The sequence below is a fragment of the Brassica napus genome, chromosome A1 (genome assembly GCF_020379485.1).
Source record: "Brassica napus cultivar Da-Ae chromosome A1, Da-Ae, whole genome shotgun sequence".
Lineage (NCBI taxonomy): Eukaryota > Viridiplantae > Streptophyta > Magnoliopsida > Brassicales > Brassicaceae > Brassica > Brassica napus.
The window spans coordinates 13,279,908-13,412,439 of NC_063434.1; the positions used below are offsets into that span (position 1 = coordinate 13,279,908).

The following is a 132,532-nucleotide window of genomic DNA, read 5'->3' on the forward strand; positions in this document are numbered from 1 at the left end:
TTTGATGACCCTAATTATTATTTTCGAAAATTTACAAAATAATTGATTCGATGTTAATGTGAAAAACAATATCAAGTGATATAGAAACTTGCACATATTTTCAAAGTTCGTATTATCTGTCTAATTACACACTATGTATTAATTATGTTGGGTTTTTGCTATTTTTATTTATAGAATTATTAATTTAAAGAAAAATTTGTTTAAAATTTTGTATATTTAAAATTATGTGTTATAAAAATAAAAAAATGATTATTTTTGTTAACTTATACATTAATTATATTTTATAGATTCAGTTTTCATTTTGTTTTTGTTATATAGAAAATATATGTATGATTTCCTCAAATTTATTAAGAACAATTATATCAATGATGATTGATTTAGGATCCTCATTGTATATGGAAACATTCTCTTTAAATGTATACTTCTGTAAGCTCTACGTCTATGCCATGTGTATAAGGTACCTCTGTACATCTTCTTCATATATTAATATATAAACTTTTATATGGTATCAAGAACCTTACAATTCAAGCTCTAAAAACCATATTTTTCTTATCCCTTTTGTCTAACTCATATCGAAATGGGTTCTGAAAACAATAACCCCACCAATGTTGTCGAAACCATCAACACAAACAACCAACCACTTCTCACGATAAACATGTCTAATGTCACCAAACTCAATGCAAGAAACTAACTTATGTGGAGCCTCTAAATCCATGCCTTGCTTGATGGATATGACCTTGCGGGCTATGTTGATGGTTCCAAGCCAGTTCCTCCAGCCACCACAACGACCGATAATCAGATCTCCACAAACCCAACACACACCTTGTGGAAACGCCAAGACAAGTTGATCTATAGTGTTCTTATTGGTGTGATCTCCCCCCTCCTTGCAGTCGCTGGTCTCTCGCGTATACACCTCCCTTGAAGCTTGGACCACACTTGCATCTACCTATGCAAAACCAAGTCGTGGCCATATCAAACAACTCAAGACGCAACTCAAGAACTAGAAAAAGGAGTTCAAAACAATTGATGTATACCTTCAAGGTATCACAACCCGTCTTGATCAACTTGCTATCCTAGGCAAAGCAGTTGACCATGAAGATCAGATCGATCTCATCCTTGAAGGTCTCTCCGAGGATTACAAACCAGTCGTGGATCAAGTTGAAGGCATGGATGCCCCTACATCAATCACAGAACTTCACGAGCATCTCCTCAATCATGAAGCTAAGCTTCTTATGGCTGGTGACACCATTCACTCTCATGCCCCTGTTACGGTTAATGTTGCACAACACCGCAATCACAACAATAACTACATAAACAAGAACAAGCAGAGAAACACCAACCAGTGGGTGCAACAATCATATCAGCACCAGTGGAGTCCTGCTCAACAAACTAATCTAATGGAGACAAAAGGACTGAGACCATACCTCGGGCGTTGTCAGATCTGCGGTGTCCAAGGACATAGTGCCAAGAGGTGTTCCCAGCTTCAATCCTTTCAAGCTACAACTCCTCAACAGCAGAACATCTTCACGCCATGGAACCCACGAGCAAAATTCACTACTGCAGCGCCCTACACTGCAACCAATTGGATCATGGACAGTGGTGCAACCCATCATATCACCTTCGATCTAGCCAATCTTTCTATGCATCAACCATATCAAAGTGGAAATGATGTTATGATTGCTGATGGTTCCATGATTCCCATTCAACAAACTGGTTTCTCTACTCTCTCCACTCCTATACGCTCCTTAGACTTACAAAATGTCCTATATGTTACTAATATAAACAAGGATCTTATTTCTGTTTATAGACTATGTAATTCTAATAAAGTCTCAGTGAATTTTTTTCCTACATCTTTTCAGGTGAAAGATCTGAAAATGGAGGTTCACTTGGTGCGCGGCAAAGCTAGAGATGAGCTTTATGAGTGGCCTTTGAAAGCTCCACAAAACAACGAAGCTGCTGCATATCCGAGTTCAAAGACAACTCTTTCTTCGTGGCACTCTCGCTTGGGACATCCCTCTTCTTCAATTTTAAATACTGTCATTTCAAGTTTTTCTCTTCTTGTTTCTTCAGCTTCTCAAAAATTATTTTCCTGCAATGATTGCTTCATTAATAAAACACATAAACTCCCATTTTCTCAATCTTCAATCACCTCGCAAAGACCATTACAATATCTATTCTCAGATGTTTGGAGCTCTCCTATTATATTCACAGAAAACTTTAAATACTATCTTGTGATTATTGATCATTTCACTAGATATACATTGATGTTCCCACTTAAACAAAAGTCCCAAGTGAAAGAGACCGTCATTATATTCAAGAATCTGGTCGAAAATTATTTCAAAGGAAAGATTGGTACCTTTTATTCAGATAATGGGGGTGAATTCATTGCCTTACGAAGCTTCTTTCAGACGTGTGGAATATCTCACTTTACATCTCCTCTGCACATGCCTGAGCACAACGGCATCTCCGAACATAAGCACCATCATATTGTAGAAACGGGATTAGCCATGCTCTCTAAAGCCTCGGTCCCAAAACAATATTGGCCTTATGATTTTGCGGTAGCTGTTTACCTCATCAACTGCTTGCCTACACCAGTACTAGCGATGCAGTCACCATTTTGTAACCTATTTGGCAATCAACCTAATTATCAGAAGCTACAAATATTCAGATGTGCATGTTATCCCTGGCTCAAGCCATACACTGCTCACAATCTCGAGGATCGATCCAAATTTTAGTGTCTTCTTCGGATATTCTGCAACCAAGAGAGCTTATCTCTGCTATGATCTCTCCAATGGTCGAATGTATGTGTCTCGTCATGTTCAACTCGCCGAGAACAATTTTCCATTTGAGATAAAGAATGCTGCGACAACATCGGACAGATCGACAGAAGAAACTATGACATCTCAATCATTCTTCCAGATGCCACAAGCAATATATGTGCCGCATCAACCCTCGTCTTCTGATCCTCACCAGTTATCTACTCCGACAACTACGTGAAACTCGTCGTCGTCATCTTCAAATCAGATATAGTCTTCTCACCCTAACTCTCCTTATCTTTCTTCCTCCTCTGAGCCTACTGTTCCAAATCAAAATGGGCCGCAATCCACGGTCCAGACAAACCAAACTCCTCCCATATAACAATCCCAAACCCAGCCAGCTACACATATCCAAAATACACAAGCCCAAACACAAACAAATACTGACACCCAGACCATAGTCCAACAATATAATATCCATAATCAAAATCACTCAACAACGTCGTCAACAACGTCTTCCTCTCTTCCCGAATAGCCACAACAAGAACCACAAAACATTCAACAAAACGTTCATCCCATGTCCACTCGTAGCAAAGCTGGAATCAGCAAGCCAAACACCAAATACCTCTACGCAACCCGTCTTTCCCAAAACACTGAACCCAGAACTATAAATCAAGCCTTTCTCAATGAACATTGGCGTCAAGCAGCAACAAAAGAAATCAATGCTCAAATAGCCAATCACTGTTGGGATCTTGTTCAACCCTCTTCTCTGAACGTCACAATTGTTGGATGTCGTTGGCTCTTCGTAACGAAATACAACCCCAACGGTACCGTTCGTTTCCCCAAAGGATGGCCTATTGCTAAAGGTTACAATCAGCGTCCTGGTCTCGATTATGTTGAAACCTTTAGTCGGGTCATCAAGTCTACAACAATCCGAATTGTTCTTGGAGTCGCCGTGAATCTCAACTGGCCAATTCGACAACTCGACGTTAACAATGCTTTCCTTTAGAGTTCTTTAAGAGATAAGGTATATATGACACAACCACCTGGGTTTGTAGACAAGGATTGACCTCATTTTGTATGTCGTCTTTGAAAAGCAATATATGGCCTTAAACAAGCCCCTAGGGCCTGGTACGTTGAACTTCAAAACCTTCCTTATCAACTCTGGTTTTGAAAACTCAGTTTCAGATACATCTTTGTTCATCCTTAAGCGCGCATGATTCGTTGTCTACATCCTTTTTTATGTCGATGACATTTTGGTCGTTGGCAACGATAACACTCTCATTAAGCAGACTCTAGATGTCATTGCTACTCAGTTTTCAGTCAAAGAACACGAGGAACTTCATTACTTCTTGGGTATTGAAGTAAAACGTGGCAGTGATGGTCTGCATTTGAGCCATCAACGATACATTCTTGATCTCTTGGAAAGGACAAAGATGATTGGCGCAAAACCTGTTGCAACTCCAATGGCAACGGCACCAAAACTGTCACTGCACTCAGGCGTTCGTTTATCTGATCTGACATAATATAGACAAGTCGTAGGAAGTCTCCAGTACATGGCCTTCATGCATCCTGACATCTTCTACACAGTCAACAAGCTATCACAATTTATGCATGCTCCAACTACGAAACACTGGAATAGAGTTAAGAGAGCATTGTGTTATCTAGCAGAAACAGTCAGTCATGGAATACTCTTACGTCGCGGTAACTCAATGACTCTTCACGCTTTCTCCGATGCAGACTGGACTGGCGATCCTGACGATTATGTCTCCATAAATGGCTATGTTCTCTACATTGGCAATCACTCTGTCTCATGGTCATCCAAGAAACATAACACAATAGCTAGATCTTCAACGAAGGCAGAATATCGGTCCATTGCTAATGCCTCCTCTGAGATCAAATGGATCGCATCCCTGCTCCATGAACTCAAAATTCGTCTCTCCCAAGCTCCAATTATATATTGTGACAATGTCGGTGCTATGTATCGCTGCGCAAACCCTGTTTTCCACTCCCGTATGAAACATGTGGCATTGGACTATCATTTCATCCGCCAACAAGTTAAGTCAGGTACACTAAGAGTGATTCATGTCTCTAAAAAGGACATGCTTGCTCATGTCATGACTAAACCACTATCACGACAAGTTTTCACCTCATTTACTAGCAAGATTGACGTGGCAAAACCACCCTTCATCTTGAGGGGGCGTATTAAGGACATCATATTAATGATGATAGATTTAGGATCTTCATTGTATATGGAAACAATATATTCTCATTAAAGATATACCTATGTAAACCTTACGTCTCTGTCATGTATATAAGGCACTTTTGTACATCTTCTTCATATATCAATATATAAACCTTTACAAAATTATCCCTAATGATCTACTCTGCAAATTCAGAGGTGTAGTCATAGTATGTATGGATTGGATTCAGAGAGGCTCTACATTGTGAATCTAAAGAGAATGGTGGTCTTGGATTTAGAGATATTGAAGATTTCAAACAAGCTTTACTTGTGAAACAAGCTTGGAGACTCTTAAATGATCCGACCAACCTGGTGGCGAGGGTTTTTAAAGGGAGATAATACGCTAGGACCTCCTTTCTAGAGGCAGGCAAAGGCTACAGACCCTCATATGCTTGGCGGAGCATACTCTTCGGAAGGGAACTACTCTCACAGAGTCTTGTGAAATCAATAGGAAAAGGTTCTTCTACACGTGTGTGGCAGGATAAGTGGATCTTTGATGAAGTCCCAAGACATCCAATATATAAACAGCTGCAAATAAATTATAATCTGAAGGTAGCAGAGCTCTTTGATCAATATGGGCATTGGAACTTGGAGTTACTGATGGAGCTATTCTCTGAGAACGAAGTGAAGAGAATCTTGACTCTTAGTGTTGGAGGAACGGAAGACAAATTCATCTGTTCTCACACTATACATGGCTCGTATACGGTAAAAAGTGGATATTGGCTTATAGCGAATAAAGAAGCAAACAGAAGGTTGGATAGTTCCATTTTGGAACAGCAGAGAAGGGCCCTTATGAAAAGAGTCTGGAAGGCTGCAACCCTACCGAAGATAAAGATGTTTCTATGGAGGGCATTATATGGAGCTATTGCAGTAGCAGATCACCTTAATTCTAGAGGTCTGCAAGTACCTCCTACATGTCAATTATGCAAAGCGGATCCTGAGAACATCAACCATGTCCTCTTCCTCTGTGATGTTGCTTTAAATCTATGGATGATTTACGATATTCCTATTCCTACAACTGGTTTCTCAGTTTCTTTGGAGGAAAACTTTGAGTATATGTTCAACATGTTGGATAAGGTTTTAACGGCCACATCTCGAGTTAAAGTTATTCCATGGATGCTTTGGAGCATATGAAAGAACCGTAACGCCATACTCTACGCTGCTACGCAGGAATCACCAATGAGACTGGTGCAATTGGCTCTTGAAGAGACACATTTATGGGTTAAGGTTAATAAAAGAAGAGATGATCTCGAATGGCGAAGACTAGCAAGGAGCCAAGCTGAAAGATGGTCTCCTCCTGTTAATGGCTCCATCAAATGCAATGTGCACGCTAATTGGAGAAATTCGATGCTTCATTGCGGTGCAGCCTGGATTGCAAGGGACAGTAGTAGCTTGGTGAAATTCCATGCGCGAGAAGCATTTACGTGCTCGGCAAGTAAACTGATAGCTGAACTTAGATGTATCATTTGGGTTCTACATAGCGTCAGAGATCTACATTTTGATCAGATTTGCATAGCATCGGATCATAAAGACACTATTGCTGCTATTTCGTCTCCCAATCAATGGCCAAGGTATAGATTCTTGCTTGAGGAAATAAATCACTTAAGCCAATCTTTCTCTATGGTTAGCTTTAAGGAGGAGAATATAAGCGCAAATTTGATCGTAAGGGATATTGCTAAAAGTGTGTTGCGAGATGGACGGTTTCAATCCTACTTGGCTATGGGTGGACCGGCTTGGCTGCCTGAGAGATTACATCGAGAGGCAACGTATAACTCCTAAGTAGAAATAGTCTTATGTGCTCTGATTGCCAGGGCTTGGCCGTTTGGATCGCAAAGAGTTTGCAGTAGTGGATGTTGAGCGCAACGAAGATAGTCTTTCCCTTAAGATTTTGTTGGGTTGTATCTCTTTCTTTTTAGTCTTCTTTTCCAGGTTCTAATACCTATACTTTTGTACTCATTTCATACGATAAAAAAAAGAATAGGGTATTCTTCGTTGAGTAGAGCAAAAGAAGATTGGTAGATGATGGTGGAAAGTATTTTCATAAACATGTCGAATGAAGAAGAAACGGTATAATGTATATTCTAGGTTTTCAAGAATAATGTAGAAGTGGTAGTAATTGTTTTCTACCAAATAGTAGATCAATAGATAAGTCGTGTAATTTACATTCTTCGAATGGTAGAAATAATCAAAAATTCAGAATATACATTCTGGAAATAGTAGATCAATGTTTTAAAGTTTTTTTAAATTTGCTTTTTTCAAAATAATAATTTCTAACCAATCATACAGTCAATAAAATCACGTTTTATTTTTTTCACTTAAAAAAAATTAAAAAACAATTTTTTATATATATTTTTTCTTTAAGTTAAGGGTATTTTAGAGAAAAATAGGATAAAAGAGAGAAATGTGTATTGGGACAATATATCTGATTTTTTGGGTATTATGCCAAATCTCCCAAGATTTTTTTCATATAAAAGCTCTATATTTGTTTTTGAAATAGTTGAATCTCAAGGGAATTAATCTAAAAACTCCATACTTCAGATTGAATTGAGAACGATTTCCGCTCTCTTTTTAATATTCTAGTAGGAGCAATTGAGACAAGATAACTCTTTATATTACTTTGTTGATAATAACAGAGTAAAATAGATTAGCTTTTCGTAAAATTTCATGATACATTCCGTAGTAACCATAGTTTGCAACAAAAACTCTATCATCATCAAATGAAGAACCATCAATGACTGAAGCCAGTAAGATGCATCGCCATCATCCACAAAAGATCTGTCAATTACTTTTTCTAAAATGTTCAGTTGAACCGTCTGTTCAAATCCATTGGAAAAACAAACTGAAAAACAATCAAATTTTTTGCCAAACTTAAAATAAATTGCCAAGCAAACAAACCAAATGACCGGAAATACAACAAATCAAAGAAAAAGAAGCAAAACGAATCAAACAAACCGACGTTAGAGCTATAGAAGCTTCTGACCATTGGCTTGAAACTATAAAAAATCTATCTTTTTCTCTTGACGGCTAGGGTGTTAGTGCAAAGATGACACAATAATAAGGTAATGTAGAAGATAAATCAAAAGACAAAATAGATACAAGCAACCAACTATTGCTTTATTAGAAATCACCTAAACAATCTATTACAAGACTTGCTTATCAGCTTTACACAGCCTGTTAATACCCTAACAGCTGCTTCTGAAAGATTTCTAAGCTACCCGTTTGTGTCTCTGTCGTCAGTACTTCATCATCTGCTTCAGCACGACCCAAGACCACCCCTAAGAGATTTTCACCCTTCCTCTATAATAATAGCCAGTGTCTTATGGAATACAGACGATTCCATAGCTCTTTTATAGTGATCTCCACGTTCCTGAAACCCTAGTCTCCAAGGCAACATGAATATGGACAATTTCCATATCAATAAGTACACTTTCCTTTTCTTGAAATGTACTTATTCCTCAAGGCATTTATCTCTTGCCTTTTCTCCACGGTATAAACTTGCTCCTCAAGTTTATCCCACGCCAACTCAGCATCTTGCGTCTACATGGTCTCTGCCACTCTGCATGCCTCCTAGTTCACTCTCTGACGCACACTGCCTTAGCAACTACTTCAATGACTACGTCAAGACATAAGCCCTCAGTTTATCTTTCTCCATCTCAGCATATCTTGCATCCATATGGTAACCCACCACTTCGCATGCCTTGTCAGTTGCGTGTTGCAATATTATATTCATGCATCCAAATTTCATATTCTTTTTAAATTGTTATTTAAGCTATTCAATTTTGCATAGATCATTTTTAGTTTTCACAAAGGCTATTTCTGTTAGTGTTATATTATAATACTGTGACAATATACTAGCTTTGCCATAGATTGTTGATGTAACCGAGAAACAGATAAATCTTATTGAAGTTACTACGATACCAAACATAAAGGATAAAAGATAGCGTCGAAAAGAAAAGATAGAAAACAGTTTTCCTAAATTATTATAGTAAAATACTCCAAGGTTGCATCAATCATCTTACACCATTTTGCGGACATAACAACTTGCACTTAATCCCGAACTCAGCTTTAAGGTGGACAGTTTTTGTGGCAGACCAAATGAATCCTGAAAAACAAAAAACACATTGCATTAAACTCATCATATCTCAAACAAAGTTAATAATCTGTACGAATGAAGATATTCTAAAGTACCCTCTCTTTGTATCCATTAACGTTTTCGAAAGCTTGATCAGCTTCTTTGGTACTATCGAAAACAACAACTGCACAGTAGTTACCTCCTTGTGTTTTTCCTGGCTGTCAAAGAAAGCAGAAAAGAATCTAGTGTCAAGGATCTTAACAAAATAAAACAGATTCATATGACTTTAGATTTCAACCTTAACATCAAGTTTAAACTTTGTGGAATGAAATTCTCCAGCGAGAACAATGTTCAGTTTTTCAGATGGCACATAGGAAGGGATTCTATGAATAAAGAGTCTTGATTTCTCGGCCTCCAGCATCTACAGAATATTAAAAGAATAAAAATAAAGCCATCAAAAATTATAAACTATAAATCAATAGATCTATTATATAAACCTCCTTTGATGGGGTAACTGTTGTGTCAAATGGTTTCTTTATAAAAGCAAGTGCAATATTCATTGAAGCTGCAGCGTCGTGTACACAATCATGAGAAACACCTTCCTTTCGGACTTCCTTACCACAAATCGCCTGTAAAAAAATCAGAAGTACGAGAATGTTTTTTCTAGTAAATTAATTCAATAGTAGTAACAAAACCACTATAGCGTTACCTTGTGAAGGTCATTAAGTGAAGGTTTTCTTGAATTTCTTGCATTTGAAAATTTGAACACAAGTGCTGTATCAATTACTTTAGGATGATCTATCTTCAACACTGGAACCAAAATATCAACAAATTAAAACAACAATTAAAAAAACCATTCTAGGGTGCCCTTTTTACTTACCTCTCATGTCTTTATTCAGACTGTGACCAACCAAAATAGAACCATCAGAAAGATATTGCTGAAGTTCTCTCTGCACGAATCACACAATTAAATTCTGTAGGAATTGTCATGAAATTAATGAAGTATCATTATATATACAACAAGGTATATACCTGAATATCTGCCACAGATAGAGTAGCATTTTCGATGTCTAGTGAAGTTACTCCGGTAATGGCTGTCCTATAGTCAACAATAGGTTTGCCCGGTTTCACATATTTGTCAAGAATCACCTGAAGAAGTAAACATTTAATCAAAAGAGCCAAGACTACAAAAAAAACACACACAAGAAACCAACTAATTTAACTATAAGATAAACCTTTAAATGACGGTCGACAGCGCCGACTCTGACCAAACCCTCAGTCCCATCATCACAAAGAACCATCTCACAATCAACAGCTATCATGTCAGTTGATTTCATCACAGTCGACGACTTCATTCCAATATCGGATACAAACCAGTCCTGCTTTTAGCAATTCTTTAGAAACAGTCTAAACAAGAAACTTCAACAAGTTATTAAACATAAAGAGACAATGATCCAAGAAAGGAAACAAACATTGGAGAGTGAGGGGAAAGAATAGTCTGACGAGAATTCTGGATGCTTCATGGTCAATCGAATAAGCATCTGTACAGTCCAAAAGATCAATTCAAACACATTACTACAAAAAAATTGTATATATGCATCGGAAAAACATGTTTACTTTGTTTGATATCAAACACTCACCTTCTCAGGAGTGTAATTTTCAGGAGTCTCCTGCTTCAACTTTTCAACTAGAAGACTATTAGCACGACATTGCAGGGCCTAAAGGAAAAAAATGAATTGGTTTAGAACCAACACTAGTAATTAGCAAGCATTTGGTAGTTATAACTACAAAAAACAAAACCTTCAAATCTTCTTTCTTCTTGAAGGTTGTGAGAAAAGCGACCAACAAGTCACGGGAAACCATGGAAAGGTTAGATGGTGTTGAAGCTTTTTGGTTGCAAACAGCTAAAAAATCAATCCATCCTCCGTGTTCTCCTCGTAGACCTCGAAGCTGCACTAGCTTCACCAATTCTTCCAACACCTAGTCGAAAAATGTTATCGAGCATGTAACGTAAGATACATAGAATGTAACTTTACCTAACAACGGAAGAAATCTTGAAACCAACAAAACATATTCAAAGAAAAAGAAAATATTTACATTCTTCTCGGCGGTGGCTAGATTATGATCCATATGTGCCGTCGATAAGTTGTGAAACGTAGTGATTTTGGCCTAGGACTGTTGGGGTTTTTAAAGAGCATTAAGAAACTTTTTTTTTTTGGAAAATGTACCCAATTTTTTTTTGAGTAAAACGTTTAAACTTCCAACAACTACATAATCTCGAAAACTTTCCAAAATGCTTCGTAAGTGATGTTTTAAGAGTTATTTAATTTTGGAGTTAAGAAAACGTTCCAATTTCCAGTTTCTCTACTTTTCCAATTAAAGTTAAGGATTTTTAGTGATTTAAACCCCAGACTATTTTTAAACAGAAGAAAAATTCCCAATGGAAAATATTACTCCTGGTGAGAGAGACGTCACGCGGAGGAGAGGTAAGGAAAGGTCTGGACGGGGGAGGACGGTTCTTAACCAGACCGATTACTCCTGGTGATGATTAAACCGGTTTCATCGTTTTGGTTAAGCTCGATTTCTCTTGTCTGTGTCTTCTTGATTTGAAATCAAATGGACTAAAAAGCATCAAATAAATAAAGATGTGGACGAAAACATTGATTCTTCATTAGTCCTCAGTGGCGAATGACTAAATGTAAATGTAAGGGATCCGGGTTCAAGGCAAGGTAATCTCTTTTCTTTTATGTTATTAAACGACGTCAGTTTACAACTGAATGTTGTTTTTGGAAAAAATACGGGTTACATGTCGTTTTTTTTTATTTAATGAAACTCAGCATTTCAAGTTAATGTTTTCGATCCATTTTAAACGGAACTGTTAACAGAGAAGTTAATACACTAACATAATCTTCGTTGAGGATTTTAAATCATAAAATTTAGTTAGGAGTTTTTTTCAATCTAAAAATAGTTTGGGGTTTAAATCATTAAAAACCCTAAAGTTAAATGATGTGTTCTAATTTCACAATTTTTTTAGGAATCGTAAAACTCCGAATAAATCTTATTCTTTTTTATCAACAAAATCTTCCTTTTCTTTTCAATAATTTTGTTTCATAAGTTTGTCGCATATTAATAGGCAAATCTAAAGATCATTTTTTAGTGATCATAAGCTTAAAGCATGAAAAAAATAGAAAATGAATTGTAAAGATCAAATCAAAAAAAATAAAACAAGGAAATAATACCGAAAGTGGGGTTTTGTTTTCATATAGAAACGAGCTAAACAAATATTGTAATTATCTCTATTTCGATATGATTATCCAAAAAATATTGGAACAACTTGTTGAGCAAACAACAAAAACACATGAAAATACTACTCTTCTGATGAAGTTGCAATTTATCGAATATAATAAGAGAGATTACTGAATATTTATTCATCGGCAATCTTTTGGTTTTGGAGTTGGCAATGTCTTTTACATGTCTACTCAAAATCAGCATTGTCTGATGCTGAAAAAGCTTCCATGATCGATGGAGACAAAGCCATTCAACTCGATTTCTCGCCTTTCTGACAGTACCGCAAAATAAAACTATAGTAGCCACATTGACTGGACTAACTCAGTTGTTAAATTCTATTCGACAAAAGCAACTGAGCTTGAAATTTCAGGTTATACTACCACAGTTAACAGACACGTTGATCATATCATACATTTCACAGTGCAGATTAAAAGCTTCGAGGAATAAGTGAAAAAAAGGATATGATTGGTAATACTAATTAATAATAATAACATACATGATCACATGAAATATTGATAATGAATTGTTAAGATCATACAAATAAACAAGAAACAATACAGAAGCGGGATCTTGTTTTCCCTTTTTTGAAAAAAAGACGTAGTCATCAAGTAGAAGAACTAGTAGCTTCACTTTGCAACCATCTCCTTAGTGTGAAAGCCACAAAGTTCTTACTTGCAAGTAACTTCGTCTTCAACATAGCTAACCTACCACCACCACCTTCAACCTCTGCATCCCCACCGCCATCAGCAACCGGCGTCAGCACCTCCTCAACCACCGTCTCCAGACCTCTCCCACCATCCTCACTTACCATGACCGTACCTTTGGTCTCATCTCCATCCATACTCACCACCAACGTCCTCCGCCGTTCACGCAGCCAGTCCCTGACATCCCCTGTAACAACTATACACTTCTTCACCTTCAGTTTCACCAGATTAGGACAGCCCAAAGCTAGCGCCTTGATCCCAACATCCGTAATCGGACACCCCTTGATGCAGAACTTCCTCAGCGCCACACACTTCTCCGCGATGCAAGCCATCTCTACATCTCCAATCGCACCACTCCCACAAAGAGCCAACCGCTCCAGCTTCTTACAGTTGGAAGCAATAGCGGACAAGCTCGCATGCGTCGCATCAACACCGATAAGCACAAGCTCTTGCAGTAACAAGCAGTGTTTAGCTAAAGCCATCAGACCTTCATCACCGATCCTCTTAGTCCTCCACCCATCAATGTGAAGCTTCCTAAGCAATCTACATCTCTCGACAACACAAACCAGACCTGAATTGGAGCATTCGGGTGTCTTCACAATGTGCAAAGTCTCCAACTTTCGACATTTAGATATGGCAGAGAGCCCAAAGTCACTAACTTGGAGCCTCTCCAAGTGAATCTCAGTCAAAGAAGTGTTACCATCACCATTATTAACTTGAAGAACTTTATCCCAATTACCTAAACAACGAATGATTCTCAGCTTCTTTAACGTTGTTGACGCAACTAAAGACTCGAACACCTGACCGTTAACAAGCTCCTTCAAGCAGATAGATCTCAGCGAAGACGATGAGTGGAGCTTAACAGGCTCCGCCGTTTCGTGAATCCCTCTTATCCTCTTCACAGACAACTCCTCGAGAACCTTGCAATGCTCCAGCACAGCGTTCAACCCTCTCGCTCCGAAATCGCAAGAGCCGCACGAGAGCTTCTTCAGGCTCTTGCAGTTTCTCGCGAACGACTCCATCCCTAGATCCGTGATCTCGCGGCAGCCGCGGAGCTTGACACGCGTCAGATTCGAGCACCGAACCGAGACCATGGCGAAAGCTTCGTCGCTCAAGCTGAAGGAGTTCCGATCGCATCGGAGAGCCAGCTTCGTCACGGAATCGAATCGGCTGAAGATGGACGGCAAGAAAGGGAGGATCTCCGCCTTGGCGGCCAGCGATAATCGGTGGCGGTTTTGACCGTCGACGAGTAGCCACCGTTTGGAAACTAGAGAGCAGCGTTTCCGATCTCCGGCGGTGAGGAATTGGAAGATGTGAGCGAGGCAGTCGTCGGGGAGATCTGCCGTGAAATCGCAATCTACGAACTCCGGAGGCCAGAGCCATAGAGCGGAGTCTCGTGTAGTTGAATCCGCCGGAGAAGACGGAGCTTGACCCATTTTGTGTGGTGCATGCGAGCGCCACCCAGTGGAGAGGATAAAAGGGCTGAGTCACGAGTCACGAGTTGCTTTTTCGAGATTTTCTTCAAGTAGTCACCCACCAACTAACCCTCTCTCTCTCTCTCTCTCTCTCTTTTTCAAGGCCTATTTATTTCCTTATCTCTCAAAGTTCGGCCCACTGGGCTTTCTTTTGCTAAACTATATTATCACAACTGTCAAACTTTTTTGCACCTCATACATTGATTCATCTTAGGGCTCTTTTAACTTAAAATTAGGCATGTTCAATATGGTAATACCAAACCGAACCTATATATACAATATAAACCGAATGGATATGATTTTATAAAAACTGTAGGATTTGGATATGGTTAGGCTTATAACCGACCAAACCGAATAAACTGAACAAAACTGATCAAAATCAAACATATCAATATATACATTATAACGATACATGATAATTGATTTGTTATATAATGACTTATATAACAAATTAACTTATAATAATTCATGGACTCTAGTAGAAGGTAATTCATATTTTAGTTTGCAAGCATTATATTATTATATTTACAAGTATTGGAGTTATTTATATTTTTTCTCATCTATAAACGAACAAAATTTCACGTTCGGTCGGAGAAGGCATGACTTTGACGGACAATGTCACCGACTATGGGAGAGTGGAAAAAACTTTTTATTTCATGCTTATGTTTTGTTTTTCATTATTTTATTTTCACACTTTTGAACTTTGGTTTTGGTTTTAGATTGATTATTTTACTTGATGGTAGATATATTTCTATTTATTTTGTTATTCTTTGACATTCTAATTGTTTATGAACATCTGGATTTTTTCTAATAAATGATAGCTTTGACAACATGACTCTTTAAACATAATTTCATAAAAGGAAGAAGAAATTTATGAGTATATGTGGCCAGACTTGCCCAAAGAAAAAAAAAGAAAAAAAAATGTGGCCAGACATGTGTGAAATCTTTTTGGAAGTTGGGTGACTGACGTTAACGACATTATAAAATTGAAGGTTTCCTTTTCTCGAATTTTTACTTGAGAGGTTGTTTTACGATCTATCTTTAGTTGATGGTTTTATTACTAAAAACTCAAGTATTAATCACAAAAAAATATCCAGAGATCTTTCCTTTATTTTTGGTTGAGTTAATGTTTTTATACATGAGATCGAACTAGGGGTGAGACAGATCCATATATCCGGGAATTTTAAGGTTTCTGGATCAGGATCTGTCGGATCCGTGATTTTAATATTTGTATCTGAATCCGTGGCTCCAGATGAGGAGGCATTACTTTTGATGGACAATGTCACCAACAATGGGAGAGTTAAAAAAAAATTATTTCATGTGCTTGTGTTTTGTTTTTCATTATTTTATTTTCACACCTTGGAACTTTGGTTTGGTTTTAGATTGATTTTTTTATTTGATGGTAGATATTTTTCTATTTATTTTGTTATTCTTTGACATTATATTTTTAATGAATATTTGGAATTTTTATAATAAATGATAACTTTGACAACATGACTCTTTAAAATTCATATATTATGAAACCAAACCAAACAATAATGTTTTTTGGAATAAAACCGACTAAACAAAAAAAAACAGTAATATAAAAACCGAACCAAACAAAACTACATATGGTTTTGGCTCCGTTAGCACCACCGCCGTTCTAGTTAGCTTCGTCTCCTCAGTTCTTTGTAGATCTGCTAGTTAGGTGTTGTGTTTGGATGCAAATCTGGGTCTGCGTTTGGACGGCGCGGAAATCTCTAGTCTCTGTGAGGTCTCGTCGGGACTTAGCGGTGGTGGGGTGGAGACAGTCCGTGTGGTTGGTTTGTGCAGAGGTTTCTTCTGGGCTTAGGCTTCAGATTCTTGTTCGCGTGTCCCGGGTTGGAATATCATATGGATCGGATAGGGTATTAGTTTTGGCGGTGGCTTAGGGCTAGTGAGTTTAGTCTGTAGCTGGTGAAGCCATTCAGTCTCTATTGGTCCTGTTGTTCTCATGTTTGTGGTTCTTTCTCAGGTTTTAGTGTCCCGTAAGTTTAGAGTTTGGTCTAGGGTATTGTTGGGTTGGTCTTTGTTCTGTGCTGGGTGTCTCTTTATTTGGAGTTCTACACTTAATTAAGCAGACTTTATTCTAGGGTGTTGGGTTCAGTGATTGACTGTTGTCTGTTTCTTCTTCTTAGAGAGTGTTAGAGGAGGTTTGATTGGCAAGGCTTCGTTTCCTTGTGGTGTTTGGTTGGAGCTTCTATTGAGGGGTATATGGACGTTATGAGTGCGTTATATCTATATCCGAAGGTGGTGGACCAAGTAATGGTCACGCTTGTCAGGTTATAAAGTCTCAGATTCTTGGTTCTTTGGACGTTATCGATTGGCGGACTAAGAAGCAGCGATAAGTCGTGGTATGGGTGTAAGAAGTGGAGGTTATCGTGTGGCGAGCTATGTGCAGTAGCGGTATTTTCCTGATCATTGGTCTTTACTTGGTTTTAAAGTCTGCTTAGTTTTTGTTGTATAATGCTCATGTGTAAGCGCTTAGCTTGTCTTGGGTTTAGTTTTTATGTTTTGTTTCAGTAAGTTGCCCCGCTGTGAGTTTTAGTTACCGCCTTCATGTGGGTTCTTGGTTCTGGGGCTTTCTCGTTATGCCGCCAGCTTGTGTATCAAAACTTTTGTTTCACTTTGAATGAATTTCTATTAGATGGAAAAAAAAATTATCCATGCTTCAGCTGCCTGTCATGGAGTTATAGTTTTATTAATTTTTATGTTATATATAATTTCGTATAGATTATAATCTATGATATAAAGACATGGCCCCATCACCAGCCTGTTTTTTTGTTACTTTTTACCATTTGGTTGTTCTTTTTAATTCTTCTAAAAAGGGAAAGAAATGTCTTAATGTGTAGAAAAGTAAGAAATCACATGTTTCAGTTTTTAAGATATGTGTTTTTGTATTCTTTTGTTTTTACATATATTTATGAAATGATTCAAGAACTGCAATATTTTGTTGATAAGCTTAATACATTACAAAAACAATACAGTTTTTTATTTGGTTGCCTCCTTTTTTCCAGCAGAAAATAACAATTATAGCAAGAACAGTGACGAGGTCTATAAACGGCTTAACTTTTCAGGTTTCACAACTAGTCAAATAGTATTTGTTTTATCTTCGTACTTGGTCTATAATTATGAACTGGTACTAGAAATTAAGTTGGTGGTAATGATGTGAGATTATGTAATAATGAGAATGTACCAATAATGATGGAAAATCATGAATATATGGACATTTTGTACCAAATTTATGTGGATTGGAGCAAAAAGAATTATTATGTTACCTAACAATCTAGCATCTTATAATTGCTTACTAGCAAAATAGCAATACAATAGAACAGTGATTTTTGAAACAATAATCTACTTTAAATGAACCAAAATTGACTTTGTTTTCTGTAACACTTTTTATTTATTTTGGAACCCTGGTTGACTAAATAAACCAAAATTGACTAAAATGTAAATTGTTATAGAAAAGATATTTGTTATCTGTATTTCTTTGTCAGCAATACTTGTATTCTATATATAGAACATACAAGTTTTTTTTTCTTCGATAGTTTAATGAGAAAAGAGATTTCTTTTAACTTAAAAGAAGAGAATTTGCGGTTGATGTACATAAAATGGTAGAAAATTAAGCACTTTGTCAAAAAAAAAAATGGTAGAAAATTAAATATATGGAACGCCTACTGTTTGACTACTGCATATTCTTATACAACTGCCGTAGACCTGAATCATACCTGCATATACTCTTTTTAGGATTCATATCTCTCTCTAATATCTTTCTTTTTCTAAACAGACTATTATTCTTATGAGTTTTATTTTTTTTTTGACAAATTTTAGTTTCATTTTCACTCATGTTTTCAGTTATTTTTTTCGCCAAATTTCAAATCCATCTCATAAGAATTATTTAAAAAAATATTAATTCAATTTTTTAAAAAATTATAAATTTTTAATCGTAAAAATCATTAGTTTCTTATATATCTAAATTTCTTATAAATACTGTTTAATTTTAATGTTTGATAATTATAGAAATTTTATATCATTTTTTATTAATTTTATACAAGTTGATATAATATATTTGATGACAAAAAAAGATTTAATATATTTAACCAAAAACTAGATAAAAACCTATCTAAGATTATAATTTTAAATATATAAATATATATACTCTTAAATGTAATTTAAAATAAAAAAAATTATTTTTATCTTAATTATATGTGTAATTATATAAAATTTATATTAAAATATTGGTAAGAAAATAATAAAATCTAAAATATTAATATAATTTTATTTTAAAATAAAATTTAAATTTGAAAGATCTCTTGCTGCCATGGTGGAGGAAAATACCTGTATATGTGAAAAGTGAAACTACAAAAACAAAATTTACTAGTGTGAAACAGAGTAAGTATAAATTAGTAACAAAATAATGATTTAGGGAAATTATTACTACTATGTGAACACGTATTATTAGCAACAATATAAAGGGGATTAATTAGACTAGGAAGATGGAGGTAAAAAGTAAAATTTAAATTTAAAAGATCTCTTACTGCATGTGGTGGAGGAAAATATTTAGTATATTTGAAAAGTGAAACTACAAAAAAAAAATTTACCAGTTTGAAACAAAATAAGTATAAATTAGTAACAAAATAATGATTTAGAGAAATTATTACTACTATATGTGTACACCAGTGTTTTTAAACCCGGACCAAACCGGCGGTCGGACCGGATTGAACCATAAACCGAAAATAATCCGTGTTGGGTTACTGCTAAAACCCAACTAAATCCGTATTTCAAAATATAACTTTTACCTAATGTGCATATAATTTTTTTTTAAAGGTGATGAAGATTTAGACTCATAAGATCTGCGAATAAAGTTTAAATGTGTTTTTCATATTGATTTTAGATTTTAATTATTATTTTTAAGTTTTTCTACACATGGCTATTTAAACATTTTGTTTGATATGATTTGTTTAAAAAAATATGCAAATTATTTATAAAATATCATTAAATTTAGTTTAATCTAAGTAAATATGATCGGATACGGTTCAGATCCGGTCGAACCGCAATGACCCATAACTTAAAAAAATTTGGTTAGCTAGCTGGTTCGGTTTTAAAAACAGTGGTGTATACGTATTATTAGCAACAATATAAAAGGGGATTAGACTAGGAAGATGGAGGTAGAAAGTTAGCATACGGCGTTAAATTCTGGCAGACAAGACGCCATTATTAATTATGACCCAAAAGTTTCCTTTGATCTAATCAACGGAAACACAGCACAACACACACACATTCTCTTAGGTTCCGAATGGTAACTGCGGTTTGAGCGGTGCGGGACAAGCGGCTTAACTGCAGTGCGGTTTTAACAGTTATAGAAACGTATAGATATATGGTATATGTAGAGATTTTTGTTACTGTTAACCGCGGTGCGGAGCAGAGCAGTTCGTAACATTCAAGCCTTAATCTAACTTGTTTTGCTTCTTGCTAGTGGAGTATAATTTTTTTCCTAGTATCATTTTTATTAGTAAAATTGTGGGACCATTATTATTATAACCTTCTATCACAACCTGTTTTCCTTCTTTTTAAATTTATACTCCTTTTACTTATTTTTTTAAAAAAGCATGTTCAAAATTTTAAGAGTTTTTTCTTCATGAAATATGCCATTGATACTTTCAACACAAAATTGAGAATGAAACGAATTATTAACTATCACTATATACACTAGAGTACAAAATAAAAATATAAGGTGTTACTTAATAAATATACGTTTTAAAAAAAAGCATGAAAATGTACCAAAATTTTATATACGTAACAAAAGCATAATAAATACACAACTAGATTGTTGATGTGTTTTAAAGTATGCACACAAGATTAACATATACGGAATTACAAAACATAAATGGAAATGATATATAAATGACTCTTCAATTGCTTATACTTAAGGTTTAACTGGTAACTAGATTTTGATCCGCGCTTTCAAAGCGCGGGATTATTTTCGAAACATTCCAAATTTATTTGATATAAATTTGTATTTTAATTGTATCTACACTTAGATATTACAAATGAAAAATTATATTCAATATTTTGAAATTCGACCCGACCCGCAATTAAATTGCCAAATTCGGTGGTTCATATGTAATCCATTTTAGTTTTCAAAAAAAAAACTCTTATTTAAAATTTTTATAAAACCCGTAACAACCGCTAAAACCCGAGATCTGGTTATCGGTTGAACTGATAGCTGACCCAATATGTAATCTGGTTTGATTTATTATTATATTTAGAGTATTGTAATATATATTCATGAACGTTCAGATGAATAGTGAATATATTATGAAATTGATATTCCAATTTTAATACAATTTTAGTCCAACTAAAATTCCATCTTGTTAATGATTTACGTTTGCAAAAAAAATATAATTGTTTATTTAGTTAGTTTACTTTTGTTATTCACATATTATTAGATACTTTTTGATGTTTTGTTTATGGCTTATTTTAAATTTAAAAGTTAATTTCATTATTCGCATTAGAAATGTGAATCTTTATTATTTTAATTTTGATATATATTTTTATTATATTTTGTTCTTAATTTTTATAATTTATGTATATAATTATATTTTTAAACAATTAAAATATTGACTCTTACTCTCTAGCTTCGATTTATGTTAATGTAATATTTTATGATATATTTGTGTTAATATATTTGTTCAATTGGTTTATATTTGATATATATATTACATGTCTGTTTGAGTAATCCGTAAAAAATATATTCATTAAACTATCAATAGTAACATGTTTCATCATATAATTACTATTAATATTTATTTTATAATATATATTTATATATATATATATATATTAATACTCTAACTATAAGAATTATATTTTTATGTATTTGGTGAGGGTTTTGAACAATTTTTTTTTTTTTGCATTTGGATTAATATATAGTTGTATATATACGAATGAATAGATATATATATATATATATATATATATATATATATATATATATATATTATTTATTACATTAATAACTAAAATATAATTGATTAGTTATTTGAATTTTGAATTAATATAAATTAAATTCATTAATTTAAAAAACAATAGATTAGTTAGTTAGTTTCTTAATTTTAGGTATGATGTATATTTAATAATTAAATTAGATATGAGTAGAAATAATAGAAAATATAATTAAATATAATGGTCCAACCTAGACTATTTGTAAGTAGATAAAAATTGCTTCTGTTTTAATAGTATTGATCATTATATGAACTAGGTCCTTGTCCGCGCTACGCGCGGATAGTATTTTGTTTTTTTTCTTCATATTTTTGTACTATTATGTCAATTGTTTAGTTTTATAAAATGTTATGTTTTTATTGTAAATTTGGAATTAAAAATCTAGTTTTTCCTTACTGTAAAGTAAGTTAATTTTTTTGAATCTTACCACAATACATTATACATAAATAGAATATAGTTGGTCTTTATATTCTTATTTGGTGTAATATTGAAAATTTTGATGGTTTTTTTAAATTATATATATTAGGATTGATTTTCGTGACTATATTCTATAATTGTCTAAAAAAATTGTTTGTCCTATATAGACATCCACATAAATATGGACTTCTGATAAATTTGTTCATTGAGATATTTAGTTTCACTTTTAACTTTATTCTCTTTTTTGACATCCTCATGCTAGCTTGTGGGGCTAGCCAACTTGGTGCAAAAGGGTTTACAAAAGCTGATTGAGATGCGCGTGATCGGACACCTTTTGCTAGGCTATTCATACGTAATTTTAAAGCTCTAGGAATATAAGCAATAGAAAGTTCAGAAAATTCTTTAGATACAGCATGTATTTCGTTGAGCTCCGAGTCCAACACAGGCCAATCTTTCTCCTTTTGAATAAGCATAACCAGTTGTTCACAGTCGATTGAAAGACCATCTCTCTGTGTCTAAACTTCAGTATCACTTGCATTGCCCATAGCAAACCTTCAGCTTCCGCTTACAGTGGTGATTTGGTGCGTGTATATCGGTCCTTACTCCAAACAGCATTGGAAAGTCACCATCCATTAACACAAAGTCAAGTCAAGATATGTCTCTTTCATTTATCCAGGATGTCTAGCAGGAGCGTTTCTTTGCGAAAGAACAGTTGTGTCTGTTACCTCAACTCCCATGTCAATCTCCATAATCCTGTCTACACGTTGAGTTATCCTCCAACACTATGCTTCAATTTTATTCGCTAATGGGAAAAACATAATTACTACGACACTATTAATGATTGTTTTTTTTGTTAGACCGATACGGCAAACTTATGTTTTATTTAACAAAACTCTTATTTTAATTTTGTATTAAAGAATCAATTATATTTTATATTATCCATAATTTTAGTAAATTTACTTATTTGTCATGTTTTTATTAGATTTTCGCTAAATCATTGATTTATTATTTATTTTTAGCTAAGTCACTAATTTATTAATTTAAAAATACCCTTAATTAATATTATATATATATATATATTAAAATGAATTTTTTATTAGTAATATTAAATTTCTATTTTATATTAAAATTTAGTTAGTTTTTCTTATTTGTCATATTTTATTAGGTTTTAGACTTTTAGATAGGTTATTGATTTATTATTAATTTCTAACTGATTCGCTAATGTGTTAATTAAAAGAATACCCTTAATGAATTTTATATATAATTAAAAACGAATTTTATTTTAATCATATAAAATTTATATGTTATATTAATATTAAATAAATGATTTTAAAATAATATAATAAAATTATCAAAAAAATTTAAAATAAGATAATTCTTATTTATATTTTATAGCTATCTGAAAACAATAATTTTATTATAAAAGTTAAAAAGATACAAAAAATTATAATTAAATATTATTCAAGAAAAAAATATTTATATAAAGATATTTTCTAAACTATTTCTAAGATATGAGTGTTTTAAAAAATTTAACACGGGATGTTTAGAACACGGGATTATGCTTATGAGAGAGTGGCTCGGGAATGGGCTTCGAGATGGGTCGTCATGAGAGAAAGGTAAATGGGGGAGACGGCGATTAGGTTATTCAGAGGATGAGAAAGCTGTGTGCGCTTTGGCTTGAGTCTCAACAATACGTAGATTAGGGTTAATGGGCTGGGCTGGGATAAAGTGAATTATCAGATTGATGGGATTAATGGGCTGGGCTGGGTGAAAGTGAATTATCTGAGTTTGGCTTCACTTCGGCTGATGGCGCAAAACAAAAATACGGAGTCGGAGAATGAGTTAGCGCACAGGAAGCCCGATCGTGATTTTAATTTGAAGCCTAATCTGGCAGTGACGTGGCAATTTGATTGGCCCTGATTATTTTGAGCATGTGGCTAGCTTTAGGAAGCTTAAAAATAGTCCCTTTTATATAGTGGGATATTAAGAATGAGTAGAAAAAAAACGCAGAGGAATAAAAGTAAATGAATGAAAAGAAAGAATATTCCTTATCAATTTTAGTGAGGAACAAATTTATTGTATATTCCTCTAAAATTAAAAGAATGAAAAAAAACTATTCTTTATAAATAAATAAAAAAATTAGGAATAGTAAATAATGCATTATTCCTTTTAATTCTTTAGTCACTAGTTAGACTCTTATATTGAAAAGTTCATGTCAATTTCTGATTACATAATTAATAAAACAGCATAATTTTATCTCAATTATTATAGTTTAAATAGAAAAATTGTAAATCGATATTTAGTATGGTTTGAGACTGGTAAAAATTACAGATACCAATTGTAGAACTACTCTGCAGTTACAAGAATTATCAACCAATATTATGGTAAAATCAATAGAATTGTTCTTATAAAGGATACAATGAACATAATGTTTCTTGTTTTTTTTCTTCTGAAAGGGAGATATGAAATGTGGTAGTGAGAAGTCACTATTAAACTTTATACAAATCTCAGACTCACGCTTGTTACCAATGGCTTCGCTTCCTCTCGTGATTTACTTTTTCCCCATTCCCCTTATTTATTTGTCTTTTGCTTTTTCATTTTTAAATCTTTTTTTTTTTGAAAAATTCATTTTTAAATCTTTCACCACACATTGCTTTCTTTCACTGTCTATCGATAAAGATCATGAATATATTATATATATGTTAAAAAGTAAAAAAAAACTCTTGCTTTGTTAACCGCGACTAGAAAGGTAGGTAGTAAGTGACACTTGTTATTACTTTTTAGTTTTTACTCTTGTTACAAAAATATTAAACATGTAAATATTACCATCCACGATAGAAAACTTTTGTTGATATTTTTTTCAATTTACTATTTATTGTTAAATATTTAAATGTACCGAATCTTAATTTATTGTATAGTTGTTTTGTACTAACTAATAACTATACTACTTGTTCCACAATTATTATAAATTGACTCAGTTATATGATATTCCTTACTATATGAGTTGCATTTATGTATCTCGAGCGTTAAAGTTTGGTATAACTTTTTCAATATTACAACGAATACAGTTACGTTTTAATTTTCTCCACATGCCTTTAGTATTAGCCCCTGTTCGAAAACGCGGCCAAATCGGACGATTACGCGCCGCCGAGGCGCTTGGCGGTGGTGGGCCGTGGCGATTCCGCCATAGTCGGTAAGAAAATCGGAGCCTGCAATTTTTTTTTTCTTTTTGAATGATCAAAATCGTGTGTTTAGTGGTAGATTTATGTAATTGGGACATAAACAATACGAAATCACATAAAACTTTGATGATGTAGGGGAAAATGAACATGGGCGGCCATGAAAATTGCTTGAGATGTCCAAAACCCTAAAAAAAATTGGGAAAAAAAGATGAGTTATTTACATTTATGTCACTCATTAAAAAAAATAAAATAAAAAACAACAAAATGAGGCGAGCGCTACTCGAACCTGGGTGATGAGGATGATGTCTAGAACTTTTACCACTAGACTACTATAACATACCTGTACATTTCTCACAAACTAGAAAATATAACACTATATACCCGATAATTGTAAAAAAATACATAAAACTAGGCCCCGCGTACTCCCCGTGTACTCCCCGATTTTTTGATAACTCGCTAGGCCTACACCGACCGCCCGACTAGCGCCTAGCGTAGTCTTGAACAGATTAGCATATAAAGCAGCGCGAATTAAACTTGAAATGTTCATCAAGATCAAGCTATTATATTTAGAAAAAACTTTATGGGATAAACAAAATATGATAAACTAATTTAATAAAAAACAATATAAAAGCTCGAGCGTTTTAATAGAACGAGGTCTTCTTAAAATAAATACATAATATATACATAGTATTGTTTTTTTCGTTACGGTTATTGTTTATGTTTTTGCTTTTACAAATGTGCATGTCAGCTCGTTGACCATATAAAGCTTCTCATTCGTCCACGTAGATTTTAATCTGACAATATGTGACCCCACGAGTGATTTTATATGATTGTTATATCTATTTGAATCATCCTTTCCGTATATCATATTTAAATGACGGGGAAACACATTACTTTTATTTTATGTTTCAGACAATTTTTACTTGATGTAACACCTAATATAATGATCCAAGTCTTGCTTTTAAATGAAATAGACAATGATTTCACATAATGTAATTTTCAAAGTTTGCATAATTTTTAAGAACTCACACCGGTGAAATAATTAAAATACCTTTTTTATAATACATTATACCAAATTATTAGTGAAAAGAATATTTACTTGTATTATTTACTTGTAATCATCGACGCTCAAAACCGAAAGGTGACAGAAATAATTAATGGTCAACGATTTACCCACCACTAAGAACTCCAACACTACCTCAAGATCATCGCGTAAATTGCACACTCCAAAAGAAATCATCTAATATACATACGATGAGTGCGTGAGTACAGCGCATTACGTATCACCAGCCAAGTAGCTACCTCTTAATTAATTTATAAATTATCTTAAAATAACACTTTTTAGATTTACTGATCTAGTGATTATAAAATTTTAATATTTAGAAAGTGAAAGATGAAAAATTCTCAAAATAATATTAACTAAAATTTTAAAACTTTTTATGTTATAATTTTAATATTTAGGAAGTGGCGTAAGAGTTTAGTGTTTTTACAAAATGAATTATTGCTATTTATTTTGTCATAATTTTCGGCGCAGTAGAAATATTTATCCACTAATTTATCTCAATTTACTTCAATTTATGCATTAATTTTGATAAAAATAATTAAAAGAGAATTGTTTTTTCCATTTTTGGAAATAAAAACAAAGAAGTAGGGTTTCATCAATTTAATCGCGCGCCAAACATCCGAATAATAATAGACAAACAAAAAAAAAGGAGACAGGAAAAATTAATTAAAAAATAAAAAGAAAATAAAAATAAATAAAAAAAGAGGACAAGCGTGAGATTAAAACCCTTCACTTTCTTGGCATTTGTCTTCACTACTTTTCTTTCTCTGCAGTAGCATCCATAGGGGGGAGAGAGAGAGAGCTCTATAATGGCAGAATGACCAAAGTACTTTCACAATCTCTTCTCCTCCCAAGAGGAAGATAGATAGATGGCTTTAGAAGAAGAGGGAGAGGTTCAAAACGCACCGTTTTGTATGCTTTTCTGTGAGGAAGAGAGGAGTCATGAGTTAGAGGGAGATGAGAGCGTTGTAAAGTTTCCGTTTTTCCATCTGGGTTTTCTCGATCATGACATGTTATGGGATGACGATGAGTTGTCGAGTTTGATTTCGAAAGAAAACGAGTTAAGGCCGTGTCTTTCCGACACAGTCTTAGATGAGTTTCTCGTTCTGTGTCGTGAGAAGGCTCTTGATTGGATCTTTAGAGTGAAAACGTATTATGGGTTTAATGCGTTGACGGCTCTACTCGCTGTTAACTACTTCGATAGGTTTCTTACGAGCAGGAAGTTTCAGACAGACAAGCCATGGATGTCTCAGCTTACAGCTGTGGCTTGTCTGTCTTTAGCTGCTAAAGTTGAAGAGATCCGTGTTCCGCTGCTCTTAGATCTTCAAGTGAGTTTCACTCCTTTCTCAGATTCAGTTTATGTAATGTCGCGTGACTGTTCGTTGAAATGCCTCTCTTTTTGTGTGTGTTTGGTAAGGTGGGAGATGCGAGATATGTCTTTGAGGCTAAGACTATACAGAGAATGGAGCTTTTGATTCTCTCTACTCTTCAGTGGAGGATGCACCCCGTGACTCCTATCTCATATTTCGATCACATTTTCCGTCGATGCAGCTCTAAATCTCACCACGACTTGGAGTTCTTGAGTCGATGTGAATCTCTGTTGCTCTCCATTGTTCCTGGTAATGCGTAGACCTCTTGACTTCACATGATTTTCATTGGATCTCTTCGATGCTAAATTGTGTTTTCAGATTCGAGGTTTCTAAGCTACAGCCCTTCGGTGTTGGCCACTGCAATAATGGTCTCTGTCGTTGGAGATTTCACGACGTGTGACGAAGCTGAATATGAATCTCAGCTCATGACTCTGCTCAAAGTCGATCCGGTATGTGGTTTTAGTAATATGCTTTTGGATCAGTAAATGGCAATGTAGTTAGTGTTAAGATCAAGAACTGATTCCATATTAATATTGACTGAACAGGAGAAAGTAAATAAATGCTATGAGTTAGTGTTAGATCACATTCCGAGCAAGAAAAGGATGCAACCCGCTAGTCCAACTGGTGTATTTGATGCATCATTCAACTCTGATAGCTCGAACGAGTCATGGGTTGCTTCTGCTTCTGCTTCAATGTCTGCATCACAGTCTCATGAGCCTCTATTCAAGAGGAGAAGAGTGCAAGAGCAGCAAATGAAGCTGTCTTCAATAAACAGAATGTTTCTCGATGTGTTCACAAGTAGTCCTCGCTAATAATTTAGAAACATATAAGATATGTTTTCCCCTGTTTTACATATTATCGGCTATATGGTAAGGCAGAAACATTATGTGTTTCACTTGGTTCTTTTGTTAATGGACGGATTCAAATGGTGTACTCTTCAGTATTTGATAATTTTAAAGATCTTTTACTTGTTTCATGGGTTGCATGATGATCAAATTTCACCTTAAATCTTTGCAATTGTCACAATCTTTCTTGAACACCAATGTTATCATTATGCTACTTGTCCTTTTCTGGAAAAATCACATGACATTATTTGTTATTTATTTAGTACAGATTTGAGAAATTTGTCAATTGAATTAAAGAGACAACTAAAGAGTTGGTTGGACAAATAGAACCAAATAACGCTCTTCTTCAAATCATTTATTCATGGTTCCCTTCATAAACACCGTCGTTATCATTGTTCTGAAAAATCACATGACATTATTGGTTATTTACTTGGTACAGATTTGAGAAAAATTTCCATTGAATTAAAGAGACAAGTAAAGAGTTGGTTGGCCTTCTTAAGCATTGTTGGCTTCCACAAAACATTTATTAATGGTTCCCATTTCTAGAGGTTTTGATTTGAAAGGATATGAAGTGAGACCAAACAATTGGGTTGATTTGAGTACTTGTTTCCTTTCTGTAGTGGTGAAAAGCAAAATGGTGTGGGTAAGATATGCACATAACATACGTACACATATCTCATTATTTTGTTATATTTGCAGTTGCTATGTCATGTCAAAACATTAAATAAAAATACCTTCCATGAAGAGTCTTGTTGTTACACAGAACCAAATAGCATTGAAGAGATTCAAACAAATAATAATAAATAAAAGGAAAATTGAAGATTTTGGTTGGAAAGGAATGAATGTACCAGTCCAAAACCAAACCACTCAGAAGGACTATTTGTTCTCTGATCTCTGAGATCTTGGAAGTAGTACTAGACATTTTAATATTAGAAGAAGAGAAACACTAAATTCTAAAGCAATAAATAATAAAAGGTTGGGAATTAATCTTTCCCTTAGGATGTTAGGAGTTTCATAAAGTTTCAAAGATTAATCAGTGTGTCAATTAGGCAGTAGAAACGCTGAGAAAATTACTCTCAAAGACACATTTTAACTTTACAATATCACAATAAGTCACATTCTACTTGCAACACACATTTTCTTTGCATAATATCCATAATACCTCTTAATTGGGTTTACCTGGCAAAACTGAAAATCGTTTTTTTTGTTTTGACGGGAAAACTCAATTTTCGGTTTTGGTGGGGAAACTCAATTTTTGGTTTTGGCGGAAAAACTCGTTTTTCGATTTTGGCGCGAAAACTCGTTTTTCGGTTTTGGTGGGAAAACTCGTTTTTCGGTTTTGGCGGGAAAACTCAATTTTTGGTTTTGGTGGAAAAACTCGATTTTCTGAAATGGGAAGAAAATATTATTTTGGCATTTTAAAGTTTTGACGGGAAAACTCTATCGAACAAATTTAAAATTTTAATATTTATCTAAATATTGTATAATAATTATATGACTCAAAATAAATGGGTTAAAATTTAAACCATGTACATTGCAGGGCTAACCCTTTTTAAGCTCTATTTCAAAAGTGAAGATTAGGGCAGGATTAGGGCTGACCCTGTGACTTTAAGCCCGTATTAACATTCCTACTTTTGGACAACCTCGACCAGCTCCATAAGCTTCACTCTGTCCCTTTCCTATTGTTGCTCCACAGCCAGCGATGTCAGATTCCTCATGTTGAAGTCGTTCCAACAATTGATCTACTCCAGCTTTCTGAGACAACATATATCCGGAATTGAACTCCTCTGATACCATTTATTACGTTAAATTTAATGATTCTGGCCAAAAGCAAAGCATTTCAAGAAAATAGGATGATATTCATAGATTCAAAACTGTGTACATGGTTTCAGAGATATTAATGTCTTCATGAGTATCATCCTAATCAATCAATTTGCAGTTAAAAGACATTTATCATTGCCGCCGGAAGCACCTTTGCACTATGAGCAACATCGAAATGGCTAGAAACGAGACAGTTCAATTTATATAAAGTAACGACCTTTGTAAACTTTGTGACAAAACTAAAAGTTTAATGAGAAGACTCGAATTTTATTAAGAAGACATGTTTGGTAATGAGCGTTATAACAAAAGATGGACCAAACATGAGGGATGTCTTAATCTTTTCTCCAGCCAGAAAGCGTCTATAGAAGTCCAATGCTTCACGAGGTTTGGCTTCTGGAACGGAATGTCCTGCACCCTGCAAAGCAAAACACTCACACATCAAAAACGTATAACAAATACATCAAAGAATATACAGAAGATGTATGTTTCTTACTTTGATTTTTAGAAATGTGAGATTGTTGGCATACCCGTGTGTATACCTGCGATACCAAATTGTAGAAATTAAAAGGGAAGTTTGAGAAGCAAAATCGATAAAAAAATGAGAGAGTTATAGAAAGAAGAAAAAACCCGGCAACTTGGTCATTTGACATCCATTGCCTCCATTCATCAACCACTTTGTATCCCATTGAGTTAGTCCATGCTTCAGAGCCAGTATATGGTACAATTCTATCATGATATCCACTGCACAAATTCACATTTTTAGTATATACTTTTTACATCTTTTCGTTGGTTTTAATTTTATCGTAAACTTATTTGTACCTAAAAATGAGAGCGCGATAGCCGCCGAGAGTGAGATTTCTATGGAATTCGATATGCTTCCAGCGTCAGTCTGGTATTTGCTTGCATTTGCACACAATTCCCATCTTCCAATCTTGCTTTTCTATCAACGGTTTGGACATAAATAAAGGATGACAAATATTGTTTATCAACTTAATCAAGAGAAAACTATAGAATTAAGAGACCTCTTTCGTATGAACCGCTTTCCTCACGGCTGGATAGTTCAGCCAGGTCGTTGCAACTATATTATCCTGCATCCTTGCCAAATATTCAAACACATGAGAAGCAATTTATCACAATTCACAACGAATATTACATTTTTAATATTTTTCTATTAAATCTAGGAGATATTTGTTTCTTTTCATAAAGCATTATATTTTAATGATAATCATAATAGCTTTGGTTTATATTTCTAATGATTATATTATATCAAAGTTCCTAATACAGATTGACCCAAATGTATTTAAATACTTAGTATTTTTGATAAGTAGTTTTTAAAAAATTAATCTAAGAGTATCATGGATCGATAGAAGGGCCATACTAATCTTCCAAGAGTAGGTACATCTCACAGATAGATCATCTCTCTGAATATTCAATTGATATCCAAAGCATGGTCTCATATTCGCTTACCCATACATGTTTAGTGTCGTGGGTTGATTCGAACATGGGTCGCCTAGCTTCCAAGAATCCACCTACCACTAGATTATCTTTGTGTGGTTAAGTAGGTTTTTTTCAAGTAGTCATCTTAATATAGCTAGCTGAAAATGTAATTTTAAAATTGTGTTCTCAGTATGTTCTTGAACAATTATCTTTCTTTGAAGGGATACCTTATTTGGTATACAAGCACTTATGTTCTAAGGCATGAAAGGAGCAAACTGTCATTTTATTTACCTATTCAGTGATGTGAGAGAAAGATTCATGATGAGGTAAATGGAGCACTCACAAGACAAGGAATATCGGACGTGGAGATGAATTCAAACCAACTAGGGAGTATGCCTAGTGGCCACTCGCGTCTAAACATTTTCCTTCTCACTGGCAGAGATCCGATGGCAATGTGGGACATAGATGATCTTTGGACGTCGCATGGTTCTAGAATGTTAGATGGGTCTATTAACCCCAGAGCATCTATCACTTTTCCAACCTTGTGACTGCATTCATCACTCATATATGTTCCGTTATCATCATAGTACTTTCCTTTGCATGCCGCTTCAGTCTCCTGCCATTTCTTGTTTACACATTAGCCAAAACAATATATTGAGGAATAATACAAGAATGTTAAAAAATAAATGGCCAACAGATAGAAACCTCAAAGAGTTCATCTGAGATGAGCCCCATCCCATGCACGGATGGGACCATACCGTTACCATCGAACACAGGATCAGTAACTCCATTTCCCACCAAATATCCCTATAATAAGTCAATATTACGATTCAAGATCCAACCAAAACGATAAGGAACTTTGAATCTGAAACATATCTTTAGCTATTATATTTCATTAGTCGTACCTTAAGGTTGATTATTGGCTGTCTTAACTTTCATACTTGTTTTGTTTCTGATATTTTATTTTCATTATATTCTCATTCCTAAAACGTAATGAGAAGATGAGTAAGAAAATTAGAACATATTTTTTAGTTTTTATAGCAGATAAATATCATGTACAGATTGTTTATATTTCTGATATTTATTAGATAAAACAATAATGACCTTTGACAATTTGGGAAGCAGTTGCCACAAAGACACCAGCAAGAGCACTATTATTGTTTGGTACCTAAACAAGAGTATCTAGCAAATAAAATATTAATAATTTGAATATAGTTCAATTAAGCATTACATTTTAAAAAAAAAAGTAAATTAAACCAGTGATATAGAAACATGGAAAATCACATTATAAACTTTGAAAATGTCACATTTTCGCACTTTAAATACTAAAGTTTTTTACTACCACTTTAAACCATGTTTATTAGTTCTTCAAGTCAAGTAGACGACTGGTACTGTTCATTTCGTGATGAATTGTTGGTTTCTTTTTTTTCAAAAAATAAAATAAATAATAAAATACATAAAAATACAAAAATATAAACATTTCAAAATTTCAAAATTAAAATTAAAATAAAATAATTTTAAAAATATGTAAACTTTACATAAAATAATTTTTATCATTTTTTCTTTTCTATATTTTTAAAAACATTTTTTCAATTTTTAAGTTTGAAATTTTAATTTTTAAACTTATTTGATATTTTAGATTTTTGTTATTAACTCAGAAACATTTTTTTATGCTTAAAGGATTAAACTCAAAAACATTATTGAATATCAAATTAAACCAATTGTAAACCAATAAATATATATTTAATATAATAACTTGAATGGTGATTCTAGAGTTTTATTAGTAATTTATTTAATTTTAAAGTTATTTACTGATGACAAAAAAAAATATTTACTATTTTTAAGAATTTCACTTATAAGTTGATTTCTTTAAAAAAAATTTAAATTACTAAAATAAATATCATTTTAATAAATAATACCAATAGATCTCTTAACAAATATGTAAACTTTACATAAAATAATTTTTATCATTTTTTATTTTTTTATTTTTTTTAATATTTATTTTATTTTCAATTTTTTGAAATTTTAATTTTTATATTTTTTTGAATTTTTATTATTTTTTCCAATTTTTATGATTTTGTTTTCTAATTTTTTGTATTTTTTTTTTTTTAAATCAACACGTCATCATAAATGAAAAGTACCGGTCATCTACTTGACTTGAAGAACAAGTAAGCCTCGTTGGAGGTTTGCTATGATAAAAATGTCATTTTCAAAATTTGAAGTGCTTGTAAAAAAATTTTAGTGTTTAAAGTGCGAGAATATGATACTCTGACGGTTTAAAATGCAATTTTCTCTATAGAAACATATAGAAGAATCGCTTCTTTAAGTAGAATCGTTTTTCCTTTTCTCTCCCATTTTTTCAATTATTCTTATTTTTTAATCCGTAAAAACCATGCAAGGTAATTGCCTTGCGGGTGCTCTGAGAGTCTCCTGAGAGGAAGAACAGATTTAATTGGAACTCCGGAAAATTTCTTGAACAACTGTTTTGAAACATTGGATCTAAATCTAATAGTTAGTGTTGTGAATCACACACACAACGCAAAGAAAGTTGTTTTCAAATATAATCTACTTACACTCTTATTTCACCTCGATAAGGAAATTGTGAGAATCAGAAGCGGTTTTTGTATCACTAGTTTGATCATAATCAGACTTGTTTTTCGAATAAGAGAATCCCACACCAATAGGCGAATCAAGGTATATGATATTGGAAACCTGGCCACAACACATTAAAACTGGCGCAGTTTTTGTTTTCTAAAAGTCCAGAAATAAATACATTAAAATAAATCTAAAAGTCCAACGAAAACAAAACCTGGCCACAACACATTAAAATATATACATAAAACAAAAATACATATGGAAACAAATACTAGGATATCCAACGAAAAGTTGTATAAGTTAATTAACATTTAGTACATAACCAATTTGGATAAAATGAAGACAAACACTACATTTTCTAACATTCCTTGAAAATTTTATAGAAATAAGTTTTCCTTTTCATTCTTCCTCATTTTTTTGTTTGTAGAGAATTATAGAACAACCTTATTAAATTTGATAAGTAATCATCATTCCTCACCATTTATAAAATTTTATTCCTATTCATTCTTTTTATGTCCGTTCCTAGTGTTCTTATGATGGTTACTAGTCACACCCTAAGACTCCGAATGGTGACTGCGGTTTGAGCGGTGCGGGACAAGCGGTTCAACTGCAGTGCGGTTCTAACAGTTATAAAAATGTATAGATATATAACATATGTAGAGATTTTTGTTACTGTTAACTGCAGGACGGGGCGGGACGATGGTCACCATTCGAAGCCTAAGTAAAAACAACTCAAAATCTATATCTATTTATTAATAATAAGAATCTCATTTAATGTTAAGAGTTGTGTCTTTTCATAAAACAAGTTAAGAGTGTGACTAGTAATCATCATAGAAACACTAGAAATGGATAGGTTGTGAATGGTATAACCAAGGGAATAAAGTGAAACACTACATTCCTTAACGTTTCTTAAACAATTACAATTCATGAGGAATAGTTTTTCCTCTTCATTTCTTCTCATTTCTGTTTCTTGTAAAAAATTATAATGTAAATTTGTTCCTTGTTAATTTAAATAAAGAATCATTCTTTATCATTTCCAAAATTTTAGTCCTACTCATTCTTTTCTTATAGGTTAGTTTTGTTTTACGAACATGCAACTATTAGATTTTTTAAAGTAGTTATATTCTTTATATACTAAAGCACAAGTCACATGTCCAATCAAAATTTGCGACATAATTAATGTTTACAATTTTTTTTTAATAATTAAATCAAAACCAGATAAAGCGTAGAAAAAATATAACTACCCACTATTCATCCACGATCTCTTATTCCTATTCTCCTTCCATTTAAAATCCCTAATTGAAGATTAGCATAAATCATTTACTCTAATATTTTGAGTTTTTTTGCTCATCCAAAACCATCTTGATTTCAGTCACGAAAAACCGTTCTTCATCTTTTCTACGTCTCCAAAGCTTCTCTTGTGTCAGTTTTCTTTTATTTATGTGATTCATGGATTCTAAGTAACTGCAGTTGTAGAGTTTAGACACGTCTTTTTTTTTCATTTCAATCCAATTTTCTATACATATATTCACCTATATATGTGACCCTTTTTGCAGGAAACAAATCAAAGATGTCACTAGGTTTATAAGAATCGAGGGAGAAAAGCTTGAACGTTGTCCTATCGGTTTCAGGTGAGTTATGAAATTAAGTTTAGATTGTATGTTTTGTTGATCATATTTTGATGGCTTGGTTAGATTTATTTGGATACACTATATGCATGGATCTCAAACTATGTTCTAACAAGTAAAATTCATTTTGAGTAGGAAAATACTTTACACCGCTTCATACTTGATCATTCATTCTTTGTCTACTTCACCCTTGTGAAAAATAGAGCTTTAATTATGTTTTTTTTTAATATAAAGCCACGTTATAACCTCACATGAAGTCATTGTCAAATCCATTTCTGCCATTGCTTTTAGCTAAATAAAAACTGTATTTAATTTTTGTATCTTATAGGATAATGTTCGTATTTATTAGGGTGCCCTGTTCTAACTTAAAATCTGAAAAGTACATAGTTGTATTGTATGTCTAATATTTAGGTGTGGTTTGTCATATTATGATGGCTAGCCTAATGAGGGTTCCATCGGGAAGACTTGAGGAGCAATAGAGGAACAAGATTCGTACGCCCGGACATCTCTTTACAATTTTTTTAAGCCATTCTTGGATCTTGCTATATGTTTTGGTTTTTGCTTAATTCTCATGAGTCATGTCATTAAATTACAGTGTGTTGATGTTCATGTTGTGTTTGAGATAGATTTTTTTCTCTGTTATGCAAGTGTATGTGTTCATATGGTTCATCTTCAGTCAAGCTGGAAAGATAATATACCATGAGAAAGTAATGTCTCAAAGGCCATAACGTTCAAAAGGGGATATCTATTAGGGAGATTTTTTTCATACTTTTCTAACATATTTTTCAGGCACTAGGATAGCAGATGATCTTTTAAAGAATCATGTCGCTCTTCTAACATGGAGCTGCAAAACAACCTATGAATGGAGTCTCTAATATCCTAGATCGGATTTCTTTAGTCAATGTAAGTGTCAATTAATAGTATGCCTTGATGTGTCAACTAAGAACAGATTTCTTTCTCATGTCATTCAATTTTTAATCGATGTTTGATGTCTTAGTCATGTCTGGTGTATAATTTATCATTTGTGTCATGTTTTTTTCATAGGGCTTTCATATTAAATAGAAAAAGTACAAAGCCTAAAAGAGTTACAAAGATGCACTAGAGAAGCAGAATACAACATTGCAGTGGGAACGTAAAAAAGGAAAGGAGGAAGAAAAGCACTGTATAGTGAATACGAGAGCAGCAACCAAGGATAGGGATCCTTAACTCACAAGACCCAAAACTCCGACAAAAAAGTTCCCAAAGATAAACCAATGTTTTTAAGGAAGATGACTTATCTCTCACAACTTTTAAGATGGTTTGGGCAGTTAAATGACTTATTTATGTCCTTTAGATTTATATAGCAAGATCACAATATTCTCAAACTAATGTGTAAAGTACTTTAAATTTACGCAAAAAGATAATTAGTTTAAATTATGTGTTACATGCTGTTTTTTTTTACTATTTTATTGTTTCAATTGGATTTGTACAATTGTTTTTCCAATTAACCTTTGATTTATAAAATGTTTACAGATGGAAATGTTGCACTAGCTTGAATTACTAGAAATCAGAAGAAAAGTACTTAAATTGCTCAGTGACATGTTAGGAATTAGAAAAATACAAAAAATGGCAGAGCAAGACAAAATGAAGTATACGAAAGCTTCAAACTGATATTTGTCTTAAACAAAGTAATTTATATCAACATTAAAAACTGATCTAAGTAATTTGTATGTTTATTTTTATTTTGTTCGGTTATGTTTTTTATATGTGAATTATGCGTGTAATATATAACTTTTTGAGCACTTTATATATATAATAACTAAGTAGTTTGTTTTTCTGCAAGAAAAAATATTTCCGTGCATAGCACGGGGTAAACACTAGTTATTTTAATAAGTATCTTTCTACAATTAGTAATTTCAAGAGTTCTTATCATAAGAGTTTTGTCTTTTTATAAAAAAAACTAAGATTAATTTTGTTTTCCTAACCTGTAACTATTGGAAGAGCTTAAAATGTATGTATCTTGCTTCTTTATAAAAGTTTAGTGATTATAGTTAATTATTAATAATATTGAGGACTAAAATGTAATATGTAAACAAATGTTTTAAAGAGTACCATTGGAGAACTATCTCTTTATCCCTTTGTTTTATGTGGGTCTCTCCTTTAAAATAAAGAGGCCGGTTAGATATGCTCTCAATATAAGTTTTCAACTGTTGAAACAAAAATCAACACTTTCATTGTATATGGTTTTACTAGTTGTCACATCCCAAATTTGTAGCATTAGAACGTTGTGAACCTTTTCAGCAAAAAAAGAAGATAAACTAAAGTTCAAAAGTAGAAGAGTTGCAATTTTAGCCATTCCGTTGTTTGAAAAAAAAATATTATTTGGTAATTAGTAAATTTAAAAAAACTTAAATCGCAATTTTGTTTGGTTGCTTTTTTCCGGTAATCTAGTAGTATTTCCTGCTCCAGTATGTATCAAAAGTTCAAAACTGTGACTAGTTTAACTCTTGTTCTCAAACGTAACCAGCGCGACCGTTTTTTGCCGAGTATAAATGCTAGACTATGAAACGTTCCAATTTGGTCAAAATCGGTTTCAAATTGGAATTTGTGAAAAACTTACTCTTACTATTTATAGTTTTAGAAATCGAGTTATACTTAGTAGATTTATCAATTTTGAGTTTAAATACAAAGAAAAACATAAGAAAAATATGAAGATCGAGAAAAGAAGTGATGGCCACCATTTTTAAGATTATGGACATGTACGATGAAAATGAAGTGAAATTACTATTATGGCAATTGGGTCCAACCTGCCTATTAAGGCTAATCTATCTATTATGTCGACTCAGGCATCTCTTCTTTTCTAGCATCAGATTAATGTATCGGCTTTCCCTAGAATTTTATGTAACATGACTCTTGCCACTTTTTTTAATATCAATGTACCAAATTTTAGCAAAAAAGAAAGAAAAAAGGTGTAAAAGTATAAAAATTGCCACTTAGGGTTTGAATCCATGTTTAAGAGCATGTTTAAAGCACTGAAACCACTGCACCAGCTATCTTTTTTGTGTACTTGCCTAAAATGAACTCCTGAATAATCCCTGAATAACTGATTCAGCGCTATAGGCTTCTATCTAATCGCATGCGTTGTTACAGTGTAGTTTTGAATAGAGGTTTAAACTTCAAAATCCAAAACGTAATTTCGAAATTAAAAGAAAAGTAAAAAGAAAAATTAAAAGAAAAGTATGTTGGTATCCAGGTTGGCTTGGCCAGTCAAAAGTCAGAAATGCATTAAAAACTGTCTTTACCCAAACGGCCAAACCTTAACCGTTATCATCTTTACTGGCGGATATTCGAATTTAATTTATTTCAAAAATTAAAACAACTTTCTAAACTTCCACCGAATAGTATCAGAGCTTTCTTTGTAAATTTCCGTGATTATGTATATTTAACCCACTCGTTACTGACGCGCGTGACCTCACTCCTCTCATTCGCTTTTAACACCATCGACACTATCACACGCCCGATCGCGTAACGAAAATAACGACACGTTTTCGCCAACAGCTGTAACCCAAAAACTTTCATAACCGCTTGCATGGAAGAAGCGGGTACCCATGGGGGCCATGACTTTCTCCACCGTCTCAACCGGTTACCAGTTATATTTCCCCTTCCTCTATATAAATGACCTTCCCTTCTTTCTCGTCTCTACGATCCTGCTTGATTCAATGGCGGATCGGGTAAAAGGTCCGTGGAGCCAAGAAGAAGACGAGCAGCTAAGGAGGATGGTAGAGCATTACGGACCGAGAAACTGGTCGGAGGTTAGCAAATCTGTTCCAGGTCGATCCGGTAAATCTTGTCGGCTACGGTGGTGCAATCAGTTATCTCCGGACGTTGAGCATCGACCGTTCTCGTCTGACGAAGACAAGACAATTGTCTCTGCCCGCGCTACGTTCGGTAATAAATGGGCCACGATCGCTCGTCTTCTCAACGGCCGTACGGATAACGCCGTGAAAAACCACTGGAACTCGACGCTCAAGAGGAAATGCTTAGGCGGCGGTGGAGATGGTAATCTCATTGTGATGAGGACGGAGGAGGATCGGCGGAAGAAGAGGAGATCGGTGAGCTCTGAGTCTGCTACTCCGGTGGACACTGGGTTGTACATGAGCCCGGAGAGTCCCACCGGAATCCCATCTCCGCCGTCTCCGGTTGATGCTCAGCTTTTAAAACCAATGGCGATGCCGTCACCGGTGGAAATGTCTTCGGTGGAGGAGGATCCGACAGCGTCATTGAGCCTGTCACTGTCACTTCCTGGTCCTGATGTCAGACAGGAGTTGAAGAACGCGGGTTCGAGACACAACTCGTTGCTGTTTCCCCGGTTTGGGAGTCAAATGAAAATTAATGTTGAGGAGAGAGGAGAAGCACGTGTTGGACATAAAGCTGAGTTTTTGACGGTGGTGCAAGAGATGATTAAGGTGGAAGTGAGGAGTTATATGGCGGAGATGCAAAAAAATAGCGGTGGTGGCGGTGGTGAATTCATCGTCAGTGGTTTTTATGATGCCGGCAACGGCGGTTTCAGGGATAGTGGGATGATAATACCGAAGGTCGAGTAGTTTTGTCATGTGAGCCAGTTAGTAGATCGAATCGATTTGGGAATTCAAGATAAATTCATTTTTTTTGGGTTTTGGTGAGATGAAAAATTGTACGGAGGGATAGAATTGGACGATATAAGAGCATCTTTAAGTCCATTCTATTTTTTAAATATAGAGTAACTTATTTATTTTTTTGTCTATCACTTTATTTTTTACTATAAAATAGAATATCATTAGAGTATAATTAAACTTTATTATAGATAGAAAATAAAATAAATCATGGGAGATGGTCTAAGTCTCAATAACGAGTAGCTCAAATGAAAATGTTTTTAGTGAGACCTTGTTACTTAGCCTGCGACATATAATATGACAGTCCAAATGGATTAAAAAAAATTATGATTGTTAAGAACTTAAATTAGATACCCTATACATTTTTTTAGAAATTATTTTTTATATTTGTGTGTTTTAAATAATATTTATATTTTTGTATAATATCTAATCGATTAAAATATAGTCATATTTTTTATCTACTATTTACAAGTTCTCATTTATTTTTAGACTTCTTTTAGAGTAGCACATGTTTGGACATGGAGATGTGTTTGGTTCCTTGGATATATCATAGAAATACACATTACTTCGGTTTCTCTATATTTAATACCAACTTCCATACCAAGCGACAATAGAGAAGTTATAACTTCATACTCAACTTAGACAAAACCAACGTTAATAATTTATTTTAATTTGGTTACCACACTCTGCACCTGCAATAGTACACATTCCAGTTTTTACCTACACTTTCATCGTTCCTTAAAATTGCATGACCTATTTGCTGAATTATGTACAATAAACCATTCTATGCAGTTATATATCAATATGATTGAAGAATTTCGTATTCAAATAAATTCTACTGCATTGTTTTTTTCAAATTAAAAAATATAGAGACCGTTCGATTATTTGTGAATTTAATTTTGGTTTCAGATTAATTAGTTTAGCACTCAGTTTGATTGGGATAGAAATATTAAAAACTCGATAAAGTTTTGAGTTTAATTTGGTGCTGATTCGGTATCCATTTTTTGGATAATACGGTTAAAAATCACATTTTTGTATTTTTAGGACAAAATCGGCTAAATTTAAATATTTAACATATAATATTCTTGTGATTTTGTTGTATTGAGAAATCCGCATCTTACATAGTAATATTTCTTATCTTTTATAAATCTATTTATATTGAAGTTGATTTTAATAATGAAAATAAATTATATTTATAACTCTTACAATATATAACAACTTCCGTAAAACTATCAAGATTCTTATTTTAAAATTAACATTTATAATACAAAATAAGAACCATTTTAAAATTAATTCATAAAATAACCATTTTTAATAAGAACAAAATTATCCATGTTTATGTTAACGAATATAAAAAAGTAAAAACTGAGCTTTAAAGCCTATAGGATCAAAAATTACATGAAGGGTTACTGATAAATTGGACTTACAAATCAACGACCAACTATTGTTTTCTATAACCCAACCCAAACACAGGTTTAAGTATCCTCAAACCGACAAAAGAGAATGCTTAGGTTTTAGGAGAAACTTGGGAATCTTCTCTTTATTATCGAATATCTCTATTTTTTTAAGATTAGTATTCAGAAAATTCAGTTATCATGTCAAACAGAATATATTCTCTGCGTGTTCATCAAGTTAATTTAGTTAAATCGGAAAATCTTGTTTCTATTATATATTATCTTTTTAATTTATTGTATGTAGCAATTACGAAAATGGATGTTATAGAGAATATTCTTGTAATTTATTTGATTTGAATCCAAAAATATATGAGTTTCTATTTATTACGTTTTATATTTATATTTATATACCAAATTTGGTAAATATAAATATTTAATTATTTAAATATTATTGGTTGTTTAAAAGTTCAATAACATTGAAAACCAATGATTTCGAAATATGCTAATCCTATACTATAATAGTATAATTTATATTATTGAAAGATAATATTTAATATATTTAGGCAACTTCATATAAGAAAATTTTAAATAAGACATAGACATTATAATAAACTCCAATTGATTTGGTATAGTTTTTTGGAAAATGGGTTTTTGATGGTGTTAATAGGGTTCAAACGAATATGGATGGGTTAGTAAACATACACAAAATAGGCTTAAAAACTATGGATAAATTGTTTAAATTATTGGGATGTTCTGTTTAGTTGGACAGAAACATGCTACTTTCTAATTTGTTGGGCTTTTAATTTCCGAAAACCTTTAAAAATAATTGAAACAAGTAATGAAATTTTTTGTAATTAATTGGAAAAGTCAAGGACATGATCATAAGAAGGATTTTGCTTTAATAGTATAGATCAACATTAAATTTGTTCCAATTATAAAAATTAAAAATGTAAAATAACTGGATTTTGCATATGTATAAACATTCAGTTTAGTTTGTTTTACTAAATTTTTTTTTTAATTTTAGTTTCAATTGGTAAAAACTTATGTAGCCAAAAACATAATTCAAAGACATATTTTATGAATAAAATAATAACTTAAATCAAAATAATAAAAATATATTACATTTATTGTCACTTAATTTTTCACTCCATATAATTATTATACTAAATAAAAAACTTTTTCTGTTTCACTTAATTTAACCAATCACATAGAAATAGTCATTTTTATTAGTTTATAAAATAAATTAGGCATTAACGTTGGCTATCCATTTAGGTAGCGTTGTTCTTTTTGGGTATTGTTTTTTTTTTTTAAATTAGGCTCCGCTTGAATATTATAAATTTATATGTGAGTTTTAAATTAGGTCCTTCTGTGTCTGGATGAGTTTTGTTATGATGTATAAGAACCTAAAAAATATCTAAGTAACAAATTTATCTGAACGGATTCAGATATTTGTATTAAAAATAACCATATTTTCTGATTCGGTCCATGTTTTTTTTAATACAATTAGTTATATTACGATCCATCTAAAATATATAACAATAATTATGAAAAACAAATATCAATGTATAAAAATATAAGAACCAATATTTGTGTAGATGTACGGGTCAATCTCTAGTTTTGATTATAGCCGAATTAACCCTTTTATTAAAGTAAAATGCTCAAACATATATAATCTAAAAGTAAAACGCCACTTGGGACAAACAAGATAAATTTTCAGAACAGGGATGGTGATGATGATGATGATGAAAGCGATGAATCTCCGCAGAAGCTTATCAGCTATATGCAAAATGTGAAGTTTTGATATGGACGATAGAATGCATGAAGACCTTTGATTATTCAGATGTAATTTTTGCATCAAAATATTTTTGATTGGTGAAGAATGATGTCTTCACCTGAATAATGACCAGCTTTTACTACATATTTGGAAGAGTTTCGACATAATAAGACTTTTTTTCCTACTTCTAAGATTCGATATATACCAAGAACAACTAATTTAGAGGCGGTAAACTTGCACGAAGTGCTTAGAATTCCTTTTCATATGTGGTTTATGTTGATTCCTGTCTTTTACTCGAAGGGTCATGACATATATCATAGTTTAGTTGTGAAAAAAAAATAGAACGTAAAAAAAAAAGAAATTTTTACATTCTAAGACACTTTTTGTCTTTCATATTACACAATCAGACACAATATCCATGTAACACACTTTATCTAGCTGCAATGTCACATATACCCTCTAAACTAACCCAACTACAGTTTGCCTTTAACCAACCGTGGATAACAACAATTTGAAAAAAAAAAATAACAAAAGCAAAACTGTAGATCTAAATTTCCCCAAATCAGAAAACCTAATTTCTCTCATCATCTTGGTTTCTTCCTCTCCACCTCATAGGCTCATACTCTCCGTCTCTAATTGTAAGCCGTCAACACTCCCTCTCTTCGACTCCGCCGTGAACCATAAGGAAACCAAAGTCAAAGAAGAAGGTCCATATAGAGAATGAGGAAACGCCACCACAATACGAAGTCAGAGGTATTTCACTCTTCCCGGTGCTCTCGTTTTCTTCCAAAATTTCAGAATCTGATTGATTTTATATATGTAGGTCCATCTTCACCGGACCTCCGTCCACCTCCAAGACTTTCCGCGACGGACCGGTTCCCCACCAGGCGTCTTAACATCTATTCCTCCCCGGATCTTGTTGTTCCTTGATGGTTTTGTTCATTGTTTGGCTGCTGTAATCACTTTTGAGTTTTGAAACAAAGTGTGTAAAATAACTTAATTTATTGAGAAAATAATTTGAATGTTATATGGACAAAAAATCAAAATGGAAAAACACAAAAAACGCATTCAAGTTGTTCGACGAAATGCTCTATAAAAATATGCATGTCCATAAAATGGTGTCCACACAATCCTATATGATATATAGAAATATGTATATCCACAAAATAGTGTCCACAAAACCTCGTTCACAAGAACTCGTTCACATAGACATCAAAATTTATTATAAATTTACAAAAAAATATATACATTATGGATATCAAAATGTAGAAGAGAAAAAGTTATAACTTATTTTATACATTAATATAGATTTTATACATTATAATTTGTAATAATGACCAAAAAAATATGTTGGGAATGTACATAAACACTACACGGTATGCATAAAGCACTTGTCCACAGATACTAAGAAATTATGTAAGATGATTAGGAATATAAGAACTTGTCCAAGAAAATACATCCATGAAACCTCATCCACGAAAATTTTAAAGAGATTTTCTACATTTTTTATCCATCCATGTCCACATCTTTTTATGTTCACGTATTTTTCTTATATGTTCACAATTTTGCATCCACACTTTTTATGTCCATACAATTTTTTATATAATTGTTGAAATATATAATGAAAATGGATGTTAAAATATAGAGAAAAACAAATTACAATTTATTGTAATAATTATACTTTCTTCAAATGTCTTAAACTCTGAGAAGAAAAACAAATAAAAACATAAGAACTTTGCAAAAAAACAAAGAAAAAGTTGAGAAAAAAAATATTCCCTAGAAAACAAACTTAATAACGAAATGCAGAGCTGTTATAATAAAAAAAAACCAAACTTAATACGGTCACTTTCCAGTTGGCGAAAAATAATAAAAAAACACTGACTCAACCTTGGTCTCAGTTAAGGAAGCGAAGGGCACAATGGTCCGAAACCAGCTCAGAATCAAGATAAAGTGTCCCTCCAGCAAGTTGTGTCTGAGTGTGTCAAAAAAATAAAAAAGTGTCCCAAACCGTTATTGACTCAAAAAAAAAAAGACATTAGCTAAAAAAAACTAGGTCGTTTGTGGTTTACATATGGCGTGGCGTGGTTGCTGGTTTTGTATTCAAAGGAAAAGTAGCTTTCGTTCCGGTAGATCTGACGTTTGACTCGCAGCTTCACTCACTCCTTCATCGGCGATTAGATATGGCGCTGGCGTCAATCGGCGCGACACTCTCCCTCCTAATAATCTATCTATCTCTTCCAATCTATGCACACGCGGCCGGTGAAAACACCCTCCTCCAACTCCAATCTCCTCCCATGGTCTTCCCTCTCTTTCTCTCTCCCACCTCTTCTTCCAGATCCGTCTCTGTTCACCATCGAAAGCTCCACAAATCACTCCCTCACTCTCGCATGCGACTCTACGACGACCTTCTCCTCAACGGGTAAATCAATCCCTTCCCTTCAACGCCGATCACCGATCTGATTGTATCATCAAAATTCGCAGGTATTACACGACGCGGCTATGGATCGGTACGCCTCCGCAGATGTTTGCTTTGATTGTTGATTCCGGGAGCACTGTTACCTACGTCCCTTGCTCCGACTGCGAACAGTGTGGCAAACACCAGGTTAATAATGACATATTCCAACTATAAAAGTTAATAGAGTCCCACATCGTTTAGCTTTTGGGTGTGAGTTAGGTCCATCACTAATAAAAGTCTCAATCTTGTCTCGTTGTGTGCTTTACTTATCTTATTATTCATCAGGATCCAAAGTTTCAGCCGGAGATGTCCTCCACCTACCAACCTGTGAAATGCAACATGGACTGTAACTGTGACGACGACAAAGAGCAATGTGTGTACGAGCGTGAGTACGCTGAGCACAGCAGTAGCAAAGGTGTGCTCGGTGAAGACCTTATCTCGTTTGGTAATGAAAGCCAGCTTACACCTCAGCGAGCTGTGTTCGGTTGTGAGACTGTGGAGACTGGTGATCTCTACAGTCAACGCGCTGATGGCATTATCGGGTTAGGACAAGGGGATCTCAGTCTTGTGGATCAGTTGGTGGATAAAGGCTTGATAAGCAACTCTTTTGCCTTGTGTTATGGAGGCATGGATCTCGGTGGAGGTTCCATGGTTCTTGGAGGCTTTGCTTACCCGTCTGATATGATATTCACGGACTCGGACCCTGATCGTAGGTAATGAATGTTCTAAAGGATTTGCCTTTTGGGTCCTGATTGGCGAATGTATTAATCCTGACAGATACGGTTTAATACCTTTCCACACATTTGACTCTAGTTTCGGGATGGCGACAGTCCATATTACAATATAGATTTGACGGGGATACGTGTCGCTGGGAAGCAGTTGTCGCTTAGCTCTGGAGTCTTTGATGGTGAACATGGAGCGGTTTTGGACAGTGGGACAACCTATGCTTATCTCCCTGACGCAGCCTTTGCAGCATTTGAGGAAGCTGTATGACTCTCAAATCTCTGTTTAACACTTGGTTCACTTCAGCTGTAACACTTTTGTTTTTTGTTTTTACACTGTCTTTTTGTGTTGTGAAGGTGATGCGGGAAGTTTCTCCATTGAAGCAGATTGATGGCCCTGATCCAAATTTTAAAGATACTTGTTTCCATGTCGCTCCAAGGTATGATGTCTTTGCAAGCTTGTTATCAAACCTTTAAATCAAGGGAAGATACTGACAGTTAAATTGCGTTATGCTCAAGTAACGATGCCTCTGGACTTTCGAAGATATTCCCATCAGTCGAGATGGTATTTAAGAGTGGACAGTCGTGGCTTTTGTCTCCTGAAAACTACTTGTTCCGTGTAAGTAACTTAGTCCTTAAAACGCTTTTGAAGTTTCATTTTCTCTCTATAGCCTAATGTTGTAGCAGATGATGTGATTATCTTTTTATTCGATAAAAAGCATTCGAAGGTGCATGGCGCGTACTGTCTCGGTGTGTTCCCAAACGGGAAAGATCATACGACTCTTTTAGGAGGTAAGTAGATATCATTTACTCTGCTTCTTTTCATTTTGGCTACCTTCACTGCTAACGCAATATCTTGTGTTTTATCAGGAATTGTAGTTCGCAACACGCTTGTTGTGTATGATCGTGAGAATTCTAAGGTTGGATTCTGGAGAACTAATTGTTCAGAGTTATCGGATAGGCTTCCTATCGATGGTGCACTACCACCACCACCACCTGCAAAATTGCCTTTGAATGATTCAAATCCATCTCTCAATACTTCAAGCAATCTCCCAAGTTAGTGATTTCATCTGAAACGCTTTTGTCCTGGAAAAGATGCAACTAAACAAGAATCTATTGTCATGTCACTTGATGTTTTCTACGTATTTCCTCAGGGGAGAAGACACAAATTGGTCAAATAAACCTTGATATACAACTAACAGTCAATTCATCATATCTGAAACCTCGCCTTGAAGAGCTCTCCAAGGTATTCTCCAAGGAGCTCGATATCAAACCTACACAGGTAAGCCTTATTGATAAACACACTATTGCTTGTAAGCCTTTCAACACTGTTTTTTATATTGCTAATATCTGAGTCATCCGTCACAGGTCTATTTATCAAATCTCACCTCCAATGGAAACGACTCTCTAATCAGAGTAGTTGTTGTTCCTACCGAATCTTCTAGTTTATTCTCCAATGTCACAGCAACGGTACCTGATGTTTTTACAATAAACTTCTCCTTTTTCATTGCTTGACTTTCATCATCTTACTTGACCTTTCCATCATTCTTACTTGTAGAGCATAGTTTCTCGGTTTAGCAATCATCAGATCAAGCTTCCTGATATCTTCGGAGACTACCAGCTCCTTACTTACAAACTCGAGCCTCCAAGAAAAGGGTACCACATTCAATCTTAAATCTTAGCCGAAGAATAGATTACCACTCCAATTGTCTCAAAGAAAAGTCTTGTTCTTTTCGTGTTTTAGGACAAGGTGGCAGATGAAAAACACCATTGTCGTGATCGCAATTGTGATGGTCTCTGTAGTTGTTAGTTTATTAGCTTATGGAGTTTGGCTGATGTGGAAACGCAAGCAAACATCAAATCTATATAAACCTGTCGATGAAGCCATAGTCGCTGAACAAGAACTGCAACCTTTATAAATAACCTCCGAGTACTTTACTTTTATCTTACAAACTGTTCGGTCTTTATTCAAACAACAGCATACCAATTGTCTTGATGATGTTTATTGCTTAGTAAATAATGCCAACTTTTTGTTTTTAATTACGAGTGTTTTATATCCTTTTCAATGGTATTTTGATTTCTATGTTTTTTTCTGTCTCATTTGTCAGTTATTTGTAAAAGATTGTATGGAAACTGCATTCTATCGATTTTTACTTTGTTCTGAATTCTGATTATTTATTTAAGTGAAACATAAGAAACAAACCAAGTTATTTTTTGTCAAGACATGTTTATATTAATATTATTATCATAAGAAACTAAAACGAGTTATTTGCAATGCACATGTATGCCAGAAATGAGAAATCACATTTCTTTTCTTTTTTTTTGTTTTTTTTTTGAATGAATTAAAATTTATTCAAGCAAAAAAAACTTTTTACATCAAGTGCATCTGTTTTTGATTATATACTCCTATCCAAAACCAATGAAAAAAAATAATTCTATCTCCTTCTTCTTTATGGTGGGTCTGAAACAAGTCTTGTACCAAACCAAGCTCTCAGTCCCTTCTCCAAATATTCCTGGCCTTGTGCTTTAACTGTCAAAAGTTAAAGCCTAATGGTTTTATCAACCAGTTTACTTAACAGTCTCGCATCTTTCGGTTCTTCTCCATGCCTTCTTGCATTTCTCTCCCACCATATGTTATGAAGAGCAGCTTGAAAAGAGTATCTTAAGAGGAACATCTCCGTAGCTGGATAGGCCGAACCAGATATTATCTCCACTATATCATCCCACGCTGCAGTGAATTTCTCCTTTAGAATTCCTCTGACTAAACATTCCCACACAGCCAAAGAATATGGGCAGCTGAAAAAGAGATGTTGACAGGTCTCTTGAACTTCATGACAAAGAACACACTCCGTGTTTATCAATGCATTCCAAGCTTGCATTTTATTGGATTTCATAGTCAGAGGTGAAATTCTTGGATTTATGAGAAATCACATTTCTACTAGTAACACAAACCAAAACCGAGTTATTGTCTGGAAAATGCATATTTATATAACATTTTCTAAAAAATTTTTAAAAACTGCAATTTTGTTGTTAATTTATACTCTTTCCGTTCCCGATGGATTTTATATATGTTTAAGGTATTTTTTATACTTTTAAGAAACATTAAATAAAAATATTTGAATTGATTAAATTTCATTGCTGAAAAATTATTGGAAAATGTATAATAAAAAAATTAAGTTATAAACATTTATTGAATTCTTAATAAGCATGAACACTTTAGAAAATTTTACTTGAAACATATGGAGTATATATTAATTGATGCATTTAGTGTAAAACAAGTAAACTTGAAATATAAATATTGTTTAAAAATGTATAAAACCAAATTGGCACATTTAAATTTACATTACGATCGTCTTTTACCTTCGCATTGAAACCGTCAAATTTTACCTCTTTTGACCGCTTAAATGCCCTATAATCGCTTTCCTCTTTTAGTCTTGAATTCTTGATTGATAGAGATTTTAGAGAGCATTAAGTTTTCATTAGTGAATCATTAATTGCTGGTAAACCATTTAAAGAATCATTTAGAAACTGAATAGATCTTTTAGATGCTTATTCTTCTATGCTTTCATATAAATATTTAATAGAACATTCACCTTTAAAAATATTTAAAATAATTATCAAGTCTAACAATATCAAAAACATGTTTAAATTAAAAATAAAATATATATTATTGAAACTAAACTTGCAAATAATAAATTTTATTATTTCAAAATGATTTTAAATAAAAATATAACTTAGTGAATATAATATGATTTCAAAATGATTCTTAACAAAAATATAAAAATATTATACACAATACATGATAAATATCTTCTATATTAATTTTATAATTAATGTTATATTTTAATTTATCAATGTTATAGCAATCAGCTAAAAATACATTATGTTGTTCATCAGTTCTGTCGGTTGAGGTTTAGACTATGGTAGAAAACTAATTGTGGGCAACATTTATTAGAAATGACAATTCAAACATAAATAGAACACACAGACAAAAACTCAGTTTTTAACTTATCACTAGGTGATTTTTCCGTTCTTATGCACGGATATAAATATTTACAAAATATTACTTTAATTAGCCATATGATTTTTGATATGTCATATCTAGTCGGTTTTGTTGTTTTTTTAGAGTCGATTTAGTATAATTTGGGTATATAGATTGCAAATAATTTTCTGAATTCAACTATAATATTTTTTATCTTAAATATATTAAAATTATGATTAATTTTTTTTTTTTCATTTACGTTGGTTATTGGCTTAGATATGTAAACAAATTTGAAGAAGATTATGTATAACTTAAGATATATTGGTCTTAGAATGAAATATAAAATAAATTAAAGTGTCTGATTTCAAATTATGTAAATTAATATAACGATAATATTCTATAGTCTCATCATGTATATATATAAATTTTACAAAAGAACTAAATTATAACAGTTGGTTAATATTTCGTTTTCATTTGTTAATATGTATTGAGTCAACTTGTAATTTACATTTATAAAATAAATTGTTATTATAAAATTGTATATTCTTATTGTAGTTAAATATATGATTTTAGATATAAGTTGGATTATTCGAGTCACCCATTTTGTGAGTATATTGAGTTATATCTATTTTTTCAAATTCAAATTGAAGTATAATTGTTTTTATTATAATTAAGTAAAATAAAATTAATTTTATTTATTGTTTAAATGTGAATGTATTTTCATAATATTTATCAAATTATATGTTGATATAAAATTAATATTTTCTTTCTATCACTAATTATGTTTATCTTTTGCTTGATTTTGAATGATCACGTTTGATGTTTTTTCTTATTTTTGAATCGATTTTACTTATGTTTTGGCTATTAAAATATATACAAACCATGTATTTTAAATTCGAAGAACCGGTTTCATTTATGTTTTAGTGACAAAATAGGTACAAATCAGGTATTTTAAAACCAAAGAAGCGATTGGGACCCAAACCCGAAAGTACAATGGGTTATACCGGTTCTTTAAAGATTTACTAACCCCGACCTGAACCCAATAGAACTCGAACCGATCCTGAACCAAACTTTTATATAATCCGAATGGGGATGATTTTGATAAACCCGAAAAACCAAAACCCGAATGGATAAACCGAAACCCGATTGGAACCCCGAATGTCCATGCCTAGTTGGGGGGATTTATCATTAAAATGAAACTCTTCATTTGTGTGTAAACATCATCCATCCATAAATAACAGAACAATAGACGGAGGGTAACAAAATCTAACGGAATAGAACTTGAGGGGTTAAATTACAAGGTAACAAGTTGGGGGGGATTTTTTACGAAAAATCTTTAGTTGAGGGGATTTATCACTAAAAACTCTTAATGAAATCAAATTATATATACATATATTTTGTTTTTAAATTTGTTTTTCTTAACTTTATAAATGTTATTTTTTTTATTATATATGTTATTTGAATTTTTTTAAAGAGGAAATTAAATAAAAAAATCAATAATAGTATTTAAATGTAATATTTTTAATTTATTAAAGGTATCAGCGTAATCAACCATCGTAAAAGTTAATGTGAGCGCGACTTGTCAAATAATATTATAGAGATGTGACAAAAGATTGTTATATTAATTAATAAATATAATTATGGTAAAACTTACTAATTTCCAAAAATAACAATTCATTTTTAACTGTAAAATATGATTTTAAATATTAATTGATGCAGTTATGGCAAAAGATTGAATAGAAACAGGAAACAAACCAAAATTGCTTTATTGATAATTTCCATATTTGTTTGTGATAATATTCACTAGAAAAATAAAGATCTCTATTGGAGAATAAATTGCTTGATAAACAAATAAAAATAAAAATATTTTGCAACAGCATTGCGATATTAATTTGGGGGATTAAAACTCTTTCAACTTCTTTTGGATTCTTCTGCAAGCGAGCGATTAGAGAACAGAGCCCAGTCAATTTCTCGAATTATTTGGGTGAATAATCTCTCTCTCTCTCTCTCCTCTCTGTTTCTTACTTTCTTGACTCTTTCTCTGTTAGGGTTTAGGGTTTTAAGAATCTCCAAGAACTCTGGATTTACGCTAACAGATTCCGATTCATCGAAATCGCTTCCGGGCATGCGTGATATCCTCTAAGATCACCGAATCACTCAATTTCGATAAATCCTCTCCGTAAAAATCGTTCCTTTTTGGTATATGATTGGACCCATTTAGCCTTTGGAATTTGTAAGATCAAAGTTGAAACCTTTTGTCTATTTTGAGTGTAATCTTATTGTCTGGTCTTGTTTTTCGATTATAGCAGAACAAAGTTGAATGCTTTTGTCTAAACTCATTGTCTCACTCGAGTTTTGTATTCGATTGTAGCTGAAGGGCTTTATGGGTACCTCAGATGGTTCTGAAAATCAACAACAAGAAGACGTTAAAGTTGATGTCTTGGAGTGTGGGAATCTGACTGATGAGTCTCAAGAGGGAGAAGATGGGTTGTGCCAATCCTCTTCGAGCTCTTTTGGTGATTCATTGTGTGCTCGTGACGACGATGACGGTGATGATGATAATGATTTTGAAGCCGAGTCTATGTTAAACAAAGATTATCCATTACCTGAGACATTTGGTGATGGGACTGAGTTGTTGGGTTTGAAGAAGAAGAAGGTGACGGATGAGTGGAGGAAGTTTTGTCAGCCGTTGATGTGGAGGTGTAAGTGGTTAGAGCTCAAGGCTAAGGAGATTGAGTGTCAAGCAAGAGGGTATGACAGACAAGTTACAAGTTACTACCAGAGTAAACAGTTTGATTTGGACAAGTCGAAATTGGAAGGCTTTGATGGGAAGTCGAAATCTTTTGGTGATCAAACTCAGAGGATGAGTGTTTACAAGAGAGGAAGAAGGAGACGAGTTGAAGAGACTACAGATGTTGCTGCTTATATCTCCAACCATAACGTTTTCTCTTATTCAGATAAGCGGAAGCCAACAACTCTCAAAGCTCAGTGTCCTGTTCCTGGTGAGATCTTATACACATTGTTCCAGTTTTTCTCGGAGTTAGATGGTTGTTTTTAGGACTAAATCTTTGATTCTGGTACAGGCCGTAAAGCTACAGGGAAGGAAGAAGAGGTTGAAGAAGATGATTGTTTTGTTTCTGGGTCAGATTGTTCTGATGATATACTAGGAATGATTCTGTGTCAGATTGATGAGGCTCAGGATAAAGCAAAAAGATTGAAGAAGCGTGTTGATCAGCTCTTGTGTTGTGAGTCTCAGGATGGTCATACATCATTGATGCCTCAACCATCTCGGAGAGACTTTAATGTACAGAATGTCAAGCAACTTGCTCTTGTGGAAGAAGAACCGTCGCTGCCTCATATTCAGAGAGAAGGGACTGTGCAAATTGGAAGGCAACGAATCTCTGCTGATCATACTGAAGATCTGTTGATACCTCAAGCTCCTCCTCCTTTTGAAAGCGATGGGCAGTTTCTGTATAACATCTCTCCACTTCCATATGAGAGATTAGGCTTTCCCACAATCGATGATGTAAGCATCTTTTTTTTTTAAGTTTTCATATCATAGTGTTTGGTTGGAGTTGAGAAAAAAGCTTTGGAAATGGTTGTTTGTGTTCAGCTGCTGATGGATGGATCAGAGATGAATGATTATGAAGGAGAACGGGACCTTGATAATTGTTTCATGAAGCTAATGAATGAGTTTGGAAAATACACTATGTCAGATGATGATGAAGAAGAAGAAGATCCTACACCGGCCACTAAGAGGCATAAAACCTCTCACTGAAAGCTCTCTCTCTCTCTCTCTCTCTCTCTCTGTGTACAGAGCCTTATCCTCCTGCTTGATCAGCATAAAAGCTCCCTGAAAGTAGTAGTTATATTGGTATATTCTGTTCATTCCCCTCTCTCTCTCTCACTCACTCTAGTAACTCTTTGCATTTGGCTTTTTAAGAACTATGAGACCACAATAGGTTTCAGAGTTTGTGCATAGTTAAATGACTTAGAATCTTATCATATGATATTTTCTTTGTTCTTCTATATCATGAAACCCTTTTATGATTCATAAATTCAAAAGTTTTTAAGAGCTTTTCTTGTGTGGAGAGTTCAAGTGATTGTGCACGATAATCAAAACACATAAGCATGCGGATTAATCGAGTGTGATTAAACTTCAAACCCTTAACTTTTGATAAATAGTTAAATATTGAGTTTCTCTGACAGATACACATGTCAAGTTGAGAACTTAGTCTGAACTCTAAAAAGTGTTTCTTTCTTCTAGAAAAGGGGCTTTCTTGATTTGCAAATCTTGAAAAGAAATTATTATTAACATGGAAGATGAGTCAGGTTAGTGATAATTAAATTACCTGTAAAGACCAGATATAAGGATGATTAATTTACATGTAAAGACCAGGGATTAGTGGTGTGATGTGATTAATTGAGTTTTAAAGAGTGGCTTTTTAGGTAGCCGCATTTTCTTGAGACCCAAACAAGAGATTTTGATATTTGTTGTTAAGACCAAAGGACAGAGCTTTTTCGTAAGGGACATTTCATTCACTCTCATTGGCTTTCTCCTTGAGGGGGACCGCAAATCCAACTTCACTTGTCTTTCTTTATTTTTTTATATCCATGCTAGTCTTACACATTTGAAGTCTTGAGTATTGGTTACATAAAATGTAGTGTCGTACTCAGGACTTAAATTTGATAGATATACTTAAACTTTACGTTCTTATCTTGAAAAATCTCAAACATCTAAAAGCATTAACTTTGGTTGCCATCCAAAATAAAAGTTTGGGAGTTTCATAACTAGTACCATAGTTTCACTAGAATGAAATTGTGTTTACTAATAATTGGGGAAGTTTTATGAAACATCGACCAGCAGTTGTTTGTTACCAATAACAATTGTGAAAGCTTTATGTAACATGTATCAATATCTTTATTACTTAAGTGTCTGTTATAGCGATGTCAAAAAAAAAAAGTGTCTGTTATAGAACTCCGTGAACTAAAACTTAGAAGATTAAAAAAAACTAGAGAGGAACATATATCAATTTTAAACCTCGTATATATATTCTTAACTACCATAATTAGTGTTTCCAAATATGTGATGGTAAACTTTTATTGGTGCACCGGGATCTAGATCAGTTGAAAAACAATAGTTGTTATTATACTTAAGCTGAAGATAAAACTATACAGTAGTACTTTACGTTGATCTTGGAAACTTTTTAGAACTTGAACTTGTGTGCGTTGAGTCGAAATGATCACATGTGAATCTCATAATATATCTTAGATCATCTATATGAAAAAAGTCTTAGTCGTAATCGTTCTGGTGGACATGAATGAATCATTCAATTTTTGGACTTTAGATAACGACATCAAGATGTCAAAACCACCAAAGTTTTATCTACATCATCACATATCTAGAGTTTGTGTGAACACGAATCTTTTGGTTCTCATTTTTCACCTAATTTTGGTTAAAGAAGACGAAACCTTGATGTATACTACTATTATATGTCGTACTAACATATTATTAACAAATAATGTTGGAACTTGAAGTGGAAAGGTAAAGGCTAAAAAGAGGAGGTAGCCGCCATAAAACTTTTCCACGCGAGCTAATTATTTACTATTATTAAGTCGACCAAAAGAGAAGAATTACGTGGTCTTTTAGCATAAAAGCATAAGTGATTGATTAGTTAAGTCTCTTCTTCTCTTTCAAGATCAAAAAAAAAAAAACAAGAAGGCAGAGATCAAAGAAGATGCTCAAATTCGACGAACCACAATGCACAAACCCATCTTGTTTCTTCTGCAGCATGAAAGAGCCAAACCCTTTCCGTAGAAGATCAAAACTCGCCGCTATTTTCAAAGAGATTCCTCGTACGGAGTCAAAAGACCATGTCTTGGTCCTGAGCGGTCTGTGGAACATAGCCATGTCCGAGCCTGACGATCCTGAGTTCCCATCTCTCGGTTTGTTCGAGTGTATGTCGGAACTCATACAGAAAGCAATCAAGAACACAGCTTGGCTTCTCAAAGACCAAAACATTTTCATTCCTTACTACGCAGCTCACATCATCGGATCATACGCTATGAACAAGGAAGATTTGGCTTCATTAGCGGTTGAGTCAAAGGTCTCTGTGGTTCCTGCTTTGTTGGAGCTTTTGAGAGAGAGAATCAGTTGGGTTGAGCAGAGAGCCGCGGCTCGAGCACTTGGTCATTTAGCTAGCCATGAGAAGAGCTTTGGAGCCGTTTCTGTGTTCGAAGAAGAGATTGTGAAGCTTTCGAAGGAGATAGCTAGGACTTGTTTGAAGAATGTTTACAAAAGCTTTCTTGGGGTTGAAGATAGCTTGAGGCTCAAGTATCAGAGCGATTTGTTGACTAGAGGGCTTGGTGGGTTAGAAACAGAGAATCAAAAGGCAGAGGAATGGGGGATTCAGCTACAATGCTGGTCTTTAGATCTATTGAATTGCTTCGCCTCGCGAGGTAGGTCTCTTGATAGAATCTGCGAGGTAGGTTTCTTGAAGAAAGTGAGTGTAATGTGGGGCGGTTTAGTAAACCGGAAGTCACCAGGAGGCATTGGATTGATAAAGACTCTGTGCAAAACAGAGTTTGGAAGAAGCAGAGTAAGTGAGGTTAGAGAAGTGATTGAGAGACTTTGCGATCTTTCGAGATCCTCTGATGATTGGAAAGAGATGGCTTTAGATACCCTTTTGCTGCTTCTTAAAGACTCCAACGTTAGGTATCGAGTTATCGATGTTTTAGGGCATTGTTTAGTGGATTTAGCAGAAGATGTAGTTGCTGGAGACAGAGTAGCTCAAGTAGTTTTACAAGACTATCACAAGATTAAGTATAGCGGCTTGAAGATGAGTAGCGAGGAAGCTCAGAGAAGTATAGAGAGTCTTTGGGAGGTTAAAGTAGAGAGGAAGAAGAAGGAGAAGCTTATGAGTGAAGCAGAGCTTGAAGAGAGAAGAAAGATGGTGAAGTCGTTGAAGAAACAGGGGAAGAAGAAGTTTTTAATGGGTTTTGTTGAAGAGGCGATGGAGATTTATACAGTAGGGATCGATTTGTGTCCGTTGGATATGATAAGAGATAGGGTTGTGTTGTATAGCAACAGAGCTCAGTGTTGCTTGTTGCTGAAGAAAGCTGAGTCCGCCATTAGTGATGCTACGAGAGCTTTGTGTTTATCTGGTGTGGATGATCCTCATGGTAAGAGTTTGTGGAGGAGATCTCAAGCGTACGATTTGAAAGGGTCGGCGAGAGAGAGCTTGATGGATTGTTTGGCGTTCGTAGATCAACGGATCCAGCACTCGAGTACGGAGAGAGTACCGTACTACGCGGCACAGATGATTAGAAAGCAGATGAAAGACACGTGGGCTTTCTCAGGGTTTGACTCAAAGACCGGAGAATCGGACGGTTGGAAGAGGAAGGAAGGAAAATAGTAACCAGAGCATAACTACACGATGCCGTTTTGCCGCACAGACAAATTTTTTTGGTTTTGAAGTAACCTGTGTTACAGAAATGATAAATCTGCTATAAACTTTTAACTTTTAAGTAATAAGAAACCCTTGGCATATGTTTGAAAATTTTGAAACTTCTTAGTTCTTACATATATCTGAAATCCGTTATATGATATTTTTACAGGAATTAGTCAAAACCCAAAATTTTGTGTATGACAAATTTTTTAAGGGTAATTAAACTTCTTATCGTCTATATTTTGAATCTAATTGGCATAGAAAGATTGAGATGACTTCAGGGTGAAAGGGAGATCAAAACTAATCAGGCGTGATTGTAAGAGTAAACTAATTTTAGTGAGTTGGAGACAAACAAAATGGAAGATTCGTACCACTGCGACTTGTTCTAAAAGAGCATTTGGCATACGATCCATATGCACGATGTAGGTGCTTCTTCTAGCAGAAATATAAGAGAAATACATACACAGTATGTAGGAAAATATATTGACTGCGAAGAATAAGAGAGAATGGAAAAAGAGAGTGATGAGTTTAGATAGCCTAATTTTAAAGGGACATTTGCTAAAACTAACCCAAATATTCAAGTCAAATGTAAAAGTATACCCCACTTTCAGTCAAATGCAAAACCAACCTAAAGGAGTAATGAAAGTACTATTTAACCCTTATGACCAAACAAAAAACAGAAATGTATTTTACGTTTCTATCCTTTGCAAGTCTACATGTAATAAAAGAAGTCTACATATATATAGACTTCCTACGAAGTCTACACATTTATAGACTTGTTTTGTAGTCTACACTCTAATTTGATCTAATAATTTAATTTTGAAAATGTATAAAAATAATTATTGTGATATTTTTAACTAATCATCAATATAATGGATAATATGAAGTAAATAAATTAAAATTTCATATAATCGAACAATTTTGAAGAATATATACTAATTTAGTTATCATGTGTTAGACTATGTTCATAGTTTAGAAACAAAAGGTTCTAACATGTTATGTCTTTTAGTAGTTGATTTCATAGGGTTAGATTTTAGATTTTGTTTTTTTTTTGTTTTATTAACTTAAATCTGCATACTAATTTTTAGTAGTTTATATTTTGTATAAATGAGACTTTTGATTATCAAGCAAAACATTTAGGGTTTGAGATTTGTGGTTTAGGGTTTCGTAGACCTACAATAAAGTCTATTTATCTGAAGACGTCTTTTTCAGTCTATATTTTTCAATTTGTTTTACAAAAAATTATTATATTTAAACTAAGTTAAGTTCCTTACGAATAAAAAAGTGAAATCATATACTATAACTATTAAAAAATAAAGAAATAAATTTAATAAATCATATATTAAAATTACTAAAATAATAAAGAATAAATAACAATAATTAAATTATTATAGTAGACTTCCAAAAAGGACTACTATGTTATAGTAAGATCTACTCCAAAATTTTAATTTTAGTAGACTTCAAACGAAGTCTACAGTATCGTAAATTTTAACCTAGTTACATTTGTGTCTCCCTATATAAACAAAATTTATACAATCTCTCTCTAAAGTGGCTGCACAAGTTTTTAAAACTCTCTCCCTTCTCTCTAAAACTTTCTCTCTTCTCTCTAAAATTCTCTCAATTGTTTCCAAATCTCTCTCATTATCTTCTTTCTCTCTAAAATTTTCTCAAGTCTTTCTCACAATATTATCTTGTCATTTTAGATATTATGATTCATGGTTTTCATCTTCTCCTTTAAAAAATGTAAGTTTTAGATCTATAGATTTTAAATGTGTATTTTTATGTTTATTTCTCACAATATTATCTTTTTTTGGTAGGTATTATCACTCATGGATTTCATCATCTCCTCTAAAAATGTAAGTTTTAGATTAATAGATTTTAAATATGTATTTATATGTTTATATTCAAATAAATTTATAGATCAAGCTCTCTACATTAATTTGCTACTAGTTTACCTTATAAATTCTATTATGAAAAGTATTTTCAGATTTAAAATTATTTTCACATTTCAAAATATATAGATTTTTTCAGATCTGAAAATTATCAGACAGTGTAGACTTCTAAAGAAGTTTACTAAAGCTTGCAGACTTCATATGAAGTTTACTAAACCACAAAGTTTAAGCATACTTCATTGGAAGTCTACAAAAATATGACTTTAATTTTTTTTCTATGTTTTTTAATATTTTTATCTTATTTTGCAGGTATTTTCTTCCATAGTTGTTCTCTTCTCCTCCTAGAAATGTAAGGTTTACATCTATAGATTTAAAATATGTGTTCTAGTATTTATATTCAAATAAAGTTACATATTAAAATTCATATTAATATGTCTTTAATTTATAACTATTTTGTCTACTAAATAATATTTTTAAAAGTTTTTTAGATTTAAACTTATTTCATATTTTTAGTGTATTTATTTTTCAGATCTATTTTTTTTTATAGAGTAGACTTCATTTGAAATCTACTTAAAACTTACGGCTGGTAGACTTCAAACGAAGTCTACTAGCCTTGACTTTTAAGCATATTTCATTAGAAGTTACTCAAATATGATTTTAATTTTTATCTTATTTTTCATAATTTTATTTTATTTTGCAGGTATTCTCTTCCAATGTTTTCAAATCATCTTCCCAAAAATGTAAGCTTTCCATATATTCATTATAAGATATTTTGTGTTTATAATGAACTAAATTTATAGATTCATACATTATCTTTTTGCTTTGTTACAAGGATGACAAAAAACTATTTTTGAAATATTTTCCAGAACAAAGTATTTTCAAATTTTCTAAATGCACACTTTTAGATATGAAAATTTTCCATTAGTGTAGACTTCAACTAAAGTCTACTAAACAATAACTTTACGTAGACTTAATAAAAGGTCTACTAAAATATGATTTCAGTTTTTATCTTATGTTTTTCTCATAACTCTATCTTATTTTGCAGGTACTTTTTCCAAGACTTTATTTGAAGCATCAAGATTATGAAAATTCAAACATACTCAATAATACTTTTTAATATATTGCTTTGTAATAACTTTCATAATAAAATATTAATTTTTAAATAATTTTTTAATGCATAATCTATAAACATTGTATTCATTTTTAGTTGTTTTCACTTGTATGATATTATTAATTTTTTGTTAGATATCAATTTTTCACAAGATCTAACCAACCAAACAAGTAAAACCACCATAAGCTAAAATAAAAACTAACATACATGTGAGAAGAAGAAAATCTATACAAAATTTTCCCAAAATTTTTCAAGAATAACACTAATCAAAACAATTTGCAATAAGTATCAAGTGTATAATTATAACACATTAAATTGTGAAATTCATCCAAGACCATTAAAATTTTACTAACATACACTGTAAAATAATTAAATCATGAAAAAATATGATGAATAATACACAAATACACTTTTAATAGAATTTACGACGTAGACTTCAACTGCAGTCTACATTTGTAGATTTACAAAAACGTCTACACTTATTATCTAAAATATAGTCAATCCAAAAAAATTTAGTGTATTTGGCGCAGGCTTGATACACAAAGGCGTACAAAGTGTGTCTTAGATAACTCGATCAAGTTCCGTACTTGTCGATTATTCGTGACTGGCATAAGAGGAGTATTTTCCTATTCAGAGTCATTTGTTTTAAATGATGTTTGGTAAGGAATAGGTTAGCACAATCTTCTCAATTTTGTTGTCCAGATCATAATCTTCTTGTGTCATTTCAAGAAGTTTACCATGTGTACAGCCATCATGCACAAGGAACATTCTTCAACCTTTCCGATTCTTCATCCTTTTCGAATATTTTGTCACCCAAAATATCTTTGACCCATGCTTCACACTCGCTCTAAGTTTCCAACCACATCCTTGAACACGATACTTAGCCACATACAGAGTTTTCGTTGTCTTATATGCTGAGAATGTAAATTTATATTCCACAGTCACCGACTTCAGCTTTAAAACAAGTTCAACCTTATTAGCAAAACTATAAACGAAGACTTACAAATACGTCTACAATTATTAGCTAACAACATTGTCAAATTAAATGAATTATACCTTCATAATTATTAAAAAAATTCTTTTCAAAATCACTCAAACCCATTAGGATTAACTAACACACACTGTCAAACAAAAAAACTAGAAAAATTTAATGAATAATACACAAATTCACATTTTTATAGATTTTTCTATGCAGACTTAATATTCAGTCTCTGAAGATGTAGACGTTCTTTTCAGTTTACAGACGTAGACTGTCAAATAGGTCTACTCTTTGGGTTGGTTTTTGCAATTGACCATTTTACGGGTTGCTTTCTATAGTTGAATAAAAGTTGTGATTTTGTACATGTAGACTTTCATTTCAGTCTACAATTTAAAAAGGTTACTTTTTGCAATTGACCAGAATTCATCCAAGATTTGACTTTCAGAACTAGACTTCATATGCAGTCTACATGTTTGAATTTTTTTTGAAAGAGGTTAGTTTTGCAATTGACCAAGTTTGACTTCAAATCAGTAGATTGAAATGAACGTCTACGGGTGTGTAGACTTCTTGTGAAGTCTACTCTCAAATCCGACAGGTTGGTTTTGCATTTGACCAAAATAAAAAAGTAGACTTTATACGCAGTCTACATTTTTTTTTTAAGATAAGAAGACTGCATATGAAGTCTACAATTTAATAAATTTTTTATTGCTTTTTAAACTTTTTGGTCAAACACAAAACTAACATATTCCACGAAGTCAAAGTTTTGGTCAAATGCAAAACTGACCTTTTATAGACTTCGGTGGCAGTCTACATTTTGTAGACTTCCGTTGAAGTCTATTTTGAAAAGTCAAAAGTTCGGTCAAATGAAAAACTAACCTCTTTTAGGTAGACGTCTTAGTAAGTCTACCGAAAATTTTATTTTTGTTGTCAAAGGTAAAGACGGAGACTACTGGGGAAGTCTGCGTTAGAAAAAAAAATTGTCTGGTCAATTGCAAAACTAACCCGTGCGTTGACAAATAGACTGCATCGTAAGTCTCTACGGAGGCGTAGACATACAAAACAGTCTACCGTCGCGACACAGATCTGAAAAAGAACGAAAACCATGTAAATAGTTACCTTTTTCATGTGTAAAGCTCGTTTCCAACCTTTTCAACCGTCCAAACTCCAAATATGAGCAAAAAAAAGCATCTTTAACGATTCACTAATGAAGAAACTCGAAAATATGAAGTTTATGATTATGAAAATGATAGTTATGAGAGTTTTTTAGATGGAAATGTAGAAGAGATGAGAAGAAATGTAGTTTTTTGGGTTAGAATGAGAAAAAAAGTGGTTGAAAATTGAATTCTAGAGTTTTAGAGCTCAAAAATGGTGGTTCATGGTGGTTGAAAAAATTGATGATGATGGCATTTTTGTAAATAAGAAGAAATTGTTAGGGTGTATTTGGTTTTTTGTTAATTTCAAAATTAATAAAAAAAATAAATAAAATGGCAATTTTGTGAATAATTCAAAAATATAAGGATAATATGGAAATTTTATTGATGAATAGTATGGACAAAAAAAAAAGGGTTGGTTTTGGATTTGACTTGAAAATATGGGTTGGTTTTGAAAAACACCCAATTTTAAATACAATTTAATATATTTATATTTAATTTAGCTAATTTTAAACATGATAACATATGTTCTTAGATATAATTATATAACCTTTTATATATAATTTTAAACGGTATCTTTTTGATTCGTCGAACATTTAGATTATGGTGTGTTTGGTACGAAAAAAATCTCTAAATGCAGTAATTATGTGTTTGTTATGGGTTTGATAGCTAAATGTAATAATTTAGTAATGCAAAATTATACAAAATCTGTCAATAATGAGTAAAAAGTAATCAATCATGTTTCAACTTTACACAGACAAAAAAAAACTTAGGCGGTCAACGCGGGAATTAGACGATCTTACGCGGATCAACACAGATCAACGCGGGTCAACATCTTGCTACACCAATTTGGGCATATTCGCCGCGGTCAACCTCTGAACAGTGTCTAAGCGGCCGTTTAGGCGGCCGCATTTTCGAACAGAGAAATAAACTAGGTTAAGATCTGCGCCTTGCTTGAGATAAATATTATTTTACGTATTATATGTTCTTTATATATTATAAAATAATATATATTGGATAATTAAAAAGTTAGTAATTATTATATATATAATTAAATTAGTGTGAATACATAAATAAATTTTATTAATCCAAACATCACTTTTTCTATTTTATATTGTATATAATTAAGTTTACATAATATATACATAGATATATAGTATATTTTTAATATTGATATATGTTAAATGATGCATTCTACTCATTTGGTTTTTGATGATTTGTATATTTTTATATAAAAAAATAAAATCACTAATAACAAAATTTTCATTGTGTGATGTTTAAAAGTTTTAGTAATTTATAATGTTTATAAAAATTCAATGCAAGTTTCAAATTTAAATATTAAGTTTCAATTTTTGTTCAGAGATTTTATCAAAAAAAATTTGTTCAAAGCAAATTTGAAAACTAAAATATTTATATATTTTATTTGGTACACAGTTTAGTTTAAAAGATATTAATATATATGAGACTTCCTACTTACATGATTTTTTAGTAATTTGTATTAGGCCTGAGCGTTCCTTGGACCGTTCGGTTTCGGTTCGGGTGATTCGGATTTTCGGATTTTCGGTGTTATGCTCATAAGTACCATTCGGGTTTTACTAATTATCAGATCGGGTTCGGTTCGGTTCCTTCCGGGTTCGGTTCGGATCGGATGTAACCAATGTTTAAAATCGTCCAAAAATCTATTTTTTAAACCTCAAAAATTGACAATTTTTTTCTTCAAAATATATAAATTGTTTACAAATCTAATTAAAAGTTAATAAAACTATCTAAATTAACTAAAAAGTATTCAAAATAACAGTTAAAATAAACTAAAAAAATATTTTGAATACTCTAAAATATCTAAATCATCTTAAAATAATAAAAAATATTAACATATTTAACTAATTTCGGATATCTTCGGATCCTAATTCGGATTTCGGTTCAGTTCGGATTATAACCAAACACCAAAGTACTAAGCTCATAAGTCCCATTCAGATATTTTTGTATAACAGTTCGGATTCGGTTTCAGTTTTTCCGGTTCGGGTTTAGGTAGGTACTTCGGATTGAGGTAAAAACGCCCAGGCCTAATTTGTACCCTGTCATAAAAAAAACTAAATCATGGATCATATAAATTTCAATGTGAGCCTTTTAAAAATTTAAAATATAACATATACGAAAAGTTCTAAATTTTTATTATATGGTTACTGTGTGTTGTTTAATTTGTTTTAGTAACTTAAAGTTAAACAAAAATGATAGAGAATACATGAATTTCTATCAAATTTTTATCATTCAAAATCATTAATTTTCATATATAATTTAGCCACATTAGCCAATTCTGTAATTTTTATTTAAGAAAAGAATTGAGAATATTAATAATTAATTTATGGTCAGTTTAATAGAAAAACTTATTATATATTTAGATGAACTAATCTATTTCTCTAAATATTTTAAGAATCATTGTGGTGATTGAACATGACTACTAGCAAATACCGTATTGTAATGTTTCTATTTTAATATATCACGGATACACCTTAGTTAGATTCGAGTTCACTCAAAATTAAAATCAGTATATACATCCTACTAGCAAATACAGTAGTTATAAATGGTTACAAGTATTTAACCATATGTTAATTATGAGATAAATGAGTGGATATGCATGACCACTACTGAGAGTTTAAAAACAAATTGACTAAGAGAGTTATTGACTATTTCACATTTTCTAGAACAGTTGCTTTGCTTTTTTCAGTTCAACACAATATCAAATGTAATTTATTGTATTTAACTATTAGTTTCTTACAGTTCTTTATAATTTGTACTCCTGTATTTTGTGTGTTTATAATAGTTCAATAAAAATAAACATTACTTGAACTACCATAATTTGCCTACGATTTTTCGAAAATAGATTCAATCAAAATTAATATCTTAACATTTGAGTTTAGGATTTAGTAGTTATTGTTTAGATTTTAGTATTTAAAATTGTGTTTGAATCTGTAAACTTCTACAAATGTTTTATAAATTACTTTTTAAGAGGTTTAATTTAATCTTTTTCATCACAAACTTAAAGTATTTATGAATACATTAAAGGTAAATCTGAATAATGTTATCAAATTTGTGGTAATTTGAAATTCCCCACAATAAAATCACAAGTTTTCTTATAAACAAACATTTTATAGGAAACTTATTTTTAGTACAACTATACATAAAATAAAGAGTAACTAATTTTGTTTGTTGTTTACTTTCTCAAATTTTGAACTTATATTTTAGTTTTTTTTATACTTATATTTTAATTATGTTTTTTTTATATTTTTATTTTTTGGTTCATTTTTTAAATCTCTATTTGAAATTTAAAGTTAGTTGTTCATGCTATTAAAAAAATATCAATTCAAATTTCTTAGGATGGATATTTTGTAATGTTGTGATTAGTTCTTCCCAAAAAACCTAAAGTTTCATGCAAGGAACTTGCTCAAATTGGTAAAACAACGTATTTGCCATTTTTTGTGAATGGGAACTTTTAACTCTTTTTTGAAAGAAGGTTCATCGAACTTTTAATTCACAGTGTGGTAGAGTGGAAAATTTTTACGTCATCTTTAACTAAAGAGTCGAGCATCTCCAACCTCAACTAAACTATTTTTCTGCATTACAAAGTATGACAAAGCTTTAGTTTTAGGTGCCAACAACATATTTGGATGGCAGCAAAATATTTTAAATTTGCCGATGGAACGTCTCTACCGTGTCATGGAATTATATTATTTTTAAAATATTCAAAATATTATGATGCAAAATATTTTTTGGATAACATAATAATATAGACTCTCTTTAATGATGATTATCAAATTCATGATTTTTTTTATTTATGGGTAAATTATATATAACAATTCTAATCTAATTATTTATTAAGAGTAATAAAGACTTTAAACATTTCAATTTTTCCGGCAAGAGCGAAAAATCATTTCGCAAATAATATTATAGTTATTTTTGAATTTTTTGCCAATATTTTTTTAGAAATTATCACAATAAGTGATTTTGATTGTTCTAAGAAATTTATCTTAAAAGACGTATAATTCATTATATCTTATGTGATATATTAAAACATAGTCGGTTTAATATTACTAACCAAATATTATATAAACACATATATAATATATTTTAATATTAATAAAGTAAATATAATATAAATTAACTATGATATTTTCATTAGAATTTTTAATTATTCTGAGATGATGATAAATAATAAGCTAAGTCACTAAAATTATTATTTTTAAATTAATAATTAAACATAAGATATTACCAACCCTGAAATTATAGAAAACATAACAAATCAGCAAATTCACTTTTTAAATAATAATATATATGTCAAACTATGTAATCCTTTTCATGTATTTTTATTTGGTGATTTTAAGTGACATCTAAAAAGTTCAAAATGAAATCATATAAAATCATCGACTTGTTAAGTTTTATAATTGAGTCAATTATATTGACTTGATAAATATTTTAAATCCAATAAAATTCTACAAGTTTGAAAATATATGAAAACACTCGGCATATCAGATGAACTTTTAGAATTGCACATAACATAACTTCTTTAAAGAAAACAATAGCCTTACGGGAGACAAATACACCACTTTCACATACTCAGAGAACGTCTCTACTGAGTTCTCGTTCTGCTGCTTTCTGCTGCCCTGACTTGCGCGAAATAAGGGTGAGCCTGTCAATTCACAAAAGTATCAAAACACCCAGCTTATCAATCTCATTCTCATGATCATATCCATGTAAACACACGAGGCTCAGATCATAAACAGACTAAGAAAAATCACTGGCTGAGTAATGTTATGATACGTACCATTGCTTCTTTTGCAGTTAACCTGTCTTGATGATCATACCGCAGTAGCTTGTCGAGGTAATCAATCGCCTACAAGTAAAGAAAACAAGTTACAGCTTAGGGGAGAAACTGTGGCAAAAGTCAAAAGTGTTTCTTAAGGAATAAAGAGAAGAACAAGTTGCCTCAGGTGAGACCAAATGGCGGTTGTCGGCATTGATGAATTTGGACCAAGGCTTCCTGCTATGCCTGTGGAAATAGCTCAACAAGGAAAGAATTAGCCATTGGCATTGCTCTAATCTTTTATAACTATAAAATTATATGTTTCTTCTGCTTACCTCCCAACAAGTGCCTCTAGTTGGGCATCAAGTTCTAACTGATACTTGTTCAAATATGCATTCAATTCATCGGTTCCAAGGACCTGAGTCAATAGTCAAACAAATATTCTTTACAAGTGAAAAAGCAACGAGCATGATTAAGTTTAGCCACACAATTAAATTACCTTGGCGATTTTGACGAGCTGATCTTGGTTGTCATGGCCATAAAAGAAAGGTTCCTTGCGGAATATCTACAAGAGAATATAATCATCAGACACATAAGGAATCAGAGATGACTATATAAAAGTAAAATATGAAGTTTGCAAATGTGCAAGATACTCAGTACTCACCATCCCAGCAAACATGCAACCGAGGCTCCACATGTCCAAGGAATAGTCATAGTCCTGTAAATCCACTAGAAGTTCCGGTCCCTTGAAGTACCTGAGACAACATTTCAACGAGCTTAAGTACTGGTAAAGACTACGTACTGTAACCAGTTTAGATAAGAAAAAAAAAAGAGAGATAACATACCTTGAGGCCACACGGACGTTATACTCTTTTCCAGGATGGTAAAACTCAGCTAGACCCCAATCAATCAGGCGAAGTTTGCGCAGCTCATGGTCAATCATGACATTGTGTGGCTTGACATCTCTGTGCATTATACCTTGGGAGTGGCAGTAGTCCAATGCCTGCAGCATGTCATGGGAAAATTTCAAAGGTTATCACTGACCTTCATTAATTGTGGAACCGAGAAAGTTCCATAGATGAGGACACTTTTAAAAGAGGGATAGATAAGTAACCTAACCTTCAAGAGCTCATAGATGTAGTAACGGATGTCATAATCAGTCAAAGTCGGATACAGAACCTTAAAGTCAGTGCTGTTAACATACTCAAATATCAAGCTTGGTGTTTTTGAGTGTTGATCTCTGACAACATCAAACAGCTTCACAATATTTGGCCCTCCACAGAGATTCTGAAGTATCTTAATCTCTCTTCTAATCTGTTTAATGATCATACAAAATTCAGATAGGCAAAAGAAACAACATCATTTCCTAATGAAACCTATCTATATAATGTTTAGCTTCTTATCTCTATTGCAACACTGATAAAGTAATCAAAACAAGAGAAAGCGACTAAACTTGATTATGGTTCCATCAATAACAAGTCATGTAGACAACACACTCACCTTCTTCTTCTTGACAGGCTTGAGAATCTTGATAACGCACTTCTCGTTACTGTTGATGTTAATCCCCTCAAACACCTCACTGTATTTGCCTCTCCCCACCTTCCTGACAACCTCGTAATCATCTTGCTCCCTGAGATACCAACACACAAAGAAGAAAAGCTTGAAACTTTTTAACCAAAAACATCATCACCTACTCTCCTCTAACAGATCAAAAATCAAGAACGAGCTAAGGAAGGAAAAAACAACAACTCCAGAGGTATAGCTATCATCTAGAGAAGAAAGATCTCAAAATCAACATGAAGAAGCCTAAAGCGAATCGAAAGGAGAGATCTTTAGGGTTTTCAGAAAGAAGGAATCTTACCCCCACTGAACGTTGAGAGACTCGTAATCCCAATACTCCTTCGGCCGGATCACGTTAACGTCCGTGTATACACGAGCTTTCGACATCGCTCTCCGAACCGTGGAAGGAGAGATCTCGTCGAGAGAATCAGGAACCGTCCAAAAGATATGTATGTGGGCAAGGGAAAGTAGGAGAAGATGATTTGGCGCATATATCATTCACTGCGCTCTCCCGCACTAGATTATAACCTTTAGTGGCCTACACTGAATTAGTGAGAAAAACAAAATCTTAATAATACTAGATTTTTTTAGAGCGCTACGCGCGGATAAGATATTATATGTATTTTTCAATTCTAAAAAAATAATGTATAATATTATATTACATTATTTAAAAAATATAAAATAAAATTACATAACATGAATATTTTTTAAAAAAATTTCTTTGTGAAAATCATTATGTTGTTTGATTGTTGTACTTGATTCACATATTTGCATAGATATTTGTGATAGATGAATAACCATATTTTATTATCAGTAAATAATATATATTTATTATATAATATAAGAAAAATAAAATTATTTACTTTTTAAATAAACTTGTCTCATATTGGGAATTCAGTTATAGACATATCATATTCGAAAGAGACATTTTTACAGTTATCAATCTTCTTAACAGTCAAGAAACAAATCTAAATATAAAAACAATATCTCATACGATCTCTTTGTGGAATAACTACTCTGAAGAAATTGAATTTATGCATCAAAAAGGACTGGAAATGGATGTGCAGATGTATTATCTAAGTCAATTTTACAAAGTACTATTCATAGTTCATATATCATTTAGGTTCATCCTATTTTTTTGTCCATCATTTCTTAAACATCTTGAAATAACTGATGCTAATTAATAATAAACTTTTGGCTGGCAAAAATAATAATCAAATTTGTCTAATTATCGTTTAGTTTGTCTAACTGATATATGTATTTCTCAATTCTAAAAAAATAGTGTATAATATTATATTACATTATTTAAAGAATATAAAATAAGACTACATAACATAAATATATTTTTTAAATTTTCTTTGTGAAAATCATTATGTTATTTGATTGTTGTACTTGATTTACATATTTGCATAGATATTTGTGATAGATGAATAACTATATTATTATATGAGTAAATAATATATATTTATTATATAATATTAGAAAAATAAAATTATTTACTTGTTAAACAATCTTGTCTCATGTTGGGGACTCGGTTATAGATATATCATATTCGAATGAGATATTTTTACAGTTATAAATTTTCTTAACAGTCAAGAAACAAATATGAATATCAAAGCAATATCTCATTTGTAGAATAACTGCTCTGAAGAAATTGAATTTAGGCATCAAAAAAGACTGAAAATGAATGTGCAGATGTGTTATCTAAGTCAGTTTTACAAAGTACTATTCATAGTTCATATATCATTTATGTCTATCCTATTTTTTTTGTACATCTTTTCTTAAACATCTTGAAATAACTGATGCTATTTAATAATAAACTTTTGGCTGGCAAAAAAAAATCAAATTTATCTAATTATTGCTTAAATATTTTATTAATATTATCTAAAAAGCTTTCAAGTGATATCATAGTTTAATTTTTGTTAGATTTTTTGTTGTTAATTTTTAGAATTTTTTGTATTTAAGATTTTTTCCATATTAAGTTTCTATTTCTTTCACATAATTGATATATATATATATATATATATGTTATAAAAAATTATCATCAGATCAGTTTTACTTATTTATTATTTCTTTTAATGAAAATACACTTTTTAAATAATTTAATTTAAAATAAAATTATATATTAATTTACTGTATTCTAACAATTTGATAATTTAATTAATTTGCTTTGGTGGATAACTTAAAAAGTTTTCATATGAATCGGGAAAAGCAAGTTTATGTTATTATATTATATTTATTTGTGTATATAGAATCTATATATAATGCTAGTGTAATAAAGAAAGAACATTATTTTTTGTAATTTCAAAAAGATACACAATTTGAAATTAATCAAAATTGAATAAAATGGTAATTAAATATTTGTAAATCTAATTGTTTTTTTTATCTTGTTTAGTTGGATTCTCATGAAAAGAAATCGATAGGTCAAACAAATATTTCAAAATTTGTTGTGTTATTGTTTTGTCTATAAATTAAAAAATTTATTGAATTGATATATTTAATTATTGCACCCTTAAATAATATTTTATTAAGACATTAGAGAACTATGTTTTGAGTTGTTTTGTCAAATTTATACAAAAATCTATGCTTTTTCATATTTGTCACGGAAATTTATATGTTAACCTTACTTTACAAAATTCTTAACTTTGTCACGAAAACAAAAATCTATGATTTTTCATATTTGTCAATGTTCTCACACTTTCAAAGAATATATTAGCTTAGTCATTTACTTATTTTTTTTACAAAACAAAGTATCGGAGTTTTGAAAGTCGAATTCATATTATTGTAATTGTATATAAGAGTTTGTGATTACATATTTAGTGATTCTTGTATATGTGTCCAAGAAAGTTTCAATGGCTTAGTGGTAACTGTCCTATATTTATGTCATACTAACCCGGGTTCGATCCTTTCCTTCGCATTGTTTTTTTATTTTTTACGAAAAAATAAATGAGATGACGTGGCAATTTCGAGCTCTCTGATTGGTTGATTTTCCTATCCTACGTGGACACCCTCTCCATGGCTTATATCCCCCTTTTGTGATAGATGAATAACTATATTATTATATGAGTAAATAATATATATTTATTATATAATATTAGAAAAATAAAATTATTTACTTGTTAAACAATCTTGTCTCATGTTGGGGACTCGGTTATAGATATATCATATTCGAATGAGATATTTTTACAGTTATAAATTTTCTTAACAGTCAAGAAACAAATATGAATATCAAAGCAATATCTCATTTGTAGAATAACTGCTCTGAAGAAATTGAATTTAGGCATCAAAAAAGACTGAAAATGAATGTGCAGATGTGTTATCTAAGTCAGTTTTACAAAGTACTATTCATAGTTCATATATCATTTATGTCTATCCTATTTTTTTTGTACATCTTTTCTTAAACATCTTGAAATAACTGATGCTATTTAATAATAAACTTTTGGCTGGCAAAAAAAAATCAAATTTATCTAATTATTGCTTAAATATTTTATTAATATTATCTAAAAAGCTTTCAAGTGATATCATAGTTTAATTTTTGTTAGATTTTTTGTTGTTAATTTTTAGAATTTTTTGTATTTAAGATTTTTTCCATATTAAGTTTCTATTTCTTTCACATAATTGATATATATATATATATATATATATGTTATAAAAAATTATCATCAGATCAGTTTTACTTATTTATTATTTCTTTTAATGAAAATACACTTTTTAAATAATTTAATTTAAAATAAAATTATATATTAATTTACTGTATTCTAACAATTTGATAATTTAATTAATTTGCTTTGGTGGATAACTTAAAAAGTTTTCATATGAATCGGGAAAAGCAAGTTTATGTTATTATATTATATTTATTTGTGTATATAGAATCTATATATAATGCTAGTGTAATAAAGAAAGAACATTATTTTTTGTAATTTCAAAAAGATACACAATTTGAAATTAATCAAAATTGAATAAAATGGTAATTAAATATTTGTAAATCTAATTGTTTTTTTTATCTTGTTTAGTTGGATTCTCATGAAAAGAAATCGATAGGTCAAACAAATATTTCAAAATTTGTTGTGTTATTGTTTTGTCTATAAATTAAAAAATTTATTGAATTGATATATTTAATTATTGCACCCTTAAATAATATTTTATTAAGACATTAGAGAACTATGTTTTGAGTTGTTTTGTCAAATTTATACAAAAATCTATGCTTTTTCATATTTGTCACGGAAATTTATATGTTAACCTTACTTTACAAAATTCTTAACTTTGTCACGAAAACAAAAATCTATGATTTTTCATATTTGTCAATGTTCTCACACTTTCAAAGAATATATTAGCTTAGTCATTTACTTATTTTTTTTACAAAACAAAGTATCGGAGTTTTGAAAGTCGAATTCATATTATTGTAATTGTATATAAGAGTTTGTGATTACATATTTAGTGATTCTTGTATATGTGTCCAAGAAAGTTTCAATGGCTTAGTGGTAACTGTCCTATATTTATGTCATACTAACCCGGGTTCGATCCTTTCCTTCGCATTGTTTTTTTATTTTTTACGAAAAAATAAATGAGATGACGTGGCAATTTCGAGCTCTCTGATTGGTTGATTTTCCTATCCTACGTGGACACCCTCTCCATGGCTTATATCCCCCTTTTAGTATTGTATTGATTTGTTTAAAACAATGCGTTTTAGCTAAACCTTGCCTAAAAAGGCTTGGAAGCCGTTGTGGTAGTTCATCATCCCTAATCTCCTTTTTTTTCTCTATATATAATCTCAAACCAATAGTGATTTATCATCGTTTCTAGATAAACCCTAATCGTAAAAGTTTCACCTTTATTAGTCGGACTTAGAAACCCTAATTTTTGTGCAGTTTTTCAAACCCTAAGAATCTTAAAACAATGGAGAAGAAGAAGTTCATTGATAAGAAAAAGGCTGCGACATTCGAGCTGTACCCTCGTGAAAGTCTTTGACTTCCCTTGAAGGTTTCCATCATATTCACATGTAAAATATATAATACAATTGAGGACTACAATTCATGGATCTTTCCTTTACATATGTAACAACTTATAACAAACTAAAGAATAATATTCATAAAAATATTATTAAGTGGCTATCACCTTCCAGCAGTTTGATCGTCGGGTGGTAAGAATCCCAAACTGGAACAGAAGCTGAAGAATAATTTTGATGGAAGTCCGATCCCTTTGTGAATATATCTGGGTACTGAAGTGATGATGGAACATGTAGAACACGCATCTGACCCATTTGATCTTTTTCGCACACGAAATGAATGTCGATCTCTATGTGTTTTGTCGGTTGGTGTTGGAAAAGATTAGAAGATAGATACACTGCATTAATGTTGTCACAATAGACAATTGAACCTTGTGTAAGAGGACAACCCATTTCTACGAGAAGGTTCCAGAGCAAACATATTTCTGCAACCGCATTGGCAACTCCTTTATATTCAGCCTCTGCGCTTGATCGAGAGACTATCGGTTGGCGTTTAGCTGACCAGGAGATGAGGTAATCGCCTAAGAAGACACAGTATCCCGGTGAAAACCGTCTGGTTGAAGGACAGCTTGCCCAGTTTGCATCTGAATATGCTATCAACGACATTTTGTTTTTCTTCAGAAGCTGAAGACCATTGCGTGGGACCCTAAAGATATCGTAGTATGCATCTCAGATCTTTCATGTGAGGCTCCATTGGATTATGCATGAAGAGACATATATGTTGGACATCATAAGATATATCAGATCTCGTAAAGGTAAGATATCGTAGAGCCCCCGCCAAACTTTTGTACTCTTATCAGATTCGACAATGGTGTTTCTTCCTTGTCTGATAGTTTTGATTTGATGCAGCAGCATCCATGTCATTGGCGCCAACATAACGTGTGATTCAAATATTTTTCCTTTTTGCTTTCGTGCTTTGGCTTTATGTATATTTACTTATTAGGATAATTATGCTATTTCCTTTTTGGTTTAGTCTTTAGATTCCTAATTCCATATGGCTTGTCAATGGAATTAGCTATATAAACAGATGCTAGACATAATGTTTTAGGAACGTTTTGATTTATAATAAGAAGAGCTTTGCTTTTATCCCTTATTCAATTCGATTCAATTCATCAAACATGAAATTGGTCTCAAGAATCTATCGAAAGAAACTCTTTATTGATCCAAGAACAGGTCTCGAAGAACTCTAAATTCTTAGATCGACTGTTGATAGACCATGGATTTTATCCACTTGTAGCCATGATCTATAAGTTTTTTAATATATATTTACTACTATATAAAGTCTATTTAGAGTATTTACAGGTTCAGGTACGTTCTGGAGAAATATGATGATTTTGGAGTCTTTTGAGGTGCAGAAATGCATAGGCGCGTCAGATGTCTAGCTATGGATGGAGACCTTCCCACAGTTAGATTGAGCCCATATTTTGACACAAGATGGAGATTTGAGTTAGATTTCCAATTCCGCCTGGTTTGAGGTCAATCAGCATCCTGTAGCAGAAGTATGCTCGTTTTACTGAAGAGTGGCCAGTCTGCCTCGCAAGAGGAAGCTGTCGAGGAGATGAAGGACTGTCGATCGATGACACAGCATTGGTGTCGATCGACAGTGATGCCATAATATGGACTGAGCATATTTTATTACCGCTGAAGCCCAGAAGCAACCCCTAATTACCAAAATACCCTTGGATGACCAGAAACCCTATTTATGTTATTCATAAGTCATTGTTAACGGCTACACACTCTTTAAGCTTTCTATTATTCTTGTTCTAGTGAGGAGAAAAGAGAGGAACTCCATCAGAGTCCTCCTGGAACTCTATTTGTTTTGGTTTTATATTATTTATACTTTTCATTTATTCATCTATGATTTCTGTGATAAATTTCATGTCTGAATAGATCCACCTGTTAGGTTTAGGGTTCAGATATCCACCTGTTAGGTTTAGGGTTCAGATAGGTTATGAAGTATTAGTCTAAAATATAGAACTGCTAAGTTGTGATATTCATCATAGGATTGTTCTTACTGCTTGTGTTCTAGAGTCGTGAAATAGAACCTTGATCTTAGAATTATTAGGCACAATTGCGAACGCTTGGTCTTTTCTCTGAACTGAATTCTATTGAGCTATTAGAAACATACGAGAGTTGATTTAAGAACCCTAGTGAACACAAAACAAAGTAATCTCAAGATCTACAAAGTGATAAACAAAAATGGAGAACTTTCGCAAAGTTATACCGAGTTACATAAATATAAATAACAAAATTTTATTACAAAAACTTGTATTGGTTGACAATGATTGGTTTTTTCTTTGTCACTTGTATTGGTTACCAATGGTTGATTTTGTTCTTCATTGCTTCTTTCTCACTTTGCTCATCTTCACGATAATTTTTTCCATATTACTTCTATTATCCTTCTCTTCCACACTCTTATCCACATCCTTTTTTCATCTTTCCACTACCTAAACCACCATCTTTCTCACTTTGTTCCATGTCTCTATTATCAGAGGTCAGATAGTTTCATTTTTGTCCTTTGAAAACAACACTTCATAGAAAAACATAACTATCAAATTAAGTCATCGTCATAAAATTCACAAAGTATTACTAAGTTATATAATCTAAACTATTTAAAGTTTTAGTAAGTTTTTACAAAGTTTTATAGTTATATCAAGTTTTACTAAGTTATACAATTCTGAGTTTGTTTTTCTTCTCTTTCGATGGATAATTCATGATTTGTTATTTTGCTATTTTTTCTGGAGAAAATTTTGAGTTGTCTTTTATTTGAAGATTATCATTTCTCATGTGATAAAAAGATGAAAAAAATAAGACTGATTTGTTTCAGTGAAAAAATAGAAAAAATGATTAAAACTTGAAATACTTAGTTGATGTCTAGATTTTTATGTCTGGATCCAAATTTAATGGGTGGGTATAGTTTGGGTCTGGATAATCCGTCTGGTAAATTTGTAAATAATTAGATTTCATCTGGTTGGTAGGTCTTTTAATAATTTTCATGATTTAAATAAATATTAAATTAAAAAAAGAAAAGAAAAAAAGAGTACTCGATAATATTTTTGTTAACGAGTACTGGAGCAATCGATTCTACATTTGACGCTGCGTTTCGGTTTAGAAATTATATTGGGCTAAATATTCTCGGCTATTAAATAGGACCCAACATGAGCTCTATTACAGATTTCGTATGGTCCATACAATGAGTCTTTGGTGGTGCATAACTGCAAAACTAATTTAGATCATACGACTGCTTTAGGCCTTTAGCACACTTGTAAGACCTTACTATTAACATACTTAGTACAAGTGGAAGGCATTATGATTAGTACGAAATTATAGAATCTACCCAGGAAAACAGGTGAAATTCTTTCTTTTTTTGGCAAAGGCGCTGATAAAAAAATGCTTATATGACAATGTTAATAAAGGGATATAATCGTTTTTGAAAATTTAAGTAGCTAGAGTTCATAAAGGGGTAATGTCGGAATTGAGATTTTAATTTAATTACATTACCTGTGTCTAATTTCGCTATTGTGTAATGGAGTTACTGGATATTTTCGCTTATGTAAGATATAATTACCAAAATCATTTTCACGTGTAACAAAAAATATATATATTTGTATGTATATAGGATTATATGGGCATTTAATTCAAAGAATACCTAATATTTACATTTTCTTCGGAGTACAAAAGAACTTGGGATTGATTTTGACGTGTAAGATATTTTTCCTCAATAAAACTATGATAATAAATAGACTCTTTACACTCATGAAAACGAAATAATACAGTTTCATAACAAAAAAATGTTGAAAGCGTGGAGGGAAGTGTGTCTGCCAACCAATAAAATGGATAATAGTGATCAAAGACGACAAGACACTTAAGGATTAGCTTCGTTAGGTGCTACTAACCTATCTATCACTACTTCAATAATTAATACTAACATAGCCAAAACTAATACTACTAATTTCTCCTATCAAAACATGTTACTTTTTGTAAACAGGAATTGATTACTTAAATAATTTTAATTAAGTTGTTAATCATAAGGAACAGATCACTTCAAGCTGGGAGTGACAGTCAGATTCCTAGAACTGGCTCCTTTGCTTGCGGAAGTAGTAAATAAGAAAATTACATAACGAAATTTCCGAGAAGCAGAAATTACATTAATCAATTTTTATTATTTCCAATAAGAGTAAAATATAAGATTTAATATTTCCTCGTTTTTTTTTACTTTCTTTAAACAATATTTTTCTTTTTGTTTACGTAAAAAAAGAAAATAAAAATAATCCAAAGTCCACTCCAATCATTTTCATTACAGGCTCATCAGCTAATGATCGATCACTAGCAAGCTGATCGGTAAAATAAAAATTAAAAAATATCACAACGGCGACTTTGTTTCTTCACCGGAGAGTTGACTTTTCCCCAGTGTCTCATCGCAAGAAACTTCAAATACTTGATCGGCCGGTAAGTTCAGGTCAAACCCGTGGCTGTTACTACCGTTCCCGTTAATGTTGCTATTACTGTTACCACCGTCGTAATGACACCGTTTGTGACCGCCCAACGCTTGACCAGATGGAAACGACTTAAAACAGATGGAGCACTTATGAGTCTTTCCACTTTGACCAATCAAACCGTTACTAATATTTCCGTTATTAGTAATGGAACCGTTACCACTGTTATTATTATCGTCGTGGTTATTATTATTATTACTAACCGGTTTCCGGTGACTGGTTTTGTGTCCACCTAACGCTTGGTAAGACGGGAAAGATTTGCCACAGACTGAGCACTTGTAGTCTCGATGGTGGTGATCAGACGGTGGAGGAGGAGGAGAAGAGTGATGATCATCATCGGAGGAGCCACGAGCAAGCATGAGGAGGCAGAGAGCAAGATACTCTTCTTCGGAAGGAGGATTGGATTTATCATCTATACGGTGTCGTTTTGTGCGTTTTCTTTTGGTCCACGGCTCAAGATTCTCCGGCTCGGTTAGGAATGGAGAGGGAGCGGTGGTGGTGGAGTTCGGAGAATTGAGAGTGTCGAGAGCCATATGATCGCCTTTGATTAATTGATGATAGAGAGGGAGATTTGTTTTATAAAAAGAAGATAGAGAGAGTGAGTGAGCTGGTGAGGGAGTGAGATGAGATGTGAGAGCACGTCTTTGTTATAATTTTTAGGTGATTAAGAGTGGGAACGTGGGCTCTAAGTGATCAAGTGATGCTTCTTCCATATCCATTTATATCTCATCCTGTTTTTATCTTTAAGATAATTATTTATAATTGAACTAATTATATTCCCTACATACAAAAAAAAGTACAAAAAACTGAAATCTAAAACCATGTTAGATCGAGCTAAACATATAAGTACATTGAAACTCCAAACTGATTAGTTACATCAAAGACTTAGAAAATAACATCTTTTCAATAGCAACAGCTTATTATATTATAATGTGTAATCTACGAATGCCTATTTTAAAATGACGTGCGGTGGGGAAAAATCATGTAACTATATATGTATTAGAGTCTAACATCAAACTTTATTGAAAAGTCGAAAAAGGTTACACATTCACAAAGATGGAATACTAAAGTACTTATCAAAGCTGTGCTAATTTTGGCGATAGGTAGCAGTCCAAATCATGATCTGATCATCTAATTCAATTTATCCACATTTTCTAGTCGCAAAATTTATATGAATCAAAGAAAAAAGGACAATCACAGATTTCAAAAGATAATATTTAGTAACACTAAATATATTTTACACTAATACCTTTGTCTTGGATCGTTCTTATTAGATAATCACAAGAATAACTGACTTTGTAGAACTGACTTATTAGATAATACCTTTTTGTTGGATCGATCTAATAATGCTTTATATATTTCTTATGATGTTAGTTGCTAGTTTTTGACACAAATTTTGTTTTCAGTTTTTCTTTTGTTATTATATTTTACGTAGAACTGACTCTGGGCATATAACCCAATGAAATATAAAATTTGACCCTCAATTTTTTTTAAATAAAAGTATGTATATATTTTATAATTTTAAATTATAACTTTTTTAAAAAGTTTACACTAAAATATTTAAAACTTCTTAAATTTCAAAGCCGATCCTGATTCTAATAGTAATTTAAACACATCTATGGTATTACTTATATAAAATGAGGAAGGCATAAAATGCAACATGTGTTGTTGATGCAGTTTTTGAGTTGCCAATAACTTCGGAGTTAGTTTAAAGGCTTGGCCATTGGTCAAGTTAGCGAATCTTCTCACTTATCATGTGTGGCGTTGGGTCATAACCAAGCTGCCGTTTTTTCATTGGTTAGCATCTCTAGTTGGGACACGTGGTTTGTTACATATGGTGGAAGTGGATGGGTATTTGGTGGAGACTTAAAAAAGACGGTACGAGACTTTCTTAAGTCTCAGGCTACTACATTGGTTGTGATCACCCACTTCATTCTCTCTCTCACTTTTTTTGGTTAATTAGATATGTTTGCTCGTAAGTTTTTTTTTTTTTTTTTTTTTGAACTGATTCATAATGTTTGCTCGTAAGTTGCTATTTTGTTCTGCTGACTGCAACTAAAAAGAAATTTTCGAAATCTTTACTAAATAGTCTAAGACCCTCAAATTTTCAGGACCGGCCGTTTAAATCCTATAGCTAGGCTTGTTAAACAAATATAAGTAACAAAATTTCAGTTTTTGGACCCTGGAATTTAAGATGTGATCAATTTCTTTTCAAAAGTTTTCTAGATTTTCCACTCTTTTTTTCTATTATCATGAACAACTTTATATTTTAGAAAAAAGAGATATATACATATAGAGAACGGATGAGTTTGAATCCCATAGAAAAGAAGTGGAGACAGTTACATGGGATGATAATGATGTAAAATGGACACTTGAGATAAAAGAGGTCCCGGGAGCAAGTGAGTGAGTGAGATAAAATAGAGGAAAAATGTAAGAGTAAATAAAAGTGAGCTTATTTAATTATGTTAACTAAAAAGTTATCTTATTTAGCTATGTTAACAGATGTGTTTTCTACATGAAATTAAAGTGAGCTTATTTAATTATGTTAACTCAAAAGTTATTTTGTTTTTGATTAAAAAGAACTTATTTTGTTAAATTTTCAAAAAAATATTTAAAAACGATGTTTTATGTTTTAGCACAAAACATAATTACATTTATTATATTTTAGACACCTATTTAACTATTTATCTTAAGAGAATAGATGTATCTCGACTGCTAATGTAATTGTATCCACCAGTGATCACTTTCGTCGAACTACTTACTATATGGTCCATGAGAGTCCACCAAATTGACGGGATTGTTGGCAATAACATGAAAATCGTCTAGTTTTTCACTTGGAAGTTCATTTTCTTCAAATAGGATCGAAGTTTTTCAAAACATTGTTGATCTTGGTCGACAACGAATTCACCAATCTGAACAGTATTTTCCTACTCTTAAGCATCAAATCATAGTGGTAGTAACTGGCAAGTGAGCTCACGGCCTAAAACAAGAAATGAGATTATAGTTTTTGAGTTAATATTTTATACTTTAACTAATGAAGTTTCTCAAAACATTATTGATCTTTGTCGACAACAACTTCACCGATCTGAACAGCGTTCTCCTACTCTTAAGCCATCAAATCATAGTGGTAGTAACTGACAAGTGAACTCACAACCTAAAACAAGAAATGAATTTGTATAGTTTTTGAGTTAATATTTTATACTTTACTAATAAAGCTTCTTTCCGGGAAAAAAGATGAGTCATCTCAAAGCCTATATTAGTAACGTCTTGGTTTATGGTATATAAAAAGTTTAAAAATAATTGATTTGTCTACATCACCAAAGTACACTTATCTTTTCCGTCGCACATTCGTTTAAAATTCCAAGGTTAAGCGTATTTGAACTGGAGTAGTGTAAGATTGGGTAAGCTATTGAAAAATGATTTGCGATACCGTATAAGTGAGGTCAAAGCACGGGAAAAAGTCATATTGTGATTGCAGGATCAATAAACAATGATTCCAAACCTTCAAAAATTAATACACCGTTTGTCGGATGGGATGAGTCACAGACCGAGTGAGCGGTCATGGGTGGCCCATTAGCCGTAAACGGTCGGGCATTACAATATTCTTCTGTAGAACTTTTTCTTTTAATGATATGGCTTTGCCCCGGTTCGAACCGAAGACCTTCTGTGTTAGAATGACGTGACAACCAACTACACCACGAAACAATTGTGGATTGCTAGTAAGAGTTTTACAATAGTTGTACTTTTCTATCCACAGTCCCTTCTGCCTTGTGGATTGTCTTCCCCTTCTCTCTCGCAACAACTCTATTTTCTCACAACTCTTGCTCATATCTCCAGCTCTCTGATCACCATGAGCAAGGGACCGGAACTATTCACCGACATCTACAAATGGCAAAAGGTGTATCTTCAATTCTCCACCTCCGCAAGTTCTGATTCCGAAGATATGTCATGATAGGCCGGTGCTTTACTTTGTGACTCGCATTTCTTTTTCCGTTTCTCGACAAGGAGAAATTTGGAATTATATGATGAACTGATTTTTGATGTTACATTTACGGTACGATTTAGAATGCATGCTGTGTCGGACGTTAGTTACTGTTATTGTATGCAGTTGATCACTTGACGAGTGCTAAAGATAAGGTGAACAGTAATGCTGAGCTTGGAACTCTTCTCAAGCGTGAGGTCTTTCCAAAATCGAGACCAATATAGTACCAAAAACTTTGGGGTTTTACAATGGACACTAATCTTTTTCTTACTTCGCAAGTTCTAAGCCGAATAGATTCCAAGAAATGAATTTGATTGGTTGTCGGGAGTGTTTTTTTACTTCACAAGATAATAGTTTCAGATAAAATGATACGAAAATAAATCGCACAGCTATTAGCAAAAAAAAACTATCCCAAAAATACGAAAATGAATTCTAAACCACAAACAAACGACTCGAAGAATCAATTCAATTTTTCGTAGTACAAGCACTTCACTAAATACGCATCACGTAATCACTAAATCTCTAGCACATCAATCCCAACCACAATCAAGAGAGCAAATATTCATGTAAAAAGCATCAAACATTAGATAATGGCTAAAAGAGTCAAACTCATAATCCAAATTGAAATGAAATGATCCTTACTCATGTCCGCAAACATTCGACAGAACAAAATTTAAAACACAAAAGTACTGCTTGTGATTAAAACTTAAAAAGATAAAAACACCTTACTCAATCAACTCTTTGATTAATCAACGTTCTGCATAACATCCTCAGCAGTAAACTTGGTTCCCTTGTCCTTATCCGCAGCAGCACGTCCCTTGGCCTTCCTCTCCAAAAGCGACTTCCTGTCCTTATCAAGACGAAGCTTTGTAATCACTACTTTCGAAGGCTGAACTCCGACATTGACGGTGGTTCCGTTCACCTTCTCCCTCGTGATCCTCTCGATGTGAATCACCCACTTGCGACGGTACACCTGCACAACCTTTCCTTCACGTCCCTTGTAGGTACCGCGAACGATCTGAACCTCGTCGTCTTTGCGGATAGGCATGGATCTGACGTTATACTTCTGGCGAAGGTCAGTGGAGAGAGGTGAGCTCATGATGACGCGTCTCTCGCTCGATGAGGCTGTGAAGTGAGCCTTCCTGTTCTTCCTGCGAGAGGAGGTGACTCTTGGGTTGTACTTCATCTTCGCCGCCGGGTTTGAGGAATGGGGAAGTGAAGGTTAGTGTTAGTAAAGAATATATAGTCTGTGCAGAGCTAGGTTTACTCGAATATTAGGGCTTTGTTTTAAATGGGCTTGCACTTTTATTAAATTTTACTATTGAATGTCATAATGGGCTTGTTCCATAAAAATTATACGTGTTGTAGAGAAATTTTAAAGAGTAACCAAAAATTGTGTGAATCCTGCAAATCATTTTTCTTGTAAAGAAATCATCAATCATGCAAGTCCATACTACGCATGTAGTATAATTTATAAAATTCGAATTTTAGTTGGGAACACGTAACTCTGTTGGTCTATAACATACATTTGCTCATGGTTGAGGTCAACCTCAAATATGAGTTACTCATCAATAAGCTTATATTGTTAATTTATATGCAAAAGTCAGTGGAGAGAAAGAAAAAAATAGAACAAACGCCTTTGTTGTTTGTATTCGTATCTTTTTAAATTTTGTAATTTAAAAAAGAAAAGAAAAATATAGCACTTTCTAAAAATTCAATTTTTTTTTATTAAAACCCCACAAATGTTGATTTTGGTTTTCTTCATAAATGGTTAATTTTTGAAATAATAGTTTTTTCTAAATTTTAGGGAATCTATCTATTAAAAATATTGATTGACAAATCAAATGGTTTTGTACAAATGTTGATTGGATGAGAAATAGTTTTTTTTTTGGAAGAAAAAAATAATAATAACTATTTCAAAACGAAACAATCATCACACTCACCAGAATAGGTGAATTCCTTGTGAAAAAAATATAGAAGAATTTTATAGAAAAAATGATGGCAACGGATGACGAGAAAAGAGGGTGTCATGAGAATCGCATTGTGTTGCACTCACTGGCCGGTTAAACTAGTCTTTTTATGAACTTCTGGCACGTTGCTGCTTCGGAGTAGAGACCATATAACATGTGAATTTAGGTTTCATCCACGCCATCGGAACAATCAAGCTTCTCTTGGTAGATATTGTTTGAACAAAGCTACATAAACAGTTCAATGTTACTGCCACAAATATGTTTGTTAGTTGCACAAAACCAATAAAACATGGATATCAATAAAAGATTAATGCATAAGTGCTAAACACAAGAGTGAAGAGTCTGTATTTATTTAAAATCTTGTGGAAATTTGAATGTGTAGAACCAAACATATCAGGAGCATGTGGCCGTGGTCCCTCTCTGCGAAACAGCAGGTTATTGGAAGAAAAAAAGGAAATATGCATTTAAAGACTTTCACGTATATTTGTAACGATCACAAAGAATCATTTATTTCCTCTATTACTACATTTATTGCCATGTTTTCTTTTCTCTTCTTTACTCTCCCAAAAGCCTAACCGATCTTCTCTGAAATCTCATTAAAAAAGAATCTTTCATCTTCTACCTCCCTCTCTCTCTCGAACAAAGAATGAAGCGATGGACAAGTTTAGGACATGTAGATACGATAAACGAAGAAGAAGACTACATGGATCACTCTTCTTCCTTCTCTTCCTCTTCTTCATCTTTGGCTCCTTCTCCCCAACCACGTATCAGTCTCTCTTCTCCTTCAATGGAGCTTGAATCTAGAGTCAATAAATGGTATTGTTTTTCTCTAAAACCTTACCATTCTTCATGACCATTTTTTATATAGTTAAATCTTATTCTTCAGTATTATAATAAGGTCGTTGGTTCATAATTCTAAACCTGATGCGTTGGTACATGTGGGCGGCACAAGGTTCCATCTTCATAAGGTTACATTTTTCAAACTTTTGTTTGCTAATTTCGGACATTGCCATTTGCTCAATATTTTTATTTGATTTTCGAATTGCATACTTCTCCCATTTGTTAATTTTTAAAAATTAGTGAAGATATTACACATTTAATGCGAATAAGCAAAAAAGGTTTGGATTTATTATATGTGATCTTTATTCTATAGGATCCTCTGTCAAGAAGCAGCGGCTATTTAAAACGCCACCTAACGGACGTTGACGAATTAACTCTCTCACCGCCGTTAAACATAACAGCCGAAACGTTCTCGTTGGTAACTGCTTTCAGTTATGGCGCTCACATTGAACTAACGCCGTTCAATGTCGTTTCGCTGAGAGTCGCCGTCGAGCTTCTTCTGATGATTAGAGATAACCTGAAGAACTTAACGGAGTCTTATCTCCGACGAGTCGTCTTCGCCAACGCTAACTACATCAGCATCGTTCTCCGTTCATGCCTCGCCTTGCTTCCGGAGTCGGAAACGGCGGCGTTTTTAGTCGGAAGATGCATCGAAGCTTTGACGGAGATCGGAGATGGAGACTGCGTCAACGAGTTTCTCGAGCAAGCCATTATACTTCCCGCCGGAAATTTCGTCGTCGTCGCCGACGCCGTGCAGCAGCACTTCCCGCGCCATGATTTGCTCTACAGAGTCGTTGATGCTTACGTGAAGGTACTCAGGGCTCATTTCGTCATTGTGATTGGACTGATTACGTTACGTGTCGGCTTTTAATTGGATGGATGATTTTGCAGGAGCACAACGGAGAGATAACGGAGGAGGAGAAAGTTGAGATATGTAATTCGATAGACTGCGACAAACTCTCGCCGCCGTTACTCCTTCACGCCGTCCAAAACCCGAAAATGCCCCTGAGGTTTATCGTACGCGCCATGCTACAAGAGCAGAACAACACGCGCCGCTCGATCATAGCTGCCGCGGATTCTGTCGCCACAACCGGCGCTCCTGCCGGACGTCGACACCGAGAGGACTCCTCGGCGACGCTCGAGTCGCTTCTACAGCGAGACACGGCGGCGAGGCAAAACTACCGGCTAAGAGCAGCGATGGATTCAACAAGCTCGAGGATAGAGAGCTTGGAGAAAGAGCTCGAGGGGATGAAGAAACTCATATCGAAAGAATCACAACGGATCATGGAGTCTAATTCAAGAAGCGTGATGGACTCTGTCTCTGCTCGATCCGCGAGCTTCCACCAAACGAGTAACAACGTAAACAAGATGCAGAGAGGAGAGAGAGGTTCGGTTTCATCACTGAGCACGACTTTCCGGCGAGGGGGAACCTCTCCTCCGCCGCAGCACCGACGAGAGAAAAGTATGGGGAAAAGACTGATAAATGGAATAAAGAATGCTTTCTCTTCATCATCACCCAAACAAGGAGCCAAGAAAAATGCGAATACTGTTGAGGAGATTTATGATGGGTTAGAAGATATCGTATGGATCAAAGAAGATGACAACGTCTCAGAAGAGCTTCACTCTCACTACATCAAGAGCAAATGATCTCTCTCTCTCTATCTCTTACCAGATTCCATAATCTTCTCTCAGTAAAAGTTTCGTAGCCAAAGAGTGATTCTGCGTTTCTTCTTCTTCTTCTTCATGTAATGAGATTTCCATTTGTTTACCTCCAAGTGGATGGATGGATCTTTACGATTTTGCACATCTCCACGTAGAGTTTTTGTTTATATATATATGTTAGCAGAGAGAGAGATTGATTGGTTAAGTTCATGTGTTACTGTACTAACACAAGAATGGAAGAAGAAGAGAGAAGTATATAATTTTACCTGCAATGCACGTGCAACGGAAGGTACCCATTTTTCTCCTCTTACTTTCTTCACTTGAGCTTTTGCAGCCGCATCTTTCGCCTCTTTTCTAGCTGCGGCCTAACTTAGCTGCTTCATTTTGTCCGAGCAGCTTCCTCGATTCCTCCATCCGGTGGTAAATTAGGCTTCTTTTTGGGTCCTTAAAGCTCATCTGGTTAACAGGACAAATAATTTTCTGGAAGGATTGATACTAACAATCAAGATTCAGGGAGGGCGTGTGTGATGACTAACCAACATGATCAAAGATGATGCCAGTTGAACACCGCTTAAATAAACGAACTCCACTGTCATTATCCGGTTCTTCATCCTCGGGAACATTGACACAAAGTCTAGAGTACTCTCCACCATTTCACTCAAGAGCTTCTTCACCTGGTTTTGAAGCATGTCTTGACCAGCAACAATTATCAACTTGATGAAGCAATTAGCATTAACAAAGACTAGAGATAGACTTGGTAGCAAACAGCATGAACAAAACTTTCCAAAATACAAAACACTCAACTAAGGTTAGAACGCTATAGACACGACACCATTATCCAAACATCTCTAAGGAAACAAAGTCTAGTTTAGTTTCCCATGAGAAGAGCTATAAGCACATGAAACTTCGCATCGATGTATTTATGTATGAGAACGTCCATTTGGGCATGTGTTAGTTTTTTTAGGTTTGATTCGAAGAACAGTGGTGGTGGCTATCGAATTGATGGCAGCTTTCCCATTGGGATCTTCCTCTTCGCTGCTGCTATCTCCTCCACTTTTCTCCCCATTAGCCATTCCTTTACCGTCTCCGTTAAAAAAAAAAGACTCATTCTTTTCTCATTCTCTCACCGTCTTACGGAGAATTTCGAACTCTCCTGCAGAAAAACGTCGCCACAATTTTGGAGACCAAAACCGGATTTTACCAAACCTTAATTGGAACTAGTTAACTGAATCGAAAAATAATCCAATAGTTAAACTGAAAAAGTCGATTCAATTTTTTTCGCAAAATAGTCCAAACCAAACCAAGGCCTCCGGCAATTTGGCTATTAAAAAGTGCTTGAAAAGAGGGCTGGATAGGCGGTGGAAACTACCAAGCTTGAGTATGGTAGGGGCTGTTCTTCGTCTCTGGGTGTCTAGATATTCACCGTAAGCCTTTCCTCGTTTAAACTTCGCCCTTATTTGAAATTGAAGATTCTGCTAAAAATCAAGTACCATTCAAATAATGTAGATTTCATTAACCAAAACAATTAACTGAAACCAAACTAAACCGGAACAAGATGCTCTTGTGAAAAGAAAAGTAACTGAAAATGTGTTTTGAAAGAAATGTAACAGAACTCATACTTTTATCAAACTGATCTGATATGAACAAAGGCCTACGATCTCTTCTATACATGTAAGGCTGTAACCCAAAAAAAAGCAGCACAACAACAACACAAACCATAATAATGCACAACAGACGAAAGAAAGAGGAAGAAGAATACACAAGTGAAAAAAGAGTTTGAAAAGCTCTGTCTTTTTTTTTTCTCAAGCAATCTCCTTCCCTCCTGAAGGCAACCGCCATTGTCTATGCCAATACAAAGAAACTCTCGACCACATAGGAAACCCAAAACTAGACTCAAGAGGTCTATCAGCCGGTCCACCAACTATCAACGGTAACCACAAATACCTCGAATCTCTCAAATCCGCAGGGTTCCACCTATCCGCCATAAATATAAACCCACCAGGAACACCAGGCAACGGCACCACATACGTCCCCTGCGCGAAAAACGTCGTCGACCTAAAAATCTTGTTCCCGCCAACACAAGGGTTCCCCAACGTCTCCCACGGACCCATGATCGACTCCGCTGCATGAGCCAACGCTTCGTTTGGTGCCCACCCCGTGCAACCTGATGTGATCATGTAGTAAGTGTTCTGGTGTTTGAAAACAGCTGGTGCTTCTCTGTGTTGTCCCACCATGATTCTCTTCATTACCGGTTCAACATCGAGGTAATCTTCGGTTAACGGACCAATGTGGACAACGCTGTTGTCTTCTGATGAGTAGACCAAGTAGGCGGTGTTGTCGTCGTCTTTGAAGACAGTCATGTCTCTGCTGTCGAAACCGTGTGGTGACTTGCTGTATAAGTAATCAAACGGACCGGTTGGGGTGTCGCTAATGGCTACACCAACAGAAGCTTTAGTGTAGTTTGCGTCGTCTACATGCATCCACATCACGTATTTACCGGTGTCTGAATTGTAAATCACTTTAGGCCGCTCGAGAACGTTGAGCTTGTGCAAGTCATGTGTCTCGTCTGTTTCTTCGGCTGCTAAGACAACACCTTCGTTCTTCCATGTCCATAAGTCTTTCGACGAGTAGCATCCAACACCGATTATATCAACCTCAAAACAAATCCAATAAACTGTTTTAAACACATTTTATTTTTATTTATTTTAATACCAAGTAATTCTCCGGGCCCGAAACTACAACATATAAATATTAGCTAGTTTCATCTCAGCGGTCATTCGACCCAGATAGTAAAGGAGAGAAGGAACTTACCCGAGCTGCTCCTTTCTTGTGAGAGTGATACGTTACTCCATCTTTATATTCACCATACCAATAGTAACTCTTGGACTTTTCATCATACAACATGCCACCACCGTGTGCTTGAATCGGGTTCCCTTCTGTGTCCAACCAAATCTTCCCAGGGAAGAAGCGGTGCAATGTATCATTATTACCACCATCTTTGGTCGGACCAAAGCTGGATGTCATGTCGGGGAAGAAGAGATGGCGAATCTGAGAGTTTTCGTCCAGAAACTCTTCGACTAGAGTGGTTGGTCTTTTGGGTTTTCTTTTGATAGCTCGTGGAGAACGTTTCCTAGGAGGAGGCATGCGAATGTTCTCTTCTTCAACTCGTTCGAGCTCACGTACAACGGGATGGTGGATTAGTAACTGAGAAGAGACTTCAAGATTATCTACACTATAGTTTCTTCGGTATAGCATGATTAGATGAATCAAGAAAACACATCCCACCAGTGTTGATACTAAACGCAATAACGTTGTTGGTTTCTTGTTGTGCTTGTTCTTCACCATCCTCTGTTTTTTGTTTTTCTTTATTCCAAGATTTATCTCCACAGTACACAACCTAATTCAGATACAACACACCCAGAACAAGAACACATTAGCATCTAACTAAGCAAAGTTTTGTCTTTTTTTTTTTTTTTTTTTTTTTTGAGTGGGAACAATACAATGTTGTCCTAAGCTATGACAAATCAAGAAACTAAGCAGAATGTCCAATACCAAGATCCAAAAAAAAAACAGAAGCTAGACTCTAGAGACCAGTATTTTCAAGCTGAAGAACATCGGGAACTCACCTGAAAGACCAGCCGGAACCGAATTTTCCGACAAGTGATATAATCCCGTAGACTCTCAATATCTTAGCTTTCTCCAAACTAAGAAATGGCTCAATCAAACACCAAAGTTTCGATTTACAGTTGGTTAAGATTCTCCGAAGCTAAATTACAGAACACAGAACTAGATTTGGGAAATAAGAGAATCGGGTCGGAGAGGTTTTGGTTAGTAAAGATCTGTCACGGGGACAGAGAGATGTCTTTGATGATGATGATGATCATGATTCAGACGTGCGACCAAAAGGACGAGACAGATAGTTCTTTAACTCGCCTGATGAGTTTCTGTCTTTCTGTTTCTTTTTTTCTTTTTTTTTTTCTTGGGATCTTGCCGTTCTCGTTATTTAACTAATTTATCTTCATTTAAAGAAATGCAATCAATGATTGCCGCGTTCATGCTTTCATTCAAAGAAATGTAACGATGTTTCTGTTAATATATTTCTCCACGAGTCCATAACGGTAGGAATTATTCTTTGTTCTATGTTCTTTTTAACCACAGTTTGTTATATGTTAATGAAGTGTATATATTGTTTTATCACTGAAACCAATAGAATCATTTGTGATCTTATTTTTGGCTTAGTATTGTAACGGTTAGCAAAAGATTAATCAAAAGTGTGAGAATATAATCATCTATTTTGGTGTGGAATGATACAAAGACTTCATCTGCTTGGCTGACACCGGTAAATAATAAATCACATCACTTTGATCATGCATTTATAGTAGATAAGTTCAACAACAACTGTACATCACGTACGTACATACACATGTAAGTAGAACTTTGATTGATCCAGATGATTCGGACCTCACTAAGAACATTCTACTAATTAAGCCGGATTCAATCTATATATAAAGATGGATGGCGTTTTACACAAGCTGGCAAATATACGATTAGTTCTGGATATGAAGTTGAACAACTCTATCCGGATAGAACGAGAAAACCACAAATATTTGGTCCATATACTAAGACTTTTCAGGTTTATTCATGGAAAATTAATTGCTCTCCAAAGTTGAAACACTTCTTCTGATATATTATTTTCATGTTGTTTACCGGTAAGAAGAAATCTCAAATCTCGAAGGATAAAGTGTCACACACATTATGAAAGATGTGGAGCAGATGAAAAAAGGATAGACCATGTTTTTAATGTCCTCCAAATGTTCAAGTTTGGGTCCTATCAAGGTCCCCGCGAACCCATGGAGTTTTCAAATGCAATTGGTTTATGAATATGGATTATTTGTTTTGGAGGATTGCATTGCTCATAGAAAATGCTTAATTTGTTTGGATTATTTGGTACATTTAGAAGAGATGCAATGATAAAGTTTATTATGGTATAAATAAAGACCATAGAGATACTTTATGGTTGGTAGAGACATAAGTAGACACTATTGATAGAGGCAGCCTCTCTTCTTTACATGCAGAATTTAAAATTTTTATTTAGACAATGGGATGTACGAAAAATCTCGGATAATTTCAGGTGATTTTTACCATAAATTGTTCTCGATTATTGAAAATGGTTTTAGAACTAGAAGAAACTCTATTTTTGCATCATATCTTAAAGAACTACAACTTGTTAAGGAAATTTTTATAACCTTTGAAATCAAACACATACCCCAAACTCAAAACACAAATACAGCCAATCTTACACGAGGTGTTCAAAGTCAACCGACCTACGGGCTCTTTGAAATCCGTAGAAGAATCTGATTATTGTACCGTCAGAGCTTTTTGAGTTCTTCATCAATGGGTTGGTGGGAAGCTTCTCTATCAATTGGCTTCGTAGGTGAGATAATATCATCCTTTTTCTTATTATTGTCTTATATCAGCTCAGTAGTATTGTATTCTTGTCTCCTTGTAATTGTGATAAAATTGGTTTTGTAGTTTTTATTCGTCTAAAGAGAAAACTCCAAGAAATTGATGTCACCATATGGATATTGATTGCCAAGTTTAGGGTAGACCAATTCAGTTGTTTGTTTCAATAAATGCTTTTTGCAGCCTCTTATTCAAGCAAGAAATTGAACTTTCATTAATAGGGCTTCAAAATGCGGAAAGACGTCACTTATTAATGTTGTTGAGGTAAAGCATATATCTATGCTTCCTCAGAAACCCCATTTCAATTTGATGGTGGTTGGGAGGGTATCTGATATGCTTTTGTTTTTCTTGTTTAGAATGTTGGATATAGTGAAGACCTGGATCCTATTGTAAGTGTGTTACACCTCTTATACAAGAAATACATCATCAATAAGACAATACTAGAATATTAACATTTTGCAGATTGGTTTTCACATGAGGGAAGTGATAAAAGGAAATGTTACTTTCAAGATATGGGATGCTAGTGGGCAATCAAGATTCCGCAGCTCTTGGGAACGTTTTGTTCACGTTGGTCCTTTTGTCCTGCTGCAGGTATGTAGTTGATGCTGCAGATCTTGACAATCTGTTTATCTCGAAAAATGAACTCCATAACTTGTGCAAGACTTCGCTTAACGGTATCCTTCTTCTTGTTCTTGGGAACAAGATGGACGAACCTGGACTCTCTCTAAAGAAGCCTTAACTGATGAAATGTATAGATAGCTCTCTTTCTTCAACTATACACACTCCAGAAACAGCACAAAAGTCATCAGATCATGTTTGTTTTATTATATATTATATTGTGATTGCAGGGGGCTTCAGTTGTTTACAGATAGAGAAGTCTGCTGTTTCATGATATCATGCAAGAACAATGCCAACATTGACGAGGTAAAATCAAATAAGTTTCTCAGTCTTCTGTGTTGTGTGCCTCGTTCAAGACTATTTTCTCGTGTGAAACAAGAGTTTGCCCCTGCTGCTGGTCTGGTCTGGTCTCTAAATAATGGATTTTGCTTGAGCATTTGCAATTTTTTTGGAAACAATATATAAGCCACTATAAATTTTAAACTCAAGGAAGGATAAATAAAAGCTCTGGTGATGATCAAAGGCTTTATATATTTCTCTTCAAACCAGTTTCTACAAGAAACCTGTGAGGTTACTACAAAGAAGAGATAAACAACATAACAATGGACAAATGTTTTACAATAATCTTCTCTTGAGTTAGGGACCAATGCTACAAGCTGCAGAATATACACTTTTTACTAACCCCCAAAAATTACTGCAGCGATTCAAACTTTGACATTATCTGGCTTCACTACCTGCACAAAAACAAGAAAGATACACCCATTAACATTTCATCCAAATAGTTTGTGAAGAACGGACATTAGCTATTTTCTTACATTGCATCCTATACTTGAAAGCTTTGATTGCAGCTTTGGCAAAAATGTGTGCAGCTTCAGCTTCTGCTTCGGCTTCATCAGCCTCTCTAGCCGCTTCTTCAGCTTCTGCTATTGCAAACTCTGCTTCTGCTACTGCTCTCGCTGCTGCTGCTGCAGCTTCTTGTGCTGTCATGCCCTTTATCATAAACAGCTCTCCATCTACTTGTGATCTAGTAAGATGTTGTTGGACATCACTCTCCTTGTTTCCTTCCAAAAAGAGTTGAGGTGAGCTTTGTTCCGCTCCGTTCCGACAAATCCTGTATCTGTGCTTTATCTGAGAGACAATTGTTAACAGAATCATGAGAACATTTGATTATATAAGAAGAAATTTGGATCAAAGTGTTAATATTTATTTCTTACCTTAACTATAGTTCCAACATTAACCAAATGCTTAAGTCTTGAAGTCACAAGCCGTTTCATATCAGGTTGCATATTGTGTCTCTCCTTGAAAAAGTTTAGAGGGGGAGACAGAGTAAGTTGTTGATGAATGAAAAGGAACAATAAGCATAGAAAGAATATACCTCAACATAGAGCAAGATGGACTTTCCATCAGGACCCAAATGTCTGTTAAAGTTAGCAATAGCCTCCAATATCATCTTATCCACACTACCAACCAACCAAAAAAACATACTTTAATTAGAGCTCAAAACGATCCCTCTCAAGAAGCTTCAGGATACAAAGAATAGGTCAAAACCTTGAAAAGAGCCCTTCAAAATCTCGTGGTGGTGCACAAGAAAGTGCAGGAGGAAGAGGAGAAATGTGTTGAGCTCCGTTGGCGATAGCGACGATGGTAAGAGCAGTAGCGTTGTCATCATCATGAGAGGAAGGAGTTCTTTTAAGAGCAAGCTTAGCCTTCTTCCTAGATCCGTACATAGCCGTGACACTAATGTTTCTCCATTTGTCCTTGAGATCGACATTGGAGCGAGACTTGAGGATAGAGGTGAACTCGGGATCGGAGAGAATGGTGCGCCATTTGCCAGTGCCGTGTTTGAGAACTCCAGCCTTAAGAGCTGTTTCTTCTTGCGATGTCCACTTCTGCTTTGGTGCTCCCATTCTCCCACAACACACAACAACAGTAACTTGGAATGTCTCTCTACTTCTTGTCTCTGTCAGCAAGAAAGGCTGTTTTATAAATTGAGAGAGAGAGAGGATGAAAAGCAAATCCGCACCAAGTTTTTCAATCTCAGAGATCCAGCAGAGATTACATGGGGATCCAATTTCTGAATCTAAGATTGTTGCAGAGACAAGGAAGAAGAAGACGAGGAGGAGGAGGGACTTTTGTTGACCTTTGTTTTCGATTCAGTTTAGGGGCAGAGGATGAATTCTCTATTTTTGTTGGACACTAGGACCCCTTTACTTTCTCCATTTTACAAATTTGTCTTACACTTTTAATTTGTTTAAGTAAAATTTAACCTATTCGATTTAAGGAAAGTTTTACTCAATAGTAGTAAGAGAGAATAGGTTAGATATTTACACATTATAAAAAATCAAGAGAGAGAGTTTTAAGAGAGAGAAAGTAGATCTATTTCGGGTCCGGCGTACGAGTGGCGCGTGAGCGAGCGTGCCATCGCCGGATCTCTCCGTTCTTCGTTAAGATGTTCGTCTCTTGCTTCTCCTGCTCTTACTATCCCCGACCGCCTTGTTGAAGTTCTGGTCCAGTCTCCAACCGTCGTCGTAAACTCGGAAAGTGTTCTGACAGCGATGGTGGTTAAGCGGCTGGAGTAACGACGCGGTCGTGTGGAGGGTTATGGCGTGGTGAAGTCGGTTTGTCAGTTTAAGTTCCAAATCCGGGAGGTGGAAGCTTATACAGCTCCATCGCCGCCGGTCCTAGTCTCCGGAAAGTGGGGGCTTCTTCAGCTCCGCCATCGCCGGCTTTTGTCACCGGTGGTGAAGGTTTCCATAGTCTTACGTCGTCGGCTTTAGGTTTTTATTCATTTTTTTGTGGTTTAGGGTTTGTTCCCGTTTCTGGTTTGGGTGTGGTTAGTGGTTCATGGTTCCGGTAGTTTGCGGCTTCAATTTGCTGGATGAGATCTCGATTTAATCGATGGAGCTCTCCGATTTTAAGATAAAGCGTGAATGAAGAGAGATGATTTGTGGTTTCAACTCCTTGGGAAGGGTGTTTGGGTGACTTGGGATGAGTTCTTTGAGTGGTTTTTATGGAGGCTCGACGGTAATACGAGCTCCGACAAAACGGGGGTCCAATGGTGCTGTCGAGGCGGATGGGATGAGATGGTAAAGATTCGAACACGTGTCCGGCCTCCTTGACGTATGGGTCGCAAGCGGGTGTCTGGTTCTGTTTGGGCTTCGGACTTTTTGGTTTATTTGGTTGCCCTATATGTGGGCTTTATGCTTTGTAATGTAGGCTTATGTAAATTTTGGGCTTCGACCTTTTTAAATTATTTAAAATTGAGGGAAAAAAAAAAAAGAGAGAATAGGTTTTATTATCTGTTACCAATCACATCAGGTTATAGAGAGTAACATACATATTTTTTTAAGTTTGTTACATACTAGTTCCATATTTAAAACATTAATATTTTAGAATTTACATCTATATTAATAAAATTAAATATCCTACTTTTATTTGTTATTTTTAAGTTAACGTTTTTAGTTTTATTTGCATGCTCGTAAAATTAGAGACATTATATCATTTATAATTTTTTTTAATTTATGTTTTAGTTTTGAAGCAATATGCATTATTTAAAATCTAAAACATCAATTTCAAATATAAAAATAATATCCAAAAGACCAAAACACTAATTACCAATTGGCTGTTTAGTTCTTTCGACGTTCTTTCAAATTTTTTTTTGTTTTAAACACTTTCAAATTCATTTAACAACTAGCTAATCATTTTTAACAAGTGTTAAGTGTTGATTAGTTGATATATTTATTTCACTCAGTTAAAAGTATAATGCAGCTCCTATGATTTTAAACCTTTGTATATCATTTTTAATGTATATCTATTGCGAGTTAAATATTTAAAGTTGTGCAAGCCATGAAGGAACTGGTGGGTGGTTTATTGGTTTAGATAATTTCTGAAGATGGGAAATGGAATGTACCGAATAATTCTGGAGTGATGATAAATTTATTTAGGTTGGCTATCCAAATTGAAAATATTTCGTGGTTTGTCCGAAGAGGAAATAATCTCCGGACAAAATCAAAGTGATCTAATGATAATCTTGCTTGTTTAAAGTATTAATACATTAAATGTATTAATATGGATGTTGTTCGTCTTCAAATTAGTTTCTTGGTTAAGGTGATTCAAGCTTGCTCTGTCTCTGTTACTATTGTTTCTCTCATATGATTATACATACGATGTCAAAAGTGTGTATGTTTGGCTATATGTGACTATGTGTCATCGACTTTGATTTCATATTTGATTCTTCTGTCACTCTTCTTACATCTGACGAGACTTAAGAGACAAGAAAACGAGTTTGTTTATTTTGCTGAAAATATTGAATGCTTTTTTATTCAAAATGATAGCTCACTTGTTGTACATATACAAAAGATGGGGCGAACACTTGCTAAAATAATAGTCGATAAAATAAAAAAACAATTCTTGAAGTAAAATTCCAAATCATAGCAAAAAAAATAAAGAACAGAAACAAACACAAAACACAAAACGTGAACGCACATACACACACACACACGTAGCCAGAAAGAAGCTATCTAAATGTTTGATCAAACACGTCTTCTTTTTTTGTAGAATACCATGGCATCTCGAACGACGGTCAACGGAAAATATCATCACGTCCTTCAATCAAAAGCAAGCTTCCAAGAGACAACAACAGCAGAGCATAGCCAAACTGTAATACAAACATACATATACATATCAGTAACATTCACAAGCAAACATATAGACTTTAAATGATTGCACTAGACGAGACTAATCCGTTTAAGGACTGGGACCGCTCTATTTCTTCATAAAAACGGTCTATGTTTATGACAAAAGTTTATGAATGGTGAACAAAGAGTGGTACTATCCACTAGTTATCCGCTCCTTCAGTTGCAACCATTAATCAAAGCCATATAATAAAAAGCAAAAAAGAGATATAGAGATTGGGTCAACGCACCATCCTTCAAGAAATCCTGAATCCTTGTCTTTCTTCTTCTTTTGCGGAGCCTGACCATACTGTGGTGGCGGAGGACCCTGATAAGGATACTGAGGCGGGGGACCTTGAGGATATTGCGGAGGAGGATACCCTTGTGCTGGATATGCCTGACCGTATCCCTGCGGTGGTGGAGGATAACCAGCCGGAGGATATCCCTGTGGTGGATATCCTTCCTTTGGAGGATACCCTATAAAACAAGCACAACGTCATTTCAAGAAAACAAGAAGGACAAAAAAAATCGAAACAATATTGGGAATTACCTTGAGGAGGTGGAGCACCAACGGGATGTTGTTGATCTTGATACATCTTCTTCTCTACTATGCTCTATCTGAGGTTTTCTCCTTTGTTTATAACGAAACCTCTACTTATCTTCGCTGTGAGATGGAATAAATATAGGATTATTGGTGGTAATGATGATAATAAAGGAGGTTTAGGAGACAAAAGACATGTTCTCTCATGGGCTAATCTTATAGATTAATTAGAATTACAAAATATTACAAGTGAGAGAGGCGGCCAACTCACTTTGTGGAATCATTCGAATTTAAATGCTATAGAAATTTCACCCATTACCAAAAAGATAAGACTTTTTCCATCGTTTATTATATTTATATCATACATCATCTTGAATTATTCAAGTTGATGTTAATATATATCGAACTTCCCATCATTGATGACTACACAATGGTGAAAAGGTATTATCTTTAATTAGTTGGTCAAGATTTTTTTTTTTTTTTACCAAATGAATCAGGTAATCCGAACTGAAAATCTCACATCATAAAAAAATGTAGCTTCGATACATATACCATGCAAAACCAGCATGAGAAATTACCTGTGAAACAAAACTGAGATCTTGTTGATCTTGGGATCCAGCCATAAATGGGAACCTTTCAATAAGAAGTACATGATTGTTGCTTTGCACACAAGCAACCCAGGAAAAACAGATTAGGGTAGTTACTTGTTACATAACCTTTGACTGACGAAATTACAAGAGTCTCAGTCTCCTACTGGTTGAAGAAGTTGCACCGGCCGCTAAAGCAGCATTTCAGAACCAAATGAACCATCTCCCTCGCTTGATTGTATCACAAGTTTCACTGGATGGTTCCTTGATTCTGATTCCTTTAGCAGTTTTGGTTAATGGCTGATTAAAATTCAGAGTCCAAATGAAAATATAGTTTGTATTACATATATATACTACTGTAGGAATGTGAAAACCTGGATCAAAAATCATGAACTAGAACTAATTCTAGATAAGCAGTTTTAGACTCACCAAAGCCAAGATACCCAAAAGTTGCATAACAAGAGTTGCAAGAAATGAAATCTAGATATATCAATACTTACATTCAGGATTGTACTAAGTTTTTACCAATTCCTATCTACATTAGCTAATAACAACTGCATAAGGGCATCTTAAACTCCACTTTATATTTTACTCGAAAATGGAGTAATAAACAAAAGTTAAAATATTATTTCATTTATGGAGTGAAGTTGGAGATGCTCATACTAAGAAAGTAACCTCTCACATACTTAATTAGTAAAGTGTTTTAACTAAAAAAAAGATAATAAAAGCATCATGGATGAGTATAGAAATAACTCAAGCTGACTCTTACCTTTAAATGAGCATAGCACCAATGCAGTAAGAAGCTAACAATATGCTCAATGTAGAAGCCAAACTCAGCAAAAACATGAGAAACTCTATTTTGTTTAGTAGAATACTCTGAGGTCAAAACTAGATGTGTCACATTTGTACATTGAGGATCTTGTGGTTAAAATGTGACATTATCCCAGCCCACCATCCTTTGTATAGTCTTTTTCAATGACTAATGGGAAAGTTCTAATTGCACGCAAAAAAAAATTATACAACAGCTATTTGTTCGACTGGATCTGCTGGAACATTAGATAGACCCAATTGCCAATATAGTTGCTGCATAAATAAATATCAATCCATTATCTCATCTGTTTCACAAACCTTACTTTCTCCATTTTCTCTCTGCTTTTGTATCTCTTTTGTCCCTTTTTCATGTCTCTCGAACTTAACAAAAAAATGGTTTATCATGACTACATTGCCGGAAAACGAGCATCGTTTGGGATTCTTATAATTGTTATTTCTTTACATAACAGTTCTCAGAATCCCATCAGATAATCGTTTTTGGTTTTATGTAATCCGTTTAAATCATCTGTGCTTAGACAAAATATTTTTTCTTAAACATTTTATCTAAAAAGGCAAAATAATTGATCTTTGACTAGGAATTTTTATATTTTTGTGAATTTTTTTTGATAATCATGTAAAAAAAAGTGGTTTCAACTTTTTGCCGAAAACCCAAGTATTGTAAATAGTTTCTCTCAGCGTCAATTGAACCAAGTGATGGTAGTTACAACTGCAACCTTTTTACCACTGGGCCAACTCGACGTTGGTAAAAACTGTTGGTTAGTGGTTTTATTCAAATTTGGTTAAAAAAACTAGGAAAACTGAAGTTTCATTTAGATTCTAACCGATGACCATTGTTGGAACAATAGAAATAAATAGAAAAAGAATGAAAAGAAATAAAATTTTAGGAATGATTATTTCTTATCAAATTTGATGAGGAACAAATTTGTTTTATTATCTATATGATAAAATGAATAGAAAGGAAAACAAATCCTTATAAATGGTAACATTTCTTTGGAAAATTAAGGAATGTAGTGTTATCTTTTATTCCTTTGGTCACCGGTTAGAACTTAGAATATAATACATGTAGTTCAGTTTAAAGTGTATTATTTTCTTCAACTTCGGTTCTTTCTCTTTCTCTTTGGATATTAGTCTCAATTTCGACGCTAATCTGCGACTATTTGGCGACGATTTTATGTTGTCACAATTTTCGGACTACTTCATGTCTCTTTTTTTCGCAGTCGCTAATGAGTCATTAAATGGAGTAGTTTAGTCACAATATTTTACGACGGAAAATGGAGTCAGATAGTAGTCCCAAATCCGAGTTTTATTGTAGCGTCTTAATCTGAGAACATGTCGATTTAACATGAACCAATAGACTTGCTCTTTCGCCTATATCTGCTGATTAGTACAATAGTACATGATTACTTCTTTTTTCGCTTAACAACAATAAACAATTTTTTTAGAGTTTGAACAACACATTGCAATGCTTAACTAATCAGAGTTAAGTCTTTGACAGAGCATAACCAATACAATGCCACCAGCCACGTTGAAGAAACGTCGTTCAATCGCTGACTGTTGATCTCCTGGACATTATTAGTTTCTAGTAACAAGGCCCATTTGTGATGAAGCAGTTCTGGCCGAATGGAGATTTCTTTGTTCTCTGAGGTTTAAAACGCACACCTCGCGATCTAACCTAATTTTTGTCCCCTCTCCATCTCGTCTCTTTTCGTACTTGGATAGACTGACTAGCAAGCAAAACATCTGTAGAGCTCTGTTTATTAATAGAGAATGATGATGATTGATCAACTTTAGAAACGGAAACACGAGTAGGACCAACAGAGAAAGATTTAATGTACAAGAAACATATTCTGTCAAAACAAGTTTATATTGACAAACAAAAGGAGTTGCAATAATCACCACATTCAAAATAAAATTTTGAAAATTTTGGCATGTGTTCTAACCTCTTATGTAACAATAACTACAAAAATCGACTAGTTTAATAACTTACATAAGTGGATGTACAAGTAAATGCTAAATTATAATCTGTATGTACTTGAGTAATGTAACCTCCAAGACCAAAACGAGAAGATAATCAATTGGTTTAGTTCACTAAAGCAAAGGGAAGTCGAATAGAATATAGCTAGGAGCAAGGGGGACGTTCATATCAGTGATGAGTATAGTATAAAACAACTAAAATCATGAAATATATATTACCTTGGGCTGATTTTTTTTTTGGAATTTTTACTCGAAAATGACAAATGTTTTACAACAATGATAATCCATACTAAGTAAAGAAATAAAGAAGAAGATTAAATTTAAAAAAAAATATGAAGGAAGAAATAAAGAAGAAGATTTGTTAACAAGTATTCGTGGTTTTATATCAAGCTAAATAAAATGAAAAGTACTGTACATAAAATAGAAGATGTGGCCTAATTTTTTTAAAAAAAAATTGTGGCCTAAAGCTAATGCTTTAGCTGCCTTATAAGAGGCACGGGCCTGGGCACTAGTGACGTAAAATGTGAATGATTTGCTAAGTGTAGAAGCTTAACTCAGCAACATAATCCCCAAGATGCAGTGTGTATTGCAAAACCAGAATATACTCAATAATCTAATCAAATAAGTAAAACATAGCATGAAATAAACTAATATAAACTGCAAAATAGGGTTCGGTACAGGAGAAAATTAGAGAAGTGGGTCGTGGCCGAGTCCTCAATTTGGGCTTTGGCTTGCAACAAGTTTTTATTTGCGAAATGGATCGCAACACTTTTTGACCCTACGCAAGTCTTCCATAAATTACGTGAGACACCTTTGTTGACCAAAAGAATAACGATAATGGCCCTATTCGATTGCTCACCCAGGTGATCCATCTGGGTGAAGATGCAAATTAATGTTCGTTTTGTGCATTATAATGCTACATCCAGATGGATCACCCAACTGAATTTTTAAAAATTCATTTCAAATTCTCACCTAAATGAAGGTGAGTCTTGATGGTGCATCTGGATACAGATGCATCTAGTTCAGTCCAAAATGATAAATAACAAAAATGATCTTTTAAAATCAAAATATTATTTTCAAACCGTAAATTTTATTTTTTTTGCATATACATTTTTCGGCTATAACCAAAAAATGCATTTTCTCGCAAAAACATAAAAACACACTTTTCCGCCAAAATCGCAAGATGCGTTTTTCCCGCAACACACGTTTTCATAAAAAGCACATTTTTCGGCTAAACCAGTAAAAATGCACTTTTCGACCAAAACCGAGAAACACATTTTTCCGTCAAAACAAAAAAAAACGCATTTTTCCGCCAAAACCTAAAAGATGCATATTCCCGCCAAAACTCCAAAAAGCATTTTCCCGCCAAAACTGAAAAAGACAATTTTACCACCAAAATCGGAAAAACGCAATTTTCCCGCCAAAACCGGAAAAACGCATTTTCCCGCCAAAACCGGAAAACGCATTTTCCCGCCTAACCGGAAAAACACATTTTCCCGCATAAACCGGAAAACGCATTTTCCCGCCAAAACCAGAAAAACGCATTTTCCCGCCAAACCCCGAAAAATGCATTTTCCCGCCAAAACCGGAAAACGCATTTTCCCGCCAAAACCGGAAAAACGCATTTTCCCGCCAGAACCCGAAAAACGCATTTTCCTGTCAAAATCGGAAAAACGCATTTTCCCGTCAAAACCGGAAAAACATATTTTCCCGCCAGAACCAAAAAATGCATTTTCCCGCCAAAACCGGAAAAAATGTATTTTCCTGCCAAAACCGCAAAAATATTTTTCCCGCCAAAACCGCGAAAAAACTTTTCCCGCCAAAATCGAGAAAAAAAACTTTTCCTGTTAAAAACACTTTTTCCGCCAAAACTTTGAAACACACTTTTTCCGTCCAAACCGCAAAAACTTATTTTTCCGCCAAACCCATAAAACTTTTTTTCCACCAAAACTATAAAAATATACTTTTCGCGAAAAACACATATTTCCTCAAAAACCGCAAAAATATTTTCGGCCAAAACCGTGAAAATGTTATATTTATGCCGAAACGTAAAAAAAAATATTTTAGTCATTTTATTAACAAGTCCACATAGATGCAGATGGAAGTTAAAAAATGAAAAGTAAATGAACATAGTTGCATTCAGATGATTCATCTGGATGCATGGACGAAATGATGAAACAAACAACACCGAGATGGAGCATCTGGATAAGACATCTAGATGGATCATCTGGATGCATCTTCGAGATGTACAAACGAACAGGGCCAATGTCACACATCCCTTGTACGCGAGAGACTTGCACTCTTCCCTAGCCAGACGATCCAATAACTTTGCGACCCTCACCGTTTACCGAAAAACCACAGGCAAAATTCTTTATTTTTATTTCTCACTCTGTAAACCCAGAAAGTCGAAAAGTCCCGAACCCAGTCGAAACGTCCTGCACAATCTAGTCGAAAAGTCCTGCAGAACCAGCAGTTGTTCTCTCCTCTTTCCTCCAAATCAGAAATTATGGTATTGAAATCGAAGAAGAAAGTATATATTGTCCGGCAGAACACTAGATCCCCCACCGATGTCGCTAAACAGTCGCCACGTCGGAAATCTCCGCGGTATCCAGGTTCGCTATTTCGTCCCCTGTTCTAAACATCCCGATTTGCTTCCTCTTATCCTTGCATGTGTACACCGATCTTCGATTTCTCTGCTCCTGTCCTCCTCTGTTTGTATTGTTTTTCCCCGTTAATGACGCTCCTTTACTGTTCCTATTCTCTACTCCTGTCCTCTTATTAATTCCCCTTTTTTTTATTTCTTAGTTTCCGATTCCGGCGACGAGGGGACGGGATCATTGAGACACTCGACCGTACCGAGACCAAAGTCGGCTCTGGTTACCGGTCAGCTTCAGGAGGCCGAATCTTCCTCTAAATTGCCTCCGAAGCTTTTGGCTTGGTTGTTATCCAACCAAATTGCGTCTCAATATTACTCGAAGGCTCACATCATCGGAACTATTGCGTCTTGTTGTTGGAGTAAGCTTGAAGTAACTTGAGATTGAAGCTACCTAATCCTATTGAGTTATGGAAATCTATAAGGATTAGGAAATATTGAAATATGTTAAACCTATTGTGTTTAGGAAACTTTGATTCCTATATATAAGAAGATGTCAAGATGTGACATTGCTTATGAGTTTTAGGTTATTGATTTGATATTGTGATTGTGATCTGAATTGAGTGAATAAGAGAAGGACTTCTTATTAAACTTGTTTGTGTGATTCTATATTTGGTATCAGAGCAAGCAGGTTCTAAAGATCGATCATGAGTGATAACAAGGATGAGATCGTAGCACACAAAGACACCGGCATGGCGCACAAAGACAACGGCCCTGCTTCCATCAAATTTCCGATGTTAACTTCTTCAAACTATACTGTCTGGGCTATGAGAATGAAGGTGGCACTTAAGGTCAGTGAGGTATGGGAAACAATTGACCCGGGATCCAAGGATGAGAAGAAGAACAATATGGCTATAGCGTTTCTATTTCAATCCATACCCGAAGCTCTAATCTTGCAAGTTGGAGACATTGATACAGCAAAGGGAGTTTGGGATGCAATAAAGGCAAGACATGTTGGAGCTGAGAGGGTCAAAGAAGCTAGACTACAAACCCTAATGGCAGAATTCGATAGACTCAAGATGAAAGAAGAAGATACAATAGATCTCTTTGTTGGGAAACTATCTGAAATCTCATCAAAATCTGCATCACTAGGCGAGACCATTGAAGAATCCAAACTTGTGAAAAAGTTTCTAAAGACCTTGCCAAGGAAGAAATATATACATATTGTGGCCTCTCTCGAACAAGTTCTTGATCTCAACACAACGAGCTTCGAAGACATAGTGGGTAGATTGAAAGCGTATGAAGAACGGATCGCTGAAGAAGAAGAAGAAACACATGACGAAGGGAAACTGATGTATGGTGATACAAGCCAAGATGGTTATGGAGGAAACTATAGTGGAGGACGAGGACGAGGTCGAAGCGGTCGTTCTCAATGGAGAGGAAGAGGTCGTGGTTGCACTGGATCAACGTTTCAAAGTCAGCGAGATGCATATAGACAGCGTCAAAACGGAGATGCGTCACACATAACCTGTTTCAAGTGTGACAAACAGGGTCATTACGCTAATGATTGTCCGGACAAAGTGCTAAAGCTCCAAGAGACGGCTGAAAAGAAAGATGAAGACACCCAAGATGCTGATGAATTAATGGTACACGAAGTAGTCTACCTCAACGAGAATAAAGTAAACCCTACTAGCTTTGAGGCTGATCTTGATGCAGAGAACGTGTGGTATCTTGACAACGGTGCTAGTAACCATATGTGTGGGAACCGCCTGTTCTTTTACAAACTTGACGAGACCATCACCGGTAAAGTAAGATTTGGAGACGACTCTCGGATCGACATACAAGGAAAGGGCTCAATCCGTTTTGTTCTTAAGGAAGGCGAGAAGAAAATCTTGAATAACGTCTACTATATACCAGGATTAAGAAGCAACATTATTAGTTTGGGACAGGCTACTGAAGTGGGTTGCGAAGTCAGTATGAAAGACAAGACACTGATGCTATATGACAGATACGGAAGCTTGATGGTTAGTACTACACGATCAAGAAACAGACTATACAAGGTCAGTTTGGAGGTCGATCGTATGTACTGTCTACAAATAACTGAAGCCACACAAACATCTGTATGGCACTCACGACTTGGCCATGTAAACATCAACACACTAAAGCTGATGGCAAAAAGGAAACTTGTTACTGGCTTACCCAACGTCGAAATTGAGAAAGAAAAGTGTGTTTCTTGTTTACTTGGAAAGCAAGCGAGGAAACCTTTTCCACAAGCAACGAAGTTTAGAGCTTCTAATCCACTAGAGCTTGTTCACGGGGATCTTTGTGGTCCTATTTCACCAACAACACCGGCTCTGAAGAGGTATATATTTGTGCTTATAGATGATCACACACGATACATGTGGACAATATTATTGAGAGAGAAAAGTGAAGCTCTTGAGAAATTCAAAAGATTCAAAACACTTGTCGAGGAAGAAACACAGAGCAAGGTCAAGATGTTTCGAACCGATAGAGGAGGTGAATTTGTGTCTCATGAATTCAATGAATACTGCGACAAGAAAGGGATAAAGAGGCACTTGACAGCTCCCTACACCCCTCAGCAGAATGGAGTTGTAGAACGACGAAACCGAACACTTATGGAGATGACAAGGAGTATCTTGAAGCATATGAACGTGCCAAATAACCTATGGGGAGAAGCTGTGAGACATTCTACTTACCTAATCAACAGACTTGCAACAAGGTCATTAGATGAGAGAACACCATATGAGATGCTACGCTCAAGAAGACCAAACCTCTCGCACTTAAGAATATTCGGATGCCTATGTTATGCAAAAACAGAAGCACCGGGAAGAAAGAAACTCGATGATAGAGCAAGAGCACTGGTACACTTGGGAACTGAACCAGGATCAAAAGCATACCGATTACTTGATCCAGTAACGAAGTAACGAAGCGAATCAGAGTAAGTCGTGATGTTGTGTTTTATGAAGAGAAAGAATGGGACTGGAGTAAAACAGAGGAAACAGAGCATCCTAAAGCAGGAGAGCTTGTCGTGAAACTCAAGAAGTTGGGTAATGAGTCAAGAGAAGTCGAGATCATTCAAGATGATGAAGAAGAAGAAGGTGAACATGTTATTGAAGTTGATGATGAAGAAGACATTGAAGGTGATGAAGAAGATGATACACAAGAACCTAGACGGTCACATCGCGTGAGTATAAAGCCATCTTATCTAGATGACTATATTTTGCTTGCTGAGGTTGAAAGTGAACGCCTCTTGATGATCATTAACGATGAGCCATGGGATTATAATGAAGCCAAGAAGTTGAAGGTATGGATCGATGCTTGCAAGGATGAAATATTCTCTATAGAGAAAAATAATACATGGGAACTCGTTGTGTTGCCTTCTGGAGTAAAGCCAATTGGACTCAAGTGGGTATTTAAAGTAAAGCGTAATGCTGATGGTAGCATCAGCAAGTTTAAAGCACGGTTGGTGGCAAAGGGTTATGTTCAAAAACATGGTATTGACTATGATGAGGTCTTTGCACCAGTGGCTCGGGTTGAGACAATAAGGATGATCATGGCGCTTGCGGCTTCTAGAGGATGGGAGATCCACCACCTTGACGTAAAGACTGCGTTTCTCCATGGAGAATTGAAGGAGGAAGTGTTTGTGGTTCAGCCAGAAGGATTTGTAGTTAAAGGTCAAGAAGAAAAGGTTTATAAACTCAAGAAAGCACTTTATGGTTTGCGTCAAGCACAAAGGGCCTGGAATATAAAGCTAAACCAGATCTTGCGAGGTCTGAACTTTCAAAGATGCTCGAAGGAGCCTTCACTGTATCGAAAGGAAGAAAACAAGAGTCTACTTGTCGTGGTTGTTTATGTAGATGATCTATTGGTTACTGGATCATCACTTGAAGTAATACAAGAGTTCAAGAGAGAGATGGCTACTAAATTTGAGATGAGTGATCTTGGCAAGTTGACTTATTACTTGGGGATAGAAGTTTATCAAGGAGAGAATGGTATTGTCTTAAGACAAGATCGGTACGCACGGAAGATTCTTGAGGAAACGGGAATGAGCTCGTGTAATCCTACACATGTACCAATGGAGATGAATGCCAAATTCTCAAAGTCACCTGATGATAAGGACATTGATGCAAGAGAGTATCGACGGAGCATTGGCTGTCTAAGATACCTACTACACACACGTCCTGACCTTTCATTCAGCGTGGGCGTGCTTAGTAGGTATATGCAAGAACCTAAGGAATGTCATGGAGCTGCTCTAAAGCAAATCTTGAGGTACCTGCGTGGTACATGCTCTCTTGGTCTTCGGTTTAAGCGTGGTGGTAACTTGAAACTGGAAGGTTACAGTGATAGCTCGCATAATGTGGACAATGATGATGGGAAAAGCACTACAGGCCATGTTTTCTACCTTGGAGATAGTCCTATAACTTGGTGTTCAACAAAACAAGAGATTGTGGCGTTGTCAAGCTGTGAAGCAGAGTTTATGGCTGCTACTGAAGCAGCAAAGCAAGCCATTTGGCTTCAAGAACTGCTAGGAGAAGTCCTCAATGAAGTTTGCAAGCGAGTAATGATCAGAGTCGACAACAGATCAGCAATAGCACTCACAAAGAATCCTGTGTTTCATGGTAGAAGCAAACACATACATAGGAGGTTCCATTTTATTCGAGAGTGTGTGGAAAACGAGCAAGTAGAAGTTGATCATGTGCCCGGAAGTGAACAGAGAGCTGATATACTAACCAAATCACTTGGAAGGATCAAATTCAAGGAGATGAGAAACTTGATTGGAGTTGAGGATATGAATGAAGTTGAGCTCAAGCTTATGGGGGAGAATGTTGGAGTAAGCTTGAAGTAACTTGAGATTGAAGCTACCTAATCCTATTGAGTTATGGAAATCTATAAGGATTAGGAAATATTGAAATATGTTAAACCTATTGTGTTTAGGAAACTTTGATTCCTATATATAAGAAGATGTCAAGATGTGACATTGCTTATGAGTTTTAGGTTATTGATTTGATATTGTGATTGTGATCTGAATTGAGTGAATAAGAGAAGGACTTCTTATTAAACTTGTTTGTGTGATTCTATACTTGTCTCCAAGGTTCCCAAGACATGGAGACTATAATGGGGTCTCAATTTGGCAGGCTATTTGAGTTGCATGTTGCTCGTTGCCACAACTCTGCGAAGGTGATAAACAGCTTTCTCTGCCCAGATTCTGACCGTTCGCAAGTATGAGCTTTGGTTCCACTTTGCGACTCGTCCTCTTCGCTTCTCACTGGATGAGTTTCAACAAGTATTTGATTTTTAATGGATATTAATTTTTAGTATTTGATTTTCTTTGAAGCTTTACTTATATCCACATTTTTCGGATTGTATCATCGAATAATTTAGCGGAAAATGCCCGCCCTACTGAAAAAGATCTCTAATGAAAATACAAACCTCATCAATAATATTTAAAAAAAAAAAACAGTTTTGTTTAGTTGAAAATTGTATTTTTGACTAAAGTAAACCTGTTTTTGCAACTTCGTTTACTCAGTCAAACAAATGATTGGTTGGTCAATTAATTATTTCTTCCCTTTTTAAACTGTATCTATCGTAATACTATGGTACATTGTGTTGTGTATCATAATGTCATGTGTGTTTTAACTTTTAACTAAAAGTAAAAAAGTGTTGCTATGGACTTCCAATATGCTATGTAAAATGTTATTATGAATCACCTAGAGCTTTGTTATACACACACATAAGTTGAGATTTACTTTGATAGATTCAAACTGCAACAAATTAATGTTAAACCATCATAATCAATCTTTTCAGATCATTTCTTTCTTGGGTCAATGATCTTCTTCAGACTCATCATCACAAGAAACCTCCTCGTCAATTCGTCCCATCACGGCAACACATCTATAATTCCTCCGGCGATCCAACGGGAACGATTGTCTCGTCGCCGTTGTAAGCTGTCCACCACCTGTCAGGCAGCCTTGATCACGTGCCGGGGACGATAAGGTAAAGCTTCTAGGAAGGGCGGTGCTAGGTGGATCGCAGATTTGGAAGTTCCCTGAAAGCTGACCAAAACCAGAAGATCCACCGCCGGTAAGGATTCCGGTACCGGAACATGACGTAATGCTGCGTATGTAGGCGTCACGTGCCATGATCAAGATACGGAAAGGAGCCTTCACTAACCATACAAAGCTGTTTTCTTTCTCTTTGCTTCCTCCTTTCATTATTGGATCCATTTTCAAGAAATGAGATTCAAAAATATAGTAATATATATACATATAAACCTTATATTATATAAAGTTATATGTAATCAAAAGCTCAAAGATGTCAAGACAGTTAGACAGGATCAAAGATAAGACAAAGTCCAGTTAAATTATAAATGAGTTTCAAACAAAAGTTACGAATGTGATATATCTTTAAATGTGTCTAGTTGGGTGATTAAATACATTTTCTTGTAATAAGACGTTAAAATTTGCTAATGTGTTGTGGGAAACTCATATCTACTCTACCTCATAAAATATGAACACCAATTTCATGCTGGATAAATTTTTAAGAGATGCCGGTTAGTACATCATGATGACTTCATTTCACCTACTTTATTTGAATGTCATTGCTTAGTGTTATATGCTCGGCTCGGTCCATATATGATTTTGGCCCAATGTATACCCAAAATTGATTAGCATCGTTGTTTGTAGACAACTCTAATCAACTATCCCAAAGACGATTTTTTTTTGATAACCACCGTGAGATCCGGCGATCGAGGTCAATAGACTTATTTTACGAGGCCCGCAACAGCCATGTATTCTTATCATTTAAAGTAGTCCGGGTGGCCAATGACTATTTACTTATGTGTTATCGTCGTATTCATTTTCAACAATAAAAGATGACATAACTTGGCATCCAATTTAATTATGACATGTACAATTTTCCGTTATAAAATTTTATGTTTTGAAAAATTGTTTCTTAAAGCTAATAACTCTAATGTAATATTAAAGTAAATTGTATATACAAATATTAATATTGTTATGTATAAATACTAATTCATATATCATCACTACTTTTTTTAATATGTCACATTAGTAAAAATTAAACTAAATAGAATTACAATATAAAACTATACTAGCTTAAGCGCGGGTTCTTTTGTTATAACAAATTTTGATATAAATTAGTATTTTGTGATTGTCTTACATTATTATGTTACAAAGTCGAATTATATAAAAGAACTAATTTTAAATAAAATTATATAATTCATGAATTACTTTATTTGAAATTCGGTATAAATCTTATGTATTTCTCTCGTACGCATGGGTATTTTACATGGACCCCAAAAACCAAACCAAAATCAACTCGAAAATACTGGTTCACACCAGGTCCAGAGAAAAAAACGTATTTTTTTGGAAATGCGGGTCTCTGTTAGCGTCTGAGACCTACCCAAAATCCGTTTGAGAGCAAAAGTACCCAAAATGTTTGTGTATATTAGATATATTTGTGTATTTTGGATATGTTTTTGGTATACATATATTTTTGAGTTTTTGGTTTGAATTTGCGGTTATAGTTTTGGATTTCGAGTAAAAATTCAAATTTTAAAAATATATTTTTGGGTATTCAGATACAATTTTGGGTATTTTTTTGGTTCCTCGGTCAAATTTCGAGTATAATTTTAGGTCTTTTGAGTATTTTCTGATTTTTCGGGTATTTGTTTAGATTTTGGATATTTTTCGTGTTTCGATTATTTTTATGTTTATCGAGTTTTATTTGAGTCCTAAATATCTGAACGGATCCATACACGTTACGTACAAAAAATAACATATATTTTATAGATATTTGAATTATAGAGTCCAAAACCATCCATATCCGAAAAAAACCGATCCAAACCCAAATATTGTTTTTTCTAAATACCTAATTAGGTCCAAAAACCCAGACCTAGCTAAATTCATTGATTCGTTTTATAAAATTTTGAGTGGAAAATACTTTTCAGGTTTGATCAATAATGTTTAATAGGACATGACTCATTTATATTTTAAAAGTTGATCTTGTAAGAAAATTTTGATCTAATAGAGGAGGATAGTATATATGACAATGGCCCCTACATATTGAAATTTTGGTGCCCTTTATATGTATATATGTTAAATTGAAGGAAGTTGATTTAAGTAAAATAACTATTTGAAACATTCCATATATGGTGTTATGATCTTATTAAAGTGGGTGAGATTTATTTAAATGTTAGAAGATATTATTTGGTTGCTATATAATAAGAGATAATTATTAATATTTAGTTGTATACAATAGGTTAGACTAAAAAATAAATAGGTGCAACAACTTTGTATAAGTAGATTTTTTAGGACTCCTTCTCTTTTAATAGTATTGATATCAACTTATATATTATATTTTGTATAAATAAATGTCTACTATCAAAATTATTTGTAAGTGTGATTTAACAAATATAAAACTAAATCAATATAAATCAGATAATTTTTTTGTTGATAGTTAAATGACTGAAATTTTATTTAATTTTATAAGTTATTAGGTTAATTATCAAATTAATTTTCACAAATTTAACTAAAACACACAAAAATCTAAACTTTTTAAGAGTTTAGATATTTAAATATATACATATTTAGACTAGGAAATAAGAGACATATTTAAAATGAATAACCGTTAAATATAAGATAAAATATATATTCTTATAAAATTTAATTCTAATTTTATTGCATTTAAAAATAAAATTTAAGTAGTTATACAAGACTATATATAATAACATATATATGGTTTTATTTTTTCCAAACCAATAAAGTTAAAATAAAAAAAAATCAAAAAATCAAAAAATAAACTAACGCAAAGAAAATAAAATAATATAAAATAATATCGTAATTAAATTATTATTTTTGTGCACCATACATACAAACGTTTAGTTCACACTACAAAGAGATAAGTGAATCCTATAGTACTTCCGTGACATGTTACAAAGATGATACAAAAAACTAAGTTTATATCTGAAACAAGATTATATATAATAAATTTAACATCTTATTACAAGAAAATGAATTTTAACATTTTAGATTACCAAAATATTATGTACCAAATTCTGTAACTCATTTACACCAAAAATCAAAGCATGTAATATTAATTTTGCGTCTCGAACATCACATGATTTCTAGCTTTTGGTTATGGTATTTTAGGCCCCTTATGAGATGGCAGAATCGCAATTAAAATGCGATTCCATAAGGTTTTTTTGCCAATTAAAAAAGTTGTGGAATGGAAACAAAATGCATCGACAAAAATACAAGAATTTTTTTATTAAGTAAAACATGATTTTAGTTGATTATTTACGAAATCAACATTTTCATATTATTTAGTTATATGATGTTACTATTTAAACTTTTAAATATAAAACCATAATTTTTATTTATAAATAGTTATGTTATAAAAAATTATACTAGAATTGTTTTATAATACTATAAGATGTCAATATATTATAAAAACTAATTAGAAAATAAGTTAAATATTTATATTAAGTTATTGGTGTAATTATTGATATTTGTTTTTTATAATAATTAGAGTATTTGCATTGCATAGTAACGGATAGAAAATATATTAGGTAACCATGCAGGAATCTTACGTAATTAGCTAGATGGTCATAGGAAGTATGTGATATTACCTTATTGTCCTGGCTGAGCGTGAGTTGCTATTTAGGCGTCATCGTTTAACGCATTCTAGGTTCGTAGGGTTGTATGGAAGAGTGTATTTTGTGTCAGATTGTAACAGCAAACGAGTTGAAATCGAATTGTTTCTCATTATTTTAATATGTGGCTACGATAGGCGCGTGCATGACACAATCCTAATCCTAATTTAATTCAGAACCATGATCAACGTAAATATATTGTTATGTAAAGTACTTAAGAATTGTCAAGAGTATCAAGTTTTAGGTGTACGTTATTAGTAAATTAAGTTGACTTTCAGACATGCACCTGAATTGTTATGTTGATATGATAAAAAATCACTAATTTTAATTATAATTTAGGTGTATTACGATTCATCTGTTTTATAATCACGCCATGAATCTACTCCTAGTGTGTACAACGAATACAACGAATGTTAAATGTGAGATAATTACTTAGATATGTAATAACAATCTGTTTTGTATTCTCGGATTTTAAAAATTGTGACCGGTTTTACAAAGGTTTAACCATAAAATGGTAACCATTAATCATATTGTATTTCCGGATTTTTAATTGTTTGACCGGATATATGATATGCTAATATCACTTTTACACCTGTATAGATAACCTAACTAGTTGCACACAAAAAAAGATAATCTAACTAACACAAACCGGCTAAGTACAAAACTTTGTTATGTTTACTTTTTCTAATATATCACAGACTGATATATTATAACCGGTTATCATTTTTAATATTTATAAACGAATTGCATTTATCCGGTTATCTGCTCAACCATCATTATACAAAAGTTAATTAGCCGGTTAATATCATTTCCGGCCAGCTGCACTCGTGTACCAGATATACCAACTATTGAAACAGAAGAGGTTAACTTTGCTTAGTCCTATATAAATTTTCTTTTGAGCTCCTAATTGCTTATCTCCATGGATAAGCAAAAAATTCATCAAGATCTTCAATGCCTCAGCATGCTCTCTGGAAATTTTCATATTCAGGTTCATAAGCAACAAGATGGAAGATAAAAGAGCCAAACACACAAACTTAATCCGGATTTCTCTTTTTGTGACGGTTCTGCGGTGAAGCATCTTGATAATTTATGATACTGTAACATCCTCCACTTTCCCAAATAACGCAGGAAACTACGGTTTCTCCATGATAGTTGCTTTAAGGTAGTCCAGTGACAATCACAAACTCTCTCAATGAAAACCGTATACGCTGCCCCGCAAACCTAGACCATACTCCACGTTTCTTCTTGATCTTCATATGTATCTCACGAAGCTTCCTGAAAAAGCAGACTTCTCTGCTATTTTGATTATTTTACCAAAAGAGGACTCCCGTATCACTCCGACTTCTTCATCTTCTAAATCATTGACAATTATTTTTATGGCGCGTGATGATTGATAGGTGAGAACACGAACTCAGACGGCTCTTCTCCCGCAGCGAACATCATCTCCGGTGTCGATTCCATTTTATGACAATCGACGTTCTCGTCTAAGTCTACAATTCGAGACGACACCATCTTTCTTGAGTAATTAGTCCCTCTTGCTTCTGATGATTTTAGTAAAGAACAATTAGAAAGCTATTCAAGCGTGTTTGAGTAATTAGAAAGCTCTTCAAGCGTGTTTACCTTCTGGATAATGAAAGTGCTATGGAAATTTGCAATTTTGGACATGATGGCTTGTGTGTAATAGGTGTAAATAGGTTAGCAACTAGACTAGTATAGTCTGAGAAAGGACACTGTCAGACTAATAAGCAGACCTGATTGTAGGGTTAAAATGGGAATATACAGCTCTTGTCCATTTTTTGAAAGAAGCCTAGCTATTTACCTAATTACCTCTTCTTTTGTGGTTATTCAGCTAAATGACTCTAATAATTAAATACTATATATAATATTTTAATCAAACTAATATGTTTTCCGCTATTTCGAAAAGTTCTGTAAAGTATTATTTCACAGTTTTTCTATCGTCGATTTTAAAACATTCCACTATTTATTTTTTTCTCTTGATTTCTCGATTAAACAATGTTTATCAATCGAAGCCTTAATTTTCCAACTGAACTAATAGACACAAGTTGTTGTACTTGCTACTCCAATTGATGTTTGGTACTGCTAACAGTCTCCAACTATACAAATTCTAAGATAGACTAAAATAAAATAACAACTTGAAGCAAAGTATGTATGAAAATAGTTTTGGTATCAGCAAAATCGAAACCGTAAGTGTATAAATTGCAAATATAGGTGCTTCATGTTGTATGTGTATATGTATTATACAGACGTAAATTTAGGGGTTAGTGCGTCACGTGAACAATTCTAAATTACTAATGAATCAAGAATGATAAATAAAAGAATACTCCCCTTCACGTTGCTATAGGCGTTTTTTTTAAAGAATATGCCTATAACAACGTGAAGGGGAGTATATACCTTTCTCGATCTCTTCGTGCTTCCACTTTTGCAATTTTTTCACAATTGTTTCACACTTTTCAAAGCTGCAATTTTTTCCATGTAATCAGATGGATTATTCATATACAATTTTTCTCCTAGTTCTCCTTAAAAGTTCATGTTTATATCATTTTTAACGTCCATGTTTAGATCGAAAACAGTACATCTTAATCAATTTTACACCTTTGATGTACATATTGTGATGCTTTGCTACCAATAAGAATATATATTCGTAATCATACATTTTTATATAATTTTTTGGTTACTAATCTCATTTTGTATTTCCAATCAAATTTTTATCCTTGGCGCAATCGCCAAACTGGATAAACTCGATGATCTGATTGTTCAACTCTATGTGTTTGCTTAACATTTAATAATATCATATTTTTTATTTACTCTTGACTATTTAGCATCAGTTTTTTTTTGTTTACACCTAATTACTCAGGTTTATGAACTTGATCTAACTGTAATTTTTTTCATCATATCCTCGTTTATCATAAATCAAATTTGACTTTTCATGGAGTTCCGTAAGAAATGAAAATTTTAACAACAATAATAATAATAATAAATAATAATAATATAATAATGCATTTTTGTTTGGACAAACGTAATATTCATAGAGATGTATGGACGCCGATTTTTTTGGATCAAAACAGAAAAAAACCAACCTTTTTTGATAAAGAATGATTATTCATTTGTTTTTGGGAAAAATATTCATATGTTTTTATTTAGTTGTTTCGAAGAAAAAAAATGTTACGATGATATATAAATGATGATCTGAATCATAGATTTAGCTGAAAATTAATATACAAAAAATATAATTTTGATTGTTTGTTTAGTTAATTATCACCTGTTTGAAACTGTTCATTCCAATAACTAGAATGCAACCAACAGTTGTTGAAATTTTGTTAGATCGCTTTCACTGAAATTGCTACGCTTTTTCATCGTAGGTCCCGTAGTCACCACTCACCACCATTCACCAGCAGTAGCACTCAGTGCGTATTACTCCTTACTAGAGATAATTTATTATACATTAAAACTTGTTATTGTTATTTAAATAATATCCCTATCAATCTCACATCCCTCCCCCAATGCTAAAAACTTGATTACAAAACACGTCATATCACATTTAAACACTTGCCGGTCCACTTTTGTAATGTTAGTTTGACTAGCAAAACTTCATCATAAACACAAAGAAAAAAATATTTGAGCATTAACAACTCTGAAAAATCATACCATTTGAATCTGTAATTTCATTTCAAAAAACGGGTCCAGTAATTAATATAATTATTTATCAAATAATAATTTCTGGACAGCAAACTTTGCAGTTATGGGTCAGTACCCAACTGCAACGAAACAACACATGGTCTCTCAGATCTCTTCTTCATCTGTCTCTCCCATCAATATCACTTATTATTAAAGTATCTTGATTTGGTTAGATTGTTATATTAAAATTTAAGAAATTTGAAAATAATTAATACATTAATCACGGTTTTGGGTGGGAAAAAGCAAATGTGGACACGTGGTGGGATTCTAGTGGTGAGAGGAACAGTCAAAGGCAACAAAGATTAGACTGAGGATAGATCGAGGCTTACAGTCAAAGCAAGACACTGTCATGGTCAAGTGTCTAGCTGGAGCTTTTTCTTGTGGTCCCCACTTGCTCTCTGCTTTTTCTCTTTTTTTTTTTAAATTTCGTTTTTTCCCTAAATATAGTACTCCACTATTTACTTTACTTTTCTATTTATACAGCTCTATTTTTTGTGTTCTAATAATAATCCACCAAATTAAGAAATTAATTTTAAGTTCTATAAAAACTTGTGGATGTTAGCAAGAAATAATTTATTCAAATTTTTTTTTACCATTAATATAAGTTAATATTTCCTTATTTTAAGTTTTTTTTCTTGTTACATAAAAAGTGTTGTTTTAGATTTCCAATGCAATTTTTATTTATTTTCAGTTAAATATTAATTATAAAATACATTGATCTAATAAATAAATTTATTTATCTTAAATATTATTAGTCAATTAAATATAATTAATAAGAACAAAAATACGTTTTAATTATTTTTTTAATATGTGTGAAAAATGTCTAAGTTACACTTATAATAATGTAACGAATGGAGTATCAATTTTTTGGTTATTAAACCGATAAGAATTTATACTTAAAAAATAATAAAATGCAAGTATAGCAAAATCGAGAATTGATGGTGTTAATAACAATGATAAAAGGTAAAGTAAAATGATAAATGAAGAAAAAAAGATTAATTAAGTAAACAAAACATAGAAATTAACGTCGCACGTGTCCGACCTGTACGGGTTACTCTTCCCCGTGGGTGTTTGGATTTTAGTGAAAACTTATCTCAGCTTTTTTGACTATGTGCGCGATTTTTTCTGCTTGTGTATATTACTACCATTCTATCCTCCTTTCTGACTAAACTTTGTTTAAAACTTGAAAAAGTATTATCCTTAGTTAGCGTGGATATTAAGAAAAAAATAAAGCTAACAAGAGGAATTAGAATTTTCCTGTTGCCTTTTGACTAACTAAAGAATATTACAGTTTTACATCCAAAACCGTTGTCACGAAAAAATCAAACTAATTTATTTAGACCACTAGCATCTTCTCTATAGTATTATTTAAGAGAATATTTTTTTATTAATATTTTATTGCGATTGGTTGTTTTTAAGAATTTTCATTTATTATTACATCTTACAATGATTTTATTTAGTAAATAATAACTCTTGTGCAACTTTTATACTCATTCCTTTTTATATAAAATGAAGTGTAAATCTAATATACACATCAAGAATATACAAATTTTTATATAATTTAGAGTATTTTATTTGCTAAAATATTATTAAATAAAACGTATTAAACTTATAAAATATATGTTTATCATGTATATGGTTATAAATGTCAAATGACATTAAATTTTAATTTAACAATTGAAAATTTAATTATTTTTGAAACAAAAATAAAAATATTCGTTAGATAAGGAATATATAATTTATGTTAATAAAAATGTTTAGTATCATATTAATGAAGTAATTTTTTTTTTCTAACTTCATCATTGTATTAATTAAACCTTAATTGTATATAATCTTCATGTAGAAGATTTGTTAAGAACACATGAACATAATTATGAAAACAATATGAAGACATATCATGTAGCGGAGTTCTAGCCAACGAATCTGCTACTTTGTTAGCTTCCCTTTTGACCCACTGAAATGAGATGTTCTGAATCTTCTCTGCCCACCACCGTATTTCTCTTTTCCAGTTGAAAGAATCAAACTGAAGTACCAGATCATTTAAAATATCAATAGCTTTCCTGCAATCCGATTCTATGATAATCTTGTTGTAGCCTTTTGTCCAACAGAACTGTACAGCCATTAGAATAGCTTGAAGCTCACTCTCCAATGGAGAACATACCATATTGCCCTGTACCTGAACAGCTCCTTTATAGATTCCGTGTTCATCTCTAATAACCCATCCTGCTGAGCTTGGTTCTCTTGTATCAATAAATGATGCATCCACATTGCATTTTAACCACCGGTTTGGTGGAGCTTTCCATCTTTGTGAACTTCTGCTTGTAGGAGAAATGCTATGTCCATCCGAAGCATTATTATCTTGTGTTTCAATATTTCTCCATTCCCTTGCATCACTCCTAGCAGCAGACAGAATATTCTTCCAATGGAAATCTCTCTGTTGAAATACTAACACGTTTCTGCTTTTCCAAAGCCTCCAGAGAATCCAAATAGGCAGGTCTTGATAATGACTCAGAGATGTTGCCGTTGAGACTTGTAAGCAAGCTTCTAATTTTTCTTCATATGTAGACATTGTACTGTCTAAAACCAAATTATTTATACCTGAAGCCCTCCAAACTTTCTTTGCATAAGGACACGTAAAGAAAAGGTGTTCTTCTGTTTCCTCCTCTAGCCAACATCGCTTGCATATTGCATCAGGAGTAACATGTCGACGTTTCAAATTATTTCCGGTTGCAATGCTTCTTGAAGATATTCTCCACAGAAAATGTTTCAGTTTAGCTGGCACCTTTACTTTCCATAACTTTTGCTTCAAAGCGACTGAACCATACGTTGGAGGAATGTAGTTATTATCAGGGAGGTGAGTTACTAACCAGTAACCAGATTTCACTGTATAGAGTCCATTATCCGTGTAGTGCCAACCCATAAGATCCTGCCTCGCCTTTGAGCTTATCTTTAATTCTAGGATCTTCTCTATATCCTCTTGGATGACGTCTTCTCTGAGTTTATCCAAGTTCCAACCCCTTCCATTATTTAAAACATAATCACTAACCTTACTGTTAGTATTGACTTCTCCTCGTGATCTTGGAGGTCTTGGTGGGTGAAGACTTAGCCAGGAATCCGTCCACATCTTTGTTGACTCCCCATTGCCAATGATGTATCTCATTCCTTTAACTATCAAATCCTTTCCATGGAGAATTGATTTCCAGGCATAAGAAGATTTTTTCTTTAGAGTAGCTTTTAGGATATCACCATCTGGAAAGTAGCGTGCTCTCAAAACTCTTGCCATCAAACAATTTGGATTTTGCATTATTCTCCAAACTTGTTTTCCTAAAAGTGCTTGATTGAAAGATTCAAGATCCCTGAATCCAAGACCTCCTTCTCTCTTTGGAATGCATACCCTTTTCCAAGCATACCAATGTAGACCCTTTGACTCTCCTGTGCCCCACCAGAATCGTGCTAGTATAGCATTGATTTCCTCACAAACTTCCTTTGGTAAGCGGAATATATTCATCGAAAATATAGGCATGGCTAGAGCAATAGATTTAAGAAGAACTTCCTTTCCTCCATGTGTAAAGTGTTTCTGCTTCCATCCATGCACGACCTTCTTAACCTTATCAACAATATATGCAAACATCTCACCCTTTTTGGATCCAAACTGCTCAGGCAAACCCAAATACTTCCCAATCCCTCCTTCATTATGAATCCCTAATACATTTCTCATTCTTGTTTTGACCTCTGCACCAACCTTACTGCCAAACGTGATTGTAGATTTACTCAGGTTGATTGCCTGACCCGAGACTGATTCGTACTTGGAGAATATATCTTTTAACTTCTTTGCCGCTTTAGGATTAGCTAATGAGAAAAACAGAGAATCATCAGCGAAGAGCAAATGATTAACTGCAGGGGCTTGTATAGCAATTTTTACTCCAAGCAGGGAACGATCCCTCATTGCTTTGTTACAGAGATGAGACAACACTTCAGCGCAGAGAATAAACAGATAAGGAGAAAGGGGATCTCCCTGTCTTAATCCCCTTTTCGGTGTAATAAGACCCTCTGGAGCTCCATTAATCAGAACTGAATATGTAACTGTAGAGATACAAGCCATGATCCACCCTATCCATTTTTCTCCAAATCCCATATACCGCATTGTTTCTTGAAGAAATCTCCATTCAAGACGGTCGTAAGCCTTCGTAATATCCGTCTTAACCGCCATGTATGAGTTAGCTTGTCTCTTCCTAGCTTTAAGACTGTGGAAAATTTCATGAGCCACAACAATATTGTCTGAAATCAATCTTCCTGGTATGAAAGCGTTCTGATTCTCTGAGACAATATTTGATAAATGATTCTTCAACCGGTTCACTAGAATTTTTGAGATAATCTTGTAAGAGACATTGCATAAAGCAATAGGTCGAAAATCCTTCATTCCCGTTGGAGGATAAATTTTTGGAATGAGACACAGGTTTGTGTGGTTGTGTTGTGGGTCCAAATCACCAGAGTTGAAAAACCTCTCAACTTCTTCCAGTATATCAGCTTTACAATCTTCCCAAAACTTCTGATAAAAAGCTGCTGAGAATCCATCTGGCCCAGGAGCACGGTGAGGTCCCATATCAAACAGAGCTGCTTGAATTTCATCTTCAGTGATCGGTCTTACTAAATCATCATTCATTTCCTGAGTAACTCTTGATGTAAAATCTGAGAAAACCTCTGTGTAGAGCCCGCTGTTTATTTCTTCAGACGCATATAAATTCTGGAAGTATGAAGTAGCAACATCTGAAACCTCCTTATGTCCTTTACGTATAACTCCTTGATCATCTTGAATAGATCGTATAGTATTTCTGACCCGTCTGGCTTTTGTAACCTCATGGAAGTATCTTGTATTTCTATCTCCTGATCGCAACCACATAATTCGGCTTTTCTGTTTCCAAAATATCTCCTCCTCAAGATAAGCCTGGTTAAGTTCATCCCTGATAGCATTCTTATCCTCTGTCGTGTAGTTATTGGAAATAAAAGCCTTATCTAAATTGCTTCTTAATATCCCAATCCTCTCTTCTGAATTATTGCGGTGAAGTTTTTTCCATTGCGAGATATGCTGTCTACATCTTCTGATCCTTTGTGTTAGTGGCTCCCTGACCAGTTGAGCTTGTCCCATTCCTCTCCATCCTCTTTTTACTGAGTCTTGAAAACCTTCCTTATTTAACATACGCATATCATATCTGAAGTATCGTCGAGGTATCTCTCTTTCTGCTGACATAAAAGTGACCATTGGACGGTGATCTGATTCACCTATCTCTAGATACTCTGTGTGAGAAGCTGGGTAAAGATCAAACCAACTGCTATTTGCCATGGTTCGATCTAAACAACATCTAACAACATGATCTCCTCTTTTTCCTGCCCATGAGAACCTGTCACCTACTGACTGAAGATCCGTGAAGTCACAAACTCTCATCATGTTTCTGAAGTCAAGAAAAGAAGCCTCTGGCCGTATCCTTCCCCCTATCTTTTCCTTATTACTATAAATCTCATTGAAGTCCCCTAGTGCAAACCAAGGTTCACGCCTTCTGTTGATGCTAAGTCTCATCAGTTTCTCCCAAGTATGATGCCTATACGCTTGGTTTGGATGACCATACACAAACGACAAGTAGAAGAGATTTTCATTGCAGGAAACTTTACAATCGATGAGATTTACAGAACTACTAATAACTGAAAGCTGAACATGATGCTTAAAAAAGATAACCAAACCACCCCCTATTCCAACCGGAGAAACTAAAACTGAATACACATCACCAAGTTGAGCGCCAACATCCCTAACATAATCATCTGGTTGCTTTGTTTCTGAAAGGCATATGATGTCCGGGAGATATTTCCTATCTATCTCCTTAAGGCGTCGAACTGTCGAGTCACAGCCTAGACCTCGACAGTTCCAACTGAGTGTCCTCATGGCGGCAGAGGTGGTTCTGGGCCCACCGCGCCTCTCTGCACTGCTTGAGTAGCTTCATTTCCTTCCTCAGTCTCAGACTCTCTTTGACCTCTCTGTCTCTTCCCTGTATTACTTCTACTTGTTTCACCAGTTTCCCGAGTAGAGAACTTTGCAACATTTTCATGAGCTTCTTGCATCCAAGCTTTCCTCTTCTGACTTACGTGAATCGACACCTCCTGGCCATTATCTGGTTCCACACTTCCTCTTCTGCCTTCGGAGAACTGCGACTCTCTGTAGACACCCCTCCAAAGCGCTTCATCTTCATTCTCTGTCAGGAACTCATCCGCATTGCGCTCATGCTCTGCCTGCACAGGATCATCCTCTTGATCTTCATCCGGTTGTACCTCTTCCTCTTGGATTTCCTCAATAATAATCCCTTGATTAGGAACCATTTCATCATCATCATTATCATTGCCATTATCTTCATCACCATCATCTGGACCACCATCTGGTCCATGTCCACCATTGTTGATGATGCAGGCTCCTGTATCATGGGAAAGCATCCCACAAGCTTCACAAAAACCCCGCAGGCGCTCATATTGGAACTTGAGCAGTGTGTTTTCCCCCGGGATAAACTGAAAGTTCCTCTGAAACTTCAGTGGGTGAGTCACGTTCCAGTTCAATCTGACACGCACGAACTCTAGTCTGCCTCCCAGTTCTTCATTATACTCCATCTGAATGTACTAACCCATCTCCCTTGCAATGTGAACAATCACCTCACGATTCATGAACTGATAGGGAATTCCTCTGATTTGTATCCAAAAAGGAATGAAGTTAAGTAACTCCAAATCCATCAATGGTGACCACCGTTGCAGAACGAGCATACGATCAGCATATGCCCAAGGACCCCTACGGAGGACCGTTTCCATTGCTTCTTCTGAAGGAAACACGAACTGGAACCGTCTCCCTTCAATGATCCGACCACGCACAATTCCTTCTAGACCCCAAGTTCTGGGCATTGAGGCAATAATTGCTCGGAGATTCTGACGCCTTGGCATGACCGGTAGTCCAATTATGGTGAAACGGTTCTCCTCTTCTGCTTGTCTGGTCACCTCTCTTGGAAGAACAAAAGGAGCATCATCGCATCCCAAATTGATGTCTTGGATCGACCTTCGTAACCCTTCCGCCATTAGTTTCAGAAAAAAGATAAACTTCCAGAGGAAAATCAAAAGGTTTGCTAACGAATTGGTTGAGAGTGTAGATGTGAGAATCCCTAACATTGGGATTTTATACCCACGAATTCGAAACCATCGTTGAGCGGTTACATCATCACCAAAGGAAACCAACTCCTTTGTGGAGAGAACTGACATCATGGGTAGATTCCAACAAAAACGCCCCACTCTGCCATCAAAATCACATTCAACCACGAAGATCGTGGCGAGAAAATACAGAAATTGCAAAAGATCGAAAATCGCCTTTTTCATCGTCGCCAATACTTTTGTATGTTAATACAGTTTTGAACGCCATGAAGTAATTTTTAAAACATAATACTAGAGCTGTTCTAAAAGAAGTTTATAAAGCTAGGGACAAAACTGGGAATCTAAAAGTTAGCAGCTGAGTTTTTCCATGGTAAAAGAAAGTAATAAAATAGTGAAACCGAGAGAGGTGGGAGCATGCACGTGTGGTGCGCGAGTCGAGAGGACTAAAGTAACCGGCTATAGCCAGTGATTTCACCGGTCACCTTATCTTTATTTGTTTTCAATTTTTCAGCCCGAATCTTTCAATTTCTCAATTTAATATTTTCTATTTTAATTTCTCAAGAAAACAAAAACAAAGACAATCACTCACTACTACTAGTCACAGAAGAGGGTAAGAGAGAAGAAAACAAAGAAAGAGGGTACTTGTTACTTCTTCGTCATTCTCACAAATTCGTCATCTGGGTTCCCTCAAATTCTCTTCCTTTTCTTAATAACCTTCTGGAGATCTTCTGGTTGCAAAGTGCAAACCAGATTTGGTTGTACTCATCTCTCTCTCTCTCTCTCTCTTTATTCTCATTCTTCATGATTTCTCATTTTTTTCTGTTTCTTTTTGGGCTTCAATCATGTGTTTATGATGTTGAGTTATTAAAACTATAATTGAGTGAAACCTTTCTTTTTTGACCGTTGAATAAAGGGAAAGAGAGGAAGAAGAAGAAGAAGAAGGAAAGATTGTGTCTTTGTGAGATTAAGACATGCGTTTCTGTTCTGTCTTTTAGCTCTCCTTTTGTTTACCATCAATGTTGCACAAAATTGATAGTTAGTTAGAGAGAGAGAGAGAGAGAGTTTCTGTAATTCTTTTTCTTTAAAGATTATTTGTTAAAAATGCCGATGTTTCAGCCGTTGAAGAGAGACGGGCTAGTCGGTGGCGATGGGCAAGTGTTAGATCTGGACACGGCGGTGAAAGACGGAGTTCTCGGGGGAGTAAACGGCGGCGGAGGAGTTGTGGATGAGAAGGTAGATCTGAAAAGCATGATAAAGGAGCTAGATTTACAAGACATACCCTCCGTTTTCATCTGCCCAATCTCCCTGGAGCCGATGCAAGATCCCGTGACCTTGTGCACAGGCCAGACCTACGAGAGGTCCAACATCCACAGATGGTTCAGCCTCGGCCACTTGACTTGTCCCACCACAATGCAGGAGCTTTGGGACGACGCCGTCACTCCCAACAGAACCCTTCACCATTTGATCTACACTTGGTTCTCTCAGAAGTACGTGTTGATGAAGAAACGCTCCGAGGATGTTCAAGGCCGAGCCATCGAGGTTCTCGGGACCCTGAAGAAGGCTAAAGGGCAAGCTAGGGTTCACGCCTTGAGCGAGCTTAAGCACATCGTCCTGGCTCATCTCATGGCCAGGAAGACTGTTGTCGAAGAAGGAGGCGTCTCTGTCATCTCTTCTCTTTTGGGACCTTTCACTTCCCACGCGGTTGGATCTGAGGTTGTTGCCATTCTCGTGAGTCTTGATCTTGATTCGGATTCCAAGTCGGGGTTGATGCAGCCTGCGAAGGTTTCTTTGATCGTCGATATGTTGAATGATGGATCCAACGAAACTAAAGTCAATTGCGTTAGGTTGATAAGAGGGTTGGTGGAGGAGAAAGGGTTTAGACCAGAGCTGGTCTCGAGTCATAGTTTGCTTGTCGGGTTGATGAGATTGGTTAAGGATAAAAGACACAGAAACGGAGTGTCACCCGCTCTTGGTTTGCTCAAACCGATCTCTGCTCATAAGCAAGTTCGAAGCTTGATGGTTAGAGTCGGTGCAGTGCCTCAATTAGTCGACATCTTACCGTCTTTAGACCCGGATTGTCTGGAATCAGCTCTGTTTGTGCTTGATGCTTTGTGTTCAGACATGGAAGGAAGAGTTGCTGTCAAAGACTCGGCAAACACCATTCCTTACACCGTTAAGGTACTGATGAGGGTTACTGAGAGTTGCACTAACTACGCGTTGTCGATTCTTTGGTCTGTCTGTAAGTTAGCTCCAGAGGAATGTTCACCTCTTGCTGTTGAGGTGGGTCTTGCTGCAAAGCTGTTGCTCGTGATTCAGAGTGGGTGTGATCCGGCGTTGAAGCAGCGGTCAGCTGAGCTACTCAAGCTGTGTAGTCTACATTATTCAGACACCATGTTTATTTCCAAATGCAAACTCACAAGGACAATCCAATAGCATAAAATTTATATCTTTGGCACTGATGAAGATATCTATGGAGCAGTATATGCGAGATGAGTTGAGAATCTGCCCCATGCCCTGATGTATATACATAAGATGGAGAGTTTGAAGATTCAGCTATTGGTATGCAAGCAATCTGCAGATGGAAACACACAAAGCTACTTTGTTGGTTAGGAGGATGGGTATGTAACGGTTTAATGATGGTTCCGTTTTCAATAAACAATGGGGGTTAGCAAATCTGTGTAAAGTTACTGCCTTTGATTACATTTAGTGTTGTTACTTCCTCTCTACTTGGGTCCTTGTGAGAGGTTGTTTTGCTTTTTGACCACTCAAAACAGAAAGGAAAAAAAAAGAAGAAAGAAGCAAAATCTTTTGACCTGAAGCTTGTGTCATCTTTAAGCTTTTTGAATCTCTTTTCTTCATTCAATGTTTTTCTGTTACATTTTCTTAATTTTAGAAATTAGAAAAATGTCTTTATTGCTCACTATTAGTTCATCTTTGTTCCGAGACCTCCCTTGTTGTCTTACAATGTTGAAAAAAGTACAAAAAAAATAGTGATTCTTGAATATCAAAACACTGTTGTTTCCATGGAGTCACATCTCAAAGTACAGTACAATGTGAATCTGATTCTTGTCTAATAAGTAGAGTGGAAGTTGTGGTGGAGACCAGAAGTCCCCATACATTGGTCTCTTAGCTATTCACTGTTTTCATGAACAATTGAAAAGATAGTGGGATTTGACAAGTGAAACATTCAACTATTTACTTAGCTATTCATTGCCCCAAAATCACATGCTTGGCTTAGATCGGTTGTCTGTTTGTTTCGTAAACCTGAGTGAGCAAATCCCTGGGTTTTAGTGTATATCACAGTTTTGATGTGAGAGCTTTTGTCTCGACTAGGCATGGGCCTCGGGTACACATTCTCGGTTTAACTATTTACTCATCTATTCACTGCCCTAAAACACACATGCTTGGCTTAGATCGGTTGTCTGTTTCGCAAACAAGGCTAAGCAAATATCTGTTTTGATGTATATCACAATGTTGATGTGAGAGCTTTTGTATGGACTATGAGATATGGATCCAAAGATCCGAACCGAATCAACCTAAAAGAGTAGTACTAAACAGAACTCAGAAAGATAAAATATCCAAAAGGATTTTTGATTATTAGATGAATTGAAAATTTGAATATGATTTTGGTTAAGAATTCTAAAATCTTACTTAAAAGCATGAGATTTATTATTATTTTATTTTATTTTAACTAAAAATTTAAACCAAAACACTATACAATCATTTGAAAGTTTTTAAAAATCACAAGAACTCAAGAACATCAGAACACTGAATATCAACATGGTGTATATATAAACTAAACAGTAAAAGTATTGATCTAAAAAAACAAATCGGATCACAAATATCTTAAAAATTCCAAATATCCAATTCATGCTCAGACCAGATTGCAACATGTCTTCTAATTCATATAATTTATTATGTAACTAAGTTTGATATCTAAATAGAAAATTATCATTTAAAACAATGACACATGTTTTGATACTATGTTATTAGATATTCATAATTTTCATTTGAAATTTTTTCATATATTTTGTGTTAAGATATCGATTGGAAACTTTAATTTGATCTAAGATCTTATCAGTGCCAACCAGCTACATCTCCCTGGCAGACACTCTCGACGCGGTTTAATCTTATTACATTTGTCACTTTTAATTATTATTTTATTTTTGGTAAAAAAAACTCTTAGTTATTTGAGATTGGTCGACGAGAAAACAAAATTTTGGTGGATCAAGAAATTACATATTCAATCTTAATTTGTTCATACGGGCCATTCATGTTTTCTTACGTTTATAGTGGATCCATTTTTCGTCCATATTTTAGTGAATGCTTTTATGATATATCATGTATACTTATAAACTTATGTTTCTGTTGATTCCAATCAAAAAGCTGTATTTTCTTATCGAAATGGTATCACATAGAGATGACACGTTTGAAGATACGATCTACACCTGGAAGGAGAAACTAGACATCACTCATTTCTTTGATTGCCTTGAGGATGTTACAGAAAATTAAGGTACAATAATTAATAAGACCATTTCTAATGGTGTTTCATTTTTCACTTTTTGATTCATTTTGAAGAAAATTTTGCTTCAATGGCTTTCATTTCTTGCTTAAAATGAAGCAATGAACATTATTATTTCAAATTTGAAGATATTAGTACGCTAATATCACCCAACTGATTTTAAAGTTCCTATTATTATTTTCATCTAATCAGCGAATATGAAAATATTCACTTTAAAGAACTTTTAACTCAGTTTACAAGAATGTAAGATAAATAAGTATGTTTTTTTGAACACTTTGGTTGATCACTTGTACAAAAAATGTATATTTGATGTTTTTAATAAACTTTAATGTTTTTTTTTGTTTATTTATTTAAGTTTGTGTACTAATCTCATTATGTGACAATGTTTAATTTATTTGAAGTAGTAATTGTGTTGGATTATTGTTAAAAAATAGTTGGTAAATTAGTGAACTTGAAAAATTATAATGTGTTATCAATAATTAATGATAAGTGTAGATATAACATATTAGAGTGGAGATGAAATATATTTAGAATATTTTTTTGAATAGAGAAAATGAAGCAAACTATTGGAGGAAATGTTGTTTTACTTTTTTTTCGTTTTGAAAAAAGTGAACTTTTGAAGATGAAAATGAAACCAACCATTGTGGATGCTTAAGTTAAGACACATTCATATTGATGTATTGTAATGAAGTCACACTGATCAGTGCAGGCTTCTTTTTCGATCATGTCTGGATTAATATAGTTTTGTCATGCAAAGTCTTCTGGAAATCAGTTGATTTCTCCTTCATCATGTCATTTTCATTCTTTTCCATTTCCACTGGATTTTTCATTTTCTATAAATAATCCCAAATCAGATTTCTTTCTTTGTTTCACCTTAGTCTTTGTTGATTTTGACTTCATTGTAAGCATTCGTTTGAGCCAATCAGCATGGTGTGTTATTGAATTGATTGACTTCCATTGCCTCTACTATATATTGAGAAATTGTGTCTTGTTTGTGTATCTGCTATGTAAACATTGCACACCCAATGTTAAATAATTTAGACTGCAACTTAATTTTTGGTAAGTAAAATGTGGATTGACTTATTTCATTAATTTCATAATTTTTACCATATAACTTGAAATGACTAGAATATTCATTTGATTAATTCCACATTCAAAAAATGCATATAAAGACAAACATTCCTAAATATTCTTCTACAATTTGGATAAAGGATGAGTGGAATGAATATATTCCATTTTTCTAACCAATTCCATTCATTTTATTCTGTCCAACTTTATTCTACTAATTTATTTTATGATTACCTACGCTTGTAGTGCTCTGCATATCATCTTTACAACATGACCAACCCGAATAAAAAAACCAGTTAGCTCCTCTTTCTAATGTTTAGACTAGGCATGAAAGTTCGATTTTCTTTTTTTTTTCCCAGTTTTCCAATTCTAGAGATATAGGAATTGAGTTTGTTTATTTATAAAATTTGGCTTGGTTATTTTTTTTTTTCAGTTTGAGTAACAGTGTTGAGAACCAGCTAATATCCAAGAAATTTGTAAGTCCAATTTGGTTTTGATTTTATGATTTGGTTACATTCAACTGGCTTAGGTAAGGTAAGGGACATGGTGAGGAACGAACAAAAAAATGAGTAATTCGGGGTTTTGGAATAAATATGTTAGGATATAAATATCTAGCAGTTCATATAATTTTAAATCTTCCGGATAAAAATATCTGGGCAATTTGATTCTTTTGGGTAATTCAAATAAATTTAAATATTCCAGATAAAACATATTCGTATATTCAGTTTTTCAGGTAGTTTAATTTAAAAATAGTATTTTTAAATATTTGAGTTTTTGAAACCTAATATTTTTAGATATATAAACTGTATTTAAAATATTTAAATACAGTTCTCAGTTAGGTTCAAGTTCAGATTTCTTTTTTTTAATTCTAGATTTACAAATTGTTCAGATGTTTGTGAATATCAGTTAGGTTTCTGTTTCGGGTTTTTTTGTTTGGTATTTGGTTAAAAGGCTCATGTCTAGTTTAGAATGTTATCTATTGTTCCTTGGATGTATTTCAGAACTCTCCTTGCTTTTTGCACGTTGGGATCTCTTGGTTTAGATAAAGGTTAGATAAACTCCTAAACAAGTAAGAGCCAGAAAAAATAAGGGCTGGTCTAAAAATGACGCTAACTACAAAAGTCTTCCTACTGTTCCTAATGTGCTGCAATATAACGTTGGATCTCTAAGTTATACTATCTCATCTTGATCCTTTCCAAAGAGTGTAAGTGGTGTATAAACACTTATATTTATTCATTCCAAACTTATCTAATAATTGTCTTGCATACTTTGAATTAGGAACAATCCTTCTCTTGTGCAAACAATCTCAAAACCAAAGAAGTACTTATTTTTCCA

The 132,532-nt window shown here is 33.9% G+C and overlaps 18 protein-coding genes and 2 pseudogenes across 23 annotated transcripts; 8 read left to right on the top strand and 12 right to left on the bottom strand.

Moving 5' to 3' along the window:
- Positions 1-8,848: 8,848 nt before the first annotated feature.
- LOC106361759 (small RNA degrading nuclease 1-like) lies at positions 8,849-11,200 on the bottom strand. Its single transcript, XM_048777046.1, has 12 exons — positions 11,168-11,200; positions 10,871-11,050; positions 10,711-10,788; positions 10,543-10,611; positions 10,306-10,449; positions 10,103-10,219; positions 9,951-10,020; positions 9,780-9,880; positions 9,568-9,699; positions 9,369-9,491; positions 9,187-9,288; positions 8,849-9,100 (listed from the first exon to the last, which is right to left on the bottom strand). Exons 1-12 carry the CDS (start codon positions 11,198-11,200, stop codon positions 9,014-9,016), a joined length of 1,236 nt encoding a protein of 411 aa, XP_048633003.1. The 3' UTR covers positions 8,849-9,013.
- A 1,602-nt stretch (positions 11,201-12,802) lies between these two features.
- Positions 12,803-14,624, bottom strand: LOC106448005 (F-box/LRR-repeat protein 16-like). Its single transcript, XM_013889946.3, has one exon. The coding sequence runs from the start codon at positions 14,496-14,498 to the stop codon at positions 12,963-12,965; it is 1,536 nt and encodes a 511-aa protein (XP_013745400.1). The 5' UTR covers positions 14,499-14,624; the 3' UTR covers positions 12,803-12,962.
- Positions 14,625-26,951: 12,327 nt separating this feature from the next.
- On the top strand, positions 26,952-28,563 carry LOC106448018 (cyclin-D3-3-like). The gene is made up of 4 exons (XM_013889960.3): positions 26,952-27,547; positions 27,637-27,838; positions 27,908-28,038; positions 28,135-28,563. The coding sequence occupies exons 1-4, from the start codon at positions 27,089-27,091 to the stop codon at positions 28,399-28,401; spliced, it is 1,059 nt and encodes a 352-aa protein (XP_013745414.1). The 5' UTR covers positions 26,952-27,088; the 3' UTR covers positions 28,402-28,563.
- Positions 28,564-39,487: 10,924 nt separating this feature from the next.
- On the top strand, positions 39,488-40,665 carry LOC106448040 (transcription factor MYB77). Its single transcript, XM_013889976.2, has one exon. The coding sequence runs from the start codon at positions 39,503-39,505 to the stop codon at positions 40,496-40,498; it is 996 nt and encodes a 331-aa protein (XP_013745430.2). The 5' UTR covers positions 39,488-39,502; the 3' UTR covers positions 40,499-40,665.
- A 5,073-nt stretch (positions 40,666-45,738) lies between these two features.
- On the top strand, positions 45,739-49,056 carry LOC106448048 (aspartic proteinase 36). Its single transcript, XM_013889983.3, has 12 exons — positions 45,739-46,133; positions 46,196-46,316; positions 46,455-46,882; positions 47,000-47,156; positions 47,249-47,331; positions 47,411-47,510; positions 47,611-47,683; positions 47,762-47,947; positions 48,046-48,173; positions 48,260-48,361; positions 48,450-48,547; positions 48,636-49,056. The coding sequence occupies exons 1-12, from the start codon at positions 45,895-45,897 to the stop codon at positions 48,808-48,810; spliced, it is 1,890 nt and encodes a 629-aa protein (XP_013745437.1). The 5' UTR covers positions 45,739-45,894; the 3' UTR covers positions 48,811-49,056.
- Positions 49,057-52,730: 3,674 nt separating this feature from the next.
- On the top strand, positions 52,731-54,951 carry LOC106448052. 4 transcript variants are annotated; one of them, XM_013889987.3, is made up of 4 exons: positions 52,731-52,857; positions 53,245-53,875; positions 53,957-54,399; positions 54,487-54,951. In XM_013889987.3, exons 2-4 carry the CDS (start codon positions 53,257-53,259, stop codon positions 54,649-54,651), a joined length of 1,227 nt encoding a protein of 408 aa, XP_013745441.2. In that variant the 5' UTR covers positions 52,731-52,857; positions 53,245-53,256; the 3' UTR covers positions 54,652-54,951. The 4 variants fall into 4 exon arrangements, with proteins under 4 accessions (XP_013745441.2, XP_022575101.2, XP_022575097.2 ...); XM_022719380.2 differs by having other exon boundaries at positions 52,832-53,072; XM_022719376.2 differs by having other exon boundaries at positions 52,852-53,106.
- A 139-nt stretch (positions 54,952-55,090) lies between these two features.
- LOC106376747 lies at positions 55,091-58,432 on the top strand. Its single transcript, XM_013816867.3, has one exon. It carries the CDS (start codon positions 56,612-56,614, stop codon positions 58,286-58,288), a length of 1,677 nt encoding a protein of 558 aa, XP_013672321.1. The 5' UTR covers positions 55,091-56,611; the 3' UTR covers positions 58,289-58,432.
- Positions 58,433-67,880: 9,448 nt separating this feature from the next.
- Positions 67,881-70,367, bottom strand: LOC106448060 (casein kinase II subunit alpha-2). The gene is made up of 10 exons (XM_013889996.3): positions 70,114-70,367; positions 69,753-69,882; positions 69,372-69,566; positions 69,098-69,255; positions 68,917-69,007; positions 68,752-68,817; positions 68,588-68,670; positions 68,435-68,498; positions 68,274-68,342; positions 67,881-68,138 (listed from the first exon to the last, which is right to left on the bottom strand). Exons 1-10 carry the CDS (start codon positions 70,308-70,310, stop codon positions 68,079-68,081), a joined length of 1,113 nt encoding a protein of 370 aa, XP_013745450.2. The 5' UTR covers positions 70,311-70,367; the 3' UTR covers positions 67,881-68,078.
- Positions 70,368-78,960: 8,593 nt separating this feature from the next.
- LOC106376758 (zinc finger protein AZF1-like) lies at positions 78,961-80,021 on the bottom strand. Of its 2 annotated transcripts, XM_013816884.3 has the most exons (2): positions 79,517-80,021; positions 78,961-79,384 (listed from the first exon to the last, which is right to left on the bottom strand). In XM_013816884.3, exons 1-2 carry the CDS (start codon positions 79,844-79,846, stop codon positions 79,181-79,183), a joined length of 534 nt encoding a protein of 177 aa, XP_013672338.1. In that variant the 5' UTR covers positions 79,847-80,021; the 3' UTR covers positions 78,961-79,180. The 2 variants fall into 2 exon arrangements, with proteins under 2 accessions (XP_013672338.1, XP_013672331.1); XM_013816877.3 differs by having other exon boundaries at positions 78,961-80,019.
- A 3,835-nt stretch (positions 80,022-83,856) lies between these two features.
- On the bottom strand, positions 83,857-84,534 carry LOC106448068 (60S ribosomal protein L26-1). The gene has a single exon (XM_013890001.1). It carries the CDS (start codon positions 84,479-84,481, stop codon positions 84,041-84,043), a length of 441 nt encoding a protein of 146 aa, XP_013745455.1. The 5' UTR covers positions 84,482-84,534; the 3' UTR covers positions 83,857-84,040.
- A 1,143-nt stretch (positions 84,535-85,677) lies between these two features.
- On the top strand, positions 85,678-87,972 carry LOC106448075 (BTB/POZ domain-containing protein At3g49900-like). 2 transcript variants are annotated; one of them, XM_022719362.2, is made up of 4 exons: positions 85,678-86,081; positions 86,164-86,233; positions 86,419-86,916; positions 86,997-87,972. In XM_022719362.2, the coding sequence occupies exons 1-4, from the start codon at positions 85,912-85,914 to the stop codon at positions 87,750-87,752; spliced, it is 1,494 nt and encodes a 497-aa protein (XP_022575083.1). In that variant the 5' UTR covers positions 85,678-85,911; the 3' UTR covers positions 87,753-87,972. The 2 variants fall into 2 exon arrangements, with proteins under 2 accessions (XP_022575083.1, XP_022575085.1); XM_022719364.2 differs by lacking the exon at positions 86,164-86,233 and having other exon boundaries at positions 85,906-86,081.
- Positions 87,932-89,133, bottom strand: LOC111215610 (annotated as a pseudogene).
- Positions 89,134-89,371: 238 nt separating this feature from the next.
- LOC106448088 lies at positions 89,372-91,871 on the bottom strand. The gene is made up of 4 exons (XM_048776563.1): positions 91,394-91,871; positions 91,158-91,164; positions 90,579-91,119; positions 89,372-90,421 (listed from the first exon to the last, which is right to left on the bottom strand). Exons 3-4 carry the CDS (start codon positions 91,110-91,112, stop codon positions 89,570-89,572), a joined length of 1,386 nt encoding a protein of 461 aa, XP_048632520.1. The 5' UTR covers positions 91,113-91,119; positions 91,158-91,164; positions 91,394-91,871; the 3' UTR covers positions 89,372-89,569.
- A 171-nt stretch (positions 91,872-92,042) lies between these two features.
- Positions 92,043-94,550, top strand: LOC106361779 (annotated as a pseudogene).
- LOC106448104 (telomere repeat-binding factor 3) lies at positions 94,363-96,030 on the bottom strand. Its single transcript, XM_013890034.3, has 5 exons — positions 95,397-96,030; positions 95,224-95,308; positions 95,063-95,146; positions 94,664-94,976; positions 94,363-94,582 (listed from the first exon to the last, which is right to left on the bottom strand). The coding sequence occupies exons 1-5, from the start codon at positions 95,753-95,755 to the stop codon at positions 94,566-94,568; spliced, it is 858 nt and encodes a 285-aa protein (XP_013745488.1). The 5' UTR covers positions 95,756-96,030; the 3' UTR covers positions 94,363-94,565.
- Positions 96,031-98,208: 2,178 nt separating this feature from the next.
- Positions 98,209-99,317, bottom strand: LOC106376771 (protein CYSTEINE-RICH TRANSMEMBRANE MODULE 10). The gene is made up of 3 exons (XM_013816891.3): positions 99,072-99,317; positions 98,773-98,998; positions 98,209-98,505 (listed from the first exon to the last, which is right to left on the bottom strand). The coding sequence occupies exons 1-3, from the start codon at positions 99,115-99,117 to the stop codon at positions 98,460-98,462; spliced, it is 318 nt and encodes a 105-aa protein (XP_013672345.1). The 5' UTR covers positions 99,118-99,317; the 3' UTR covers positions 98,209-98,459.
- Positions 99,318-110,486: 11,169 nt separating this feature from the next.
- BNAA01G20990D lies at positions 110,487-111,964 on the bottom strand. Its single transcript, XM_048776584.1, has one exon. It carries the CDS (start codon positions 111,332-111,334, stop codon positions 110,891-110,893), a length of 444 nt encoding a protein of 147 aa, XP_048632541.1. The 5' UTR covers positions 111,335-111,964; the 3' UTR covers positions 110,487-110,890.
- Positions 111,965-120,360: 8,396 nt separating this feature from the next.
- LOC106361809 lies at positions 120,361-124,369 on the bottom strand. The gene is made up of 2 exons (XM_048777112.1): positions 120,546-124,369; positions 120,361-120,457 (listed from the first exon to the last, which is right to left on the bottom strand). Exons 1-2 carry the CDS (start codon positions 124,367-124,369, stop codon positions 120,361-120,363), a joined length of 3,921 nt encoding a protein of 1,306 aa, XP_048633069.1.
- A 722-nt stretch (positions 124,370-125,091) lies between these two features.
- On the bottom strand, positions 125,092-125,538 carry LOC106361818. The gene has a single exon (XM_022693381.1). The coding sequence runs from the start codon at positions 125,536-125,538 to the stop codon at positions 125,092-125,094; it is 447 nt and encodes a 148-aa protein (XP_022549102.1).
- A 592-nt stretch (positions 125,539-126,130) lies between these two features.
- Positions 126,131-128,530, top strand: LOC106448112 (U-box domain-containing protein 30-like). The gene has a single exon (XM_013890042.3). It carries the CDS (start codon positions 126,709-126,711, stop codon positions 128,038-128,040), a length of 1,332 nt encoding a protein of 443 aa, XP_013745496.1. The 5' UTR covers positions 126,131-126,708; the 3' UTR covers positions 128,041-128,530.
- The last annotated feature ends 4,002 nt before the right edge of the window (positions 128,531-132,532 follow it).

What these genes read in the sequence shown, in the direction of transcription:
- LOC106448112 (XM_013890042.3), top strand. Translation starts at nt 126,709, where the DNA reads ATGCCGATGTTTCAGCCGTTGAAGAGAGACGGGCTAGTCGGTGGCGAT.
- LOC106448088 (XM_048776563.1), bottom strand. Translation starts at nt 91,112, where the DNA reads ATGGTGAAGAACAAGCACAACAAGAAACCAACAACGTTATTGCGTTTA. An exon ending in ACAAGAAAGGAGCAGCTCGG is followed by an intron (nt 90,422 to 90,578) that starts GTAAGTTCCTTC and finishes ATTTGTTTTGAG; the next exon opens with GTTGATATAATCGGTGTTGG.
- LOC106448005 (XM_013889946.3), bottom strand. Translation starts at nt 14,498, where the DNA reads ATGGGTCAAGCTCCGTCTTCTCCGGCGGATTCAACTACACGAGACTCC.
- LOC106361809 (XM_048777112.1), bottom strand. Translation starts at nt 124,369, where the DNA reads ATGAGGACACTCAGTTGGAACTGTCGAGGTCTAGGCTGTGACTCGACA. An exon ending in GCTATTCTAATGGCTGTACA is followed by an intron (nt 120,458 to 120,545) that starts GTTCTGTTGGAC and finishes CTGGTACTTCAG; the next exon opens with TTTGATTCTTTCAACTGGAA.
- LOC106448048 (XM_013889983.3), top strand. Translation starts at nt 45,895, where the DNA reads ATGGCGCTGGCGTCAATCGGCGCGACACTCTCCCTCCTAATAATCTAT. An exon ending in CTGAAAACTACTTGTTCCGT is followed by an intron (nt 47,511 to 47,610) that starts GTAAGTAACTTA and finishes TTCGATAAAAAG; the next exon opens with CATTCGAAGGTGCATGGCGC. An exon ending in TCGATATCAAACCTACACAG is followed by an intron (nt 48,174 to 48,259) that starts GTAAGCCTTATT and finishes CATCCGTCACAG; the next exon opens with GTCTATTTATCAAATCTCAC.
- LOC106448040 (XM_013889976.2), top strand. Translation starts at nt 39,503, where the DNA reads ATGGGGGCCATGACTTTCTCCACCGTCTCAACCGGTTACCAGTTATAT.
- LOC106361818 (XM_022693381.1), bottom strand. Translation starts at nt 125,538, where the DNA reads ATGGCGGAAGGGTTACGAAGGTCGATCCAAGACATCAATTTGGGATGC.
- LOC106448060 (XM_013889996.3), bottom strand. Translation starts at nt 70,310, where the DNA reads ATGATATATGCGCCAAATCATCTTCTCCTACTTTCCCTTGCCCACATA. An exon ending in AGCCTGTCAAGAAGAAGAAG is followed by an intron (nt 69,567 to 69,752) that starts GTGAGTGTGTTG and finishes ATCATTAAACAG; the next exon opens with ATTAGAAGAGAGATTAAGAT. An exon ending in TAACTGCAAAAGAAGCAATG is followed by an intron (nt 68,139 to 68,273) that starts GTACGTATCATA and finishes GTGAATTGACAG; the next exon opens with GCTCACCCTTATTTCGCGCA.
- LOC106376747 (XM_013816867.3), top strand. Translation starts at nt 56,612, where the DNA reads ATGCTCAAATTCGACGAACCACAATGCACAAACCCATCTTGTTTCTTC.
- LOC106448018 (XM_013889960.3), top strand. Translation starts at nt 27,089, where the DNA reads ATGGCTTTAGAAGAAGAGGGAGAGGTTCAAAACGCACCGTTTTGTATG. An exon ending in CGCTGCTCTTAGATCTTCAA is followed by an intron (nt 27,548 to 27,636) that starts GTGAGTTTCACT and finishes GTGTTTGGTAAG; the next exon opens with GTGGGAGATGCGAGATATGT. An exon ending in GTTGCTCTCCATTGTTCCTG is followed by an intron (nt 27,839 to 27,907) that starts GTAATGCGTAGA and finishes TTGTGTTTTCAG; the next exon opens with ATTCGAGGTTTCTAAGCTAC.
- LOC106448075 (XM_022719362.2), top strand. Translation starts at nt 85,912, where the DNA reads ATGAAGCGATGGACAAGTTTAGGACATGTAGATACGATAAACGAAGAA. An exon ending in GAATCTAGAGTCAATAAATG is followed by an intron (nt 86,082 to 86,163) that starts GTATTGTTTTTC and finishes TATTATAATAAG; the next exon opens with GTCGTTGGTTCATAATTCTA. An exon ending in TCGTTGATGCTTACGTGAAG is followed by an intron (nt 86,917 to 86,996) that starts GTACTCAGGGCT and finishes ATGATTTTGCAG; the next exon opens with GAGCACAACGGAGAGATAAC.
- LOC106448068 (XM_013890001.1), bottom strand. Translation starts at nt 84,481, where the DNA reads ATGAAGTACAACCCAAGAGTCACCTCCTCTCGCAGGAAGAACAGGAAG.
- LOC106448104 (XM_013890034.3), bottom strand. Translation starts at nt 95,755, where the DNA reads ATGGGAGCACCAAAGCAGAAGTGGACATCGCAAGAAGAAACAGCTCTT. An exon ending in CCATCTTGCTCTATGTTGAG is followed by an intron (nt 95,147 to 95,223) that starts GTATATTCTTTC and finishes AACTTTTTCAAG; the next exon opens with GAGAGACACAATATGCAACC. An exon ending in ATGTTGGAACTATAGTTAAG is followed by an intron (nt 94,977 to 95,062) that starts GTAAGAAATAAA and finishes ATTGTCTCTCAG; the next exon opens with ATAAAGCACAGATACAGGAT.
- LOC106448052 (XM_013889987.3), top strand. Translation starts at nt 53,257, where the DNA reads ATGGGTACCTCAGATGGTTCTGAAAATCAACAACAAGAAGACGTTAAA. An exon ending in AGCTCAGTGTCCTGTTCCTG is followed by an intron (nt 53,876 to 53,956) that starts GTGAGATCTTAT and finishes ATTCTGGTACAG; the next exon opens with GCCGTAAAGCTACAGGGAAG. An exon ending in GCTTTCCCACAATCGATGAT is followed by an intron (nt 54,400 to 54,486) that starts GTAAGCATCTTT and finishes GTTTGTGTTCAG; the next exon opens with CTGCTGATGGATGGATCAGA.
- LOC106376771 (XM_013816891.3), bottom strand. Translation starts at nt 99,117, where the DNA reads ATGTATCAAGATCAACAACATCCCGTTGGTGCTCCACCTCCTCAAG. An exon ending in TGGTGCTCCACCTCCTCAAG is followed by an intron (nt 98,999 to 99,071) that starts GTAATTCCCAAT and finishes CTTGTTTTATAG; the next exon opens with GGTATCCTCCAAAGGAAGGA. An exon ending in TCAGGATTTCTTGAAGGATG is followed by an intron (nt 98,506 to 98,772) that starts GTGCGTTGACCC and finishes TTTGTATTACAG; the next exon opens with TTTGGCTATGCTCTGCTGTT.
- BNAA01G20990D (XM_048776584.1), bottom strand. Translation starts at nt 111,334, where the DNA reads ATGTATATATATTACTATATTTTTGAATCTCATTTCTTGAAAATGGAT.
- LOC106376758 (XM_013816877.3), bottom strand. Translation starts at nt 79,846, where the DNA reads ATGGCTCTCGACACTCTCAATTCTCCGAACTCCACCACCACCGCTCCC.
- LOC106361759 (XM_048777046.1), bottom strand. Translation starts at nt 11,200, where the DNA reads ATGGATCATAATCTAGCCACCGCCGAGAAGAAT. An exon ending in AGAAGAAAGAAGATTTGAAG is followed by an intron (nt 10,789 to 10,870) that starts GTTTTGTTTTTT and finishes TTTTTCCTTTAG; the next exon opens with GCCCTGCAATGTCGTGCTAA. An exon ending in CTGTCGACCGTCATTTAAAG is followed by an intron (nt 10,220 to 10,305) that starts GTTTATCTTATA and finishes TTACTTCTTCAG; the next exon opens with GTGATTCTTGACAAATATGT.